The sequence below is a fragment of the Myiozetetes cayanensis genome, unplaced genomic scaffold (genome assembly GCF_022539395.1).
Source record: "Myiozetetes cayanensis isolate MyiCay16 unplaced genomic scaffold, myiCay2020 scf23, whole genome shotgun sequence".
NCBI lineage: Eukaryota > Metazoa > Chordata > Aves > Passeriformes > Tyrannidae > Myiozetetes > Myiozetetes cayanensis.
The window spans coordinates 9898127-10036347 of record NW_026087445.1 but is presented as its reverse complement, the minus strand read 5'-3'; the positions used below and the strand labels follow the sequence as shown (position 1 = coordinate 10036347).

General features: G+C 48.7%; 9 protein-coding genes and 1 pseudogene across 18 annotated transcripts in view; 5 read left to right on the top strand and 5 right to left on the bottom strand.

Moving 5' to 3' along the window:
- MAPKAP1 (MAPK associated protein 1) overlaps positions 1 to 18014 on the top strand; it is an 85001-nt gene extending 66987 nt beyond the window's left edge. For all 3 annotated transcript variants that reach the window (XM_050319877.1, XM_050319876.1, XM_050319878.1), the window contains 4 exons: positions 199 to 339; positions 5218 to 5355; positions 14466 to 14563; positions 16375 to 18014. In XM_050319877.1, the coding sequence (XP_050175834.1) occupies positions 199 to 339; positions 5218 to 5355; positions 14466 to 14563; positions 16375 to 16500 (503 nt within the window). In that variant the 3' untranslated portion in view covers positions 16501 to 18014. The remainder of the gene's footprint in view (positions 1 to 198; positions 340 to 5217; positions 5356 to 14465; positions 14564 to 16374) is intronic.
- Positions 18015 to 32697: 14683 nt separating this feature from the next.
- On the bottom strand, positions 32698 to 61997 carry GAPVD1 (GTPase activating protein and VPS9 domains 1). 4 transcript variants are annotated; one of them, XM_050319933.1, is made up of 27 exons: positions 61833 to 61997; positions 56599 to 56812; positions 55405 to 56248; positions 54146 to 54232; positions 52822 to 52956; positions 52523 to 52712; positions 51510 to 51590; positions 50541 to 50701; positions 49633 to 49759; positions 48772 to 48897; positions 47812 to 47985; positions 47398 to 47538; positions 46670 to 46804; positions 45995 to 46114; positions 45467 to 45544; positions 44964 to 45337; positions 44364 to 44451; positions 43907 to 43987; positions 43124 to 43246; positions 42508 to 42637; positions 42005 to 42114; positions 41239 to 41398; positions 40590 to 40777; positions 39047 to 39260; positions 38409 to 38481; positions 37109 to 37306; positions 32698 to 36407 (listed from the first exon to the last, which is right to left on the bottom strand). In XM_050319933.1, the coding sequence occupies exons 2-27, from the start codon at positions 56781 to 56783 to the stop codon at positions 36267 to 36269; spliced, it is 4464 nt and encodes a 1487-aa protein (XP_050175890.1). In that variant the 5' UTR covers positions 56784 to 56812; positions 61833 to 61997; the 3' UTR covers positions 32698 to 36266. The 4 variants fall into 4 exon arrangements, with proteins under 4 accessions (XP_050175890.1, XP_050175891.1, XP_050175892.1 ...); XM_050319934.1 differs by having other exon boundaries at positions 49696 to 49759; XM_050319935.1 differs by lacking the exon at positions 51510 to 51590.
- A 660-nt stretch (positions 61998 to 62657) lies between these two features.
- Positions 62658 to 66552, top strand: HSPA5 (heat shock protein family A (Hsp70) member 5). The gene is made up of 9 exons (XM_050319938.1): positions 62658 to 62728; positions 62889 to 63026; positions 63179 to 63410; positions 63676 to 63813; positions 64062 to 64174; positions 64251 to 64641; positions 64932 to 65169; positions 65356 to 65523; positions 65680 to 66552. The coding sequence occupies exons 2-9, from the start codon at positions 62911 to 62913 to the stop codon at positions 66237 to 66239; spliced, it is 1956 nt and encodes a 651-aa protein (XP_050175895.1). The 5' UTR covers positions 62658 to 62728; positions 62889 to 62910; the 3' UTR covers positions 66240 to 66552.
- Positions 66553 to 66999: 447 nt separating this feature from the next.
- On the bottom strand, positions 67000 to 69215 carry RABEPK (Rab9 effector protein with kelch motifs). The gene is made up of 7 exons (XM_050319939.1): positions 69145 to 69215; positions 68791 to 68927; positions 68559 to 68711; positions 68329 to 68490; positions 68097 to 68246; positions 67809 to 67958; positions 67000 to 67663 (listed from the first exon to the last, which is right to left on the bottom strand). Exons 1-7 carry the CDS (start codon positions 69201 to 69203, stop codon positions 67386 to 67388), a joined length of 1089 nt encoding a protein of 362 aa, XP_050175896.1. The 5' UTR covers positions 69204 to 69215; the 3' UTR covers positions 67000 to 67385.
- Positions 69216 to 69281: 66 nt separating this feature from the next.
- PPP6C (protein phosphatase 6 catalytic subunit) lies at positions 69282 to 71914 on the top strand. Its single transcript, XM_050319915.1, has 7 exons — positions 69282 to 69395; positions 69494 to 69589; positions 69666 to 69731; positions 69842 to 69983; positions 70266 to 70345; positions 70450 to 70659; positions 71138 to 71914. Exons 1-7 carry the CDS (start codon positions 69321 to 69323, stop codon positions 71384 to 71386), a joined length of 918 nt encoding a protein of 305 aa, XP_050175872.1. The 5' UTR covers positions 69282 to 69320; the 3' UTR covers positions 71387 to 71914.
- A 107-nt stretch (positions 71915 to 72021) lies between these two features.
- On the top strand, positions 72022 to 75065 carry ARPC5L (actin related protein 2/3 complex subunit 5 like). Its single transcript, XM_050319916.1, has 4 exons — positions 72022 to 72265; positions 72388 to 72459; positions 72739 to 72915; positions 74485 to 75065. The coding sequence occupies exons 1-4, from the start codon at positions 72059 to 72061 to the stop codon at positions 74545 to 74547; spliced, it is 519 nt and encodes a 172-aa protein (XP_050175873.1). The 5' UTR covers positions 72022 to 72058; the 3' UTR covers positions 74548 to 75065.
- Positions 75066 to 77315: 2250 nt separating this feature from the next.
- GOLGA1 (golgin A1) lies at positions 77316 to 93743 on the bottom strand. Of its 4 annotated transcripts, XM_050319912.1 has the most exons (23): positions 93647 to 93743; positions 93013 to 93319; positions 91014 to 91104; positions 89616 to 89690; positions 89034 to 89131; positions 88530 to 88562; positions 87663 to 87791; positions 87228 to 87397; positions 86727 to 86838; positions 86509 to 86604; positions 86158 to 86283; positions 84951 to 85046; positions 84435 to 84530; positions 84035 to 84187; positions 83700 to 83795; positions 82887 to 82976; positions 82192 to 82294; positions 81470 to 81627; positions 80850 to 81011; positions 80309 to 80368; positions 79611 to 79781; positions 78641 to 78727; positions 77316 to 78137 (listed from the first exon to the last, which is right to left on the bottom strand). In XM_050319912.1, exons 2-23 carry the CDS (start codon positions 93145 to 93147, stop codon positions 78057 to 78059), a joined length of 2418 nt encoding a protein of 805 aa, XP_050175869.1. In that variant the 5' UTR covers positions 93148 to 93319; positions 93647 to 93743; the 3' UTR covers positions 77316 to 78056. The 4 variants fall into 4 exon arrangements, with proteins under 4 accessions (XP_050175869.1, XP_050175870.1, XP_050175868.1 ...); XM_050319913.1 differs by lacking the exon at positions 93647 to 93743 and having other exon boundaries at positions 81509 to 81627; positions 93013 to 93516; XM_050319911.1 differs by lacking the exon at positions 93647 to 93743 and having other exon boundaries at positions 93013 to 93514.
- A 362-nt stretch (positions 93744 to 94105) lies between these two features.
- SCAI (suppressor of cancer cell invasion) lies at positions 94106 to 124191 on the bottom strand. Of its 2 annotated transcripts, none has more exons than XM_050319857.1 (17): positions 124045 to 124191; positions 122334 to 122465; positions 115437 to 115532; positions 114737 to 114823; positions 114089 to 114187; positions 113322 to 113418; positions 112470 to 112568; positions 111693 to 111845; positions 110784 to 110885; positions 110133 to 110234; positions 109166 to 109244; positions 107056 to 107155; positions 106527 to 106608; positions 101796 to 101868; positions 101082 to 101255; positions 100893 to 100993; positions 94106 to 99800 (listed from the first exon to the last, which is right to left on the bottom strand). In XM_050319857.1, the coding sequence occupies exons 2-17, from the start codon at positions 122438 to 122440 to the stop codon at positions 99651 to 99653; spliced, it is 1701 nt and encodes a 566-aa protein (XP_050175814.1). In that variant the 5' UTR covers positions 122441 to 122465; positions 124045 to 124191; the 3' UTR covers positions 94106 to 99650. The 2 variants fall into 2 exon arrangements, with proteins under 2 accessions (XP_050175814.1, XP_050175815.1); XM_050319858.1 differs by having other exon boundaries at positions 109184 to 109244.
- Positions 123123 to 133264, bottom strand: LOC126642554 (collagen alpha-1(I) chain-like; annotated as a pseudogene).
- RPL35 (ribosomal protein L35) lies at positions 133050 to 134824 on the top strand. Its single transcript, XM_050319859.1, has 4 exons — positions 133050 to 133265; positions 133555 to 133691; positions 133903 to 133984; positions 134642 to 134824. The coding sequence occupies exons 1-4, from the start codon at positions 133263 to 133265 to the stop codon at positions 134789 to 134791; spliced, it is 372 nt and encodes a 123-aa protein (XP_050175816.1). The 5' UTR covers positions 133050 to 133262; the 3' UTR covers positions 134792 to 134824.
- The last annotated feature ends 3397 nt before the right edge of the window (positions 134825 to 138221 follow it).

Here is a 138221-nt window from a genome sequence, read left to right as displayed (position 1 = left end):
CATGTGGCCACAAACGTCTGTCCTCATGTCCTTAGTGCCTTAGTGACTTTGTTCTGGGATGGAGGGTGGAATTTCCTCCTCCCAGAGACACAAACCTGAGCATTTAGCTCTCCCTCCCCCAGCCCTCTGTGCCGCTGTGCCGGCTGAGTGTGAGCCGCGTGCCAGCCTCTCCTCCACCGCTGTTGGCTTGTTTTGCAGGTTCAAGAGGAGAAGAGGTCTCGGAGGAGGACCCCCAGATCGACATTGCCACAGTCCAGGACATGCTCAGCAGCCACCATTACAAGTCCTTCAAAGTCAGCATGATCCACCGGCTGCGGTTCACCACGGATGTGCAGTTAGGTAAAGCAGCAGTGCTGAGGAGAGCGGAGCAGCTCAAACCTCTGGCCATCTCCAACAGCTGCCTGTCCATCGCAGGCTGTTTCAGAGCAGTCACTATCACCATGGTCCATTTTCTCCTGGAGCATTTGAAAGTGTTTCTAGCATTTCAGTGGTTAAAAAAAAAAATTCCTTTCAGTTGAAAATTCTTCAGTATTTTTATTACCCCCAATCAGTTGCACATGTTGCCTCTGAACGAAGGCCATTATTTAATGACCTCATATCTTTTTTTCAATCTAGGCTTCCTAATGGAAAGCTTCTTGCCAACTGTTTTATTATTTTTAAATGAGGCTTTGCAAAATTAAGAATTATTGGGTTTTTTCCTTTTCTGAGACTGAAAGATTTTAACAACCAAGTGGAATCTGAGATGGAACAAAATAAAACAAGCATTCTCTAAGGTTTTATATTGTCCCTATTGGCTTGCTGAATGCTTTTGCAAACATGAAGGCCAAGGGCTGACAGAATCCTGAATTATAAAAGCCCCATTACTGTTTTAAAATGATTGAATGGCTTTTTATCTTTGTGTTTAAATTGTGAAAATTTGATTAATGATGCATTGGTAGGTGACCTGTGACATTCCTGCAAATACCTTCCATAAAGAAATGATTCAGCAGTAAAATATTAAGTGCCATAATGTTTACAAAATACATTTGTTCTGTAGAGTTCAGCAGAATTGTTAAATCTAAACTGTACCAATTCCTGTATTGTTGTCAGTACAGTCTCTTCATTCTTCCATCCTGAAGCACATGGAGGAGTACATGTCTGTAAAATTCTCCCAGAAGAGGCTTTTTTGGTTTATTTTGAGCTGTCTAGTTAAGGCAGGATTTATCTGCTGGTGCTGGAGCAGGGCAGTGCTGGGCATGTTCGCTGCATTTGAGCAAACTCTCGGGGTGTGATAGTTTGCTTGCAGTGAAGTTTGACTCACTGTATCTGGGAAGTGTCAGAAATGAGAGCTTGAAAAGGTCATGACAGATCACTAAAGATAAATGGTTAAGGGAGAAGAGCTGTTAAATGAAACAAATGGCTTAACTCGTGCAGCAGTGGAGGAGCTGACCCTGCCCAGTGCTGTAAGGACCATAAAATTTCCCTTTTATAACAATCTGTGAACTTGTGTGGGTTTGATGGCAGTGCACTGACAATGAGGGTTTTATAATCTAATTATTTTTCAAAAATCAAAGGAAACCCCAGTGGGTGTTCAAAGCTTGGACAAATGTAGAGAATCAAAACCTTTGATAAAGTCAAAGTGAGTGTATGTTGCTGAGGTTTTTCCTGAATTTTTTAAAGGTATTAAAAGAGAAACACTGATAAAAAAAAAAGCACCAAGGGGCTGTTTGGGTTCGAGCTGCTGCTGAGTGTTTCGTGTTACCTGTGAGTGACAGACTGCTCCTTCCACCCTGAATGGAAAAAACGGGGGCTCATTTTTTGGTTTTGTGCAGAGTAACTGTTCTGGGAGCTGTTCTCATGCAGTGTTGCTTCAGGACCCTGAGAATCCCAAGTCATTCCTTTGCTCCTTGTTGGCTGTGCAAGAGCAGATCAGCCAAGGGACCGTGGGTGCACCAGAAACACCCGTGTGGATTTGGGACAAGTGCTCCAAATAACCCCCTGGAAGATTGATTACATGTGACAGAACCCAGAAATGGAGGAGAGCACTCCCAGTGTAGCCCCTCACCCCTCCCTGCAGGTCCCTACAGCGTTGTAGGACACGTGCATGGAGTTGGAACAGGTTCTGCCCTGGCACTTTCTGAAACATTTTAGCTCTTTTGAGGCCTGGTCATTGAATTTGAACAAGGTTTACAGAAAATATGGGAGTAAGTTGGATTTTCTGTACATTATGCATAGCTCTGTAGTAAAAGCAGTGTGTGGATGACCATGGGAGGAATGCCCAGCCCTCCTGAGTGAGAGCTTTATTGCAGTTTGAGGTGGCAGTTTAAGGTCTGGGGTTTGTGTCTCAGCCCATATCAGAGGGCAGTGCACACACAGCAGCACTCTCAGCAGTTTCACAAAGGCTCTATCATGTTATGGAGGAATAAGACACATTTGCTTGTGTATCACATTAGCAGAACTAACAGGAGCATATTGTCTGGGAAAACGACTGCTGGCAAGTATTTCAGAAAAGGAGGGGCTGTTGCAGACCCCAACAAAGGAAGCAAGAACAGAACAGTTACTGGACACATACATCGATGACATTTCTTTTGATAAAATGAATGAATTAAAAAAACAGTAGAAGCAGCATTTTTACTTGGGTTTTGAGTATGACTGATTTGTGCTGTGAGACAGAGGCTGCAGAAGCCTCAGACACAATGCTGTTTTGATTTTAGGTTTCAACACATCCAGATTGTGAGAACAATAACCCAAAAAAGACAACATTCTTTGTCAATGTGCTCCCTGGATGTGGGTGAGCTTGAGCCAGTGATGTCGAGATACAGAAATAATGGATGAAGTATACAGCGACAATTTGCAGATAAAAATAATAGAAGTTAGAGTGTATTTTACATGATAAAAAAAAGATGAAAGAGGAGGAAGTCTGTTCCATCTGAGATGGTTACAAAATGGTGAAGTAGCCTCTGCTGAAAAGATTGATGCAATGGGGAGTGACCTTGGCTTGGAGCAGGAGCTGGTGATGTATGTATGAGCATCTCGCTGCTAAATGGACCCAGATTTGTAGCACTAATATACATGGAAGCCCAGAACCAAACTCAGGATGGCAATAAATCAACAGCCACTTTGGGTGTCATTTCTGGTTTATATTCCACTATTGTTCTATCACTTTAATTCATGTCACTATCATCTGTTCATCTGGAACAGTTTTATATAATTTTCCAGTGGAGTTACCTGACAAATCCTATCAAATTAACAAGGTGCATTAACAGTATTGACTGACTATGAATTCTGAAGTTGCAGGACCAAACTGAAATTTTTTGAGGATATTTTCAGGGGTGATGCTCTCAGAGGAAGGGACGCGAAACAGCCCTCGCACACAAAGAATTTGCACCTTTATTTTTAGAACTTCTCTTGGCTTTTTTTCAGTGAGAAAATAAGATTTTGTACCATCAACTTCCATATTTTCCTTAAACTACAGCTAAATGCCATTTGAAATAATTAACCGTTACAGTAAAATACCAATGCTGATTTTAAATAATCTGTCCAAAATTAAATCACAAACCAAAATGGGCTCCAGATACAGCCTCAGCCTGCTCAAATTAGTGAGTTCCAGCAGTCTGGGTGTTAATTGGGCTCTTGATACAATACTTAATTGAAATGTGAACTCTCTGACGTGAGGTATGTTTAATGACAAAGCGCGTTCCTGGATTAATGGGGTGTTACTGTAACCCACTGCAATCACAGGGTGAGTGAGGATGACCTGGTGTTGCTGCAGGGGCTGCACTGAGACCCCCCACAGGTACCTGGCCCGTGCTGTCTCTGTGCCTTGGCTTTAGAGTTGCACAGAATACAAACCAGACGTGGTTTGTAAATTCAGCCGTGACCAGGCCTTAGGAAATACTGAGTTAATTTTGGAGGGCTTGGGAGCACTGTGTGTGCATTACATCCTACTTTTATTTTGTCACATCTCTCAGAAGTTTCTTCATCAGCTTCTTTAGGTTTCCTGTGCTTCAAACAAGCCAAATGAGATGTCTTTGAAGGTGTCAGAGCCAGAACCCTCAGGAGGGAGAAGGTTCTCTGCTGTTCTTCCAGAGATGCAAGAGTTAAATGATATTTTTTCCTGTATTGCTTCCTCTTGTTGATGTCTCGTGAGCTTCACCCGTAACTCATGACTGAAGACACCTCCTTGTTTTTAATGCTCTGCACACCTTGTAAAGAGCTCCCTGTGAAGTTTGTTCGGGTGTGGCAGCAGCTCCTGAACAGGTTCCAGCGGGACACTCCTTGCCCTCTGCCTGTCCCAACAGTACTGGTGTGGCCCCACCTTGAGTTCTGGGGGGACTTTTGGTCACCACAATATAAAAAAGGCTTTAAGCTATTAGAGAGCATCCAAAGGAGGATCACGAGGACGGTGAAGGGTCTGGAGGGGAAGCCTCGTGAGGGGAAGTTGAGGTCACTTGGTTTGTTCAGCCTGGAGGTCAGACCTCACTGGGACCTTCAGCGTCCTCACGAGGGGCAGCAGAGGGGCAGGTACATCACGATCCCTTCACTTCTGTGACCAGTAACAGGACCTGAGGAAAGGGCTGGACCTGGGTTGGGCAGGTTTAGGTTGGATGTCAGGAAAAGGGTTTGGATGTCAGGAAAAGGTTCACCCATAAAGAGGTGGAGCATTAGAACAAGCTCCCTGGGGCAGTGGTCAGGGCCCCAAGCCTGTCTGAGTTCAAGAGGTGTTTGGATAATGCTTTCATGCACAGGGTGTGATTCTTGGGGTGTCCTGCACAGGGCCAGGAGTTGGACTCGATGATTGTGAGGGGTCCCTTCCAACTCAGCGTATTCTGTGATTCTGTTCTGCGATTCTGGTGTCTGCTGTGCAGCAGATGGAGCGGGGCCCGTGGTGATAGTGTCTATTACACAGAGCAGTGGTGACTGAAAAACCAGCAGTATCTCCTATAAATCTCACAGCTCATGTAGCTGCTGCTTCCAGAAGAGCTCTGTATGCGTTGAGAAGAATTTTTTCTGTGCTACTTCTTTCTTTTGGTATGCTTATGCAGGAGAATAAAATGCAGATTATCAATGCAGTTTGATAACCATTTGTTTCTGGTTTCAAAAGCTCCTGTGCTTTCAGAAAGCCCAGAAGGGCAATATACCTTCAGCCCATTTAAGATTTATAAAGTGTGTCAAACGGCTGATATGAAATCGGTTAAACAGATCACTGTTGTGGCTCTCTATTCTTTCTCATCTCAGGTATTTCTGGAGACAAGGTAGAGATAGACCCTGTTACTAATCAGAAGGCCAGCACTAAGTTTTGGATTAAGCAGAAACCCATTTCAATCGATTCTGAACTCCTCTGTGCCTGTGACCTTGCGGAAGAAAAAAGCCCAAGTGAGTAGTCCTTTTTATTTATGTTCCCTCTCCTCTCCCTCCCTGGATGTGCTCGATGTCCAAAGAATTATTGCTACCATGTCCTTTTCTTTCTATAGGTGTATTTTATTCATTACAGGATGTTTTTAATCCGACTCAGTTCTGTTATAAAGAATACAGCATAAACAGACACACATTTTACAAGTGTCCTGTGATGCTGCTCTCAGCTAATGGCATCATTCAGTGTTTCTTGCCCACTGTCATACCAAGGGAACACTGGCTCTACCCAGCTGTCTCCAGCCCCCCAGTGCATCAGGAAAATCCATGTTTCAATATAATTGCAATTTTTTTGAAATTTTTTTACATCCAGACCAGTGCAGCTGGGGATCTTGGATATACAGTAAGTATCAGCTCAGTCTGAATTTGCCTCAGCCCTGGCTGCAGGGTCACTGGGATTGGAGGGGCTGCTCTGAGCACTCCATTCCATAGTGGTGGCCGTGCTGGGCTCTGAGGACAGGCTGGATGTCTCAGCTCCCAGTCATCACCCAGAGGTCAGAAGTAGCTGTTTAGAGTGTGGCTTCAAAAGCCAAGGGCTTCTGCTCGTTGCATCAGTGGAGTAATGAGAGTCTCTATCTGGAAAATTTGTTTTAAAAAGCAGAAGATGGGCCCTGGGTGAATTGGGTGATGTCTCCCAGTGGGGCCAAAATGGAACTGTCTATGATCAAAAAGCAACTGTAGTTCAAAAGCTCGGATGGATTTTATTGCACTTGTGCCTCTGCAGAGTAGGGATGCTGGTCTTAAGTACTTATCTGCAAGGTGACAGAGAGGGAGAATTATGTGATACATATTTACAGAGGTAATGATCTGTTGAATTCTCTTGGAAGAGTAAATTTATGGCTGCCACAGATTTTATCAGCAATTATTGAACTATATCCTTCTCTCCTTCATTACCCCTTCCTACCTCCATGTTCTTGGTCCAGTCATTGTCTTCCTTTTCTGTCTCTCCATCAAGATTTCTTGGTCCTTGGGGAGGCACAATCCCAAGGAGAAGCCTCCCCAATGACCAGGTGGTCTGAAACACGTGAGGGTTGTGTACAGTGCAAGGGGCAGTTTGCACTGGTAAATACTGTCACACCTCTGGGTTGTAGCCACATTTCATTGTAAATGCAAACACCTGAGGAGGTAAAATTGTGCCCACAAAATGAGACTGCATTTGAAGAGCTGACCTTGAAACCCGAGGTTTCCACTTCTATCCACACGCCAGCCCGAGGCATCCAGGTGTCCCTGGAGACCTCAGACCACGTCCTGCTGGGATGGGGCTCTCCAGCCCCAGGGGCAGCACCTGCAGCTGTGGGAGATTACCTCTGTACCCAGATTGTACCAGCACGGGTATTTCAACCCCCAAATAGAGTCCAGGTGCAGAAGGGCAGTACCTGCACATGGGGACCACTGAGTGAAGAATCACGATTTTGGAGAGGACACACAGGTTGCAGCAGAGGCAACTGTTATGATACTGAGGGGTTTATTTGCATGTTTCATGTGACCATTTTAAACTTCTCCCACTAAATAATTGTTCGACAGAGTTCCAAAAGGAGAAAATACTTCCTTCTGAAACTGCTGACCTTTTCCCAACTCACGAAAGATGTTCCAAAAGTCATTATTTTAGGCCAGCAGAAGAGACTTTTAGTGTGACATCTCAGAATGATGCATTTTGTGGAACTGAGCAGCAGATCAGTATCTCTTGAATTTTAAATGGGAAAAAGTTATTTTAGTAGCATAAAGGAATGAAACTCACTGTATTTCACAAGTTTTGTCTGTGATTTTTATCAGCACGGTGATGTATGTTTGCAGCAGAGTTTACATCAAAAATTATTCCTGGATCTTCCTTGAATGAATTATTGCAAAGAGAGGCTGAGTACAGATAAGGTCTTTGAGTTCTGCAATATATTTTGTTTTCATGTTTTTATCTTTTGTAACACAAACAGGCTCCATCTCCTCTTTCAGAAGTGCTCTGCACACACACTGGTGCTTGTCCTGCTAGGCCAGGTGAAACACGGGCTCTGGGTTTGGAGCTGCCTTCCCTCCCCAGGCATGGCATGGTTAGAACCCAGCTGAGCCCTGCTTTGCTGGGCTGTGTTCTTGTAAACTCTTGAAGAGGTGAAGGGTTTGCAGGAGCCTCCAGGTGTGACTGTACTTTTTAGTAAGGACAAGGGGTGTTGGGAGTGAAGGTTGAATGCTGGGACCAGTGTATGGGTGTGGTGGAGAACCTTGTATGTGTATTCTTCAGTTTTCTCTGAACAGGTTCATGCAGTGAAGTTTTAGTGGCACTTGCATGTGTGTTAAAGGCCTCAACAGCTTCAGAGCTGATGTGGTGTGAATATTTATGGACAACTTGGAGCTGTTCTGGACAGGCTGAGCTTTCCTGTACCATAAGTTTATGGAACTCAGAACTGCCTTCAGTGAGGACAGAGAATGAAAACAGAAAGCTCTGACATCTCACTTGCTGTTAGTGGCAGGATTGTAGGCAGGGATGGCTGATGATTTTTGTTTGCCCTTGTAGTAGCCCTGGGTCAGAATTTGAATTTTTATTTGTAAATTAAATCAGACTCCCTTGATTTAGACAAAGGGAAGAGGTAATGGCCCTGCTGGCGCGCTCCAGTGCCATTAGAACCTGAGAACACTCGGCATGAACGGCTTCTTTAAATCAGGTTCAGCCTGATTATCACGAGAGATTCTGAATGTTTTGAATCTTGAAAGGAAGCATCCTATCATGGAGAAATAAGATTTAAGCCTTAATAAAGTAGTTGTCATTTTTATAGCTGAAAAGAGCTTTGTATCTCAATTAAGTGTACATAATATAAAGTCTTAAGGAAGCAACATAATAAGTTTAATACAATTATATCCCTTTGCAATAGTGTAATTTAAAGGAAATCTGATTCTGGTAATGTCTCTTACATTACTTGGACAAGGAAGAAACTTCAGTGTCACTGCCCGCTGCCTCCCTGCAGTGCTCTGTGTCCAGCGCTGCCGTGGGGAGGCACAGGGACCTCGGGGCAGCCCTGCAGTGCCACTGGGGCTGATCAGTCAGGCAGCTCACCGTGGGCCTCTCCCACTCATCTGTGTTCTACACGAGCTGCAGAAATTGTATTTATTTGATAATTTACTTGAGACACTGAAGCAACATTCTCTGTGACCCTTTATCTGCCTTTTTTTTGTTTTCATAAAGCAGAGACATCTCAGTTACTAGGTCAAAATACCCTCAATATGAAGGTAAGTCTAAACAAAGGTGTTCTGTAGGTCACAGGGTACATGGGTAACTTCGGTTTGTAATTTAATTGCCCGCTTTGCACCCTGCAGCTGAAGATTTCCTTTAAATTCTGATTCCATTGTTGCACTGGGGCTTAACAGAGTGTTAACCTGGTAATAGGCACAGGGCCTCCCCATTATATGTCTCGCTATCGAGCGGTTCTGCATGACTAGTTAAAAAAGATGGCAAGAAGATTAATGAAAGCTGCGAGTACAGAAGGGGGGCAGGTACCTCGGCAAGACTTCCAGCGAGGAGATATTAGAGCTGAACCAGAGCTTGGCTTTTTCTTTATCCCGTGACCTTTGAACCTGCCTTACTGTCGAGAGCTGCCAGCCGAGCCGACGTTTTGATTGATGTTGCTACACGAGTCAGTCTTTCCCATTGAATTCCACATCTGCACGAAAATAGCTTTTCCAGCAGTATTCACCCTGGCTGTAAGTGATAGCCAGAGCCATGCCTGAACCCCCTTTATGTAGTTTTCATTTAAAGCTAAAGGTATTTGATGTTTTAATTCAGTGTCCAGTTCCTCCTGATTATGCATGTTGGGTAATACTGACTTAATGAGTTCGTTCTTGGGTTGTGGAAGGACTGAAAATATACAGAAAGCACTGGGAAGGCATCGGGTTCCTGCTGCTCTGGGAGCTCAAATAGAGACGTTGCAGGTTTGCTCAGAGCCTGCAGTGGGGCCGGAGCAGAGGCAGCGATTACCTGTGTGCTCTGCAAATGGTGCACAAAATGTCCTGTGCTGGTTCCTGGGATCCCTGCTCCCACTGTGGATAATGCAGAGCACCTGTGAAGTAACAGAATACAATTCCTTCTTGATAGGAGACCAATCACAGGTTCTGATCAAAAGGTGAAAAACAGGTTCAGCAGAGAAAATGTTCCCCAACTTCAGGCTCGAAGTGAAAGGACTGTGCAAGCGTGGAACAGAAGGGATGAGCCCACAGGCTCGTGGCCGTGTGTGCAGGCAGGGGATGCCTCGGGGGGAATGGCAGCAGGGCACAGATGGCCGTGGCTGTGCCGCCAGCTCCGTGTGCCGTGGGGGGCTCCGTGTGCCATGGGGGGCTCCGTGTGCCGTGGGGGGCTCCGTGTGCCGTGGGGGGCTCCGTGTGCCATGGGGAGCTCCGTGGTGTTGTGGGGGCTCCGTGTGCCATGGGGGCTCCGTGTGCCGTGGGGGCTCAGTGTGCCGTGGGGGGCTCTGTGTGCCGTGGGGGGCTCCGTGTGCCATGGGGGGCTCCGTGTGCCGTGGGGGGCTCCGTGTGCCGTGGGGGGCTCCGTGTGCCGTGGGGGGCTCCGTGTGCCATGGGGGGCTCCGTGTGCCGTGGGGGGCTCCGTGTGCCGTGGGGGGCTCAGGGCTGAGCCCCAGAGGCCTCGGGAGCCTGCACGGCCCGGGCAGCCCCCGGTGGGATGTGTCCCCCAGAGCAGGGTCTGCAGGGGGGTCCCGGTGTCCCTGTGCAGGGACGGGCAGTGGTTTGGGGACGGCGTCGCTGGAGCGGCTCCTGCCGCAGCCAGGGCTGTGCTGATTAACTGTGTCCCCCTTGAACAGCTTCTCCATAAAAGTTCTCCTGAGCGCAATCAGGAGCGTGCATTGCCTCATCCTTTTAACAAATCTGTTTTGTAGCCCTATTAAAAGGGGTCTTCATCTATCCTGTCAAAGCTATTCTGCTGGGGTTTTTTAGTTTAATTACACTATCCAATTAAAACTCCTCGCTGCATTTTGATTCGCCTCTCCTCGGGCCTGAGTGGATGTGACATTTACAAGGCTCGCCTCTCAGGCAGACAATGTGTGATTGATGAGCTGCAGACGCAGTGGAGGAGCCGATTGCCATGTGGAAACACTGCTTAGTGCATTTTGATTTATTTATCATCTTTTTTCCCAAACAAGGTTGCTGGTGAAGAGGTTTTGGGCAACCCCGAGTTCCACCTCAATTTTCAGCGTTTTTGCAAAAATCTTTATTAGTATTCTACCTTTGGTAATAATTTGACGAAGAAACAAAAGGCTTTGAGGGAAAAAAATCCAGATGTGTGAACAGTTACCACAATTTGACACGAAAGTGGGCGTGTGCAGCACTTCAATTGCAGCTCTGCTTTCAGGACATCTGGACACAAGGCACCCTTCTAATAGCAATGCTGTGTAATGAGCCTGCAGTGGAACATAAAGACCTGAGCTGGAGGAAAAGAGATCATGGAGTGTGCTGCTCCCTGAGAGAATGGGGCAAGCCCGCAGGACTACAGCTGTTATTCTTTTCCCTAACATTATTATCATTTGTTCCTACTAAAGTACTGCCTGGTCTGAGGAGATCCACTCCAGGCTCATGGTGAGCAGCCTGAACCCATCGGTAACTCCACTGCTATCAGCAGGGTCAGGATTTCATCCAGAACTGACTGCCATCACTGCCTCTAAACTGTGTACCTCTGGGATAAATATCACTTGCATAAAATGGGCTTAACCCCACTTGTACACTCAGGCCAACATTCCTGGTCAGTCTGTGTCCCTAACCAAGCTCGGTACACTGTTGGTGTGTATTTTATTTTTCTTATTCCTTCCCTTTTTGCTGATGTGTTTCTAATTTTTTTCCATCCTGTCTGGGCCCGTGAGAAGAGATTTCAGGGTCTGATCCTGTTGTGGTCACCATTTCTGAAGTGGTGAGAATCAGTGATGGCAAATGATGTCCATAAGTGCTTTGTTCTTCAGAGGGGTCCTTCTCCAGCTATTTATTCCGCTAATAACTCTTAATTGTTGACTTCTGCCTTATGGTCCTGTAATGACAAAGCAATCATCAAGGTATATTGAAAAATTAACATAAATTTGCATTTCCCAGTGTTTGTTTTCTGTTTTGTCCAATTCATGAATATTCTTTTCATCTTCCATCTAATTAGTGATTTAATTCTGTGCATACTGATTAAAGAGTGGCTTTGGCAAAGAGAGGGTTTTGGTATGGGCTGAATTGTGGGGTGGGAGGGGAAAAAGAAAAACTCTTTCTAGTCTTGTCAGATTCGGTAAAAAAATTGTCTTTTCTTGTGCAAATTCACATCCTTCCAATGCTTTCCAGGCATTCTGTATTTCCAAGCAAACTGTTTTCCAGTATTTTTAGACTCTGATAAAAAGAGTTTATTGCTTAGATTAAGAAGTGATATTTTTTTCACCTTATCAGGTGCAGTGCGCTGACCCGCCAAGGGTTCGGATGTTTTCCTGAGATTGCAGCAATTAGCACAGGATTTGCTGCTGCCTGTATAGCACACTTTGGGCAGTACTTCTGGAGCTGTAATTGTGCTGTATGTGAACACAGGGGCGTGGAGAGGCCGGGGCTGCAGCGCAGGGCAGAGGCTGCACAAGGGTTTCCCAGCCTTTGGGAGGGTGAGCAGAAGGGTGAGCTCGGCCTTGGCGGCGTGGCTGGCACTGCAGAGCCTCTTCCTTCGCCTTGTTGGCTGTGCAGTGGTGCTAAAAATCAGGAGACAGGGCAAACAGCAGAATGTAAGACGTGGTGCTGAAGGAGTAAATGAGCTGTCCTCGGTGAATTCCCAGTGAATTAGCATCCTGCCCTTCCGCCGGCATCGGCTGTAGGCTCCTCTCCAGGAGTAACCACGCAGGAACCCATTAGTGGTGGGGTTGGAGAAGATTTATCAGCGTTCTGAGCTGAGGCCAAAGGGCACTGTTGGGAAGAGGCTGCTCTCCTGCTGTGGCAGCGGGGTCGGCCCCGGGGGGCTCAGCAGCACTGGGGCTGGTGAGGGGCTCGAGAGCCCTCGGCTGTGCCGAGCTCGCTGTGGGCTGTGCCTACACAAAAGCTGTTGGTAACAGATGAGCTTCTGCCATTCCATTTGCTTTCCATAACTGTTTTATCAGATAAACATAGTTGGGAATAACATGCATTTCCTTTTGCTTTTGCTTAATCCTGATAGCAGGACACTGAAGGTTCCCCCCAAACACCAAACCGGTGTTGGTGTGGAAGTGGTGGTAATGGAGCTACTCTTGCAGTGTCTGCATTTGGTTTAAATCTCCCATCACGTGCAGCAGGAGCCACTTGAGCTGCTGCTGTTTGTTACCAGTTCCTCTTATATGGAAACATCAAACCATGGAAGCTCCTATTGATCTTGGAATGGTCAGGGGTGGTGCTCCTATTGGAAAGAGGTACATCACGTATTTAAGCACTCTTGGAAATGGAAATCAATCTCACAATTCATAAATTCTATCTGGCTAGAAGAGTAGCAGAGCAAAGTGCCAGTTAGGATTTCAGTGCACTCATATTTCACACTGTAAATAGTGTGATGTGGACTCGGAGCCCATAAACATGATGCTGTAATGGGGAAAAGTCTTCTTGGCTCCTTTCCACTGCATCACGAGTCACAGGCACACACCCAGCCATCCTCCAGCATGGCAGCAGTGAACACCTGAGCAGGTTTTGTCTTGATCCACAGCAAGAACCACCCGATGAACTTTCAGGACCCAAAATACAGCAGCTCGTTGGGATCCTCCTGACCCTGTTCTGTGCCACTCTCATTTTCAGTAATCAGTGTCTGTAACTGTGTGGAATGTTCAGTGTCCAAGGAACATGGTGGGAGCTGGTGGGGGCAGTGCTGTCCCTCATCCCCAGGAGTGGTGCAGAGGCACTTTTGGAATCATTAAGATGCTGCATTCCAGGCAGAACTGCATTCATTAACATGCTGATGAGCTCCCAGGTTGGAATTCTGCATTTTTAGTACCACCAGGGTATCATTTGTCAAATGATTTAAAGGGTGGGGTTTTTATTATTATTATTAGCCAATTTTTCAATATAGAATTTATATTCCAGATTAGTGCATCATAATGGTGTTTAATTAACACTCCACAATAAAATACTTGCGTCTCAAATTTCCTGGCCACCGATCTGAGCATATATCAGTCACTTTTTGGAAATCTGGAGAATTAGATAATGTAAATAAGATTTCCAATTAGCTTTCCTGCAGGAAAGACCTGGATTTACAGTAATATGGCTGTTACTTTATGGCTTGCTAACTCTGACTGTTGAACTGAATAAATTAGGAGAAAACTGTTGGAAAAGTATCATGTATAGAATATGCCTAATTTTAATTCTGAAGCCATCATCATTCACACAAGTGAGGGACATTTTGCCTTCCCACGTGTTCCATGTTACACCTTTGTGTTGCAGTTGTCCCTCCCGGCCCTGTCCGTCAGTCCTGGGCCGTTCTCCCAGGGGCAGGAGGGAGTGGCTGGGCTGGTGGCACCACGTGTGCACTCCATCTCGTGGACCCTCTGTTTGGGACCGGCCTGAGCAGCCGTGAAGCTGCCAGCTAATTGCAGTCGGGGTTAATTGGATTGTCCCGCTGCAGGAGGGGCAGTCCCGGCTGCAGCGCTTGGTGCTGTGCAGCGGTGCCAGTCCCCTTCACCAGCAGCAGCCAGCTGGGTTGGGGGGAGGTTTTGGGGGGAGGTTTTTGAGTGATGATTCTGGGATTAATTGCCCTTTCTTTTTCAATGCAACACTTGTCCGTGCGTGGGGGTTTTCCAGCGAGCCCCGGTGCGGTGGCTGAGCCGAGGCGCCGGTGTGGGCCCAGCAGAGCTAACCAGCCATTTGATGGATTTTTGCATTTCCTGCAGTGGGGATGTGATGGGAAAAGGAACTTTATTGACTGGAGTTCAGCTGCTCCTGTAAGCCACCACTTGCCTTAAATTGAAATGACATGAGAAGCCTGTCAGCATTTCATTGCTTCCTTCTGTCGTGCTGATGGTACGCGGAGATCACCATCTGTGGTTTTCTTCTGTCAGGCACACGAGCTCTGCTCAAACTTTACAGGAATATTCTGAACAGTTTTTTTCTTATCTTTGCAGGTCATGCAATATTTAAACTTACATATCTAAGCAATCATGACTACAAACACCTTTACTTTGAATCAGATGCTGCTACTGTCAATGAAATTGTACTGAAGGTGAGTATTAAACTTTAACGTGACCCAAAATCCTGGTGTTTTACCACTTGTTAGACATGAGAAGAGAATTCAGGAGGCTCTGGAATCACGAGGGTGCAGTGCCTGAGGACCACTGAGGTGTGTTTAACCTGCCAGACTGGCTGCTCCCTGCCTGTTGTTTTATTCATCCTTCGAACAGTTGCTGCCTGTCTGTGTGTAGCATTTCCCTTTGTGCTTGTTTCTAGTTAAAAGAAACACTAGTCTTGTGTGGAATTTTATGGGAAACTACCAAATTCTACTGTGTCCAGGTAGTTTCCACCCCTGGACACGAGGTGCTCAGCATCCCCATGCCGTGCAGAGTGCAGGGGCTGTGTGGGACTGGGTGCTCCTGCCCCTCACCCACGTGATCCCACAGAGCACACAGGGGCTCTTCCTCACCTCATCCTCCATCAGGGTTCTTTGCTTCCCCTGGGGCTCTGGACAGGCTCGTACTCCCTTGCTTTGGGAAACAAATTATTGTTACACTCTTGGAAGATTAAACGGAATTTTCCACAAGTTCATCTTTCGTTGCAAGTCAAAATTCAAAAGCAGTAATTCTGGCAAACCATCTGTTATGTTTGCTTTTATGGGCTGTGTGGAGTTTAGAGGATTGTTAAATAACTGACGTGCGATAAAATAACTTTTATTCCTAACACAGAAGGTGAAAGTATTTGAGGGGGTTTCTATTTTGGGAGCGGTTAGGCCAATTCTTTTGTTCCCACTTTGTCTTAAATCAGCTATTGTAATCCAGAACACTTAAGAATCATGGAATCACAAAATTGTTAGGGTTGGAAAAGACCTCCAAGATCATCAAGGCCAACCTCTCACTGATCCCCCCATGCCCACTAAACACATCAGGGAGAGCCACGTCTGCTTGTTTTTTGAACACTTCCAGGGACGGTGACTCCACCTATCTGAGACTCCTCATAAAAGAAGGCTAAAAAAGGTTTACTGTAAATAACATGAATATTCAGGAGAGAAATACCATTGAACAGTACTTTTTTTCTTAAGTTGCCGTTCGTTTACATAGAACATTCTCTGGTTTCATGCACAAGTCACCGGTTTGTTTTCAATTCCATCAGCATTAGAAGATGCAGAAAAATCAGACTTTTCAAATTAGGCTTTTTACATGATCAAGTGAGAAAAATGGAGGCTTTATTGACCATGAAAATTCCCTATATTTTTATGCCTTAAGCTGTAATATGCAATGAAAGTGAAGCACTCTACAGTGCATAAAATTGTGCAAGTTTTAAGCCACAGCATATTAACCAGCTAATGGCAGACCAAAGGGCATTTTTATCTTTTTGATTCTTGCATTAACCTTCCATTAAAATTATCTGTGAGATTATCACAAAGCACTGGAGATAATAAATTTAGGAAGTAGTGGGCTTGTTAAATATCATTTAAAAATGCTTTCATCAAGTAAAATGTGCCAAAACACAGAAAAACTCTGAGATTAGCTGAGTATGCAAACATCATAATGGAAGAATTATTTTTATTGAGGCTGATAAAGTCCTTTATTGAAGCCCATTACTGGATTATCCCCATGCTGGGGCTATGCTGTCTGCCTTCACCAGAGATTTGGGTGACCAGGTGGGAAAAGGGACAAGGGACATGGGTGGATGCACTGGGCTCTTCTGGTGCTCCAGGCTCTCTCTGTCATCATTGTCCTGGTGGCCACTGGGACCAGTTACACCAAAGCCCTGTTCAGTGGGTGGTGTGGGGGTCCCTGCCCGCCCCAGGCCATGCTGCTCAACCGCTGATCAAATGAAACATCACCTCGTGTCTTGCAGGTTAACTATATTCTAGAGTCGCGAGCAAGCACAGCCAGAGCAGATTATTTTGCTCAGAAACAAAGAAAACTGAGCAGGAGAACAAGCTTTAGCTTCCAGAAGGAGAAGAAGTCGGGCCAGCAGTGAGGCCGAGCCTCGAGCAGAGCTGTGTGCCGCGTTGGAGGAGCCGCTCCCCAGCGCCCGGACGGGGGAGCCAGGACTGTGGTGCTCCTGCTGCCGGGGCAGGAGCGGCCGGCAAGGAATCTGAACTATCCCGTCTCTCACGGCTGGAAGATTATCCCTCGTTGGCGATGGGAAGTCTCCCCTGTGACAGAAATAAAGAGCCATATCAGCCGGAAAGAAGACTGTTACGCTTCAGGTTCCTTTGATTAGAAATAAGAGAATGACGTAGACTGGCATCATTTAATTACTGTATTATGTACAATCACAAGAAGAGATGTGATTACATATTATTTCACAGCCTGGTTAAAATAAATTATATACATCTGTAATCCACCCACGTACACGCAGGTATTGCTTGTGACATGATCAAATTTCTAAAAACAAAATGTAGGACAAATGTATCCATTTTTACTATTAATAAACAGATGTAATCTTTTTCAAGGTCCATATGATGCACAGTTCTTTTGGGGGGAGGCTGCAGTCCCAGATGGTTTCACTTCTGTTGCTGAAGTGCAGGAGGCATCCGTGAGCCAGGAACAGCAGCCGTGGCAGGGGAGTGCTTAGCGAGGGATGCTGAGACAGTCGAGTCTATTGTGGTTTGTTTTGTTCAAAAATATTTTTATTTAACTGTGCTTTTCAGCTTTGCATACGCTTTATTGGAAGTTGCTTGCTGCAGTTGGAAATCCACAGCAGCATCTTGGTGGTGGAGAGGAGCATCCTCCTGCCCAGGACCCACAGCTGCTGCTGCCCAAGGTCTAGCCCTGCCTCTGAGGCACCTTGCACCTGGGACTAAAAAATGCCTTCACCTTTTCTTAATATTATTCTTTAAAAATAAAAATTAATACCTACTTTGTACTAGGATTTGTAACTATATTGGCCTTGTCCATCCTTAATACATCAGGGAACATGGGAATGGGATTGCTGAGACCCAGAGCCGCGTTTTTGGTTGAATTCACCCGAGGTGTCTTTCATCCATCTCTCTGGGCCGCTGGAGCTCTGCACACACATCCCTGTGTGTGGAACTGCCCTGGTTCCGCACGGCATTGAACCCCCACGGGGCTGGGGCCAGCTGAGCGCGGCAGCCCCACGGCACAGCCTGACCTCTGCCAGCTCCCACCTTGCTTTTGTACAGAGAAAACGTCCTGAGCCTTAACGCTTCGTGCAGGAGCAACCACTGAGGCAGAGGGAGGGTCTGTGTCTCTCACCTGTTGCGTTTTCGTGGCTCAGCCCTCCCGGTGCCGATGGCACGGGGAGGGAGCCCTGCCCGCACCACTGAGGCCAGGCCTCACTGTACAGTCTTCCATGATATCTGCAAAATGAGGATCGCTATTTTATAGTATGTTATTGATTTTTTAAATATTTTCTATGTGCAAATGCAGCACAGATGCAATGGGGAAAACCCCTCTGATGTAAATGACTCCTTCAACTGACTGTGAACTATTTAACATTAAAGTTGTTCTGTGAATGTTGTTTGGCCACACAGTTTCAATTCTTTTTAAATGAACTGAAAAATTTCCTATTTGGTATCAGGAACAGCAGCAGTCTCCTGTTTCCATGGTCATAGTGCTGCTGTCACCCCCTCACATGTATTTATCAGCAGCAGGGATTCAGCATGTGCAGGTTTGCTCTCAGTAAAGCCTTAAAAATTCAAATAATACAATCTCTGCTGTCTGTGCTGACGTTTGTGGCACAGTCCCTTGCCCAGATCATGTGTGTTCACACCCTCTCATCAGTCACCTGCCACTAGCTGTTCCCAGTGTGGGTGTTCCTGGGAGCCAGGGCAGGGATGGATAGATGGACGGACACAGACAGATGCTGCTGCTGGAGGCTGCTCCAAGAGCTGGGTGAAAAGCAGGAAACATTGGAGCCCAGGATGAGTTTATTTGCTCCAAAAGAGCCATTAAATAGTTAAAAGCAGCTAAAAAACAAATTTGCTTTCCAGTTGAATACATAGCATGCAGGAAACCTTTCCTAAATCCTGGAAAGGTCCAGCATTCCAAGAGCTGAGCAGGCCCTCTGCAGAGCAGACATTTCTGCTCCTCAGCGTTTCTGAAGGAGTTAAATTGGAGCTCATGGCTGCAATCTGTGCACAGCTGAGCACGGACCCATCACGGGCTGGTCTTTCCCCGGTAGTCGTAGATGTAATTGAGTCAGATGGGCATTCAACTGGGTCAGCAAGGCAAGCTGTTCCTCCATCCTGCTCCTGGGCTCTGGCAGAGGAGGGTGGGTGCAGCTCATGCGCTGAGGATGACTCTGGCCTGCCGTGCACTGGGAGCTGGTGGAGGCAGCAGAGGTTTTCTGAATTTGGCTCCACTGTTGGAGGAGTCCTGTCTGCAGGGACAGTCCCACTCTCCTCCTTGGCTTTCCCAGAGCATTGGGGACCACAAGAGTGGCCTTTCAGCAGGAAACACACAGGGCACCCAGGCATGTGCTGGCACCCAAGACCAGAGCAGTGGGTGCTCTCCCTGGCCCTGCAGGGTTTGCCATGAAGTCCCGCAGGAGCAATTCAAGCCAGAGGCTCTGTTGGGTTTGGGGTGGCAGGAGCCTGGTGCATCCCGGGAGTTTTGCAGCTGCCCCTCAGACAAGGCTGGGACCCGACACTGGGACAAGCAGGCAAAACCCATCACACAGCCCTGGGTGCAGCCCTGAGATTAATGGGGGGAGTTATTTATGAAGACATGTTTGTAATGGGCCCATGAATTCATGGAAATGTGCTGCTGTGGCGGCGGGTGCTGCTGGGTGCTGCTGCTGCAGCTGAAATTAATGCCCCTTAAATCACATCCCAGCGCAGTCAGCCTGGTGCTGCTGGCCAAGGACAGTGACGAGGACAGGGATGTGTGGGCACAGCGGGCACGTGGCCAGGTGGGCCAGTGGAGGGTGCCCTGTGCCCTGTGCCCCGTGCCCTGGCCGGGTGCTGCTCCCCGGCACCAGTGCCAGGGCCACCACGGGCAGCTGGGGCATGGGGAGGGCTGGCCCTGGGCACGGCCCTGCTCTGCCACTCTGCTGCATGAAGGGTTAAGCACTGTCATGTTTTATTCTCCCCACACACCTCTGCTTAAATGCAAAAAGAGAAAAAAAATCTCAACAGGGTGTTGTTCACTCTAAAAACCCTAAGCATGATTTGTGAACTCTCACAGCCTGGGTAATCTCATCAGAGTAATGGGATTATATTTCAAATCACCATGGCCTGTTCATTACACATTTAAACTCCTTTGACAGAGGAAAAGTTAAATAAAATGTGTGCGTCAGCCCTGGTTGACTTTCCCAGTTCTCTTTCTTGATTAGACAAACAGATGCTGAGCTCCAAAATGAAAAAATAATGTGCTCATTTATTCATTTTTCTGACAAGTCACAATAGATTTTTAACTACAAATGAGCCCCCTCCCCAAGTGGGAGTGCAGGGGCCGCATGTGCCATAATGGGCTGTGAGCCCACGGCGGGGGCTGGATGGGGCACAAGTGGTCATTTCCGTGCTGTGAGAGTGGGGACGCTGCCACAATTCCCCCAACGCTGCCACTGCCGGAGGAATTCCTCCAAGGAGCTGATGGACGGCACTCGCATTCCTGCCTCGAGCGCAGCCATCGCCTGCAGCACTGCGGCCCTGCCCGAGCCAGCCCCACCAGAGGCATCCACCGAGGTTTCTGGCACCTCCCGCTTGGTTCTGCTCACCCAGGCTGGCATGTACACAAGTGGCAGCACTGGGGCTCCTGGGACTGCCATGGCCTTGGGGGTGGTTGTGGTGTGGCCTTGGGGATGGCTGTGGCATGGCCATGGGGCTGTGGTGTGGCCATGGGGCTGTGGTGTGGCCATGGGGATGGCTGTGGCATGGCCATGGGGCTGTGGCATGGCCATGGGGCTGTAATGTGGCCATGGGGCTGTGATGTGGCCTTGGGGCTGTGGCATGGCCATGAGGCTGTGGTATGGCCATGGTGCTGTGATGTGGCATGGGGCTGTGGCATGGCCATGGGGATGGCTGTGGCGTGGCCTTGGGGGTGGTTGTGGCATGGCTTTGGGGCTGTGGTGTGGCCATGGGGCTGTGATGTGGCCATGGGGCTGTGGTGTGGCCTTGGGGGTGGCTGTGGCATGGCCATGGGGCTGTGGTGTGGCCATGGGGCTGTGGTGTGGCCATGGGGCTGTGGTGTGGCCTTGGGGGTGGTTGTGGCATGGCTTTGGGGCTGTGGTGTGGCCATTGGGCTGTGATGTGGCCATGGGGCTGTGGCATGGCCGTGGGGATGGCTGTGGTGTGACCATGGGGCTGTGATGTGGCCATGGGGCTGTGGCATGGCCATGGGGCTGTGGTGTGGCGTGGCCTTGGGGACGGTTGTGGCATGGCCATGGGGCTGTGATGTGGCCATGGGGCTGTGATGTGGCCATGGGGATGGCTGTGGTGTGGCCATGGGGATGGCTGTGGTGTGGCCTTGGGGCTGTGATGTGGCCTTGGGGCTGTGGTGTGGCCATGGGGCTGTGATGTGGCCATGGGGTTGTGATGTGGCCATGGGGATGGCTGTGGTGTGGCCATGGGGATGGTTGTGGCATGACCATGGGGCTGTGGCATGGCCGTGGGGCTGTGGTGTGGCCATGGGGATGTGGTGTGACCATGGGAATGTGGTGTGGCCTTGGGGCTGTGGTGTGGCCATGGGGCTGTGGTGTGACCTTGGGGCTGTGGTGTGGCCATGGGGCTGTGATGTGGCCATGGTGGCTGTGATGTGTAGGGCTGTGGTGTAGCCATGGGGCTGTGATGTTAGGGCTGTGGTGTAGCCATGGGGCTGTGATGTGCAGGGCTGTGATGGCCATGGGGCTGTGATGTGGCCATGGGGCTGTTATGTGGCCATGGGGATGGCTGTGGTGTGGCCTTGGGGACGGCTGTGGCATGGCCATGGGGCTGTGATGTGGCCATGGGGCTGTGGTGTGGCCTTGGGGTTGTGATGTGGCCATGGGGCTGTGGCATGGCCGTGGGGATGGTTGTGGTGTGGCCATGGGGACGGCTGTGGCATGGCCATGGGGCTGTGGTGTGGCCTTGGGGCTGTGGTGTGGCCATGGGGCTGTGATGTGGCCATGGGGATGGCTGTGATGTGGCCATGGGGATGGTTGTGGCATGACCATGGGGCTGTGGCATGGCCGTGGGGATGGTTGTGGTGTGGCCATGGGGACGGCTGTGGCATGGCCATGGGGCTGTGGCATGGCCGTGGGGCTGTGGTGTGGCCATGGGGCTGTGATGTGGCCATGGGGCTGTGGTGTGGCCGTGGGGCTGTGATGTGGCCATGGGAATGTGGTGTGACCTTGGGGATGTGGTGTGGCCATGGGGCTCTGGCATGGCCATGGGGATGGCTGTGGCATGGCCTTGGGGATGGCTGTGGCATGGCCTTGGGGTTGTGGCATGGCCATGGGGATGGCTGTGGTGTGGCCTTGGGGGTGGTTGTGGCATGGCCTTGGGGCTGTAGTGTGGCCGTGGGGCTGTGGTGTGGCCGTGGGGCCGTGGTGTGGCCATGGGGACGGCTGTGATGTGGCCGTGGGGCTGTGGTGTGGCCATGGGGCTCTGTCATGGCCATGGGGATGGCTGTGGCATGGCCGTGGGGCTGTGGTGTGGCCGTGGGGATGGCCATGGTATGGCCGTGCCAATCACTGCCAGCTGCAGGCACATACCTGCTCAGTGCACCAGAGCTGCCGCTGCCTCACTTGATGTCATTGCTCCCAAACCGACCTGGCCGTGAGCAGCAGGCGTGTGATGGGGACGTGGTGGAGCTTGGCACAACCGTGGCGCATCTCGATGCCCCCAAGTCCCACGAGGGCCTTCACCAGGGCAGTTCAGCCGCTTCCCAGGAGCTGCAAAGGAAGGAGCACGTGGGCTGAGCGGGTTGGGCTGCGCTCCTGCTGGAGAGGAGGGTCTCACTGGGGAGCACCAGGGCTCTGTTAGGGAGCTGGAATGCCAGATAATTAGAAATACATCAGCAAACCCCATTATTGTCAGGAGGCTGCAACTGCGTACAGTAATGAAGCAATTATTAATGAGCAACTGCAAGGCTGTCATTAATTTCAGCTTTTCAGGATCACAGACTGAGGCAAGCTGAATGTTGCAGCAGAGCCGGGCTGGGATGAGCAGGGCTGGCCCCCACCCCAGGTGGGCACAGCAGGATGTCTCTCCACCCCCCACCCCAGCCGGGACACCTCCCGTGCCATTGCCAGCCCCTTGCCCTCCCCACCTCAGGCACAGGGAGTTCCATCAATAGGCTGCCAGCGCCAGCCCCTGCGGGCAGCCCAGGCCGCGGCAGCGATGGGGACAGGCTGGGGACAGTGTGCCCATCGTGCCCAGCACAGGCGCGGTGCCGGTGGCTCCGGGTGCGCTCGGGGCCGGTGCAGGCGGGATCTGCTCCCGCACCAGCGCTCAGCCCCGCGCCGCAATCTGTCACGGCGGCTGGGGCTCGCCGGCTCTGCAATATGTACCTCATGTCTGGGCTGTCATCGGACATAATTCCTCCCTGCTGGCATATTGCTGATTTGTGCATAAGTGATGCGTGCAATCCACCTGAGCCGGGAGTCAGGGGTGCCTCGATCCGGGGCTGTCAGGGCAGAGTGTTTTAGTGCCTCCTGCGATTAGCTGGAATTGACAGGCCCTGAGAGCCGGGAATTGCACAACAGGGGAATTAACAGCCAGGGCTGGAGTGGAGTGTGGCACTCGTTTAATCTGCAATTTATCAGTTTGCGTGGCTCCTTGTCGCAGGAGGAAGATTACGCTCCAAAAAGGACGGCGCCTTTTTTTTTGAAATTCCATCTGACGAGAGGGCAGAGCAGTGCTCAGCTGCTCCCGGGGGGCCCCTGGCCCGCAGGGAGGGCACCCTGGACTGGGACATGGTGGGGACGGTGCCCATGGGCTGGGCCCCTCCAGAGGGGAGCAGAGGTCTTATGGGGCAGGTTCCAACCCCAGTCCCAACAGTGGCTCCATGGGCTACTCGGGGACACCCACGGCCACATCACCCTTCACTAAGACACTGGACTTGTCTCCAGAGGGGTCTGTGGAGCTGCAGCCCCTGTCCCGCTGCTCCCAGGGCTGGAGGGGCACAGGAGGCACCTCTCGGGGCACGGAGAGCCGCAGCGATGCCTCCCCCGGCCCCACCACACCGCGCCTGCTCCAATTTTGATAATATCATTAGAGGCTGATAATGGTTTCCAGGAACTCTGCAGCCTCTCTGCGAGGTGACAGCCTGTAAAGGCGGCGTGACAGATAATGTATTCTGCAAGGGTACAATAATGTGACTCTGAGCACATTAAACTCCTTTAATGTGGGTGACATACACCTTCCTCCTCACATACATTATCATCCTGAGGGCACACGCAGCACGCAGCCACACGGAGCCAGAGCCCACCGACCTCACCCTGCCTCCCACCATGGTGCTCCTGGAGCCAGAGCTGGTGCTGGTGCCAGTGCTCCACAGCCCCCCTGTGCCAGCCTTGCTGCCCCTTTCCCAGTGTGAGGATGTTAAACCACAGGACACAGATGCTCCCACTGTGTGTGGATGATTTCCTTGGCCTTCCTTGGTGTCCTGCTCTGATACTGAAAACCTTTATTCAACCTCACGTTATCAAAGATTATTTATAATGAACTAAATACGTTTTTAGCAGCTTCTTTCCTCACTTACTGCCACACTTTCACTGCCACTTCAACTTAATTAGGGAGGGTTGGCTAAAGAGATGGGAATAATGCATCTATAGAAATATATCTATGTATAAATGAAGAAAGCTGCCACCACAGGTCAGACCAGTCCTTTCAATTTATTGCCCTGGTACATTCATTTGTAAATAGCTTTGCCTTGCTGGTTTCTAAGTGCAAGGCTAATGTTGGAGTGCTTAAATTAATAGTGACGCACACCTTTCATTATTGCTATTAAATTAGGTGCTGGGCTTTGATGGAATCACTTGTTGCTGAACTAAAAGCCTTGTGGATGTGGGGGGGTGTATCCATTTGGTTTTACAGCAAGTTTAGGTCTTAATGTCAAGGCAGGCAGAGCTGAGCTGGTTCCTCCTCAGCACACTCCAATTAGCAGGAGGGCACCTCTTGCAGCCCGGCCCAGCTCCCCCGGGAGCTGGCACAGGCTCACAGCAGGCACGGGGGGCTCATGGCCGAGGGGACTGGGCAGGAGGACGCCCCACACCCAGCAGTGGGTTTGGGCTGCATTTCAGGGACAGGACCCCTCAAGGGAGGGGGAGTGAGGACCCCTGGCATCGTACCTGGCTCAGTGGTACGAGCCCAAAGGGCTCGCCGGGTCGGTGCTGTCACCTCCTGTGGGCACCAACCCCACGTCACACGGCATCCACCTTCCCACACCCAGAGCATCTGGCACACTGAAACGTAAAATATACCCCCAAGTCCCTGCAGACACGGGGTGTTGTGACATGGACCATCAGCCCAGTCACCTCCGAGCTGTGACTGACCCTGTCCGAGTGTCAGTATCCGACTGACGGTGTCCAAGCTGTGACACTGCCCTGTGCCACTCGGCACAGCCCACAGAGCCTCACACTGGGTGTTCATGGGGGTCCCACTGCCCCGTGCTGACCGGGGACTGGGGGTGCCCCGGGGCCCCCAACCCTGCCACCCTCATGACCCCATTTTCATGACCACTGCTGAGATGTTTGGTGGTGGCATCGTGACCCTCTGTTCTGACTGAGGGCTGGGGGCTCTGGGCTGGGCTGGGGGCTCTGGGCTGGGCTGGGGGCTCTGTGCTTGGGACCTGTGTGCAGGATTGGGGGTTCTGTTCTGGGCAGGGGGCTCTGAGCTGTGCAGGGGGCTCTGAGCTGTGCAGGGGGCTCTGTTCTGGGCAGGGGGCTCTGAGCTGGGCAGGGGGCTCTGAGCTGTGCAGGGGGCTCTGAGCTGTGCTGGGGGCTCTGTTCTGGACAGGGGGCTCTGAGCTGTGCAGGGGGCTCTGTTCTGGGCAGGGGGCTCTGAGCATTCCAGGGCGAGAGGACTCAGCTGGGCAGAGCTGTTCACAAGGCAGAGGCCAGGACTATGCAGGGGCTCCCAGGGCTATGCAGGGCTCTGAAAGGAAGGCACTGGGCAGGGAGCTCTGAGCCTGGGCAGGGCTCCACAGGGCAGCCAACCCTTTGATTCAACCACTGCAGTTCCCCATATGTTCTGCGGTGCCACCTTGAGGCCGCTGCTCGCAGCCCTCCAGCTCTGCACGGGCTGCGCGACCACCGCCATGCCCGGGCCCTGTCCTTGTCCCTACCCCTGCTCCTGCCTGCAGGGCCACCTCAGCCCCAGTGCACATCACCCATCCAGGACACGGGGTTGTCTGACATGCGGGGTCTGGTCAAGTTACAGAATTTTATCCCAGAGAAACAGCTCAGGACACTCCTTTGGGGTTAAGTTTCCTATTTCTAGAGAAAGAAGTTCCAAAAGTCCCTGTGCTGGCCCAGGCAGTGGCTGTGGGACCCACTGGTGGAATTTTCTTCCCTGTGCCACACGGCTGGCAAGGACCAGCCACCACAGCCCTGCCCACATCGAGGGGCTGAGACCCCTGGCAGGGCTGCCAGACAGGGATGCACAGCATCATCCATCCATGGGCTCTCCAAGCAGCTGGCATCCACAACCAGGTCACCGTCTAGCCTGAGGGACCAACATCCCTGTGTCCAGAGCTGGGACAGAGACATCTGTTCACTGCAGCTTCCCCACGGACAACAGGGAAGGGGTGGAATGCAGCTGACCCTGTTGGCTGACCCTTCCAGCCACACTGGGGACACAGGTGTGGAGCTGGTGACCGTGACAGGTCACACCGGTGCTCTGTGTCCCTCTGCCATGGGCAATGCTGGACGTACAAACTCCCCTTCTCTTGCTCTTTGGCATTATAGGGATAATAAATTCCTCATCAGTCCCAACCCCTCCTTGGTGTCCTCTGCAGCAACACTCCAATAATTAATTATAAACTACAAATACTGATCAGCATCCATGTCCTCTGCCGGCGCTGACAATCATTAACCAGAATATCAAATTTATAACGTTGGGATGCGGAACCTGGTGAGATGAACTGCTCTGCTTTTTAATCAGCTTTATGGGATGATAGAAAGCATTGATCGACAAAGATAAGACACAGCCCGTGTTCCTGTGTCTGTAGCTGTGCAGCCTTATTAATTTAGATTTACAAAGGGTTGGTTGATCTGGAGGGGACAGAGCCAGGGAAGTCGCCTTGTGCCCGATGGACCCGTGCAGAAGCCCACATGGGCAGCAGCTGGAGGGGGTTTCTGGGCAGGGGGCTTGCCAGCAGCCTGGCTCAGCTGGCTCTGGGCAGGGGTCCCCAAAGCCTGGCCACAGTGGCACAGGGACCCAAACTGTGCCCAAGCCCCATCCAGGGTGACACCAGTGGGACCCCAGGGGTTTGTCCTGGTCGGATGAGCACTTGTGCCAGTCCCAGTGACCTGGCACTGGGCAGCGTGTGCCTGCCTGCACGTACGGGCCCTGCCCCAGCCCTCCCTCCTCCCCCCAAAATGCATCTGCGACTGGGGCATCGCCTGCCCAGCCAGTGGGGCCCAGTGGCGGCCGGACAGCTGGTAACCATATTGGAGTGTCTTGCGCTGTCATCTCGCATTTGCTCGGCTGCTCCCGCTCCGCAGCCGGGGAGGCTGGGCCGGCGTTTTCAGGTCAGAGGCTGCATCCAGCACAGGAGAAAAATTCCCATTTCCCCACCAAGACTTTAACTGTGAAGTGGCCTGGACTCAGATCCTGCAGCCTGGCGGCCCCCACAGCGCTCGGCCATTCCCTGGCACTTCCAGCCCCGTGCCAGCCCTGCCGGCCACGCTCACCCCCCTGGCCACGTCCATCCCCGGGCAGCAGCTGAGGAGCTGGAACGGCTGCCAGTGATAGCAAGTGGGGCTGCAACCAGCGCCAGGAGCATGGCTGGATGGGAATTTGGGCTTGTCAAAAAATTTGGTTTCGTTCCTTTAATTTAAAAGTTTAACTAATAAAAGTAACTGAGAAGCTGTGGTATGCTTCAGCTTCTGTTCAGGATTTGATTTAATAGCACATGACGTTTTGATTAAAAAATTAGCTCTATATAATATCAATAGAGCTCACATTAAAAGGATTAAGAATTGGCTGACTGACAGGTCTCAAAAAGTGGTTGTCAATGGGGAATCATCATCGGATGATGATGTTCAACATGTTCATCTGCAATCTGGAAGTAAATATCAAATCAGTGCTGATAAGATTCGGGATGACAAGGATTAGTGGGAAGGTGGGAATGCTGACAGGGGGGAGCTGTGTGGGGCTGTGTTGATGCCCTGCACAAGCCGCCTCCCCACGCTGCTGCCACCAAGCCCTGTGATCATCGGTGCCTCTGCAAAGGTCATGGGTGAGCTTCGACCCCTCAGGAGGCACAAAGACATCACAGTCAACACCTCCCTAAATAGCTGGAGCCCCCAGCAGCCCCAGCCCCAGCAGCTCTGGCAGTCCCAGCAGCCCCGGCCACCTCCTCAGCTGCAGGTTGGGGTGCTGCATTTCTAGGGGTGATGCAGGTCTGTGTCTGACCTGCGCGGTGCCAGTGCCTGCTCCCAGCACAGACAGGGCACAGCAGCTGTTCCTCCCCTGCTGCCCTCGGCAGCTGTGGAGTTTTGAACAGCAAATCCCTGTTAGTGCAGGGAATGTCCCTAACCCACAGGAATTCCCAGTTGTGAGCGCTTTCAATTAGCGACCGCAGGCACTCAGCCCCTGGATGTGTTCATTAGTGACATGGCCCCACGCTCGGTGACGAGCTGGATGACAAACCTGTCTGAGGGACTCGCAAGGTTTCGACTGTGGCACAGCTCCTGCATTAGCCCTGGAGAGGGACAGGAAGGGGAGGGGTCCTCAGGTGCCTGTATGGGAGCAGGGATGTGCCCCACTGCTGGGCATGTGGACCCCACACGGACCCAGGGGAAAGCAGAGCCCCAGCACCCACATTCCCAGCAAGGGCATTGGGTCCTGTGACGGTGCCCGCTGGTGAAGGAGCCTCCACCGTCCCAGTTCAGCACATCCATCAGAGGGAGAGGCACCCACAGAGCCCATGGGTCCACCACAAGTGCTGAGTCCTGTAAATCCCACTAAGCAGATGTCCCTGAGCCACCTCCAGAGACACCTGGCAGCAGAAGGACACGTCCTGTCCTCCACCATGGGCAGGGGCTTCAGTGCTTCTGCAGGGTGTCAGCTCAGGGGACCCAGCCAGGACACAAGTGCCAGCACAGCACAGTCCGAGCAGAGCCCTGGCACAGGATGGACCCCCGGGCATCGCTGCCCTCCCAGTGCCCGGGTCCATGAGACCCCCACTCCAACGCCCAGTAACAGCATTGTGCTTCCATAGGGCTTCACTGGCCCAATAAAGGATTATCAGCTAAATAAAACAAGAAGTGAGTGATGCCACGATGCCCTGTGGGATTGGAATTGTGTGAGCAAAGTGGTTTTCTCAGGGAGATTTATTTCCTCTGCCGGCAGCCAGCCTGGTGCAGGGAATGAGCCTCTGGCTCCGAGGCCACTGCTCCCTCCTGCGCTCAGCACGCAGCTCTTGTGCCATTTCAGAGGGAATCAGAATAAAGGAGATACAAACAGATATTCCCCCATGGCAAAGGATGGGAGCACATGTGCACACACCTGCTCCCAGCACAGGAGCTGCTCCACTCCTGCTCCCCTGGCCCTGCTCTCCTCCCAGCCAACGCCTCAGCCCCAAAATCCCACCCGCAACCCACAGTCAGTTCCAGAAGGGCAACCCCATGCCAATGGGGACAGCTCCTGTCCTAGGCCTGGACATGGGGTGTGACAGTCCCCAGAGCCTCAGGCACACCCTCGGATGAAGCCATGGTCTATGCCATGGGGGGCAGATCCGTGGGCTCTGCCTGTTGCAGCCTGCAGGGAGCTGCCCCAACACCTGGGCTCACCAAACCCCTGCTGCTCTGCCTGGTCCTCCTGCAGACAGAGCCTGACCCGCTCCCCATCACCACTCCTGCTACAGCTTCATCTTCAGCCACCATCCCCCCTGAGGCTCTGGTACCTGCTCCAGGGAGGCATGGCCATGGGTCCCAGGAATGGGAAATACTACAGAGTGCTGGAGTCAGCACTCTCACTGAATTTGGCTTTCAATATCTGCAGCCCAATAAATCTTTGTCTCCTTCAGGTGAACTGTGCTCCCACTCAGGCTCCAGTTTACATCCCTCGGCACCGTCCCCACACCAGCAGCAGTCCCAGGGGGTCCCACTGCCAACCCAGACCATCACCCTGCAGGGCCCAGGGGAGCACAAGGGACCCCCCAGGCTCCTGGGAGCCGTGGGCAGCCCTGGCCCCACTTACGCCGAGCAGCCGCAGCACCATGGGCCTGGTGGCCACGGCTCACTTTGTGCCAAAACCCTTCCACTCACCAGACCTTCACTGGGTTTTTTTTTTGTTTTAATTGTTTTCAAAACAGATTTCATGTGGTCCCAAAATGAGACCATGATTGTAAATTAAAGTGTAATTAGCCTTTACGCTTTTATATTCATTAACTCTTCTCTGTTAATGATGCAGAGGCTGGAGCACAAACCCAGCATTATGAAACCACATCCAGGAAATAAAATAGTGATTTAGATAATGGCCAGAATGTATTGCTGCTTACACATAATTAAACAAATGCTCAATTTACACTTGGAAACATGAATGAATGTTGATTAACCCCAGCCCGATGACTCTGCTGGTGCCGTGGCTCAGTGGTGGCGCTGCCGGCGGGGCTGGCAGAGGTGGGCAGTGCTGGGCAGGGCACCCGCTCCCCACAGGGCACTCACCACCCACCTTGCACCTGCCTGGCCCAGGTGCTGCCATGCAGTCAAACCACACAGCCCGGAGCCCAGGCGTGGCCATGGCTGCCCCCTGGGCTCTGGCTCTGCAGGCTGGTGTCAAAAGCCACCCCTCCCCACAGCAGTGACATCCCTGCCACCACATGGACAGGGTCTCTGCCATCAGCACGGGGGTCGCTGCCAGGGCTCCATACCTGGCTCCTGCTGGAGCAGCAGGGACAGGGGGGCTGGAGCAGCCTGTGCCCTGGCCAAGCAGCACCACAGGCCCATGGGTACCCTGGGCTGTGGGGTCTGCCCAGGGCTCTCACAGAGGCTTTGTCTCCATCCCCTCTGCCTCCTGCCCTCCAAATGTGCCAGTTACTATGGAGATATCTCCTCCTCGGTGCAGGAGGAGCCTGAGTCCACTTGTGCAGGATAACATTCTGTTCTGCAGCAGATCTGGATGCCAGAAGCCTGGGCAGGGGGCCAGAGGCCGGGGCCCAGCTCCATCTCCCCTCAGGGCATGGAGCCAGAGGCTCCATGGCCAACCCCACTGCTGGGCTGAAAGCAGGGACTCACACAGTCCTTGTCCTGGGGACCCCCTGCCCTGCAAGGCAAGAGGTGCCATCCTCTGTGGGCTCCTTTACCTCGTTAACTGAGCCTGAGGAACAGGTTGTTTGCAGGAATGCTGCCAGTTCCCCCCAGTAAGGAACTAGGGGATCCAGAGCTGGGTGTGGTGCCAAGCAGGGCTCCGTGGTGCTTCCTAATGAGGTTGGCTGAGGGCTGCCCGTCAGGACCAGGCAGGGGCTCTGACCAGCAGTGTGTGACCAATATTGCCCCACTGGCCTGGAGCCAGAGCTCAGGTCGTGCTGCTCACAGGGAATCCCTGCACACACCCCAGGGGAGCGGGGCCCAGGGGATGGGACACATGCAGAACATCCCCTGAGGAGCCCTGGGGCCCAGTGGGGCTGTGCCCCCAGCCCAGCCTGGCTCCAGGCTGCTCCTGGCACAACACTGAGCTGGCAGCTGTTCCCCTCCCCAAATCCATCCCTGCCCCTCACCTTGTGCATCCCTCACCCTGTGGGGACGGGCAGGACGGATGGACGGCGCTGGTGCGGAGTGCTGAGACCTCTGCTCCCGTGAACCCTCCGTTCATGGATCGCTGCCTCAACAGGCCATAATGGCTCCATCTATCGGGGTCAATACGGGCGCCTTTGACACATGATAGACAATAATTGCTCCTGCTTAGAGACTGCTTAGTTCATGGATCATTGACCTGATGGGCTCTAACAGCTCCGGCGGAGGCTGCACCCCCTGCGCTCACCCGCCCTCGGAGCGAGCGGCTCTGAACAACCAGGGCGTGGGCACGGGGCACGTGGAACGGGGTCTCTCCAAATCCATGCTCCCAGGGCAGGCTGCCTAAGAAGCCCTCGTGGTAGCATTGCCACAGAGGGGAGGCTGTGGCAGGAGGCACAGGAGCCCAGGAGAAAAGGTCAGCAGGCCCCACGATCCCCTGAGCACTGTGGGACAGGACCAGGATGCACAGGACCAGGTCACCTCTCCAGCTCTGCAGGCTGGAGCTCTCCTCTCCGACAGCAACTTCCAGGTATATGATTTAATGAAAGGCACAATAAGAAGTGAAACAATTAGAATTTCTGCCTCATTATCATGGTAATCTTATCAGTCGGATAATGAGGTATTAATGGAGATTTAATGTGCCTCTCATAACAGAATCCCTTGGAGAAAACACATAAGGAAATTGCTGTAAATCCACTTAATGATGGAAAGGTCCCCAAACACCATATTCCAGAGGATGAAAAATGCTGGATGCAAATGAGAGAGAATCAAGGTCAATAACACTGCGGGGACCAAACCCATGGCAGTGCCATCGCCGCGCACCCGCCCTGGTCCCAACACTGCGCCCACGCTCCCCCTTCGGCGGCCGGACCGGGGGGATGCACGACAGCTGAAGAAATGCTCCTGTCTCACAGACAAAATGAACATTTCGTGAGAAATAAGATGCCAAACATGATACTTTTGGACTTGAGCACTCCCATCAAGGCATCAAACAGCAGGCAGTGGAGATATGGGCATGGTCCTGCCACAGGCAGAGCCACTCCTTTCCTCTCAAGCTATTAGAACAGCTAAGCTGCAGGATTTAAAATAATATCTGAAGAGCTCTGTGTTAATCAGTCAATGCAGCAATGCTTCCTTTCCCTTTAACTGGATTTTGGTTCTTTTTTGCCACTGTCCCTCCCCTGAGAGGTGTGGGGATGGAGCAGAGCAGCGAGGCCCAACAGGAAACCTCACAGAGTTAGTGGGAAGCTGCTCACACTTGCACTGCCATCCCCAGCAGAACTGGTGATGGCATCGGAACAAGGCAGAAACGTCAAAGCCAGGCGGTTAAACTGCTCTCCTTTTAATCAGTTTTTACAGAATAATACATTAATAATCACGTTAAGAGACAAGATGGGGTTCCTGTATACAAGATTGTGCAAGCTCGTTAATTTAGATTTATAAAGGCTTTACCAAAGAGGAGAGGCAGTACAAAGCTTTTCAATAGAGGTAAAGCACAATTAAAAGGTACAGAACACACACTACTAACTTAGCAGAGGTTAATTCTCAAGTAGTACAGGCTCAACCACATCCCCAGCTGTACCCAGACATGAGCATCCTTCCCCCTCCGTCCCCACTGCCTTCCTGCTGCTCCAGCTCCCCCAGCACATCGTGACCCACTCCTGCCAACACACAACTCTGCCCCCTCTCCCACCCTCTTCACCCTCCCCATTCCCATGGCAGTGAGTTCTCCAATTCTCTGAGAATTTGGCTTAACAGAACAAGAACATTTTCAAGCAATACGAACCAACACTGTGCTCACCAGAGACTCACCCACAGGAAACAGTATCATGTTCGTGGCTTTTTTTCCTGAAATTTATGGCAGTTACATTCAGCATTTGGTAGTAAAAGGTCTTCAAAACAAAAACTTTTAAACTCAAATCCTTGGTAGGCCACAGACATTCTGATTCTCCTTAAAGAGGATTTAAAAAGGCTTTAAAGAGAAATCTCACTTAGGAGCACAAAGGAATCTCCTAGGGATGAAAAACCCAGCCCTCTTTCCCTCCTCTACCCAAAAAGGAAACCAGCACCTCTGTAACATTCCCAGGCACAGACGTGCCCTCGTTTCATGTGGCAGCTCCTCAGGATGTGCCAACAACCGGCACTGACAACAACGACCGAGCCCGAAGTCCCTGGCTGCGACCTGTCCCCAGTGACCTCTCCCCCTCCCCGCCCCCAAAATGTCCCATTCCTCCTCCAGTGGCTGAAGAAGTTTAATTCACAGAAAGCACCGAGATTACAGCAACAGGCCCGTGGCTGGCTGGCACCTTTTGGCAGCAGTTCTGGTACTTTTGGTCCTTTATGCAGTCTTTTCACCTTCACTATTGCACACCAAACCTAACACCACCACTTCCTAGACATGGAATTTAGCATTTTAAAACAAAACGTTACGGGACACCGGGGAAAACAGTGAAAGGACATTACAGGCAGGTTTTTAATTCTTTGGAAAGCCTAATTCTCTAACTACACCTATCAAGATTATATAAAGGACCTTCAGAGTAGGTTGGAAAAAAAGAAGCAAAGGACCATCTTGCTACAAAAACTGTCAGCTCACCTGGGGCTCACTGAAACTTACTGGTTTTCAAATAACTGAATAACAATTAAAAAAAGACACCAGTTCTTTTAAGTATTTTTCTATGCAGAAAAATAAAGTGATAAAAGCTGTGAAGAAAATGGTTCTTGCCCCTTCTATAAGGGAGAGTAAACCTGAAAGACGCAGTGGTGCTGACCCAACCCTGTGTCCAGGTCAGCAAAGAGGCAACATGCAGGGTGATCACCAGCTCCAGTGTCCTTGTGCCTTCTTTAAGGATCCTATAAATACTCTCCTCAACCAACACCCAAACTGCAGGACTAAGAGAACTTTCACACTTCATTCTTAATGTCTTGGATATTCAAGTAATAATTACATATTACAGGACACTTCGATATAAATGGATTTATATTGCTTTTTGATATGATCTGGACATATCTTCAAGGGCATGTTTGTGCTTTGCTGCTGAGTGTTATTGGTCAGGGCTGTGCTTGCAATATTGAGTTACGTGTTCAGCACCAAAAACCCATCGAGGCTAAATAACCAGAATATTGCAGTGCTACACAGACTGAGTCACCACAGTAAGGCAGATCAGAAGAATTCTGTTTTGACTGAGTATTGCTCCTCCACACAATCGAGTCTCTAATAGAGGAGAAAGACTATAAAAAAAAAAAAAGTTACCATCCCAACTTCTCACCTGTGATTAGTTTGGCAAAACTGAGTTATATCTGAGTCCAAGAAAGTAAGTGTCTTTAATTATGCCCTGACAAGTAGCACAGCCAAATCAAGCACTCAGTACTTTGCTCCAGTTCCAATTAACCGCATGATTTTCCCAAGTATCGTTGCTTACAGGTTTTAATCATCGAAATGCACCCACACACAAAATGAAGCAATCGTGTTTTGAAAAGAATGTGAGAAAGATTTTGTTTTCTTTACCACTCACAGACACCAAGTCTTACCACATCCCTCTGTCAGAAGTGCAATGAACACTCTGGAAAGAGCAAGAAATAATACTGACATGAAAAAGTTCAATGCTCGCTGTCCTTTTTCACTGTATTCAAGCTGAAAAAGGACAGCAAGTGCTTATAAACAGCCAACACGCACTGGCCATGCCCCAGACCACTTCAGTCATGAAAAACACACGTGGTGGTGTGCATAAAAACCTCTTTAAATTGGTAACTGTCAGTTTAAGGGAAAGGCGGGGTGAGAAATCTATAAAACACCCTGAACTGATGCCATGATATGTTTCATAAAGAACAGTGTTATATTATTTTAAAATATTTCATATGAACAGTAAAACTTGCACTGCTGCATAGCAGACAACACGAAGAACATTTAGTAAAAACATTCACTGAAACCCCTGGCATATGTATTTAATGTCACTAATCAAAATATATATTACAGCCCAAGGTTCTGTTAAGGATCTCTGTTTGGGGTTTGTACAGTATACACAATAGATCAGAAAAAATATTACAGTAAGGTATTTTATTTTTCCTTTTTTATATTAGACTTCTCTATTGTAACTTACAGTCCCTCTCCTCTATATATCCAAACCTCTGTAACACCCTAATGCCCTAGCCAAGAAGTGTTCAGCTAGCTAATAAGCCCTATTATAAATTCCAGTTTTAGAAATTTCAGTAATCTTAATTACATTTTAATAAATAGTTCAGTTTGCCCTTTTTAAATCTTAGCCTTTCTAGGAAGTCCTTCTGTCACCAAAACACGGTACATCACAACCTGTTAGAGGTCAGAGAGGCTTTTGCTTTTTATTCGAAGGATAATGAGTCCAAAGAAACTTGCAATGCATTAAATATAGTTATATAATATTTACATTGTCCTCTCAGATTTTAAATTTAGGTGAAATATAATCGATAACTGATGTCAGCTACTACAAACTTTCAGTGTGGCTGGTGTTTTCTTAATAAAAGGTGTATTCAACTAGAAAGTTTACTATGTGGCTGCCCTGATTCCTCTTGTTTCAGTTTTCTGTTAGAAATTAAATGAAGTGAACTATTCACATGAGGAAGAAATCAGGAAGAGGGGTGGTGGAGAAAGCACGAAACATTTTCTGCATGTTTTGAGATTCCAAAATACCTGAAAACTGTGGTCCCTTTTGCAGTGCCAGTATCTAGAGGGGAGAAAAACGCAACCCAAAGAGAAGAGGAAACTCTGTTAAATTAATTAGATTAGTAAAGGTGTGTTTTAAAATGCCTCAATTCTGTACAGTATTATACAAGGAAAGTCTTTTCTTCAGCTTTTGCAGCTGTTGTACATTCTCAGACACTCCTCTCCCGCTCACAGTCTGCCCATGCACGTGCTGAGCGAGTTACTTGCGATCATCGATAGTTTTGATGAACTCCACGGCTGCCGTGAACTGCATCCACCAGTACGACTCCTCTCCAGACAAACAGTTGGCATAGAAACTGCTGATGTACTGCACGGTGGACAGCAGGCAAGGGGGGTTTGCCTGGGGTAGGAGAAGAGAGAGATACTCACAGTTTGTTTGCAAAGCTCAACACCAAACACTGCAGGATACAGAAAGAACCACAACTCCCTTTGTGCAGTGATCCTGACAATACAGTGTGTAACTTATCTCCAGGGCAGGCACTGCTCATCCTGACCAGCCCCACCTCACATGCTCAAAGACATCAGGCTTGATGAAAGGAGCCTTTTTCCATCAAGGAAAAGTGACTAGGAGGCCAAGAGAAAGAAGGGGAACACTGGCAGAATCTATGAAGGTCATCAGGACCTCAACACATGCAGAGCCTGTTGAGTCAGTGTCTGACACATGACAGACCATTCTCCACTCATGTCAAAAAGACCAGTAGTACAACACAACATAAGTCAGTCCTAGCATGGATCTTGTTCCTGAGAGGACAGCACGAAGCCGGCACCAATGGCAGATGCTGGTGGACAAATCTCAGAAACAAACTCCACTCCACACACAAAATCTGCACCCCAATTTCCTTGGTTCCAAATGCTAAGTTTGCTTGCATTCAAAAATGGTAACTGTGGTCATGTTTGTGATTCCCATTCCAACCTGCTGAATCAGATGTGGGTTTGAGCCTGGCATGCTCCCCATTACCCACAGGGATTACTTCTCCTCCTAAATGTGCTTGTTAATGACAAGAATTAGCTGGGGTTTGTGACCTCTGCAAAAGAACTCACCTTTATGAGGACAAAAACCAAAACAGGAACAAAATCATCTGCCCCAGGTACTGAGTCCTCGTTGGCCAGGCTGAGCAGGTTCATGATGGTGGAGCACATCCTCAGGATACACTGCACCTTGTCTCGGGGGGTTTTGTAAGCACTTATCGTGCGGATTTCGGACTGTGCCGATGGCCACGGTGCCTCCCGGAGATACACCTGCAGAAAGACCAACATGCTGCCAGTTCTTGTCTGTCCAAGCTACTGCTGTGCACCACAGCACCAGAGACTCACAGGCTCTGGAGAAAAGGGAAGCTTTAAGGCAAAATGAGTTCAAACTGAAAGAGGGCAGATGTAGGTTGGATACATGGAAGAAATTCCTCCCTGTGAGGGGGGGAGGCCCTGGCACAGGTGGCCCAGAGAAGCTGTGGCTGCCCCATCCCTGGAAGTGTCCAAGGCCAGGTTGGACAGAGTTTGGAGCAACCTGGTCTAGTGCAAGGTGTCCCTGCCCATGACAGATGGGCTCTATGGTTGGTCCCTTCCCACCCAACCCATTCTGTGAGTCTGTGACTGAGATGGCTGCACTACGCTCACAGTGGAGGTGGCTTCCTGAGGTGTTTCCAAAACAAAACCAACAGGAGGAGCCAGTATTCCGTGTGCAACTCCCACAATGAGCCTGTACTTCTCCATGACTTGCTCAGGACCCTGTTCCAGATGAAGGCAGAGCTGTAGGGCCTCTCTTCCTTACCAGCAGCTTTGTGAACACGCACTGTTTAGAGTCACACACTTCAAGTGCTGATCTGAGAGCCAGCAGCTGCAGACATCCAGCCCTGACAGACTCCTTGAGCCTACCAACCTGCTTTTAGTTATCTTATTAGGCATGAGAGAAGTGGAAGCGCTGGGTAAATTCACAGAGCTGCAAGGGTTTGTTAATTCTGGCTGGTTCAGAAAGTTGACTTGACAGCCATAAACCACAGCCATGGCAGGGGAATCACATCAGAAGCGTAAAGGATTCAAATCTTCTCTTTTGAAGCAAATTATCAGAAAGTTACTGCATCTTAGTGCAGTATAGCATTGGTTCTTAAATCTTGGTATCAGGACAGAAGTGGCAAAATGAGAAAAAAAGTAATTTAGAAGGATCAGTCAAAGGAAGACACTAAGGCATGGGTACAGCATGTTTTTCCTGCAGGATATTTCAGCTGTCATGGACAGAAAAGCAACACTTCTAAGTGAAAAACAGAACAATCCTCTCCCCATCCCAAACATAATCAAAACCAAGCACCCTGACACACAGACAGAAGTGAAGAAAAGGAGTTGTTACCTCGGGTATCTGAAGGGCCTTGTGGTTTGCAGTCACTACTTTGGATAACCTCTGTATGTGCTCGTGAAGGACCCTGAAAACACAAAAAACATGAGTGAAAAGCAAGCAGCAGCCAGCCTGCAGTCCCTGGGGCTTCCCACTCGTTTTAAAATTTGATACTACAAGGGATATCTTCAGGAATGTACACAGTCATGGTGGCCCTACAGCTGATGGATACCAGGTCAGTGAGGGTGCAGAGGATTGTGCTGTACAACCAAGTAGCTCTTAGAGCATTCCAACAGTATCTGTTCTAGAACACAGAAACAAAAACCCCAAATGCATGGAAAATACTGCACTAAACCAGGAAATGGATGGAGTCCTGAGGCAGATTTTGATCATTCTCTCAGCACACACACTTGCAGACCCGACTGTATCCCAAGTTATTATATTTACGACTTCATTCTGTTCTAGCAGTTTGTTGCAAACACGTTTGCACATGGTGCTAAAGCACTTCCTTGGTCTTCTACAAAATGTTCTGAACAAAAATATGAGTTTGTGTGGCCTGGCTGACAAAGACAAGTCTGTCACAGGAAGGGCACGCAGCTTCCATCTGCAGCAACTGCGAAAGAAACCAAGTCCTCGGAACTGCATTAACTTACTGGTCACGCAGAATATCTCCATCCTGATTAGGGTAGAAGGCAAGTTTGAAAATGCGATTCATCACACTGCGCTCGATGGCTAATTGTGCATCCTGAAGCTGTTCCTCACTGGCATTCTGCCATATGGCATCCTGAGCCATAGCTCCATACAGGAACTGAAGGAAATCCTCAACTTGGGCTGTTTTATCATCTGCTGCTGTGAGCTTCTGGAAATCTGACACAAGGTAAGAAGAACATTCACTTAAGTAAAAAGTATTAATTCTGATAGAGTTTTCTGGCAAGAAGAACCCAGAATCTCTTTCAGACTTCCTGCCAGCCAGCAGTGAGGCTGTTTTGCCCACATCCCAGTAAGGGAAATGCAAGCAGAAACACTTGAAATAAATGGAGGCATTAGAGGAAAAGCATATAGAACATATTTAGTAAAGTTTATGGTCAAAATACTCGATACTGTGTTAATCACTCCCTCTGCAGCACCAGTTCTTAAGCCTCTTCCCAGCCACCCACAGCAATCCCCGGGACAGGCACTGGCAGGAACCCAGCACACACAAAGCTGTCAGATGCTGAAGGGGGAGCTGGGGCAGATATGGAAACCCATGTGCCCCATTTCCCACTACCTTTATTAAGTACATATAGATGTAACATTCATGTTTATGTACAAAACACAGACTGAGTGATCAGCCCAGAGAATGCAGCATGACCAAATCACTGCCCATTCATCAGCTTCATATTTACAGCACCCTGCCCCAGAGACAGCTGCCACTCACATCTGCCAGCAGCCTCAATGCCACGGCTGCCAGTGGCTCTTTTAGATCATCCAGAAATAGCTGTCTCCTTTCTGTCCAGTGAAAGGGCTTTAACTCCTTCCTGGGTTGCTGAATCTTACTATAAATACTTTCATCCCAGCAAATGCAAGATCTCATATTAATTCCAGCCTATTCAGGCACATTTAATATGCAGTACCCAAATGCTCCAGGAGCAAGAACTGACTCCAAATTCCTTATGTGCTCCATTAAGTCACATATGTGCCTAGAGAGCACAGAACTGGTTTGGTGTAAGTGGTTCTGTTTAGAGTTGTCTTTTTGGTGGTGCTGTCCCTTATGCCATGGTATTTTTAATTCTTTGATTCATTTGGTTCACGCTACTACTATCCCCCATACCTTCTAAGATGCACCCATAGGTTCTAGACTAAGAACTGAATGCTGCAACTTCATTTACCATTTATCAGTAGATCTAAAATAATTAATAGTATTCATGCTTCTTCCATGGGACTAGATAATATGATTTAGCATAACTTCCTAGGCCAAAGCAAGGTCAAATCACCTTCATTCTCTCAGTCCATGAAAAATGCAGACAGTTACCATGGTTTAGCTGGTATAAGTATAGTAAAGTCACAGTAATCTATTTGAGCCATTAATTCACCAGTTGAAATTAAAATAATTTTAAGAATCTTCTCCTCAGACCAAAAGTTGTATTTTAAAACATTAACCCAAGCCAGCATCTAAATAAGAAGGAATATAAACACTCCAGTCTGCATTAATCTTACCTTGAATAAATTCCCTTATTTTCTTTTCTTTGCTCTCCAGCAGTAACCTCACACATACTGTAGTGAAGTATCTGTTGGCCACTTCTTTATCTCGTAGAACTCTCTGCAAGAGCCTTTCCAGGTGTGCTTGTGTCGTCTGCAGGCCTTGGCGACAGCGAGTTAAATAAGCGATATATGGAGCTCTTTTCCTAAAATAAAGAGGGCTCTGCATCAGATAACAGAGACAGAGGCTAACAGCTTTACAAACTGCTAAGCTTTAGTGCAGGAGGAGTCTTCAACCTATTGTTTATAATACAAAACAAAGTGTGACTTTGGAAGTTCACCTCATACAGATTTCTGTGAGTTCACTGCCCTGGCAGCACTCAAGAATGCCAGACTAAAGCAAGTTTCAAACTGCATTTTGTGTGTGTTATAGCTGAATACTACCCACAAATTGATTTAACCTGAGTTTATTACTACCTGGAACAACTTAAGGCCCAAGCTTTTTTAAGCCATTCACAGATAGGTGAGACAATTTCATTGTTTTGGGGGGAAGCAGAGGTGTAATAACCTGGTTTGGTGAAGTACAATTTAAAACAAAAGGGATGTTCCCAATCTGCTAGTGAACAAATATATGAATTTGGGATGCTGTTATTAAAGATCAAGCTACCTATAGTCCTCTGCAATGGAGGCCAGCAGCTTCCGACAGGTCCTGTTATCGAAGCGGCTCACGCAGCGCATCGTCTCCTGCAGCTGCGCCATCAGGTTCTTGTCCTGCAGGTTGATGGCTTCGGCCAGCTGAACTTTCAAGAAGCACACAATTTCATTATCTAATAAAGAACAAAGAAAAATCGTTAAGGAAAAGAAACGGGCATGATGAAAATTAATGTTTCCCATATTCAAAACCAGTTTATGATTTAAAACAAACTTTCTGTACATTAGGCAATAAATGTTATTTTAGAACAGTTTAATAAGCTTTCTTGAATTTTCCAGATATCAGGGGATAAGTTTTCATATCACAATCTTATCTAGTATTTAGAACCATTCTGAAACACGAATTGGACCAGATAAGGTAATAAATTCAAATTCATCTGTCTGCAAATAACATAGAATGAATGGAGGGACACAACACAACACATATATAGTAAATCAACCTAAAGACTAGTTAAGTTATTTGTGTAGCACAATTCCCAACAGCACATGTATTTTGGGAGTCTATTCTACAGCTTCAGGCTCCACCTGCACTACATCTGTGGTACTTCATAAAAAAAAAAATTAGACCAGATTTAGATGGCAGGTTTGTGAAGTAAGAACGAAAACATTGTGGGGACAAGAGGCAGCCTGTGCCTTCTAAGTCTATAGCAAAGAGAAGAGACCACAAATGGTGCAGCACAAGTGCCATTAGATGGGGCACACATAGTACAAAGAACCTTTACCTTCGGGGTCTGTGTGGTCGGGGAGACCATTCCGTGTTGAGTGGGTCAACATCGGGAAGGCAACAGAATCTGCTGAACAAAGAGCCAATCTCAGTTTCTTCTTTGCATCCCTTAAAGAGGAAAAATATTTTCTTAACACAGTTGCTGTGAGGCCTGCTTCTTCAACAAGAAGTTCTTACTTTCTTTTTTATTTAATACTGCCTAGAAGTTATTTAACATCATTTTAACATACCAAAATTGCCAAGACTTTAGAATATCAGTTCTTTTGATATAGCACCCAGACTATTTTCAAGGGAATTTTCCTAAACACTGAACTGCTCCGTCCTCTCAGGTTACAACATCCCTCCTTCACCAGTGGAAACACAACAGTTTTAGATGCTTAGAACTAAAAGTGCATCAAACTTTACAACTGATCCATACTAAGATTCTTGTGGGAACCAAACTCACAGGTTCAGCTTTTAATTCTACTTTGTGGGTAAGACGAAACCTGCAAATGTATTTACCTATAGGAGAAAGCAGAACTCTGTGGTTGTGCTACTTGACTGGCAGAGTCTGGGAGATCGTCTGCAGACATGTTCTGCAACGCCTCGTCCCGCGGGGAGTCGTGCATGCTCTCACCATCCCCAAGAGCCTCTGTGGAAAAACAGAAACAATACACTTGAAGAGCCAGAAGAAGAAACCAGACTAATTTTCCGCTTGTTATTCTAAGGTCAGGTGGAAAATGAAGACAGCAAATAAACCAGCTTATTTTGGATAAGTGAAAAAAGCATATCAAAATATACAATCTACAAGTTGCTAAGAAAAAACGGCATCAGTTTCATAAGGCAATATACTTCTTCAGTACCCACTAAAACAAAAGAAAATTAAAAACTGGTAGGAGATGTGCTATCAATAACCAGCCAACATGGCAATGGCAATATGGAAGAAGGGTCCTTGGGAATACTGATTTAATTCCCAGCCTCTGTGGGATTGTCCCACAGATTATTTGACAAAACATTCCCGGTTTAGAGCTCACATTGTTCAGCTGGTAATGCTAACGTTGGTCTAAAATACTGAAGTGGTTTTATCTTTAAGGAGGAGAAACTATGTTGTTGATGATTCCAAAAGCCAGGCTCTCACCTGCACTGTCATAGTTCACTATGGCTCCTTCACTGGGACTGGTTCTCTTGATTGCATTCCTGTATTTGTCCAGGATGTCCTCAGCAGCTTGTGCCTGTGCACTGAGCCTTGGGCTGGGATCATCTGAAAGGACCACAAAAAACAACAGGAGTCACCCTGGTGTTGTGCCAACTGAAAGCAAATACAAAAACTCAGACCTACACACTTGGACTCTGTTTTTAGCCACATCAAACAAAGAGCTGCTTGTATTCCATGAAGTCTCAATTCAAATATATTTATAAAGTCTGAAGCAAACCAGAAAAAAACAGTACAATGAAAGGGAACATGAAAAGCCAGATCCTGAGCAGATCCTCAGCACATTTATACTGAATACACAAATGGTTCTGGGATATTTGAAGACTTCTAGAAATGATTAGGCAAAAGGAAAATGAAACACCCAGGTTGAAATCATGTTTAATTTAGCACTTAAGTAACTATTACAGGATTGTGTGTGCAGCCATCCTTACAGCTCAGCTGTGACAAGGATGTGAGCTCTGTAATGGTAGGGGGGTAAAAAGTGAGGACTTGAGTTGAGATTCCACTATCTGCACTGACAGACACCTGACAACTTAAAAACAGCCTTCAAGTCAAGAAGCCTTTATCCATTTTCTTATTCAAAATGCCAGTTGTGAACATTAACTACAGCAGCACATACTTGTCTGTCAGCAGCTACCTGGTGGGCACTCTGGAACTCCAGAAGGCATGTTCTGAGAGAAAATTACTATGATGATATTATTCACATACCTTGAAGTGTTGCGTATCTGTCAGGCACCATGTCATCTTTGTCTTTTTCTTGTTTTTCCTTCTTCCTAAACGGAATAGGAGCTGAAAATGCAAGGTACCTCATCAAAGACTATTCTGAGATAATGGCCAAATTGGAGAAACTTTAAGCAAGTGGCTAATGCAGAAGATTTTCATCAAATAAACTTCAATGAAAGCATAAGCTTATCCACGGGGTGGAGTAGAACTGCACTGCCATCATCTGCAGTAAGCTCCACCTCTACCAGACACCCAGGCAGAACAGTTTTGCCTTCCAGGTACAATACACTCCAGAGAACTATTATCCAAGGGGTCAGGTAGCTTCCTATTTTTATTTACATATTTATTTATACTTTAGTGTAGCCATTAAAGTGACTAAAGACATAACAAAGGCAGCGTGCACTCTGACTGAAGGACCAAAACCCGACAGATGTGGCCCCACCTTTGGGCATGGCAGACACAAAACGTTTCCTCCACCAGGGCTTGTTCCTGTCAGACTTCTCATCATCGCTGTCTTTTCGTTCCTCAACCTGCAGAGGGGCAGAGTCTACATTTGAGCATTTACCAAATCAAGTGTAAAGAGAGAATTTCTCCACATCAGGCTCTGCTACACTGACTGTAAAAACAGAACTACAGCAGAGCACAGGGAGCAGATTAAGTCAGAAATATCCCTCCTGAAGAGGACAGCCTGCAAATGCAAACCCAAAGTCATGAAGAACCTTACATTTCACTTATTTCTTTTTTTAAAGAAAATTACTTCTCAGGCTGCTGCAGCAATTTAACATTACAATGAATTTATTTCTGAAGTGCCACCAAATCCAATAAAGCTCATCCAGTAAATTTAAGAGAAGCCAGCTCCATTTAAGCCACTCTGGACATCTGCAGCTTTAGCTTATAAAACACGACTGGGCAGTGTTTAAAGGGTAACAACGGTGTGTTGTAATTCCTTGGCTAAACACATTTAATACCAACTCTCTGGCATGGACGCTTAGTTAAAGTTGGGCACCACAGATAAAAATGAAGTGATAAACAGAAGCCTCACCTCTCCCCTGGAGGAGTCCTTGCTGGGAGATGAAGAGGACGACTGAGACGTGGCTGCCAGCACAGCTGCTCCAGCACTGCCGGTGGCCACGGGCAGCTCCCGCTCCTCGTTTCCAGGGCGTCTGTTCCAGCCGGGATCACTCATGGGCCTCCGCACCGATGACACGATGTCTGAACTCCTGCTGCGGACCAGCCTCTCCGGGTAGGAATGCCTCTGCTTGAAGGCTTCCAGGTCAGTTGGAATTAGAGCGTGAGACCCAAAGTTTGGCAGTCGGGCCTCGTTACCTCCCACGGCTCCTTCCAAAATGGGCGGATCTGGAGGTGGATGAGAGGGTCTTGCATAGTGCACTTTAGGCCTTACTACAGCTGACACACCTGTGGTCATAAACATAAAAGAAGCCACACACATTTCTTTAAAGATTCTTCCAAGTTACATGGTATTTACACAGAAGCATTGAAAATGCCTCTTTTTAAAAATAAAAAAGCTTACTCTTTACAACTCACCCTCATTTGAGGACAGAGGGTCAAACAGTGCAAGCAAAGAATCTGTCTGAGAAGGAGGAGATGTCAAATGACTGGCTCCTGAAATACAGAGAAAACAAAGTTAGTGCTGTACCAAAACTGCCTCCAATGTCAGGGGCACTGGAGAAACAGTGCTCAGCCACAGCAGGTTACAAAACTTAGACTGCAAAATATTTGTAAAGATATTCTTGTATGGAAAGATCTCTGTAGTTCATGGAAATGATCAAAGAATCACATCACAAATAGTGGGGAAATCTTCAGGAGTGGTCCAATTCCAAAATGCAAGAGGACAGGCAATTTAATCAACCCAAATTAGAGAAAGGTGATCTTAGATCCAGTACTCAAGCTCTAGTACTGAAAACGACCAGAGTTGTCAAACAAATACACTGCTGGCAAATATAGAAAATGTTGAGCTTAGTCACCAGCACTTTGAAATTGGAAAAACTGTAACATTTAAGGACTCTATAAGTGTCATTTGTGCTTATCAGAGATTCCAGGTGAGTAACTTACCATGGGCTGTTTCATCCATATCGGGACTTGTCACAGAATCTTTTCCCCCAAAGTCAGAGCTACATTCAGATCTGAGATCCTCAATCTTGTTAGGAATATCTTCAGATGTTGCACTAATACCTTACAAAAGAAGCATCCATAATAGTCTTTCAGAGAGTGAGGAAGCAAAATCCTGAGGCTGTACAGATGTTTGGTGAACACTGCAGTAATCAAGTGCTAACTCATGGTAGCACCTACAGACACTAGGAGTTTCTGCACTCCCAAAATAACAATTTCTGGTCTACATTTTGAAAAGCTTTAACACTGCCATGAATACACTCTGGCAAGGGGCATTAGAAAGATACTTTACTCTGCTACATACTTATCAGAAAACGAAGAACTAGAGATATGCTGATTTACTTAAATAAAAAAAGGTGTGATAATAAAGCTAAACACAAGAAAGTTTGGAGTTTCTTCCAAATCGACAGTGCTCTGCCAACCACTGCTATTGCAGCATAGAGTATTCACCACTCTGCTGCCTTCTTCATTTCTTCCCTAAGATGAGCAGAGAATCGCTGCTTTGAAAATTCCCAAATGAGTGCAGGAAGTTACTTTATGAGTGATGTATAACTAAACATGTGCAGCAGGGTGAGTGCTCTGATAGAACAGTGTGTTTTCAGGGACAGCTGAACACACCTGACACAACGCTGAGTCCTGGAGTGCTGGGTCGAGAGCTGACCTCCCTCACATCTGTGTCATCAGACGTGCTGCCCAGCCCAGAACAGCTCTCCAGTTCTTGGAGTCTTTCCTCCTGTTTTAAGTCTGGAGCCTCTACAAAAAGGAGACAATGGAGAGCAGAAAGTATCATTCCTCAATGCCAGGCTCCCTTAAGGTTCACATGCAGAAGGAATGCGTGGGTGTTGATTTAGTGTATCCAGTTCTAAGGTAACTCAACCACTTCAGCAAGAGTTTTCTTATATTCTTTGATACAGAAGGCAGAACTCTGCACAGACAGCAATGCTCTGTCTGCACAGGAATGCTAAGGAGTGTTTACTGTTTAAAGTGTTGTATTTCTTAGACATAACAGGATACAGTCACATCTTCACTAACTGCAGTGAACTGTACAGCCCCTACTCAATATCACAGGGGAGGAAAGCAAGTGCAAGTTTGCTTTGCAAACCCTTCTCTTCCCCTTCAGCCCTTAAGAATTTCTTAAGTAACAGTAAGTCTCTCCCAATGCTTTCCTTCTTCTCTCCGCCTAGGAACAATTTGTCCTTTTAATCCTGGAAGTATTCATAAACACCAACTTAATCCTAGGACAATAATTTCTTGAAGAAAGAAGAGGCTGCTGTTTTGCATTATATGCCTCTGGAAGAGTCTTAGAATCATGCTAAAGAAAAAAGCAAAAACTGCCCAATTCTGACCTGAATCACTTGGTAATACTTCCACACTCCACGCCTCACTTGTGGTTTCTGATATGGTTGAACCTGTGCAGGGATCAAGCAACACGGATCCTGAACCTGGCAAACACAGCAAGCTGCCTAGCATGTTCTCTGCAGCTGCACCTGCAAAAGTAAAGCCGAAGTGTATGGCTAGAGCTGGGCTCTGGAGACAGCTCTAGAGAGAAAAGTGTCCTCAGTAAAGCCACCAGGAAACACAACGTTGAAAAGAAATGAGCAACTGAATACAATCCAGGTCATGCACACAAAATCCTCCTCCGGGACAGCTGCAGTTTCATCCATGGGCACAGCCTGTGGAGGGAGGAGGAGGAGGCTCCGTGGCCTCGCGGTCCCGGAGTGAGTGAAGCACGGAATGTTCCAGGTGCAGCACCCAGTTACCTGCGATCTCCTGCAGCCGGTCCTCGTCCATGTTGGGGTCGAAGTCACTTCCCAAGACATCTGTGCTCCAGGTTTCGCTCACAGTTTCTGATATGTCTCTGTCATCAGTCAAACCCATCATATCACGGATTTCAAACTTGCGGAGCTTGTCATCCAGATTATCCTGAGTTGTGGCTGTGGGAAAATAAACAGTTCTCAGCTTTCTGAAAGGCTTCTCCAACTACTTCAGACTGCAAACCTGACAAGTGCATTGTAGGAAAAGACCCCCAAACAACTAACCCTGTAATTCTGTCAGGTAAGACAGTGGTTTAAAGCAAGAACTGTAAAGCACTGCGATACTATCCAAAAGATGCTGTCTGAAAACACATTTGAGATGTAAGAAAAAAATCTGGAAGTAAACATGGTGACCTATTGACTAAATCAACAGACAAAATAAATGAAACCTATAGGATTCCTGTAGAAGAACTAACCACAGAAAAGCTGAGGCCTCCAGAGACCAATCCAGCCCAAACCCCCTGCCCTGATCAGTGACAGCAGGTTGCTCATGGCCACATCCAGTCATATCTCTGGGCTGGAGACACCACAATCTCTCTAAGAAACCTGTTCAGTGTTTGACAAATGTATATTAAACAAGGAAACTATCCAGATGCTTTTAACCTACTCCAATCCAGATCTCCCTACTCCTGAAGGGAAAAGCTTGATATCAAGCAGAACTTTACAAGCAGTTTCCTATGAAGGAGTTCAGCCTCAAAGTTCCAGGTGATTTCCTTTTCCTAACAATAGACTACAAGAAATATTTCTTGGGAAGAACCAAACCAAAGCATAAATAAATGCAGGAGTGACCACGAAAGGAAAACATCTGCTTTTTTCTTCCTGAACTAGTGCATTTTGAACCTCTTTGCACAGGACCCTGGCTTTGCCATGCCCAGCTCCTCGGGCTGTATGAGGAGTGGCACCTGCCTTGCTCGTGCTCCAGCAGCTGCAGAGCCTCCACGCCGTTGCTGCCGGAGGGGCCCGCGCCGAGCTCCGACACCGACTCCCCTTCCAGATCCAGCGAGGACACCGAGTTGGAGCGATTTGAAGGACCTGTGAAAACAGATTTGACTCTAAATCTAATTTGAGTAACAGTGCCTAAATATACAGCATTAACAATCCAGGGCGCAATTCACTAGAAAAATTAGAAGAAATTATATAAAATACTGAACGTCCCCACTACTGTACTTTGCTGTAACTAAACAGTCAATATAAAGTCTTTGCCATTAATTTGCCTGTGAATTTGTTTTCTTTATTTTGAGGAGATAGAGAGCAAAAACTACGTTATGGAAGTTATACAAAATAATGCAGGACTGATCTGTCCAAACCTCTCCCATCCCACAGACACCTGTGCTTTGTTGTGTCTGAGGTTCATAAAAAGGAGTTGTCCAGAGTCCAGAAATTATTCTAAGATATGTAACAGTTCACCAAAAGATGACGAAAAATAAGTCTGAGAAGCCCAAGTTAAGAATTAAATTAAATTAGATTATCTTAATAACTAGTACTACATTTAAGTTTCAAAAAAATATCCCTTTGTTTTGTCCTTCTAAACATACTTAGCTTTTCTCTTCCCAATTCTCAGACTTGGTTATGCCTTTGTAGGTCAAAATTTAGCTGCAGGCTTTTTTCTCTGAACAACTAAGAGAAAAGACAGGCTCTCACATCACATGGCCTTCAAAACAGCAAAGATGAGATGCTGCATCTAACACACCTTCTTTTAGAGTTAAGGGGAAAAAAAAAACAAAAACAGAGCAACAAAACTTCTTCAAGACTTAAGCAGCCCTTCACCTTCAGATATTCCTTCCAGATTATCACTGCAGAGGGAAAAGCGCAAGGTTTTATCAGGTTTACCATGGAGTTTGTTTTCGTCAATGGGGACATCTTGCCCGCCATCTGCAAGCTGCATATTTAAGACCTGGAGAGTGGGGAAAGAAACAAGACTTCCTTAAAATCACCTATTTCTCAGGTAACTAAATAGTAAATAAAATACTGGAGGCACGTTTTTGTATTGTCAGTGCCACAATCAAGTTTCTAACATTCCATCTGAAGAAGGGCAGCGATCTCCCAAGTCAGGGCCTGGGGACAATGCAAGATGCCACGCTGTGAACATCAGGCATGTCCTGATAATGGAGCCAGGCTCCAACAGCACCCCACAGACCAGTGTCACATGGAAACTGATCTCCACGAGGCTGCCAAAGGAGATAACCCCAACCTCCAGGCAAGGCAGCAAATCTGGAAGCAGCAGCTGTGCTGCAGCTGGAGAAAGAAAAGGCAGGAACTCCAGCCCTGCCCTAAGAACACTCTGCAGGCACTGATGGCACTGATAGCACAGCTCTGCCTGCACAACAAGCTGGGCCTCTCCTCTGCCTTTCAAGTCTGAGCTGCCAAAAACATTGGGACTGGTGCTCCAGTTCTGTCATTCAGCCATGTCCCTTGATCCAGAGGACAGGGCACTTGCATCAGTTTCTTCAGCCTCAGAAATAGCTCAGGTTTGCTCTTAAGCATCTTAAGTGAGGGAAGAAAAACACCTAACAGAGAGAAATTCAAAAGCTACAAGCCCCAAGTTCAGTAACATAAAGCAAGGATTTTAATTCCAATTATTACCAAAACTGAAGTGTTACAACCTCATTGTTCTGCTATTGAGAGACAGAGGCTGCACTGTTCAAAATATCTGAGATGTCACCGTGTCTGGATACCTCATTTTCTGACATCATTCCTGGAGTAATCTGTGGACCTGTCCCCAGAGAAATCACCAGCACTTCTTCTGGCTGAACTTCTGGGATAGTCTCCTGGGAGGATCCTTCATGATCTGCGTGCTGATCCATTAGAATATTTGATCTACTTCTGCTTCGAGTTGCTACAAAAATATTTTGAAATATCAACATTAGAAAGTTTTTCCTTGTTTAAAGAGGAAAAAGGACAAGACAATGGAAATACAGAACTATAGTGTTTCAATTAGTAATACATACGAAATAAATTTAAGAAATCAAAGTCTTATTAAACTTTGAGATATAGAACTGGTGTTTGAGTATTGATGAAGGAAACTTTCAACAAAAACGAAGTAGAGAAACATGGTACACTATGTGCTGTTTGTCTACACAAATTCAGTGTATTCCAATCACAGAAAGACCTTTAATATGTTAAATGAGAAAATTAAGTTTGTTACCAACAAAAAAAGGTCTAGGTTTCTGTGGCTTAAAACTCTGATTAATTTGTTTAGAAGGTTTTCTTCACCTAAAAAGCCGGAAATCTAAAAGGTGTCTCAAACACAGACATACAACACAACATCGGGTGGTTTACTCTGATTATTTTGTGACTCCATTAATCTTTTCAACTGGCCTCAGATTCCCATGTTTGGCTCCGTGGAAGCAAAAACGCCCACATGGGATTAAGATTTCTGAGTATGGCAGCGTGACACCAATTACTTCTTTATTTGATCTGGGGAAAACAAGGCAAGTGTGCAGAAGTCACAGCCAAATTCTGATTATGGCCCAAAGGCACAGGAAGGGTTCTAAAAAACCACATGAACACAAAGCAAGTTTCACATAGAAATCAGTGAAGAAATGTGAAAAGGGAACTGATTGCCAGAGTAACCCAAAGACATGCTTGAGTCGTGACACAGGTCAGAGTTTCAGACAGGAGGAAGGAAAGAGGGCATTACCCACCAAAAGGGGTTACAAGAGTTATGTGAGCTGACAGATTGGTGGCAGAGGTATCCCAGGCAGTAATGGCTGCCAATTGCTGTCCTGGATTTCGAAAGCATTAAAGTGAAACAAAAGAAATAAAAACTTTGAGCAAAAGCTATTTTATACCATAAAATAAATGCTGCTGTGCCACTACTTTATAGGCTTAAGACCAGTGCCATTCAGAAGCAGAGTTAAAACAACATGGGACAGGTTTGTCTTGGGAGTGGTTTTGTGGGTTTTTTGCCACTTATCAGGCTCTGCATATTTTCATCCTTTTACACACCAACACCAAATCTCTCAAACAAAACTATCCCATGTGGTCATAATCTCATAAATGATCATTGACTGGTTATTCATCACATAAATAGTTACTGACTATTTCCTATTTTAAAATAAAGTATTATTGCAAAGGAAAAGTTTAAGACCCAGAAATCCTTTTCGAAAAACAAAAGCCAACCAACATAAAATTGCATTCCAGAATACTGACATTTGGAATTAGAGCAGACAAAGAACGGAGAGAGGAGAAAGCTTCTCTTTTCAGCACATACTCTGAAAGTCCTGCTCCTGCTTGTTCATCTCCTCCCCATTTGCTCTCTTCTGAGACAGAAAAATATTAAACTTACTCTATCCCACTAATTAAACAACTCTGTTTTCCATCTTAATGCTTCCTTAAGCCATCTTCCCTTCCAGATCTGCTTCCCCTCTTTAAACTTTCCCATTATTATCACTGTCAACCCCTCCCATTATGACTGCCAGCCACTCCACTGCTTCTCTCAAGTTCAGTCTGGAGGATGCAGCTCACCCACCCTACTGGCATCACGAGGTAAGGAAGTTACCTGGCTTTCTATGCTAAAGACAACTCTTCACTGCATACACAGAAAAAGGAAGAACTGAAGGTGTAGGCAAAGAGTAGCCCCAAGAGATGCCTGAGACAGTGGCCCAGAAACGTCCCAAGGTACAGAAACCACGCAGACTCCGCTCGCTCCCCTTACCTATCGGCAACCGGTTTTTTTTGTTAGCTGGAGTGGTCGCAGGAGAAAGCTGGGGGGTGTTATATGGAGTCATTTCAAGGCTGCTGCTCTTCCCTGGCTTGTTCTGGGGTAAGTTTGCCAGCAAGTTTTCCAAAGCCATCCGATCTTCCTTGAGCTGGTCGCTGGACATGACGTTGCGCATAAAGCCAACCTAAACATTTACAATCAGCGTTGGTAAGAACTGTAAAAGGCCAGCCTGGCTCGCGTGGGCATAGGGGCACAAGTTTACAGCACTTCCTTTCAAGGACACGAGGCATTACCAGAGTGGTCAGCTGGCTGTATGTCATGTACACCACAGTCCTGCTCAGCCCCTCCAGCAGGTTGACAGCGGACATGGGAGGCGTCTCCACCGCGCGCCCGTCGATGACCACGTCCAGGAAAGCAGCCACACAGCTCTGCAGGGACAGGGCAGAGACTGCAATGAGAGACCACTTCTGGGGTTTGCAGAGAAATTTATGACAGGAGTTACAGAATGATGTTAAGTTTTGCTTCCTACTTTTGAAATCTTATGTCAGAGTAGCAGATATCATTAAAAGCCCTGAAGAACAGGCAAGGAAAGCATGCAGTCACTTTTAGCATTTCCTGCTTTTCTTTCCTGCATTCAAAAGTGCTACTTAAGTGTCCTCTTAAAATTTTTTTAAAAAATTAAACTGTTTTATGGCAATTAAACTGCCCCTTCCTGAAGAATCTGCTGAGCACAGAACAAAAATGAAACAAGGAAGCAACACACAATATCATTTTCTAATCTGACGGAATGTTAGTTTTATAATAAATGTGTAGCTTTGTGGTATGACTGTGTAACAATTAGAATTAGCAAAAACCTGGAAGGTACACAAGGATATCAGTAGGTTTTTAACCATCTGACAGTACAATAAAGATCATTAGTTTCACTGTTGTTCTGATGAAGGTGACTGCTATGTGGCTATGAATTACAGACCCACAGAATATGCTGAGTTGGAAGGGACCCACAAGAGTCCAACTCTCAGAACATCCACACCAAAATGGAAAAGCTGAACAAAAAAGCAAAACTATGCAAAAAAAAAAGGAACAGAAGTTACTTGCACTAACAAATTCTTTGGTGTTAAACCAGACTTCATACTAAAGCTGTCTTCAGATCAAAGTGTTTTGTTTAGGTTCAGTTGAAAAGCCACAGACAGTAATTTAGCGTTTCATGGAATCATAAAATCACAGAACAGTTTGGTCTGGGAGGACCTTAAAGACCATTCAGTCACACCCCCTGCCATGGCCAGGGACACCTTCCACTAGACCAGGTCGCTCCAAGCCCCGTCCAACCTGGCCTTGAACACTTCCTGTGCAGTCTAAAATGTAATTTGCTTTAATTTCTTGGTTTGTATTTTCTTTTAAGAAGTGTTAGGTCAGAGCAGAGGCAAGAATCCCAGACGCTTAATTCCAGCACTCGGGATTTTTTTGCCCAGCTTTGTGCAGGATTCAATCTGCTTTTCAGTACATGTAACTCGGAAGTTAAACTCTTAGTAAATCCTTTGCAATGTCTGAAAAAGCAGACTGCAGAAGGATGATGACGTATCCACCGAGTCTCAGGGTTTTTTCAGTCTGGATTCTTACTTTGTCAAATTTAGCAAGGTTGCTCTTGGTACGTGGATCTCCCTCCTCAGAGCCCGTCATTGCCAGCTGCTGCAGAAGCCTCCCAACCTGAAATGAAAGAGAAATACGAAGAATAAACCTTTGAAAACAACATGATGGACACAATTATAAAAATTACTCAAAAAAACCTCCTCCATTCTAAATCCTTTTTCAATTAATATTCCAAGAAATACTTCTAATTGAGTGAACAGAGTCTTGTGCTTGCTTTCAGGGCAGAAGAAAAGCAAGAAGCTTTAGAAAAAAAGCAGTCATTGCATTTAACCGAAAATGTGCTGTGAGCATCCATACTTCCCCCTCCCAGGAACAAAGCATGTTTTGTTTTTGCAACACGTCACAATTGAGAGTTGAATCTAGGTCATCTTAAACCTAGAGGTTTTCAAAGGCTGCATATAGTTTACTGAGGAAAAAATAGCATGAGGGCTAACCCTGATTTCAGAGCACATATCCCTTATTAATCTCCAACTGCAAAACAGCCCTCAATTTAAAGAGCTGTCAGCTGTGAGCTCTGCTACAGCATCTGAGCAGTGGCAGAGGAGAGGATTGCTAATGGATTTTAGAACAGCACTGTGTAAAACACACCAGAACGATTATGCTGTGAGAATCACTCCCTGCCCAGTTTACAGACAGTGTTAAAAAGCAGGTTTTGTTCCTCGTGTGGGGAACATCCTCAGTCAGAGGAGTGTTGCTCAACACCTTCAGACAACACCTTCAGGTACCATCATTAAACTGGCCAAGTATTTGCACAGAGACAAAACCCGGCCATGAGGGCTGGGCAGTGCTCTGAGGGCTGATGACACAGCAGAGCTGCCCACCACAAACACTGGGCGTTACTGCCAGACAACAAGGGGGTTTCAGCAAAATATTCCACTGTCCTTTGCAATACCCAGCACAATATTTAACATTAGCAGGAACAGCACAACACATTTACACACATTCCAGAATTCATCTTTTAGTCAGTTTTACGCTTTAGTTTCCATCCCTTGCAACTCTTCCAAGGGATACAGGAATATGTGCTGTCAATTGCTTCAAGCCAGTATTTTAAGCAAACAGACAAAGCCTGGCTTCTCAGCAACAATTAACACAAATATTTTGTTGGCATTCCTCTTATAAGTAGGAGAGACAATACCTTTACTGTAGTAGCACCAGTTCTGGTGGGAAAAAAAAGGCCAATAACATTTCTCATATGCATAATTTTAAGACTGCTTTAACATGAATCATACCTGCATCAGATTAAATCTTGCCACCTCATTTATAGGAGCATCAGAAATGATCCCATATTGCTCTGGGTTAACGATTGCAGGGCAGATGAAACAGGCCAGAAGAAGATCTGTGCACATTGCTCTGACCTCCCCAACCTCCAGCCTGTCCACACACGACAGCGTTTTGTACATCTGCGACACAATCCACCTCAAGCTGTGAGGAAAACAGTAAGTGTTTTGTTTGAGATAGCCAATGAATTTGTTGACCAAGGTCACCAGCTTGGCCTCATTGGAGTCAACCATCTCTTGGACTCTTTGCTTGAACTTTTCTGTGCCTTTCTCTCCAAACAACTTTTCCTGCTGTACTGGGGAGAATCTCTCAATTAACTTGTTTGCATCGGTTTCCAGGTGGTCTTCATCTTCAACCAAAAGCTGCATGATTGGCTCATGTAAGGTTGCAGTAAGAAAAAGTTTTGCAGAGAAGAGTCCTTCAGAGAAAAGTTTGAACAAGATGCTGAAGGCACAGGTGCCTCGTCTGAGCAGCCGCCGGGGGTTGTCGCTCTCCTTGAGTTCAAACTCAATCAGGTAACGGAGGACCTGCAGGAGGTAACTCTCATCCTCCTGCATGATGCAGTTGCCATAAATGGAGGTAAAGACTGTGTGAATGACGCTCTGAGTGTTGTCCTGGTTGAGCTTCTCTCCAGCAACCAGGCAGGACGCAATAAGCCTTGGGTTCTCTCTCAGTCTGTTCAGGAATTCTCCGTAAGCAGTCTCCTGAAATCCCAGCTGTTTATATCCATCCACAAACTGCGTGTCCTCCAAGACTTTTGCATGCTGGCAACATTCAGCAGGAGAAGCTTCAGCACTTTAAAGAAAAACATTGAAACAGTTTAAGTAACTCTTAAGTAAACAGGATCTTCCTAAGAGATGCCACGTGGTCAATCTATTAACCAGACAGCCACCAAGGAGAAAAGACTTTGCAGGTAGTTACTACAAATGATTTGCAAATTCAGGAGAGTTTGTTCCCCTGAACAAAAGCAAAACAAACACAGGTATTAAGAAAAAGTTGTCTAAATGGCCAACCAGTAACTTTCATGCATGTTAAGATTCCCTTGCTGAGGTTTGATTTAAAACCTCACTGTTTCTGTAGTGAGCAAAGGACTCCAGATTCTGAGTGTGACAAACGTGCTGGCTTATCTGGCAGGCGGCAGTCACCTGGTGATGATGAGCCTGTCCAGGTTGATGCGCTGCTGTTTGGAGATCCAGGCGGTGCGGTACAGCTTCTCCGCCGTCTTCAGCACGTCCGCGTTGAGCCGCTGGATCAGCTGCTTCTCGGCGGTCACGTAGAGCCGCTCCTGCTTCAGGTGGTGGGCCAGGGTGTGGATGTCCAGCTTCACCATGGTGGGCAGCCAGGGGGACACAGCACCCACTGAGCGACAGAGAACGGCACTGCTGAGTGCCACGGTGAGGGAACGAGCCCTGCCAGCCCCCGCACCAGGCAGTGAACCCTGCTCTGGGCCCCTCCCTCCAGCCCCCAGCCCAGCACCCAGTGAGAGTCACTCTTTCTTGAGGCAAGGTTTCCCAACTGCCATTAACCCTTGTTGTGTCAGCACACCAGGGACACCTGCAGAGAAGCAAAGGGTGTTTTCAGCTGGCACTGGTGAACTGGGACAGGAGCACAGCACTGCCCAACCCTGCCCACACCTCCGGTACACGAGGTGGGAATCTGGCCATCACCTGCACAGCCCTTCCTTCAGCTCAGGTGACACAGGCTCAGTCCCATTCCCACTCACTGTCTGGGGAACAGGCATAAAGATTTCTGCCTTTACTCCTTCATCCTAAAGCCCATCCATGTAACACAAGGACTGGGATGTGTAATCTCTGGGCTTCTACCTCTCTCACCTGTTGGTGCGTCAGAAGCACCAACCTCCCAGCACTGCTCTTTTCTGCTAAAAAAAAAATTACTAATTTAAAAAATAAAATGACAAAAAAACCAAGCCCCAAGGAGTATCAATACCCAGGTAAGGCAGAAGCTGGAAATAAGTCTGGAGACTTTGCTCAACAGTAGAATTCATTCAAAAAAAATTCCTCAAATATTTCAATTCAGAAGAATATTTCTCTGGGCCATGATCCAAAACTGCTGTTTTAGAGAGAGAAAAAATGAAACAGCCGTGGTCTTTCATAGCACATTAGGGGCTAAAATCTGCACAAACTACTGTTGTGTCTGAATGTAACATCAGCTCCAACTTCACAATTAGAGAATATCTCAGTTAGCAGAGTACCACACCAGTCAAGACACGTTCCAGGAGCAAATCCATCTAAAAATTAACTCTATGGGAGAAAAAAAAAAATCAACTACATTAATGCTGATGAGGGAAGGGAAATCATGCAGGTCATGGAATTGATGATTAACTGCTGTATGTCTTCCCCACCAGAATCAACAGCCACACCAGATAATTTAGGAAGGAAAAGTCTATGATCTGCAACAGCTACCTGTAGGATATATCAGTAATGGATATATGCCAGAGGGCTCTGCTGAGGAACCCTTCAAAGCCATACTACAGTTAAAATAAAAACTTACTTCCCACAACCTGCAGTGACTCTGGACAGGCCTTGCTTCACAAACCCATTTAGCCCATGCTTGAGAAACTACAAATAATGTACCATGTGCTGGCTCAGTGCTCTCCCCTTTTAGTGTTTTGAAGATCTGTGGTTCACTGTTCAGCATAGCAGGAGGTGATCCTTGCTGAACAGCAGGAATACAGATTAGCTCCCTAATTAGGCACAGGTTTCCCATTTGTTGAGTTTTTTTCAGCCTGATAACCAAGTGCACTGACAACCATCACTGCTCCTTGTGTAATTAAGTTCTTTCATCTGTAGTTCTGACCTCACAACCAGAACCCAGGCAGAGACGAACAGAGAAGCTGTCACAAGTCTTTATGTATAAAAATTTGCAGTCTTATTACACCTGATGGTGTCAGGTGTGAAGACCATTCCTAGCAAATACACACAACTGGGTATATAAAGCTCTCAAAAAAATAACCCCAAACTCAAAAGCCCTTCAAAAACCCAGCAACCCTAACCAGAGGTTACAGCTGATGCACCCAAAGATGAGAGCACAACAGGAACTTGAAGGATGAGCTAATTCAGATGTTTTTAACTAGGACAGTCTCAGAGAAATGATTAGAAAAAGAAACATTTCTGTTACTGCCAAAGTTCTTTGAGAAACAAATAACTTCTTGCAACAAATTTATTTTTTGTCTCAGAATTTAAGGGCTCACAAAAAAAAAAAAACAAAACAGCAATAAACTTGTTACTGCTTGCAAACACAGTAGTAATCATTTGTGATGCCACTCGAAAAAACCTGACAGAATGGCCTCTCAGCCACTTGGAAAGTGAAGTGAGCACCCAGCACAGGACCTGGGCACCTCCTCACTACAGAGCACCTCAGCCCTTACCCACACACTGGGTCCTGAGTGGCTGTGGGACATTGCCCACTGCTGTATGCTCTGATTTTTAATTTCAAAGTGTCACTATGAACTTCAGGCCCAAATTAGGGCTCCAAAGAGCTGCAACTGCACTTCTAAATATACTGGTCTCGTGACTACCTGATAACCTCCCATCAGTTGGCACTGCCCATGTGTCTGTGTTATCTGCCTTTGGCACTGCCCCTGTGTCTGTGTTATCTGCCTCTGCTGCACAACAGCAGAAATAACGAAAGCAAGAGAAGTGATTCAGAACTGAGCCACAGCAGGTTACTGTGTACCACTGCTTTGTCAGGAACTGTGAAAATCCACAGGATTTTCCTGTCAATCCACAGGAAGACAACTGCACGACAGCAGCTTCCACCCTGCATACAAGCAAACAGGATCAGCAGCTTCCTCGGCTTTGTAACCTCCATAAAAATCCAAGTGACTCGACTCCAGGGGTTGCTGCTGAGATCCACCTCCATGGAGAGGAACATCTTGCCACTGCCTTTCACTAGTTTTTAAATGAATCATTCTGAAGCCACACAAGCACAGGAGGAACTTTGTCTTCTCCTGAGGTCTCTCAGACACCTGAGAACAGCAGAGATGTGAAGTTCAACACACACAGCACTTCAGGAGAGCTCAGGAAAGAAAACGCAAAAAACCCAGTCGGGCAAGATACGTGTGCTTCTCCTCTCCTCAGATCCTGCTGTTACTGACACAGCCTGTCCTGAAAGGAGAAACTGCTGTACCACTAACACACCCACCTGACACACACTGCTCCTCCCCCAAAACCTCTTCCCTTTAAACAGCACCCTCTGACAGGCTCCAAACGTTCACTCCAGGCCAGCACTGAGGACGAGGTGCCCGTAAGTATCCAGCAGCCTGGTTTGTGAGTGTCACACCACACCTGGAACAGCAGGTATCTGTATGCAGCTGCATGAAGGAGACTGTTTAGGATATTTAGACATCCAACAGCCTGCTGTGGCTGAAGAAACAATGGATATTAAATAACTCCTGCTACGTGCAGGTTATTTTTAAATCCTGAAATTTCATGTTGATACGAAAACATTTCCATTTTCTGTCAGTTATTTCAAGACTTCTCAGGAACCTACCAGTAACTGTGACACAGTAAGAGCAGCTTAGCACAACAACTCAAACAATTTCTCTTCATGATGCTCCACATATCAACAACAAAGACTTTGTGACCTGACAGTATCCGAGATGCCTTGCCCTGCTGGCAGCACAAATCTGTTCAGAACTTGAGGCAGTCTATCCTTTGATGAACACAGGACATGGATTCCTTCCTACTCTTAAAAGCCCTGGAAAACATGATCTTTAGAACTTTTTGGTCCTGAACTCCACCTTAAAAACTCTGTAGGTCTGTCCTGTGACATGCAGGAATGAGCCACATCCCTACTGAGTATGTCTGTGATTCACTTGACAGAAAAGAGATTAAGTAAAGTGGTAAATACTGCTGGTACACCAGATTCTTCTTCCTACTACAGCATTTCCTGCTCAGGGTTAGTGGTTCCTCCTGAGTCTCGCTGCACAAGACAACTTCCAAAGCAAGTTTGGGCAGATCTAACGTAGGCAGGGCAGGGCAAGGCACAACTGAAATCACTCCTTCTTACTGAAAAATAACTCCTAAGCAAGCCTTGAATAGCTTCCAAGCTAATTCAGCCCTGATGAAATACCTCTTTTCTCATTAGTATTTATAGTAGCAACTAACAAGCCTCATTTCTTTATACAAGCTAACAGCCTGTCTGCCACAGCTAAAAGAGCCTTTTTCTGGGTAAGATGGTTCACCGTGACCTAGGGCTCATCTGCTGAACTCTCAGGTTACAACACCCACCATCTCAAATGCATGTGTTACACGCAAAATGCAGTTCCACTGTCTAATTGACATCAATAAGAAACTCATCCTTCAAGTTTGCTCCTGCCCAGAGGCTGCTCTCAGCCAGCACTGGACATGCTGTCCATCCGTGGGCAAGGAGCACCTTGTCTCCCTTGCCCCAAACCAGAACTTGATCAGTAATGCACGGGATCAGTTGGCTACTAAATTATCTATTGTGGTATTACTGCACTGCATAAAATCGATAAAAAGCACATAACCAGACTAAAATCCCCTCCAGTTGCTTGTGATGCTGTAAAGGGGAACTCCCTTCAGGTAAGGGCCATACTGAAAAGCTTCCAGTCGGAACAAGTGCAGAACTCGAAGTAGCTCAAAGTGACAAAACCAACCTGTTCCCAGGCTGTTCTCCTGAGAGCAGCTCCCTTCCCCACGGTGAAACAAAACACCCCATCCAGGGGCCACCAGGGAGGACAGCTGCTACCGAGGAGAGTGTATTCTCCAGGACCTGACAAGCCTCACACCAAAACCTCTGTGTGGAGTATCTTGAATATTTTGGAACCCTCCACGGCAGCAGCGATGTGAAAGTCTGTTTCCTGAAGCCACCACCCTGCCACTTTCACAGAATGTTTCAGACTTCACGTACCGCCCGTGCCATTCCCCCTCCATCCTCTCCAAACTGCAGCTTCTACTCGTGAGTCAACTGCATCGTCCACCAAAATAGCCTTTTACCTATCAGTAAGTGTGGTGTCACATGCCCGCTCCGAGAGCTCCATCCCGACAGCTCTCGGAGCGCGGGATCATGACTTTGCAAGAAAAAAGCCCGATACCGCCTGGACGGAGCTCCCTGGCGCTGGGGGTCTGCGAGCACCCAAAAAGGGAAGTCAGGGCACTCGCCAAGTTTCAGTGCCGGACGTGCCCAGCACAAAAGCGGCGGAGGCGCCGGGAGGCACCGGCGAGGCCGCGCTGCCCGCGGTCCCGACACCCCCGAGCCGCGACCCCCGGGCCCCGGCGGGGGCTGCAGGGCACAGACACCCCCGAGCGAACCCCACCGGCAGCGCCTCCCGCCGCCCCCGCGCCGCTCCCCGCGCCTCCCGGGCGCCCTATCGCGATACCCCCACCCGACATACCCCGCTCGGCTCCGTCCCTGCTCGGCCGCCCGCCTTCCCTCTCGCTGCCCTGGAAGAGCGGAGGGTTTGTCAGGCCCCGGGCCTTCCTCCCGCCGCCGCCGCCGCCGCTCCTCCTCCCGCGGCCCCGCGCCCCGGGGCGGTCTCTCGTTGGCCCGAGCGCTGCCGGCCCCGCTGCGGCCCGGCCGGGCGCGGCTCTGCGCACGCGGCCCCGGCGCTGCTGGGACTTGTAGTGCCGGGCCTGGCGGGGCGGGGACAGCCCCGGCCCGGCCTGTGCGTGCGAGGCGCTGTGTCGCGACACGGCGGGCGTTCGCGACCTGCCGGCACCCGCGGGACCGGCCCGGCGTCGCCGGGGGGCTCTGGGCACACACGTGTCACCTCGTCCCCGGGGGGCCCGGCCGTGACACCGGCCCGGCCTCGACCTCACCGCACGTTCTCCGGGCGGGGCCCCGGTAACCCCCGATACCCCGGGGTCCCCCCATAACCCCCGTGCCCCCGGTAACCCCCGGGGTCCCCGGGAGGAGGGGGCGCCCCCCCCCGGTAACCATGGAAACTTCCAGAAGTGCTCCCCCTTCCCCCGGGCCGTGGTCCCGCCCAGCCAATGGGACGGCTCCGCTTGGCTCGCGCTTCCCCGTGGCGGGGCCGCCGGGGGGAACCAATGGGGAGGCGCGAGGGGGGCGCGCCTGGCACGGCGGAGCGGCCGCGCGGCGCTCGCCAATCGCGAGAGGCCAGCTTGGTCGCAGCCGGCCAATGGGGGGGCTCCAGCGAGGGCGCGGCGGCCAATGGGGAGGCTCCACGAAGGGGTAACGGAGGGTATAAAAGGGCGGGCGGCGGGGCCTGGCGGCGCAGCGGCGATCGGGGCGCGGCGGGGCCGGAGCGTTCTGTGAGGGCCGGGCACGGTAAGGGCGGCGCGGGCCGGGCCGGGCCGAGGGGGTCGGGGCGGCGGTTCTGAGCACGGAAAGGGCGGGGGGCGGCGGTTCTGCACGGGGAGGGCGGGCGGTTGCGGCGCGGGGAGGGCCGCACGTGGCGCTCCGTTGTGTAACCGCTGTGACCCCGCAGGTGGGCGCACGGAGCGGTCGCGATGAGGCTTCTGCTGCTGGCGCTGGTAGCGCTTGGTGCCGCCAGGGCGGACGAGGAGGAGAAGAAGGAGGACGTGGGCACGGTGGTGGGCATCGACCTGGGCACCACCTACTCCTGGTGCGTGGGGACTGGGGCAGTGCCGGGGCGGGGGATCAGGGCCTGGGGGCCCCGGGGTATGCGGGGAAGAGGCTGCGGGAGGAGGGGAGGGGCGGCGGGGGAGATGTGCAGGCCCCGGCGCCGCCTGACGGTCCCCTCTCCCCCACCCCCAGCGTGGGCGTCTTCAAGAACGGGCGCGTGGAAATCATCGCCAATGACCAGGGGAACCGCATCACTCCGTCCTACGTGGCGTTCACCCCCGAGGGAGAGCGTCTGATCGGCGATGCCGCCAAGAACCAGCTCACGTCTAACCCCGAGAACACTGTGTTTGATGCCAAGCGGCTCATCGGCCGCACCTGGAACGACCCCTCTGTGCAGCAGGACATCAAGTACCTGCCCTTCAAGGTGGGCCCTGAGTGCGAGGGTGGGGGAGGGCCCGGGAGGGACCTACAGCCCCAGTCAGAAGAGGCATCTGACTCACAGTGCCCTTCCTAGCGGCCTTGGGGTTCCCCAGCCCTCCTGGGAGGAACAAGAGTTTCTAGTGATAACCACACTTAAGTTACATCTGTCACAGAGACTCTGTGTGGTCTTCAGAGAGAGCAAACCACTGGGACAAGTCCTAACAACTGTATGAAGGATTGAATGAGACAGTATCTATTGTTCTCCTCAGGTGGTTGAGAAGAAAGCCAAACCCCACATTCAGGTCGATGTTGGAGGGGGACAGACAAAAACATTTGCTCCTGAAGAAATTTCTGCGATGGTCCTGACAAAGATGAAGGAAACTGCAGAGGCTTACCTGGGGAAGAAAGTGAGTGCGTGGGAGCTCCTAATACCCACTTAGAGTAGCAGCTTTAGGAAAGGGGAGATGGGTGGGGTGAGTCAGGGCTACCCATGCCATCCTGAGCCCCACTCAGTGCTGCAGGCCCCACAGGCCCTCTGTTGAACGGGTCTTCACCTCTGTGTAAAGAAAGGGGAGCCAGCACTGCTCTGGGCAGCTGGTGCTCTGTGCAGACTGTCCTGTGTCTAACAGAGCTGTGTCTGCCCCTCCCTGCCCAGGTGACCCATGCAGTGGTGACAGTGCCAGCCTACTTCAACGATGCCCAGCGCCAGGCGACCAAGGACGCCGGGACCATCGCGGGGCTCAACGTGATGCGCATCATCAACGAGCCGTGAGTACACCCCTGTGCTGCCCCTGGGGAGGGCTGGGCGGCCACCCCCAGCTCTGACAGGCTGTTCCCTCTACAGAACAGCTGCTGCCATTGCCTATGGGCTGGACAAGAGGGAGGGAGAGAAGAACATCCTCGTGTTTGACCTGGGCGGTGGCACTTTCGATGTCTCCCTCCTCACAATCGACAATGGAGTCTTTGAAGTTGTGGCTACCAACGGTGACACTCACCTGGGTGGAGAAGACTTTGACCAGCGTGTTATGGAGCATTTCATCAAACTCTACAAGAAGAAAACTGGCAAAGATGTGAGGAAGGACAACAGAGCTGTGCAGAAGCTGAGGAGGGAGGTGGAGAAGGCCAAGCGAGCCCTGTCATCTCAGCACCAGGCCAGGATTGAAATAGAGTCCTTCTTTGAGGGAGAGGATTTCTCGGAGACGCTCACCCGAGCCAAGTTTGAGGAGCTGAACATGGTAAGTTTGGAAAGGTAAAGTTACATGGCCTCTGCTCTGGGCTGGGGACTTGGGAATGTGCAGAGTCTCATGCTGTGACATTGCACTTTGGGGTATAAATAACTCCTGCTTGCACAGAACAGCAAGCAGCTGCTCCTTGCCAGGGAACTGGGGCCTCACCAAGGCTGCTCGTGAGCCAGTTGGTGTCCCTCCTCTGCAGTGCTTGTTCTTTGTACCCCAGAGTGGCACAAAGAGGAGACTGGACATGTTGGCAGTACAGTCTCACAGTTGTGCGGGTTTTGTCGCCACAGGATCTGTTCCGTTCCACCATGAAGCCTGTTCAGAAAGTTCTGGAAGATTCTGACCTGAAGAAGTCTGACATTGATGAGATTGTCCTTGTTGGTGGATCAACTCGCATCCCCAAAATCCAGCAGCTCGTTAAAGAGTTCTTCAATGGGAAGGAACCTTCTCGTGGCATTAACCCAGACGAGGCTGTAGCCTATGGAGCGGCTGTCCAGGCTGGAGTGCTCTCTGGAGACCAGGACACAGGTAATGACACCGCCACTGTCACCTCAGTGTTGACTGAAGAGTGGATGTCGGGCACTGACAAGCAAATGCAGTAGAATTTGGGTCTCTTCCAGTCCCTGGAGTTCTGTGCCCCTTAGGCTGCAGGATCCCCTCTGGAGTGTTGGGATGTTGAAGTGGTGTCACAGTCCTGCCCTTGCTCTGTTCCAGGTGACTTGGTGCTGCTCGATGTCTGTCCCCTGACACTTGGCATTGAGACTGTCGGAGGCGTCATGACCAAGCTGATCCCAAGAAACACTGTTGTTCCCACAAAGAAGTCCCAGATCTTCTCCACAGCTTCTGACAACCAGCCAACTGTGACCATCAAGGTCTACGAAGGTGGGTGTCACTTGTGGCCCAGGGAGTGGTGGAGTCTGCAGGGTTTTATTCTTGCTGCTGTCTTGTCACAAAGGCTGTAGATACTTTGTAGATAGAAGTTGGCTCCTGGGTTCACAAACTACAGCTGGACGGTAACCCTCTCCTTGTGTCTTCCAGGTGAGCGTCCCCTCACCAAGGACAACCATCTCCTGGGAACGTTCGACCTCACGGGGATCCCTCCTGCCCCCCGCGGCGTCCCCCAGATCGAGGTCACCTTTGAAATAGACGTGAACGGGATCCTGCGGGTCACGGCCGAGGACAAGGGCACCGGGAACAAGAACAAGATCACCATCACCAACGACCAGAACCGGCTGACGCCCGAGGAGATCGAGAGGATGGTGAACGATGCTGAGAAGTTTGCTGAGGAGGACAAGAAGCTCAAGGAACGCATCGATGCCCGGAACGAGCTGGAAAGCTATGCCTATTCCCTAAAGAACCAGATCGGGGACAAGGAGAAGCTGGGTGGGAAGCTGTCCTCTGAGGACAAGGAAACTATAGAGAAGGCAGTGGAGGAAAAGATCGAGTGGCTGGAGAGCCATCAGGATGGAGACATCGAAGACTTCAAGGCCCAGAAGAAGGAGCTGGAGGAGGTGGTGCAGCCCATCGTCAGCAAGCTGTACGGCAGCGCGGGGCCGCCCCCGGGCGAGGAGGAGGCGGCGGAGAAGGACGAGTTGTAGATACGGCGTCCCCGAATGTGGTGTGTGTATATATTGGACTCAGGAACATTGTTTAAAATATTGAACTCTTTAATTTGGAATGTAACTCTGAATCTTCACTCGAGAGTGGAGCTGGAACCGCTAGCCCGACGTGGCTGTATCCTGCTTTTCGTTAGCAGTCGCTCGATGTCCGGGGAGGGAGCAGGGGGGGAGTGTACATGGGGGTTTAGAAGTATTGGCAGTGGAACGTTCTATTTAACAACTTGGTCATGTGAACTTGGTGTAGAGCTTTTCTACCTGGAGTGACCACAATAAATTTGTTATTTACACTGGACTCTGCTCTAGTTCTGTGATTTCCATTGCCCAGTCCCAGGAGCTGCATTAATCCTGAGGGGTGGATGCAGCTCACCCTCCGAGGTACCACTCGTGGGATTATGAAAAGGGAGCAGCTGTACCTGGGGGCAAGTCTCCCTGCACAGCCCTGAGTTTACAGTGGATAAAGCTGGAAAGGAAAAGAGCTGGGAGGTTTTAAAGCAGGAGTTGGGCATCTGGTGAGCTGGACTGAGCTGGGACTCGGTTTCTGAAGGGAGCTGGTGGACTTTGCCCTCGCTGCAGTTGTATGATGTAACATCCCAGTAAGAAAGGGGGGATGGAGCCTGAGTAACTGCCACAGGGGCAGCTTTCCTTGAGGTGGGAGAGGGAGTTATCCAGAGGTTCACCTGCAGCAGTGAGGGTGCGCAGCAGGGAGGGAGGAGGTTGGCTTAACTACGAGCACACTTCCTTGCAGTATTAAAACTTCTCAAGAGCTTTATTAAAGTCTCACATGAAACAGGCCAGTTTTCTGAAGACTGAAAAGCAGCCTACAACTTATAAAAAAAAAAAATCTAATTGGAATTTGGTCTCTTTATTTTAACTGTGATCCTTATCCCATCCATGGGATTAGATAAGACATTGAACTGAGTCCAGAGGGAGCTTTTGTGGTGCCAGCTCCAGGAGTGCCTCAAAGCCCCTGGACCTTAGCAAGTTCCCTGGCCTGGGGCTGCAAGGCCTCAGCCAGCAGGACCCTGTGCAGGCAGAGCCCTGTCCCTCAGGGGGGGCCAAGGGCAAAATCAGCCCCAGGGGCCTCTCCAGCTGTAGGGAATGCTGGTGCTGTGGGGGCACAGCCCCCTACTCCAGGAGGGTGACCAGGCAGTCCCCGTGCAGCTGCCCCTGCGTGTCCATCCCCCCAAACACCAACAGCAGATGCACAACCGTGTCTTCAGTGCTGCCCTGGCCCTGCTGGAGGGGCCCAGTGCTGTCCCCCTGCACAGGTGGCTCTGTCCCAGCTGGGGGGGCTCCCACGTCCCCCTGTGTCCCAGCCTGCCAGGGAATGACACACATGGCGTGGTCCAGCCTCCCAGCAGGCAGGGGGGACTCAAACTGCAGGAGCGTCCACTGCTGCCTCCCTGCAGTGCAAAGACACAGTCACAGCTTCAGCTGTCACACCCAGGGACAGCGACCCCGTTCCCTGCCCCAGCCTCGAGCACTGAGTCCTGCAGGGTGAGCCCAGGGCAGGTCCCGTGCTCCCTGGCTGGGGAGAGCAGCCCCTACCTGTGTGATACTTGTATGTGCTATCCAGGGTCCCCTCCGGGCCTATTCCCCCAAAAATGTACAGGTGCTCCCTGAACACAGCCGAGGAATGGGATGCTCGTCCCCCGGGGACGTCACCGGTGGCCGGGACCTTCACCCACCTCATGTCACCTGGGGCAGGAGCAGAGCAGGCCAGGGGCTGTGGGTCACACCAGCCCCAGCTCTGCTGCTTTACACAAACACAGGGCTATCTTTCCAAAGAGCCAGGTCCCCCAGGGCCCAGGCACAGCCCACATCACCCACGCTCACCCGTGTCGATGCAGAACAGGTCGTTGTAGAACACATCTCCAGCCAAGCCCCCGTGGATGAAGAGCTTGGTCCCCACTGCCACGACGGCGTGGCCGTGGCGAGGGGAGGGGGGGTCCCCACGAGTGTCCGGCTGGGACCAGGTCAGGGTGGCTAAAACAGAGCACCGATGCATCAGGAAGGGAACTCTGGAAGCCCCACAGACCAGACCCCACAGCCCCACCGAGCACGGTACCTGTGTCAAACACGTGCAGCCGCTGGTCCCGCACCGGCTCCGCGCCCCGGTGCCCGCCCCCGAACACGAACAGCCGGGCCCCGACGGCGGCCGAGGACGTGTGGAACGTGCGGGGCTGCGGCGGCGACCCCTTCACGGCGGGGCTCTCCCAGGTGCCCGTTCCTGCTCGAGATCGGGTTAGCGGCACAGGGGAGGGAACGCCCGCCCCGCCCGCCCGCCCCGCCACTCACCGGGGTCCAGCGCCTGGACACAGCCGCGGTTCCCGGCGGGGTGGGCGCCGCCGAACACCCATGGGCGCGGGGGGCCGGGCCCGGGCAGGAACGTGGCGTGCTCGTAGCGCGGCCGCAGCCCCCGCCAGCCGGCGGGGACCCAGCGGAGCGGGGCTGCGGGCGGGGACAGCGCTCGGAGCGGGCCCGGCACCCCGGGGCGCCCCGCCCGGCCCTGCCCGGCCCCGGCCCTCACCCAGCTCCACGAAATGCGCGTCCGCGAAGGCGCCGGCGGGGTCGGCGCCGCCCAGCAGGAGGACGCGGCCGGGCAGGGCGAGGCAGCCGAGTCCCACCCGGGCGCGGGGCCGCTCCCCGCGCGGGCTCAGCCGGTACCTGCGGGGCGACCGAGGGCTCACACAGGGCCGGGCCGGGCCGGGCCGCGGGGCCCCGCGCTGTCCCCGCCATTGTGCCCGTCCCCCTGTCCCGCTGTCCCCTTGTCCCCTCACCACCGCCCTGTCCCGTCCCCTTGTCCCCCTGTCCCGCTGTCCCCTCACCACCGCCCTGCCCGGGTTCCTGTCCCCCTGTCCCCCCTGTCCCGCTGTCCCCTCACCACCGCCCGGCCCGGGGCCGCTCCCCCTCCCGCAGCTCCGGCAGCGCCCGCAGCGCCATCGCCGCGCCCGGACCGGAAGTGCCGCCGGAAGTGTCCCCGTGCTTCCGCCTGCGCCGCAGGCGCGCGCCGCTGGCCGGAAGTGGCGGCCCCGCTTCCGGCCCGAGCCCCGAGCCAAGATGGCGCCGCTGGACCTGGACAAGTACGTGGAGATCGCGCGGCTGTGCAAGTACCTGCCCGAGAACGACCTCAAGGTGCGCGCACGGGGCCGCCGGGACGGGCCGCCCGCGCGAGGGGGCGGGCGGACCGCGGTACCGGCGCTGACCCCGGCCCTGCCCGCTCGCCCCCGCAGCGCCTGTGTGACTATGTGTGTGACCTGCTGCTCGAAGAGTCCAACGTCCAGCCCGTCTCCACGCCCGTCACCGTCTGCGGGGACATCCACGGGCAGGTAACGCCGGGCCGGGCTGCCCCCGCCGCAGCGCCGGGCCGGTGCGGGGCCCCCTCACGCGTGTCTCCTCCCGCAGTTCTATGACCTGTGCGAGCTGTTCCGGACCGGCGGGCAGGTCCCCGACACCAACTACATCTTCATGGTACGTGCGGGGCCCGGCTCCCAGCGGCGCTCCCGGGCTCCCCGCAGGCTCGGGGGGTGTCCCGTGTGCTCTGCTGGGGGGCTGTGCACGAACGGTGTCTCTGCCTCCAGGGGGACTTCGTAGACCGGGGCTATTACAGCCTGGAGACCTTCACGTACCTGCTGGCCCTCAAGGCCAAGTGGCCCGACCGCATCACGCTGCTGAGGGGCAACCACGAGAGCAGGCAGATCACCCAGGTGTACGGGTTCTACGGTGAGTGCCTGCCTGCCTGACAGTGCCCAGGGCTCTCTGGGGGCTGGCTCAGTGCACCGGGGTGTTCCCATCCATTCCATTGCTGGGGCTGTGTCTGGAAGGTGTTTGAGGCACATCCTGCTCTGCCCTTTGGCGTGGGCTTCTGTTGGGTCTCTGGGGCCACCTTCAGTTTTAGAGACAGGCACAGCTCAGCCCCTTGTGGGGCTCCTGTGGCACAGAGTTCACAGGAGCTGCTCTCAGCGTTTGCCCCTCTGATCCACGCCATCCCACCCTGTCCCACAGACGAGTGCCAAACCAAGTACGGGAACGCCAACGCCTGGAGGTACTGCACCAAGGTGTTCGACATGCTCACCATCGCCGCTGTAAGTGCAGCCCCCGGGACGGGCAGCGCAGCCTGGGGGGCTGTGGGGCTGGGCCCGTCGGGGCTGGGGGAGTGCTGAGCGCTGCACACGGGCTGTCCCTGCAGCTCATAGACGAGCAGATCCTGTGCGTGCACGGGGGCCTCTCCCCGGACATCAAGACCCTGGACCAGATCCGGACCATCGAGCGGAACCAGGAGATCCCCCACAAAGGCGCCTTCTGCGACCTGGTGTGGTCGGACCCCGAGGACGTGGACACGTGGGCCATCAGCCCCCGCGGCGCGGGCTGGCTCTTCGGGGCCAAGGTCACCAACGAGGTAACTGCAGGGCTGGGGGGGACTGGACCAGGGCCCTGCCAGCCCAGGAGTCCCCATCACACCCTGACAGCAGCTCCTGCTGCTGGGGGAGCTTTGCCTGAGCCATTTGAACCTAAAAGCACAAACACAACTGCCAGGTGTGCTAACACTGACCTTGCTTCTGAAAAGTGTGACGTGGTGATGCTCACTGGTGTGCCCTGGGCTTTGTGTGGAACGCTTTCCGAAGGGTTTAACAGAAAACTGCCATTCCTCCTAACGATTCCTGAGTTGGTTTTGTTTCTCTGGAGAGCAGTGAGCAGCTCCTCAGGGCTCTGTCACCCTGGCCTTGCAGGGCTCTGCTCTGGCACAGCACGCAGGGAGGGCGGTGTGGCTGCTGCCTGGCTGTTCCCAGCCGAGCTGCTCAGGTTCCTCGCTGCTCAGCTCTCCAGGGCTGTGCCAGGAGCACTGGGGGCACTCTGACCTCCCCCTTCCCTTGCAGTTCGTCCACATCAACAACCTGAAGCTGATCTGCAGAGCACACCAGCTCGTCCACGAGGGCTACAAGTTCATGTTTGATGAGAAGCTGGTCACGGTATGGTCAGCACCCAACTACTGCTACCGCTGCGGGAACATCGCCTCCATCATGGTCTTCAAAGATGTAAATACAAGAGAACCAAAGTTATTCCGTGCAGTTCCAGACTCAGAGCGTGTCATTCCTCCCCGGACAACCACGCCCTACTTCCTCTGAGCCCTCATCCGCCTGCTCTCTCCTCTCCTTGTCCTGCCCCTTTACAATATACTTTTTATTGAGCACTTTGCTGCTGAAATGCTGCCTCTTGCCTTTTTTATTTTTAAATTATCTAAATTTATTGTGTATTATGGTGTCTGTAGCAAGTTTTTTTTTTCCCCCTCCCCTAGATTAATTTCAGAGTATTTGTAATATGTCCTTGAAATTTGTACTACTGCATGTAGTCCTGGGTTAGATGAACTGATTCCTTTAACCCCGCACTCTGGGAGCTGCTCGGGCCCGTCTTTTGTTCAGCTTTTTGTTTTGGTAAGTTTTAAGAAATTTCAGCAGCAAAGTCCGTGCCCGGCGTGCGGCGGGGCCGGGGCCGCCCGTGCCGGGGCCTTGTCCGAGTGTTCGTGGATCCCAGTGAAGCGGTCGAAGGGTTGTTCCCCGTTCCCGGTTTGTTCCGTTTTCCTCGGGATTCCGGTTAAACCCGCGAGCCTGCTGCAGCGACGGGATTTGTACATTAAAGTCGTCGTTCGGATTTTTTTCAGGCTCTCTTGTGTCGTTAATAAAGCCGCGCGTGGGTGCCGCCCCCGGCCCCGCCCCGCTCCCCGCCCCGCTGCTCCCCGCTGCCCCCTCCCGGGCGGGGCGCGGCGGCCGCGCTGGTTCCGGTTCCGCCGGGCTGCGCTGATGCTGTTCCTGTTCCTGTTCCCGTTCCCCGCTCCCGGTCCCGGTCCCGATCCCGCCCGGGCGGGGATGGCGCGGAGCACCCTCTCCTCGCGCTTCCGCCGCCTCGACATCGACCAGTACGACGAGAACCGCTTCGTGGAGGAGCCCGAGGAGGCGGCGGCGGCCGAGCCCGATGCGAGCCCCGAGGTGGAGGCGCTGCTCAGGCAATATCCTTTGGGACGGGGGACGGGGGTCCCGGGGGGCGGAGGCGGGACCAGACCGGCCCCCCCCGCGGCCGTGGCGCGGCTTTGCCCCGGTACCGAGGGTTTGAGTCCTTGACCCCCCGCACAGGGGAGGCGCTCCGAGCCTTCCACACCGCCATCCGCAGCTCCCCCGGCAACACCAGGAACCAGGCGATGAAGGTAGCGGGGCCGGGGGTCGGGAGCTGGGAGGTGACGGTGTCTCCCGGAGCTGATCAGCTCCCGGGGGGTTCCTGCGCTGCCGCGGTCACGGGCCGTGTCCTCACACGGGTGATGCCCGGGCGTTCTCCCCTCCTCCTCCTTTAACCCCGGGGCTGCTCAGCTGCTCACCCTGCAGAAATAGCCCAGCCTGGAACGTGGCCACCTTTTCTCAAACGTGAGTCCTGGAATCGTTCCCAGCTGTGGGGTTCTCACATTCCTCTCCTTTCCTTGTCTTCTCAGGAGCAGGCCCAGGGAACGATGCTTAAAGTCCTCACATCTTTTAAAAGCAGTGAAATAGAACAAGCGGTGAATTCCTTAGACAGAAACGGTGTTGACTTGTTAATGAAGTACATTTATAAAGGATTTGAAAAGCCAACAGAAAACAGCAGTGCAATATTACTTCAGTGGCATGAAAAGGTACGTGTTCAGGGCACTCAGAGGGTCCCAGTCAGTGGTTTTGGGAGGGCCCCTGCAAGAGAATCGGGTGCAGGCAGGGCCTCATCCCTGAGAAGCACAGTGTTTGCTTCTATCTGTGGTCTCTGAGCCTGGACTCACAAAGCCTTTGCCTGTATTCCAAACCCTGCCACGGGCACAGGGCAGTGTGTGCTGGAGGAGGAGTCGGTGCCCAACGCCTGCAGCGGCTCCAGAGGAGAAGGGAGGCAGTGGGGATGTGTCTGGATGGAGGGAGCAGCTGCAGCAGCTGCCTCTGCAGTGAATGTTCAGCCCAGGGGGGTCCAGCCTGGCTCAGATCTGATAGTTTTTATTGTTTGAGTCACAGGATTTAGCAAAACTGCTTGGTTTGCCCAGGAGACGCTTTTGAGGTCTCCAAAAAGATTCCATTGGGGTCCAGAGTGGGCCTCTTGTGTTTCTTTAGAATGCAATCCCCACATGGGGAAGGTGGGATGTGTTCAGCAGCTGACCGTGGGACCTTCTTCCCTCTCTGTGGGGGGATGAGGCACATCCCTGGAGCAGCTGCCACTGCCCCTGGGCAGGAATCCAAGTGACCTCTTCCCCGCTGCAGGGGTTTTAGCTGCAGCCCAGGCTGTCAGTGCTCATCTGAGGAAAACTGATCCCTGGGAATGCCCTCCCTGTGCAGGGCAGCTGCTGCAAACACGGTGTCATTTCACAGGGTGCAGGGCTTTTCCCCGTGATGGTAAAGGCAGAGCTGGTGTAGTGTGACTCCAGCTATTGGCAGCTGCCACCAGCTTTGCACAGCCCTGGCAAGGGAGGAGGGGATTTCTCAGGACAGCAAAGAACATGTCTCTGCTTGCTTTTTTGTTTTTTTCTTTTTTCCCTGTTGTTTCCTCCGGGGTGTTTCCAGGTGACTGTGGTGGGTGCTCCCGGCGTGGGAGGTGACACAGCACGCCCTGACGGGAGCGGTGCCGGCGCTCAGAGCGTGTGGGCACACGCAAGGCAGCTCATCCTCAGTTGTGAAAGGAGCTGGGCAGGGCTGAGTAGGCTGGGCAGGGTTTAAAGCCTTGTGTTCTCTTGTGTGGTGCTACCGGTAGGATGTGTGGCTTGCTCAGAGAGGAGTCAGCTCAGTGGTAGTACCAGTCTGTCCTCTGCAAAAGGGCTGTGGCAGGTCTGGCAGCACCTGCAGGTTCTGCTCTGAGGGGGTGCTTTGCATTCATCCAGTCACCTGCTCATCCTGCTCTGTTGGAATTGTAGCTGCAGAGTAAACGCCCCATTTTCAGCAGTCAGCTTTAATATTTACTTTTTCATAATCACCTCCATCTTCTGGACTTCAGAAGGAAATGTCATTGACACTGAGGGACACAAATGAAACTGAAAGGAGCCCTTCCTCCTCCTCTCCCACTCAGGGACACAGGGGTGAGACATTCTGCTTCATCAGTGGTGTGCAGCACTGGTGTCCTCAAGATCCAGAAGATGGTTAGATTTTGGACAAGGACATTTTCTCGGCTAAACACTCAGCTGTTTGTTCTGTGTGCGACGCAGTGGCTCTGTAACCTCTCTCCTTTCCCACAGGCACTGGCAGTAGGAGGACTGGGCTCCATAGTAAGAGTTCTTACAGCAAGAAAGACTGTTTAAAGACTGTTAACTTGGACAGAGACAACGGTCAGGTTTGGACTCAGAAGGAATGAGCTGAAACAACACTGGTCCATCTATAGAGATTACAATCTACTGAAATCCTACAGTAACCTCCTCTTGGAATGCTTTTAACCTTAAAGGTGGGGGAAGAGAAAAGGTATTCCTGCATATTCCGACTATCACATCCAGGAGCCATGACATTCTCCTGCTCCCTTCTTTAACAGGCAGAGAGAAGGCACAGTCCTGCCTCCTATTACTGTAAGTGAACAGGTATTTCAGATGCTGCTGTACCCAGGTGTGGTGATACACGATCCCCTCTCCTGCTTAGTTCTGAGGTAGCTGTGGCCAGGCCAGCGAGATCCTGCAGCTGGTGGTGGGAGAAGGGGGTGTTGGAATGGTGGCTTTGTACGTGGGAGAGAAGGACTTGGTTGGACTCTGGGTTGGTTTAATGTAAAGTGAAGTGCCTGCTGCATCAATAAAGTCCTTGGATCACATGAGTTAATTTATTTTTAGCTAAACCATCTGTCTGACACTTATTCCAAAGCAGGCCAGCAATAACCAAGTCCAAGCTAAGAGTCCACCTTTGCATGACTGCTCCTAACTCCACCTCCTTACAGGATTTGTTCTCAAATACAGCTCTAACCTGGGTGTAGGAGTGAGACCAAGCATAGCTGTTCCAATCTAGACTTTCAAGATGCAGTGAAGAGAACACATCATCACCCTGGGTTCGGCTTTTACATTCTTGTCCGTGCTAGACAGTCAGGTGTAATGGATGTGTCAGTGTGTCCTTTGCCCCAGAGGTCTGACCTGAGCTTTGCCCAGGCAGGACACGACTCCTCCAGCCCTGGCAGGAGCCACATCTCCCTGGGCAGGACTCCTGCCCTTTGGCACCAGGGAGCAGGGAGGCCCTGCCCCACCCAGTCCTGTTTCCATCAGCTGCTCAAAGTGCAGCAGCAGCTGTTCTGGTGAGAGGGGGTTTGGGAGGCAGCAGCTCCACCTCCCTGCTGGCACAGCTCCCTGGGAGACAGGCCCTGGTGGCACTGCTGGGACACCCACCCTTACCCTGGAAAAAAGGGGGGGTTTGGGTCATGCTTTAAAATTCTATTTTAAATAGCTATAGAATCCCAGGGGAGATAACCAGAACTATAAGGAGAAAGAAATCAAGACTAGGGGTTTGATCCAAAATGTATTGCACCACAAATTTCATAGTGTCTCATCATACAATCCATATTTACAGCATAGAAGGAAAGAAATCCAATGGCTATAGAAAGGATTATGTATAACCACTGTTCTGAGACAAGGGAAAGTGCATTAGCTTTTTAATACAGGTATACACACCAGTCTTGCTCTGATATCTAATGAAAATCCAACATTTAAGAACTAATTTATGGTAAGTTGATCCTGTATGAGCTTTGGGATCTGAAATTGAAGTTGTTAGTGAATGTATAACCTAGGATTTTGTCACTATTCCAGGCTGCCTGTCCTGCATTCCTTATTGTTCAGTAACCTTTCAAGCCAGGATCAGTGTAAACCCATTAGTCATTCAGCAGGCATCAACCTGAGCCAGGGAATCCTGACCCCTGGTCCCACAGAAACAGGGAGGGCAAAGGGACATTTGAAAGAAAAAGACCTCCGAAAATAAAAGCTCTTCAGAACAAACAGGGTTTTTCCACCCTGCTGTGTCTCAGTAGGAAAACTTGAGATAAATCTACTTTTTGATTGTCTATTTTCACCGTAGAGCAGAGCTGGAACATTACAGGAACTGTTCTGTCCCCTCTGGAAGTGCCATGGGTCCAGTTACTAAAGACTGTTTGGACAAGCTTTAGTGTACAAAAAAATCCCGTTGGTTTTCTTAACTTCAGATAAATCTAAGCTGAGGAGTGTCACCTGTGCCCAGGCAACAGCTCCTGGGAGTACCTGGAAACAGCTCCAGGGATGTGGCTGCCTGGGAGGCCAGCTGGGCTCTGGATCCTCTCTGCTGACTGACCTCACCTGAAGGAGTTCCCCTCGGGCACAGCACAGGTGTGCATGGAGGCAGGCAGGATCAGCTCACCTGCTGCACCTCCAACTGCATCTCCACAGCCACTCCACGGCCAGTCAGAGCCCTGTCAGCAAAGTTAAACACCTCAACAGTGACTGGATCTCCACTGGAGAACAGGCTGAAGTATCCTGAATATATTTTATAGAAGTATTGTTAGTAACACGAACCTCCTTCTAAGAGAATTCCCAGAACTGCAGCCTGCTCACTGAATTCTGTGTGTAGTTTTTTGGAAACAGGTCTCATTTATAAGAAGTCAAACTTATTGCTGCTTCCCAATTGGATCCAGATTTTGCAATAGTGTTTATGGGCAAAATGTTGCTTCCATTGTGAGGCATGTGCCACCTTGGTCCCCTTTCCCTATGGTTTTACTAAGAAAACAAGCTGCTGGAACCAAGATTTGTTCATTAGGATTTGAATATTGCCCTCAAAACCCTCATGAGCAGCATTTCTTTTACGATGTAGTCAGGACACAGTTAACATGTTGATAACCATTTCTAAGCATCAGTATTTGAAGTACAGAAAACCACAACCAAAGAGGCAGATCCTGGTTATGAAGATTTGTTGCTAGCAGACTTGGAAGAAAAAAAAATAACGTGTTTAGTACCAATATTCTTCACCCTTTGTCACTAGATTTTTATTTATTTTTTTTTAAATAAAAGCTATTTTTCAATGTGGATTTACAATACCTAGACTTTAGCTTTAAAAATTTAAAATAGTTTCCTACCCCTTCTTCCCACTGCTAACAACCCATGGAACAGGCTAATGGATTAGTTTCAAAGGCGACTGAGGATTAGGTACTAGAATTAAGACCATTTTAAATATTATTTTTCTTTAAGAAAAGTAAAATCAGACAACTCTAAAGTTGTGCTCTCAAATTAAATAATCATCATCAACATGCAGCCTTGAGGGCTGCAGGCCAGGATATGTGCACCTTAAATTACACAGTGATATGAAAAAATGCCAACCATTAGTTATGTCAGTATAAGAAGGCAAGGCAGAGTTCTTTTTTTGGTTAAAGCTCCTGCTCCTGTCCCGTGAAAGGCTTTGCAAACCATCACACACTCAGCACAGTTCTGCCAACACGTTTTTCCTTGCTGGTTTCCCACAGCCACACAAGCAGTGCCTGGAGTGCCTCAACTCCAGCACTCTGGAACAGCAGCTGGAATCACATCCCACCAGCACTGCTGTCAGTGAGGCTGTCATCACCCTTTGGCGCCAAGAACACAGGACTGGGGAGCACAAGGAGCTGCTCCCGTCACAGACACCGGGACGGTCCCCGGTCCAGCCCAGAGGAGTGGCCATCTGTAGGGAAAACTTCTCCTTGCACAGTATTAGTTTTGTAAACAGAGCCAGAAGTTCTTGTACAAAATACTGCAATGACAGTGATTAAGACACACCTGGAGCAGTGTGTTCAGCGTTCTTTTCACAGAAAGAAGTGCCTGGGTGCTGACTCCACCTTCAGGTTCCCTTAAGGCCACAGAGTCCTCGGGCTCGAGATGGACGGCCGGATGCTGCCTTTGGGAGACGGCTTCGACCCAAACCAGGACATCTAGGGCACAAAGCACAACACACCTCACACCAGGCTCACACTGCACACACCTGAAACAATGTGATGTGGGACATGGAGGGAGCTGAGGCAGCTCTCACTACTGAACATTCCCTGCACACAGGGACAATGCAGATCTCATCTCATGCCACGGAAAGGAGACACAGGTCTTGGGGTCAAAAGGACAAACCCAGAATTCAGCTCCCTGATGCTGAAACACTGACTGTGCTCCTGCAAGGAGCTTCCACCTTCCCTCCACAGACCAAGTCCACTGGGCAAATTCTGCTGGAACTCCTTTGAGCACCAGGAAGCTGCTATTTCCCTTGCTGAAAGGGACAATTTCTGACACATAGGCATGTGATCAGCTAACATTTTAATAATAAATTACATTTATTATTGTAGCTAACATTTGGAAAAGACACTTTTCCTGATCTCCCAGCATCTAGGAATTTTCATTCCCTCTGCTGGGAGTCCATTAGAGACTACACATGGCACAGAACTCTTACCTTGTACTCCAAAGTTTCTTTGAGCATGTTTTCTTCCTCTTGTGAAAAATTCAGTAACACAGACACAGCTTTAATGAGATGGAATGCCTGAAAGAAACCACAGGGGTGTGCTGCTTATGATGCTCTCGGGCTCTGCACGCTGGACTGTGGTGCAGCCCTGATTTCTGCAGCTCTGTCATAGACTTGAGCAGACCAGCAGCCTCCCCTTATCCCATTCCATGGGCTGGGATGGCCTGTATCTTACTTTGTCTGTCTCTCTTTCCTGGCTTTCTGTTCTTTAACAATTGTTTGCATGTTTTGGAGAAAGAAGACAAATGGGGAGCCTAGTTAGTTAGAACAGAGAAGCAGCCTGGCTCCTGTGGCTCCTACTTTTTTAAGCTTTAAAAAGTTGATCAAACCAGAATGGAGGCAGGAGAGAATCCTATAATTTCCATTAGCTCCATACTGGTAACACTCTGAGGAGCAGTCAAGCACTCGGGATACCATGAAGCTGTAGGATTACTTTCTGACCTCACCCACTGACTTGAATTACCTGTTGTTGGCTCTTTTGACACAATGTGGAAAACGGGAGGGAGCTCCAAATGCACAAGGAATTACCTCTTACAGACCAACAGCAAGTGGTATATGTCTTTTTCTCTTGGTTTTTTTTTCCTTCTTCAATGTACAGTCATTTTAATTAGTTACATAATCCATATGCTTTCCAGAGCGACGCAGAAGGGATCTCTTGTAGATGCAGATTTTAACATCCAGATGTAACTACCTCTTAAAAATTCACATTTCCCTTTCAGGTAGTTCATAATAATCTGTACTTCCAAACACACTGCTGTTAGCCATTTCGTTTCATTGTCCCCCACTGTACACTTTTTAAGTATAAAATGATGGAATTGGCATAAAGTGTCCTTATCAGGTGACAGGTAGCAATTTCTAGAGAAAGACAGGCACAGAAAGAGAAGGTAAGTGACACCTTTACCTCAGATTCCCGGCAGGACATGAATTTTAGTACGACATGTTTAAGGTATTCAAAGTTTATCTCCCTCGAGTCGTTCAGATCCGAGTTGTTGGTGACAGTCACAGCAGCATTAGGCACTTCAGAACTGGCTTTCTCACGGAGCTCAGGGACCTCACTGTCAGGCCTGATTTTCTACAAACAAGAAGAGAAAACCAGAACAAGAGAAATATATTGTAGACTATCTGCTTGGTACTGAGAGGGGATCTGGGTTCAGGATATCTAACAGAGGGTTGTATCCACAGCTGGGTACAACCTGGGCATCAACAGCTTCTCATCCTTCATGGGGTCACAGCAGAGAAGTGTCTCCAGCTCCCCCTGGACTCCAGGGCAGGATTTGTTTGCTGTCAGTGTTATGTGTACATTACCCAAAGCACCATGGAACTGGCTCCCTGCTAGAAACTCTGCCCTGGTAATTTTCTCCTGTCACTGATATGCTCTAAGCCTTTCAAACCTGGGCTTTCTTCAAGACAATTTTCAAGCGCAGAACAAAAATTACAATTTTAAAACCTCTGGTTTTTCCAAATAGATTTTTTTTTCTTGGAGAGGAAAACTATTGCATGAGGAATTAAAGGGGAGTTAGCAGTCAAGCTTTTGCAATGACAGTACAAGGGCCTGTCAGCAAGTGCCAGCTGATGAGACTGAAAAAACACAATCCTTACCAGCTCTTTCTGAAGGGTTTTCTTGAGTTCTGTCATTCTTTGCTGCAGCTGCTTTATCATCTGTAAGCACAGCAAGGGACAGTTTAACCACAGTACTCATTGTCAGGACCCCCAGATATCTGGAAAACCCCATAACAAATGAGTAATGAATGAAACCATCATTAGCCAATGCTGGCAGCTCTGAAGAAGCAACCTGAGAGCCTCGCCAGCAGCAGGCACCTGACACGACACTGGGGCTTTCATGGGGCAGCACCGTGGAACTGAACTGAATTCACACTAAAGGGCTCTGCAGGAAAGCTGTAGATAGTATCCTTTGCTGCATCTTTCCTTCAAGATAAGGATTCATACAGCTCTCACCACAGTTTTTATCCATGGCTGGTAGATCCTTGTACAAATCAGAGGAAAAACATTTACTCACAGCATACTGGATTCAAATTGGACATGCCTGTCTTTTTAAGGCTGCAGCATGGGCAGCACCAATTACTGGGCTTCCTAATTAAAAGGGGAAAGACTACCACCTATTTCTGCTGTTTCAGTTCACCTTGTTTTTCTCAGCAACTTGCTGTTCCAGCTCTCTGTTATCCTTCTGAAGTTGAATGACATCTGCAGCGGCCACCTCTCCATTCTGTTCCACCACACAATTTTCTGGAGAAGGGAAATGCTCATTGTTCAAGGTCCTTGTTGACTCCTCCAGTTCTAAAACCTGTAAAAATAAACAGTGAATTGGAGAGATATCATGATGTTCACCCCATGAACACTGCCTAGGGAGAAAGCCAGACTTCTTTTTGGTTGTTGTTTTTGGGGTGGTGGTGGATGCTTTTTTAAACCAGAAAGCATTAGTGGCAATCTAGTTGGCTACACTTGTCACTGGCCTGCTTACTACTTCTGTCTCATTGGTCTCACAATGGTTTTCTCAAGACGTTTTAAGAGTCAAATAAAGTAAGGAGTTGTCTTTCATAAGTCAGCCACAGATCTGACAGGAAACAGCCTTCTTTAGGAAGACAGGGAACAACAAACAACAATGTTCTCAGGACCTGGTGTTGCAGGACCTGAGCAAACAGCTCCCAGAATGTGTCACCAGGCAGGACAGAGCTGGGGGGTTCTTGCACAGCTGCCTATTTTCCTGGAAGTCTGAGAGAACGGATTTGCAACTGCACTCACATCTTTCTCATGTTCTCTGGCCAACAGGCACTCCTGTACCTGCAACTTCAGCTCCTCAATTTCCTTTCTTGCCATTTCCTCTTTCTCCACTGCTTGGTTCTGACTTGTTTCTATGTCAGACTGCAACTGGTTCACCTGCAGCAAGGCAGCTTCGTGATCTGAGAACAGAGAGACCTGCTTAGTGTCAGTGTTCCACATCCAATGGGAGTCTCTAATCCATTTTCTAAAACAAAGCAAATTACAGAGAGAATAAACCCTGACCTTCTTCCTTGCTCTGTCATGAAGACAGAAAAACGGGGGAATTTAAATCACACGTTTTTGCAAAGGAGCAGCCAAACTTTATGCATACACATTTGTACATATACACATAACAACATAATTATCAATTAGAAGACCCCCATCAACAGTCTGTGTGACTTGTGCTGAGACTGCCCAGGATCACTTGGGGCTGAGCTGTGGGGACCCATGGCCACAGACACACAGCTCACCAAGGGAACAGGGCAACACGAGGCCACAGTTTTATCCCCTTTCCAAATATCAGCAACGCACAAAACCGGTGGGGTTAGGAACTTCCTTTTTAGTATGACTGTGGAGTACCAGTTTGCAGCTGCTCTTTATCAAGCAAGCAGAGTTTTTAAACTGGTGCAAAGAAGCAAGGCCAGCTCTAGAGACTGTCCTTAGACAGAGGTGTCTGGGATACAGGAGAACTTGTTTGGTCTAACCTTGACTGAGTTGGTTCAGTTCTTCCTTCTGTTTTAGCAGCAGATCACATTTTTCATCTATCAGCTGGTCCTTCTCCTTTATCAGAGCATTCAGATGTGAAACCTTCAAAGTGGACAAACAAACAGAAGTCATTAAAGACCTAAAACAGGAGGAGGGCATTGAAAGATTTCAACACAGCTCAGAGGCTCAGCAGGCATCACCTCCACAACGCTGACCTCAGTAAAAGGCATTGAAGTTCATGCTGGAAGAGCTAAACCACACTTGGCTTCTGATGAACCCTGTGCCACCATCACAGACTGTCACAGGCAGCAGGTGGCAGCTGCAGAAGTCACCGAGCAAAACTGGAGATGGCCTTAAACCCCCTCTACCCCTGCAAGCCCACATCTGTACCAGAAGAATAAAGAAACCAAAAGATGGCACTAACTTCAGTCAAACTCGCTCAGCTGGCAGTTCCTGCCTGAAGCAAACACAAGCTCACGTTATCCAGCGTTTTTTATGCAGGAAGAGCAAAACAAGACTACTTAGAATTGACAGCTGGTTACTGGATACAAGCTCCTCCCTAAGAGGAAGTGTACAATTTTACAACTGCTGTGCTCCAGAGGGACCCAGATGTGATACAGGCACTGAAGGGAACAAACCAGAATGAACAGGTTTCTTTCTGTGAAAGGTGGGGAGACCATCAGTATTAACCAACCTGCTGCTGTAATTCCTCTCTCTGTTTCCGTGTTTCTTCCAGTGCTTTGGCAATTTCCACACTGACAGTCTCTCTACTGCTCAACTCATTCTGCAAATCAGAAGTAATCGAGAGGTTATGTGAGACAACTAAAATCAAGTCAGTCTTTCATCTTTAAACCCCAAATAATTAGGACTAGATTTATGAGATTTATGAGGGTTCTGGAACACCATGATTTCCAAATGAGAGTTAGTTTTGTGTTACTGACTGCTGCAATCTGCACGTGCAAGAGCAATACAGAACTGATGTAAGAGCCAAACAAACCCCATGTTTAAAAGGTCTTCCAGCTTGAAGTCTCTTACAAAGAAGCAGCTCCTTGCTACAACTGATCTTTATTCCAACTGAGCATCCAAGAGTAGCTACAGAAAACTTTCAACAGTATAAAATTACAGTCAAAATTGGGTAAGATGTAAATACCAGACCAATTTAAGTTTTTAACTTTTTGCTTTGAACACTGTGAGTGGAATCTGATGTTGAACCATTCTGTATCCATCCCTGCTAACAGGATTTCCAAGCTCTTCATGCTTGACAATATGATATTGTATTACTTCTGCCTGATTTAGGCAGACCCAAGCATTCCGTTTCAGAAAAGGATCAACCCTTTGTAATGCTTCTCAAACACATTTCTATGAGTACCAAAGATGATTTGCAGCCCCAAGTACCTGCAACCTGAATGTAATGGGCCTCCAAGAGCTGAATGGAACGCTGTGCTGTTCCCTGTTCCCCAACCTCAGCTCTGTACGAGCCAAAGTCACCGCCCAGCTCAGCCCTCACCTTTAGCCTGTCCAGTTCAGCCTCTTGCTGTTTTAAAGAACCCTCACACTCTTCTCTGCTTCTGGTAAGATTTCCGTTTTCTTTTTCCAACTGGCTCTGTAAAAGAAAGATTGCTTAAATACTCAGTACAATTGTATAATTGCTCTAATGCTTTGTTTAAACAATTAAACACGTCACATGCTTTGTTCCTGTTTGGTTCCCCAAAGCATGAAATCTTCTATTATAATGCCAGGAGTACTGGATAAGAACACCCAGATGACAAGAAAGTTCTACAAGCTGTGTTGAAATCATTTTGTGAAGACTCCCATGGCCCTCCAGACGGTTTCTGCACTTACAATCCTGTGCTGAGACGCTGTTTTATCCAATTCCCGAGCTTTTTCAAGAGCAGCAATCTGAGACTCCAGCCCAGCAACCTTCTGATCATGCTGATGTTTCTCACTTGAAATCTTTTGTTGCAGTTGACTTCTTTCGTGCTTTAGATCAGTTTGCTTATGAGAAATAAAGAACACTGCATTAATAAAATGGTATTTTGACACTGACAAGATCAGACACCATTCCATGAGACTCAAACTGAGGAATATTATTCCTTTGGCAGCAGTGTCATGTACTCACTGACAGCAGTTCAGGAGACAAACAGCAAGAAAACACTGGAGTAACAAAACAAACAGAAGTGGGAGTCTCTGGGGATGCTGAAGATTATCTGCTACTTGTCAGTGAAACATGCAGGATACTCACCAGCTTCTGGATCTTCAGATCCTGCTCAGCAGCTGCTTCTTTGCTCTTTTTCAATGCTTCTGTTGCAATCTGTAGTTTTTGTTCCAGTTCTTTATTCTAAAAGAACACAGTACATTAAATTCCTTATCCATTGGCATCTGTGTTATTATAAAAAAATGTGCATAATATAGGATGACCCAGGAGGGGAAGGTAAGCACTGAACCCATGAAACCACAGAGATCAGAGAGGCTGCCTAGTTGACACATGCTGGTTTTAAAAGCTACATCAGCACTACCCCCAGCACTTGAGCTATTTGTTTCTTAGGACAAAACCTCTACTCCTACCACCTCTAGGCCCCTCTCCACCACTGAAGGTGGGGAGGTGACCAGAGACACTGAGCAATTCTTTCCTTTCAAGACCAGATGTGACATGCAGGCTCACATTGGCTGAGAGCACCAGTATAGCGAGGGGAGGAGGGAGAGGGCACAAAGAGGATGAAAACAGTCAGAATTTGTAGTGAAATTAAAAACTACTCACCTGTGTTTCCAACCGGTTCAGAGTCTCGGTGTTATGTGTTCTGTCTGTCAGTACCTGCTGCCTGGTCTCATCCAGTCTCTGCTCAAGAGCAGCTTTCTGAAGATTACGTTGAGGTGAAGAACGGGAGGAAGAATGGACAAAGAGATTAGGTTTGAGGATTTTTTAAAATTAAAATTTTTCTTTTTGTTTCATTAGTAAGGTCAAACTAGAATGGAGCAGGAATTTTGATGTGCAATACAGCTTTGCTCTTGGGAACCAGTAAGTTTGTTTGATACTAGGGTATAGGGCCTCCACAGATCCTGTTGCCCTGCAGATGATACCGTTTCTATTAAGAATGAGAAATTCCCTGGCATCCTGCCACAATCCAGATGTAAGCCTTAACCAGCAGCTAGGTCATCATTTTGTAACCCAGGCCAAGATTAAGGGATTAAAAAAAATCTTTCATGAAGCTTAACTTTTCCTGCATCACAGCAAATACGCAAACAAAAACACACAGAACATTTCCTCGTTCTGGTAGTTACTTTCAAAAATGTTTTAGTACCTCTACATGGACTTTAAACTGGCCCTAGTTTACTAAGACAAGTTCTTTTATCACAGCAACACCAAGGTGATGTGACTGTAGGCCTGATCCAGGAAGAGCAAACATTCCCTTGCCTCCCCAGGACCCAGCTGGGGAAACACTGCTCCAGCTGATTGTGAGGAGGAGCATCGCTGCCTGAGAAAGACACGGAGAAGCAGTGAGAGAAAGGGCACTAACCACAGCCAAGTGTCTGGTTTCCGAGGCTCAGGTTCTATTTGCACACCTACATGCAAACAGTTCCCCTCCCTGTCCCACTGCCTCGCCAAAGAACAAGGAAAAACGTTCACTGTTTTTGCCAGGATTAACCAAAACAACTCCCAAATTGTCCCATCTCCTGTGGGGATGTTAAAAAGCTGCTCCTTTCCTTCTAAGCAGCCAGATGCACTGCCCAAACGGACAATGCAGAAAGGCCAGCACAGACATCTGCGCAGGATCTACACAACCAGGCTCAGTGCAGCCTCCCACACGTTCTGCCCAGCACTGACAGAGTGCCAAAACACACTGAAGGGACAAATGTGCCTGCATGACATCATCAGCTATTCTTTCCATGGGTGAGAAGTAATGTATGTCCTAAAAAAAAATCTCACTAAGATTGCACTTCTAAGCAGTCTATAACTATATAATTACCTCTTTGAGCAGCTCCTGCACGTGTTCATCTCCTGAGAGATTCCTTTCTAGCTTTTTTTCCAGGGAAGACACTTTTTCCTGCAGCTGTTCAATAAATTTATTTCTCTCAGCAAATTCAAAAGTCATCTGTGAGAATGAGAAGACACAGAACCTTTTTTGTAATGAAGCTTTCAGCTAATCCATTGTGCTTTGACTTTCAGAAGTGCCGTTAGAAAGGAAAGTCCATTTTGAGAAGACCATACAATCCCAAACCACCTTCTAGACACCAAATTTCCAACTACACCAAGGGGTACATTACCCAAGTGTGCACCTCTACACCAGCAACAGCAGATGCATCTGAAAGCACTTCACCTTTTGCTTGTGTTGCTCATATTCCACCTTCAGGGATTCATGCTCTGCCTGTAACACTTCCAGTCTCTTCTCACAACCAGAACCAGCAACTCGAGCCTAAAAATTGTGAGAAATTACTTGCTTTGAAACTTAAATTTCCAACACCACACAACTGATATCTAATCTAACTTCTGCAGAATGGAACTCATTGAATCAAATCTCACTTAGCTCAAACTTACATTTTGCAAGTCTACAGAAAGCTGCTGAATGACAGTTTGTAGCTCCTGTTCTCTTAACTCCAGAGCAGTGATCTTATTTTCTGCATTTGTCTCCGCTGTCATTAGTTCATCTCTTCACAGAAAAAGAATAAAAAAAAGTGACATACTGTTCCAGAAAAAATAATCTTTAGCAGATAATTCTGCTGCTTATGAAAATGGACTAAGCAACAATAAAATTTTCTTGTCCTAAAACCAGCCACCATCAACCACTGCTTAATTATGTATTATCCAAAAAAGTGGCAATTAAGCATTCAATCTATACGAAATTGTAACAAATTTACAAAACCCCACACAAGTACTGCTATCATTGGCTTGGCATTTACATCCCCATGGGCACAGCAGAGGCAATGATTCAGTCAACTCACCACATACAGGAACTCTTCCCAGAAGACCGAACGGGGCAAGAAGTAAAAATACAGGGGAAAGGCACCCCCTGCTCCTCTGACAGAGCAGCTCCCCTACCTCTGTGCCTGCAGCTCCAAGAACTGCTGCTGCAGCTCCTGCAGATCCTTCCCCAGGCCTGAGGCCTCGCTCCTGGCCTCCTGCAGCTCCGCCTTAGCGCGGGTCAGCTCTCGAGCGCTCGCCTCCAGCTCCTGCTCTGCTCTGCCCAGACACTCTTCCTTCTTCAAAAGCTGAATATGACAGGGTTATCTTCGGCAGTACAGGTGACCAGTAAAACTGACAAACCTTTTCACTGAAACTCGCCTTTCTTACTAAGTTATGAGCTGAATTAAATAATAAACTATGCAATATCATATTCAGTACTACTGTCAGAATTCTGACACTGGCCAAGGCTGTGTACAAGCACAAAGGCTAAAATATGCATGCAGAACTACCACTAATTTGGTATCCTAGTAAAAATTTCAGGAAAGAAAACAAAGTTTGAAATATTCTTACCATGTGTTTAACTTTGGCAATTTCCTGCTGCTGAAAGCCCTCCAGTTCATCGATTTCATCTCGCTTTTGGAAAAGGTTCAAACTCTGCTCCCTCACTTCTTGTAACTGTATTTGGAGCATTTTTTTTTCCTGATAAATGAACAAAAACAAAAGGAATCCAAGAATATCTGTGTTTTCATGTCAAGTCAAGAGGAGTTTAGTTAAACTCTCTGGGAAAGGAATCTTGTCTTGAAGCCATAAAGCTCTGAAAGTGCTACACGTTGAACTGGAGTCCCTCCACATTCATGTCACAGTGCAAATTACCAAACTTCAAGAACACACAAAAAGAAGTCTGAACTCATTACAATGGCAGCAATGATTACCTACACCAAACTCTTAAAAATGGACAAAAATAGTAGCACGTTTAACATCTTCATAATCAGACATCCTTTAAAACAGACTAAGCTAAACACTTGGAACAACTACAAGACTGAAATCTTGTATTAAAAAATCCCTACCAAACAATTTCAGTTATTTTATGAAACAGATGACCCACTGCAAGACCTCAGACAAAGTCTCTACCTCCTTCTGCATCCCAGCTGCGTCCTGTGTAACAAAGGGAACTACCGCTCCACCTTACAGAAGGACAACTTTCCCATCACAGCCCATCATTCTTTACTTCCCCACTGAAAAGTAATTCCAGAAATACCTCCTGAAGCACTGGGGCTTGTAACAAAAGCAAATGATTGGCTTCTCCCACTGAACAAAGATCAAATAATAAAAAGGGCTGAACAGAGTTGAGTTCCAATAGAGATGGAAGTGTGCAGGCTGGTGTTTACAAATACACAGACACACTAAAGCCCCCCAAAAAACTCAGAGGTTAATTACCTTTTCAACTTGACCCAGTTTTTCCATCCACTCCTGAACAAGATAGAAAGAAGAAGGAAAAATCAAATTCAATTTGTAGACTTTCAAGGACATTTAATTATGGTTAAAAAAATTGTATTGTTTGCAGATACTAAGCTGTGGTAACGATTAAACAAAAAAATCAGCAAAACAACAGTAAGAGCCAGTGCTTTATAGATAAAGGCTGAGGAATCATTTTTGCTACCTGAATAGGTAAGCTTTATGCAAGTAAAATAAAAGTGACAACAGGTCTATCACAGTTAATCTTAACAAAGCACAAGCTTAACCTTTCATCAGGAATTTTGGAGGGCTCTTGCTAAAACCAGTCAGAACAGTCAGAGCAGCTCTGGCATGGAACTCAGAGCTCCCTCCTTCCCTCAGTGCTGGCACACTCACACACAATGCTGAACAATTATTTTAATTAATGGCAACACCTGCTTAAAACATCAGGGTCATGAGAGCCAAAAGTCGTGCTCAGGCTGTTACCTTGTCCTTCTGTTCCAAGGCCAAAGCCATTCCTTCAGCCATCTTGGCTCGACTGGCCTGGTGAGCTTCATTCTGCTCCTGAAACTTCCTCATGGAGGCTATCAACAGAGAGCCACCAGCTACATTAAAAACTCAGCTTTTAAAATTGCTTCTCAGTTTTCTGTAAGTTATAAATAACTCTAAAGAGCTTGTTCTGCAAGTAATTAGCCCCATCTTGACTCCAGCACTAACACTGTGCCACTCATTACTTCACGCTGCTTGCACACTGGCCAGAAGCCAAAGCTAACAGGAGACAGGAATACTGCTCCTTGCTGGATTAGAACAAAGCTGTGGCCTTCTAAAAGGTCTCTCCTGAATGTTAGCCACAAATTTGGCAAAAGAAGTATAATAACAACTTGTTCAAGATATTACTGCTGCTTTTTGCACTGTAAATAAGGCAAAAACTCATGTTCCAGTTCTACAGAGTACAGAGGTGCACAGTCTGAAAGGAAATAAATAACACACCTGTACACCAAACCCCTTTCCTTCCAACCACAGCAATTTTCAACCTAAAAAGAACAAAAAGGAAAAAAAAGTACGTACAATCCTGATGCTTCTCTAATGCATTTTCAAGCTTCTCTTTTATCTTCTGCAAGTTTCGGATCTGATCAGCATAATCTCGTGTGAGGAAGGAGAAGCACAGACCAGGAATGGACAGACATTGGGAAAGGACATTTGGTGGGGAAGGGGGGGGAAGAAAGAAAAAAAGGATGAGTGACAAAATGACAATGATTTTCTCAATCAGAAAATCATTCCTGCTGAGGAAAACTTGGGTGACCACAACAACGAACACAAGCAAACAGTTCTGTACCGTCCACAGGGTTGGCACAAACAGGAGGGCCTGTCCCGGGGTGTCAGTCACACAGACAAGGGCAGAACCAGAGAATGAACAGCTGTGCCCACATTTTACTTCGTTCCAGAACAGTGGTCTATTGAACGCTGCTCAGGAAAGGTCTCTGGCACTGGAGGGTGCAAGGAAGGGGCAATTCATGGACACTGCATCCCTGTGCTCGTTGTTCCAGTCCCACAGCACCCCGAGGCCGAGCCCTGACTGCGCTGCCCTCACACTCACCCAGCACAACCGACGTGGGAGGCAGGGAATAAGCACCTAAATGAAGTACACACACACCCTGCAGAAGCTTCTGTGCAGTGGAAGGGAGGATTCACTCACTGGTTGGGCTGCTTGCACAAAACTCTGGACATCAGAGCCCTCCTCTCTCTTGCTGAGCCTCAACCACTTTTAAGTTTACCTTGTGCAAGCAGGTGAGCACTTTGGCCTTTCAAATTCAGTAGGAAATGATTTTTGAATCGTATATTTTCTTGAACTGGAGCCTGGTAAGTCTCCAGAATAAACTAAAATAATCCTGAGCTGATTGTAATCTTTCCTTATTTTCCAAGGCCTTCCATGAGCTTTGGGAAGCAGCAGTGTAACACAGTTCACCACGGTCTCTGGTTCCCTCCCTACAACAGGGATGCAGTGTCAGTGCAGAGCCCTCACTACAGCTGTACACAACAAGCAGTTAGAAAAAAAACTCAAGACTGTTTTAAGTTGAATTCTTTGCTCTTTCTTCATTTTCAAGCACAATTCTTTAAGGATGGCACTGTGTTACTGTCAGCATCAAAAAGCTCACTCTGAGAAACAAACCATTGACACACATGAAAAATAAAAGTGGGGACAGACACTATTTGAAATATGGGGCAGAAAGCTATGCTAGCTGTTCCAAGGAATCACATAAATGTGGTGTGAAATCAGCAAAGAGCCAGTCATCCTCGTAAAAAATCAGTAATACTGGATGCTCCCCAGATGTCAATCAAAAGGGTTGCCACAAATCAATTTTCAAAGAACCCTAAACCCATGTATTTTTAATATATTAAACCACTTAAACTCAAAGGAAAATATTTCCTAAAATAACAAGGTTTTGTACGTGTCAGGACACATACCAGACAGCTTCACCTCCAGTTTTCTTATTTGTTCATTTCTTCTGAACAACTGGGATGAAAGATCCTCTCTGGAGCTGCTTCCATCAGAAGCCTTGGGAGAAAAGCAAGTCATGTAACTTATTCTGAAAAAGCAATCCTGCTGTACATTAACTCTGGGATAATAACCACTCTCCCACCTAGGAATAACACTTGCTTTTCACACCAAGGGGAAAGTTGTACTAGCACAGCAGAATGTGTAAAAAATGCTGAAGGAGAAAAACAGCGAGGGCTTAAACAGCGGGCTGTGCCCTGCTGGCTGCTCCCAGAGCACAGCGCCGGGCAAGGGAGCCGGGCTGAGAACTGGGGTTCAGACTGGCACTGAGGACATGGTGCAGTGGAAACCAGGTCCTACAGCTGAGAACTGGGGTTCAAACTGGCACTGAGGACATGGTGCAGTGGAAACCAGGCCCTACAGCTGAGAACTGGGGTTCAAACTGGCACTGAGGACATGGTGCAGTGGAAACCAGGCCCTACAGCTGAGAACTGGGGTTCAGACTGGCACTGAGGACATGGTGCAGTGGAAACCAGGCCCTACAGCTGAGAACTGGGGTTCAGACTGGCACTGAGGACATGGTGCAGTGGAAACCAGGCCCTACAGCACAGGCTCCACAGCACAGGCTCCAGGAAGGGTGAAGCGAGACTCCTGAAAATCAACGTAATGAGGAAAGAAGCAGCGATGCTTTTCAGGTGGGATGAGCTCCCTGCAGCCCTGATGCAGCAGTCTGTCCACACAGAACCCGCTGCATAACTGACTGGTGATTCCTGGGGCGTTCTCTGCTCCATAAAAATCCATATTAAGAGTAGTTAAATGAATATTGATAAAACAACTAATTCTTGGAGGTTTTCTGAAAACCACTCAAGACTTCAGCCACCACCATTACTTGTTTTCTGTTCTTTGAAGTCACAGGGTGGCGAAGGGAATTTTTACATGAGAATGTGTTAAGCGCTAAAAAAACACTCAGCAAAACAGAAGACTAATATATTTCCATTATAGAATGTGTTTAAACATTAGAAGCTCACACTTTCTGCTTAACAGAACTGGAATTTCAGCTGAGCTTCAGAAAAAAATGAGTTGGAGCTCAACTGTGTAAATAACTTCTTGACTTTGCAGAGAGCAAACAGAGTCCTGCTGCTGGCTCTGCAGTGGGCCCTGCTGGCTCCAGCACTGGGGTGACACTGCCTTAATCCAGGCTTTCAAAAGTGTGACAGCCAGCCATCCAGGGCAGAGGTGCCAGAGCATTCCAGGGTTTCATTTAACCCATACACTCCTGGAACTTTACCTCTTGTTTAAACAATGTTTTATAACAAAAGAGAGGAACTACAATAGTTTTAAGTGCAACAAAACTGCACACAAGGTTTTTGGCAGAGACATACACAGTGTCTCAGACAGGAACAGTCCCAGAAAGCCCAGAGGTAAAGCCAAATCCATGGCAAGATGAAAGCTGGCCAGATCCAGCTTGTTTTCCTACTGAAAGAGAAGCTGTGGCTGCCTCATTCCTGGAAGTGTCCAAGGTCAGGTTGGACAGGGCTTGGAGCAACCTGCGATAGTGGAAGGAGGCTCTGCCCATGGTAGAGGGTGGAACTGGATGGACTTTAAGGTCCCTTCTAATCCAAACCCTTCTGGGATTCTGTGCTTCAGTAATTAATTTTACAAATAGGTATCTTACACATAACTACAGCTTCATTCAATATTTTATGTCTGCTTATCAATGTTCTGTATTGAAACAGTTTTATAACTCACATTTACACAGGAATAGAAGCCTCATGGCAACTACTACGGTTCACATACAAACACTCTCTTCAATGTTTAAGTTTGTTCAAGCTAATGATACATTTATGCTTTAAGAGGTGCACTTACAGCACGTACTCAACTCACACGCTACAGCTAACACGGTTGTCTGCAGAGCCCAATTAAAAACGCTGCCAGAGAAATCCGGTTTCAAAGCAAGATGTAACTCACAAAGTCGTCTCCGGAGTCTGCTCCCACCGACGTGATGGACTCCTTGCTGACAGACCTGGGGATCCGGGCAGTCCCTCCCGGCCTGGGGGCAACCGCTGCCTCCTCCGCGATCTTCTTCTTCAGTTTGGCAAACATTTTACTGCTTACAGCGCTGAAATATCCAGCTTCCTTGGAAACCCACGACCTCCACCCTTTAATACACTGGCACTCTGTTTAAAGCTTGCAGATGCTGAGATTTAATTCTGTGCCTCACCCACTGCTTTACTGCATTTCTAGTTCCACTAAAGCCCTCACGGCCTGACAGTACCTGCAAATAAAGCAGAAATGGGTTCCACACTAAAAATCCCACCCGCACTAGTCATCAAAAGAAAACTGAACGTCCTTTAACATCGCATCTGTTACAATACGTTAAAAAATCGTGTCACGCGGCGCAGAACCCGTTAAAGCCCCAAACCGACGGCCCCAAACGGTGACAGCGCCGGGAGAGCGGGCGGGTCCCTCAGCCCGGCCCCCGCCACCCGCCGGGCAGGCCCGGCCCGGCCGCTCCGCTCTGGGCACCGAGGGCTCGGCCCCAGCCCGTGCCCCCACCCTCACGGCCCCTCACGGCCCCTCACGGCCCCTCACGGCCCCTCACCGCCCATGGCCGGCCCGGCCCCGCCGCTCCCCGGACACCGCCGACCCGGAAGCGCCGCGCGGGGCGGAAGCGGCGCCGGCCCCGCTCCTCCCTCAGCCCCGCTCCTCCCTCAGCCCCGGCCCGCTCCTCCCTCAGCCCCGGCCCCGCTCCTCCCTCAGCCCCGGCCCGCTCCTCCCTCAGCCCCGGCCCGCTCCTCCCTCAGCCCCGCTCCTCCCTCAGCCCCGGCCCGCTCCTCCCGCAGCCCCGCTCCTCCCTCAGCTCCGGCCCCGCTCCTCCCTCAGCCCCGGCCCCGCTCCTCCCTCAGCCCCGGCCCGCTCCTCCCGCGGCCCCGCTCCTCCCCTGGCCCCGGCCCCGCTCCCGCTCCCAGTCTTCCCTCGGCCCCGGCCCCGCTCATCCCTCAGCCCCGCTCCTCCCTCCTGCCCTCCCGCAGTCCCGCGGCAGAGCGGACGAGGCGGTGGGTACGAGCGTTTTCCACAGTTTATTGACAGCACAGTCCTTCGGCGGGGCCGGGACAGGGGCGGCCGAGCCCCGGCACGGGGACAGCGAGCGGCTCGGACACGGCACGACCGCGAGCGCCGGCGGAGCGGCCCCGGCGCGGCGGGGACAAAAGCGAACGGGAATCTGCTCCAGAGTCTCTGGAAAGCCCGGAGAGGCGGCGACGAGGACGGGGGGCGGCGCTCGGTGTGTGACCCGGCCGGGCCGGGGGTGTCGGCTCGGACAGGGAGAAGCGGCAGGTCCAGCGGCTCTTCCTCCTCCCGGCAGGGTCCAGCGGTAACACAAACACGCTGCTTCCCTCCACAGACACCCAGAACAACGGCACGGTCGCTTCTGGCATCACGCTGCTTTGGCGATTACACATCCCTTGCAAAAAAAGTCCATTTGCTCCAAAAAAAGTTTATTTATATATCTCTATATATTTCAAGGAAAATATCTGTTTTTACCAAAATACGATATACAGGCACACAGCTGTAAAATAACTTTAAACCAATTCACTATAAAATTACTTTTGGTAATAAATAATCTGATTCTCAAGAGAGGCAAAACACTCTGTACCTCTACATTCCCAGAACGCTCCCAAACACTCCCACCTGTGCTCCCCTCGTCCTTCTCACCGGGTCTTGCCCAGGGCAGAAGCAACTTGTGCTTTTCAGCCTGCATGAGGCAGAATCCTGCTCCCAACAAACCACTTAAAGGGAGAAATTATGATAAACATGCTGAGAGCGACCTGCAAAGTCAATGGGGCAGATCCTCCCAGCAGGAGGAGCTGCTGCTGGTACAGGGCTGGTGAGGTCTGCTCTGCTCTGGGGCTCCTGCAGGCCAGGGAGCTACACTGAGGTCTGTTCCCAATGAATAAAACAGCTATGACTGCATCTGGGCAGAATTCAGACAGTCCTTAATCCCCCCAAAAGGTCAGTCAGATTCAGAGACCTCGAACGAGATCTCCTGTCTTGGCAGAGTAATGGTTTAGAGGGGAAAACAATAAGTGGCTGAGTGGCACTCCTAAATCTAAAGCAGTTGCATGTCTGATGTGTTCCTCCCTGCTCCACTACTGGGCACCCAGATCCTCAAAGCACTTGCAGTACATGTGGTCACAGAACAGTATTGCTCTAAAAGTCAGATATTACCAATGTAAGAGAGCCCCCTCGGGAGTGTATGATCTGCTCTGGAGAGCCTGACCTTACTGAGGTGCACAGAGCAGCTTTCAGCTCTCCAGACCAGATTTTTCCCTTGTTCATACAGCTGTTCCTGCCTGCAGAGCTCCCTCAGCCCCAGGAGCAGCCCCGGCACCACCAGGCCTGAGCGAGGCTCAGCCGCTGCTGCACCACTGAGCTGCACTCGGACACCGACTGAGGAACTGAACACAGATAAAGCTTTTACAAAAGAAGCCTCAAGACAAAACAATTGTTCAGACAGATGCCAAGATTTTTAGCTTTCTGGAAGGAGCAGACTTGCAGCACAGCATGGTTACAGTACACGGGAGGTGGCGGGGCAGGGGAGATGCTTCCCAACTCATGCCAGGGATGGATCTGGGAGCAGCACTTCCACCCCATCCTTAGGGGAGAAGCCTGACCAGAGCTACTCAAGTTGTAGCTTTTGAAGATGATTATTTGGAACCTAATTTCCTGTTGCCCCCATCTATTTCCTGTGATCCTTAAAAGACATCTCTGCACATCTCCCTGGGGAGCAGTCTTGAGAGTTTAGTCAGTCATGACTTGACAGACATTATTTTGACAAACTACTCAAAGAAATGTCCTGGAACTTCTCAAGAAAGCACTCCAGGGAGCAAGTCCCGTTTGCACAGCTCATGGAAGTTAGTGCTCCATTTAGCTTGTGCACGAAGCAAAATGACACATCACATCCCAACAGCAAATAAAAACCAGAGCATTAAAGACTCATAACCCTGCATCCCCCTGTCATTGTTGTTTTGAGAAGGGGGAAAAAAGGCAACAGTAGTAACTTTGGCAGGATGTTCCAAAGCCAATTTGAGCAGGAGCACAAACAATTTGAGCAGGTGCCTACTGTGGGAGCAGGATTCATCTGAGCACACCACATGCAGGAGTAGGGAGCCAGGCAGGAGCAGTCCCATGAGGACACAGTTGGTCCAGTTCACCTTGTCCTCTCAACGTATTACATGCAGAATTTACCCCTTTAATTTGGCATTGCCTGGTGCTGGCAAGTCTTCTCCGTTAATCTAAGCAATAAAGATACATGGAGAAAGGGAGAGCGAGACAAGAGGGAAGGCAGCAGGCCTGAGAAGAAAAGGATTTGTTCTCTTCTCACTTAAAAATGGTTCAGTCTTTGCTTCGCTTCCACACTGAGGACTGTGAGATACAGAAACCAGATTTTCTTCAGTACACACAAGCATACACCGAGGTACCTACGACCATAGCACAGAGCACACAGTAGCACGAGTTTAGAATGACTTAGTTCAAACAAGACAAGCTTTTACTTGGAGGGGAAAATATCAACATTTTCATCTTGGATGCAGTTGCTTTGGGCAGGAAGGGAGGGGGCTGGCTCAAAATCCAAGACCAGACACTTATCCTAGCTACAGCTAGAGCAGACAGAGGGTAAGAGCCCTTTGCTTACACAGTACAATTCCATACTCCTCCCAACAAAACAATCTTTATCTTTGAATGTCCCTGCCAGCACTGGACCTTCTAACAAAGATCAGTAGGTAAGAGGAGAATGAGTAGCCCCAAGAATGAATTTTTGACTTGGACACTCTTTGCTGATAAGTACAACTTCTGAACTAATTTTCAAGTACTACATTCTCCTCCTACATTCCAGCTTCTTCAGGGCTTTTTGTTCAGTTTTTTAAAGAGTGCATTTTCCTCTGATGAGATCTACCTTGGCAACAAGCAAACAACCTCCTTGAAGGGCTGCAAAGTGGAGTAGAAGCCTCTCAGGTCACAAGCAAGGACTCCCCGCTTCAGCCTGGCTAAAATGAAGGTGGGATCACCAGGGCTTTCCCAGTCAGTTCACAAGCAACGGCCCAGAGGTTCACCAGCCCACATGAGTGGAATCATCATCATCATCATCATCATTCCTATGCTTGGAAACAGCATACTGTTTTCCACACAGATGGAACCAAAATGAGAACAGCTTCATAAAAGCAAAAGCTAAAGCAAAGCAAAAGCGTTCGGTTGGAAGGCAGCGAGCTGGGGAAAACTCAATTCCCTTTTTCCATGCAAGCTGAACACTGCTGGGGGAGGAGCAGCAGGCAGGGCAACAGATAACCCGCCTCTCACTCACTGCTGCATTAAAGGCCTCCTGTATCTTCAGCTTCCACACACAATCCCATGTTTTAGTAACTCCTACCAGGCAGGAAGGCAGAGATCAGCTTCACAGTTAATACATGGATCTTACCACTAATACATACAGGAGTACCCATTCCCCTGGCTCACTAAGGGCTCCTGTACCTCAAATCAGTTATGAATTACTTCAAGGTCCAAGGGTAAGTCCCTGGAAACAGTAAATTACAATGGCAGAAGAGCCATAACCTTTACTACAACCAAAAATGATCTGCAGCACCTTGTGGAATCCACCCGAAATGGCGTATGTGTGTATATATAAATTTTGTATATAGACATTGTAGTGGTTCATTCTTTTTAATATATATTCAAGTACCTATACATATATACATATTTACAATTTACACCAGCCAGTAGATGTATGTGTACTGTACATACACACACAAACGCCGAGAACACACATGCACACACACAAACACACCTGTTAAAACAAACTCCACAGCCTGGGAAATGAAGTCCTGCCAGAGTCCAAAGGGCAGCACCAAGTTGGGGGGGCTCAAGGTACCAGCTTCAAGACTGCTTAGGACAAACACGAGCATTCACAGGATTTTGTACACTTGGGAAATAAAGAATGGATGGTGCGAGCTTCAGCCCAGCTACAGAGAACCTTCATGCAAACTCCCCAGCTACACTCCAGCCATTCCTGCTGTTCCATACTGTGCCCTCAACTGAATGGATCCACCAGTGCTGTTGTGGCTGACTAGATCACACCTTGGGTGATGGCACCGCACACAGGCCTGCCACAATTCTGTGGCAGTCACCAAGTTCTGATTGTTTTTACCTAAACACAGAGGCATGGCTGGGGTTCAGCAAAAAGCACTGATCAGACTTGTCCTTCCACTTCTTTTCTAGCAGCCCACGGAGCAGTGACAATAGCCTTTTTTATTTAATAGCTTAAAGTATCTCCACTTCCTCCTTGCTCACACCTGCCCTGCCAGGAGCTGCCAGAGCTCCTCTGTCTCTGCAGGGCAGCAGTGCAGTCCCAGAGGAGCCAGCCAGCACTTTGGCCAGCAGGCAGAACAGCCTTCCCCAGCCAGCCCCTCCCCAGGGGCCACTGTCCTCCTGCACACCCCACACTGAGGGTATGGGAGCCAACGGTGCTGCCACAGCTACAGCCCCTCGGTTCTCCTGCTTCCAGGGCACGACTGAGCTGCAGGGGGGGACATGCAAAACATCCACAGGGTTATGGCAGCTCCCACTTGGTTCAACCTGCCAGGGGAACATCAGCACCTCTCCTGGGGCACAGGGATCCAGCACAGGGGGGTTGGACACGCAAGTGATGGGAAGGGCTCGTACTCAGCACTGTACAGGACGTCCTTTCGGCTCCTTTCAGGGAGTGGTCACACTGTGGAGCCACACATTCCAGCCACACAGGGAAAGGAGGGATAACACCTCCTGGAAATGTCAGGATTTCTACATAGTATCTCAAAATGAAGAATGCCCCCTCCTCCTGTGGCAGCAATACAAATGGCAAGATGCCCCACAGGACACTGAGAGGTGGGGGCCAGCCTTGGGCGTTTGTAACTTGACCACCTGCCCAACCAGGTCCTTGGCCAGCAGGACACAGTTCCTACAGAAAACTGCTGTGTCCGATTTACAGGGAGCATTAAGTATCTTTACAACTTCACTTGAAAGCCACCGCTCCAAATGCAACTTAATTGTCCACAATTTTATCTCCTCACTTGCCTAAGACTGAAAAAATATATTTGTTATGAAGGACTCTGTTATTGCTATTGTTGGTTTGCACTGTGTGGTTCCATCTTTACCATTTCAAATCCAAACTCTTTGGGGATAAAATATTGGGTTTTCTGTTGATTTTTTTTTCTTTCCAATTTCTTAAAATTGTATAAAAATAAAGGATTTCCACAAATGTGGGCTAAAGGTAACCAATAATACTTCTATGCTTAGGATCAGCTGTTGGAAATGTGGTTGACAGCCACAAGACCAGAAATAAACCTCTAGTGATTCTTTAGTTTAACATTTAAAAGACATGAAAACTTCTGCTTATAAAATTGACCCCATACAGAATGGAACAGCTCAACTAATAGCTGTTTATTATTACTTTTTAAAATAATGGTCCTAAATTTAAAAATAAAATCAAGTACTTCCTTTTATGATTTTCACATTATAAAACTGCACCATTCAAAATCTGTGGCCAGGGAAACCCCTTTGCAATAAGACAGTTTCTTTTAATAGTCATCGAGGGTGTTTTCCAGGAAAACATTCCTAACATCCAGTATGGAAGCCAGCTCCAAAATGTGCTTTTGGAGGTGAGGGTTCTCCACCGTTTCATCTCTTGGCAGCTGAGGGTAAGATTCAGGATAATTTCGAGTCTCCTGCTAGATAACAGTGAAAACAGAGAGAATCAGACACTCGTTTCTTTCACAGCCTTTACAAACAAGATTGCAAAAGGCCAATTTCACAGTATCTGTTCAGTATGGCAGAGACAGAAAAAGTTCTAGAATTTTCAGTTTTCTGTTTCCATTCATCAGAGATGGTTACAGTGGCAATACAAATGCCTGTTCATCTGAGATGGTTACTGGTATGTTCACAGAAGCCTTGCAAAAACAAAAAAAAAAAAGAAAGAAAAGACTAAAAAGAAGACAAAGAGACTTCATAGGTACTTACCTACCAGGCTGGAGTTCATTTCTTGAAATTACAGACATGTAAGCATCTCCAGTGGGAGATTTATCTCATCCTAAAATAAGTATCTAAGACACTGGGGGCGAATCTCTCTACCCTAACACAGACACATTTCTTTTCCCTGACATCTGAGTGGCCCAGGCAGCTGACTTGGGCTGGGAGAGCTGCTGGATGTCTGCAGTTCCACAAGTGAATACTGCCCCTTTCTGTGCTCAACTGCCATTCCTTCCTGCAGTGTTTAAAATGGAGCAGGCAGTTTATCTGCCAGCACTCACATACATAAAATGGTGCAGATCCAGAAGCAGACTTCATTGTTGGCACAACAGGGAGGAAAAATACATCTTCCTGTTTAGCTTATTCATTTACACTTCAAACACCTTTCAAAACCCATTCACATCAGAACACATTCAGCAATAACGTCCCACTCCTCCCCTCTTAGTCTCATATTCTTGTTCTACACCGTTTTAGTTGTGTAGAAATAATAATCTTGACTTATTAAGATGTATTTTTGTAGCAGACACAGCTGTTCAGAGTGACATAAATGAACTGGAGCGTGTCTGCTGCAACTTGTGTGCAGGACTAAGGCTCCAGCAAGTCAAAGGCTTTGTGCCTTTGCAGAGACACAAAGGCACAGCCTCAGTGCAAGCTGTAGGAATTAGCATGTGAGCATCAGTCATCTTTCTGAAGTCACAGGGATGTGTTCAGACCTCAGACCCCTCCACCCTGAGCCAGCAGTTCTACATGCACAGGACTGTCCTTCCCACAAAGGCACAGATATCCCTCCATACCCGGAAGATTTTGTGCATCCTCATTGTAGCTGAACAGAAGATAAATCTTGTGAGAAGCAAGCGAAGAAATTCATCCCCAAAAAACTGAAGAAAGGACTGATCTGTAGAGAAGGCAAGGAAAGCTCAGTTTAGAAAGGCTTATAAAACCAACCCTTAGAGAAGGTTCAGCTGTGCATGCCGAGGTCATACCTATGGAGCGGGAGTGGGTCAGGAGCTGGGCAATATCCCGGTTGATTTTCCGAAGGTAATCCTGACACTTCTCCCACAATCCTCTGCGCATGCTTGATAATCCAGAGACAAACAGGAATGCCATTAAAGGATTGTTCAGAAAGAGTGTGAAGAGGCTACCCCGCTGAGACTGATCTAAAAGGAAAAATAAATCAATAGACAAAGAGATACATTTGGCACGTGAAACAGAAACGCTGTCCCTGCCACAGAATGAAGTCACTCACCCGCTAAATTCCATAGCAGAGGAGCTACCCCTCTGTCTTAGTTACACCTTCTCTCATGGAGATCTGACCAGTGACGGGCAATAAAGCCTTGCTGGGGACGTGCATTAACACCAAGACACCTTAACTGTCTCTGCTCCCTTTCTGGGACTAACAAAGCTGCCCAAAGTGCTAAAACCATCATCCTGCGCTGGGATGGCAGTTTCCTCAGTCTCTGTGTAGGAGAGGTTTTGCTCCTACCACTTGTTGGAGCTTACCGTAGAAATATCATCAGTATTAGAATAAATTATTTACCATAAACAGTAAATAAACTTTATCATATTACTTCAGCCACTGATTTAGGGGTTACATAGTAGTGAAAAGGTGTCTTTTCCTGAGGAATCCAAGTTCTATTTGTTTGGGATAGATATGGGATGCAACTGCAACTTCTTGGGAAATGCAATACTGCACATACCTTGCAATGCTTTTGGATATGCTGTTGGAGAAAGCAAGCACACCAATGGCTGTCCAAATAAGTTTGTGAAATTCTGTAACAGATAAGAGTTTTGAAGTATTGATGGTCACTTTGCTTGCCTTGAATATTTAGCAGGTCAAGGGTACAAATCCTATTAATGACAGAGACACTAATGCCCCTTGCACAGCTCAGCATTGGCCATGAGCCTGACAAGTTCACTTATCAGATCACACACAGAAGGAATATAACCCACTACATTCTAAAGGAATTACAATTCTCTCATTTCACTGGTACTGATGGCAGTTGACAAAAATATTCTGCAGTAAAAGCCATTGGCTTTCAGGTCAAAACAGCTCTTGCATCTTCCCTCAATACCAACTGAACTGTCCAGTCAAAGTAATTTTTTCCCCCTTTCTTTCTAGGAAGAACTATATCTAATGAAACAGGAAAGCCCAGAGGAGAAGAGTTTTAAAATAAGCTTCCTTTAAAACAACTATCCGCTGCACTGCACCTCATTTTACAATATTCATTTCACGCCCCCTGCACCTGCACCTTAAATATTGCCTAAGTGTCCCATTGCACAAGGATTTCTCCAGAACCTCAAGCACCACCATTGTCCGGTTTCAGCAACGTTTACCTGATAACAGTCCTACTGTGTATCTGTCTGGTGGTAAATAATTACCACAGAGGGGAAAAACGCCAACAATCATTTACATAACCTCATTAGCTGTCACCAGAACAGCTTTCTTAACCATGCAGGCTTGCAAATCCATAAAAGATGTGATTGTGTCTGCACCCCCTCAGAGCACAGACTCAAACCACTGCATCCAGAGCACGAGTGCCACACACACAACTGCAGATTACAGTCTGAAAACTGTCAGGTTATGACTGTAAGACACACAACACCAGAAGTATTTGCTTGTGTAGAATCCTCAAAAAGCTAATTTTTTAATTCCTTCTGGCCTCTGTGTAATTCAAACGGAACTTTCCCTTCTGGGCAGTATATTTCAGTTAAATTAGTTTTACAGAATTAATTTAATCTAAATCTGCTAAATAGTAAAGACAGTAATCTAGTCTAATCAAAATAAAACATTTCCCATCTTTGACAGAATGCTGACTAGTCCTAAAAATCCTTTGAGTTCATTAGGAGCCCAAGGAAGATTGATAATGCTGGATACCAAGTTTGGTCTCTAATGAAGAAACAAAGACTCTTCTCCTGCAGACAGTAACTCCAGGCCAGCCCAGGAATTGATGAAACTGAACTAAAAAGAAACATTTCAGACCCCAGGAGTCACTGCAGACATGCTGGTTTGTACTGGACACACACTGGCAGGTTTCACCTTCTCCAGTAACTTGTATGCTCAGTTTTCCTGAGCAGATTGACTTTAACTCCATCTTGTATCACTCAGTTACAGACCAAAGCAGACCTGCCACCAGCAGCAGCAACACTGTTCAACAGTGCCAAGAGCAACCCCGGGTCACTTGGGTATCCCAGGCAAGGGATCACTCCCTGCAGTACCTGGGAGCACTCTGGACTCTGTCCCAGCCGGTGAAGCCAACACAGCCACTGAGTCCTGCCCAGGGGAGAAACTCCACGGCTCAACCCAGACCGTGCCCTTTGGAAGGCAGGTGCTCCTGCCACCTGCTGCCCCTGCACCACGGATCCAGGACACACCGACTGCCAGGCTCAGCTCCTGCCCACACAGGTGAGCACCAGGGTTCACTCACCATCACCACCCCCCAGCTCCCGATTTCCCCAGGAAAGAGCTGTGGGATACATGGAACGAAGGAAGCGGAGCATTTACAGCCATGGCTGGGAGCAGAGGGCCAATGGTGCACCAGGAAAACCCGCCCTGCAGTCCAGGTGTTGACAGCAGCTCTGGATAAGGAATGCCCTACCTTTCAGTGCATGGACAACTCCAATAAGGATAATCCATATTTTGTTTCGATACTGCCTCTGTTTTTTGACTTCAGCCAAGTTTCCCACAGAAGCACTGCTGCTTTTTACAATGCATGTACATCTCTTTTGAAAAAAGAACTATGTGTCATCCCCAAAAGAAGTCACTTCACATGTAGGCTTTGCTAAGCTGAGTGCTTGTACCACAAAGGCCTTGCATTCTCACTGGCTGTAGGTTTGGGTTTGGTTTGATTTTAAGACTTTGCATCTGAAGATGATCTGTGATCCTAGACAACCACAGCTACAGGATGATATTGATCTAAAAATATTATTTCATCCACATATGCAGTGGTAACCTTCGAGAACACACAGCCATCTATATTTAAATGGAAGTGTTATAAAAAATTCACGGCTTTCAGTAGGCATGCTCGATTTGCAGTCATCTTCCACTTTCAGCTAAATATACAGGGAGGAAGCTGTTCGAGTGCCGCTGATTTGACAAACTGGCAAGTCACTTCCTGGCAGGACTGACTTTCAGTCATCACCACTTCAGCCCTGCAGAGAGGGGGAGAGGACAGGGATGCGTGCAGGAGAGCAGGAACGGGCTGCAGAAAAAGATGTGTGAGCAGTTGCTGTTGCTGCCGGTACTGCCGGCAGTGACATTTAAATGTCAGGATAGCTCCTGTCCTATCGGGAAAGATCAGGGCAGCCATGTGGAAAAAAGGCAGTACTGATTTCAACTTCTCACACAGTTGCACAGAACCTCTTTGTTCGTGCCAGCGCTCGAGCCTACAAAGCCCCTCCCAGCCCACCCAGGGACAGTCACACGACAGCCCTGTCAGGGCACTGTGGGGACAAGGACCCCAGCACGCACAGCACGGGGACAGGCACGAGTGTACCAGGGCTAGGAAACACTGACTGAGAGCTCTGCCAGGTACCTTCAGTGGAAAACACAACAAGACACCTAAACCTGTCCCCACACACCTGCCTGCCTACGTTCAGGTGCAAGAGATGAGGAAGGTGAATGTCACTTCTGAAATGCTGAACATATTTCTTCTTAGATTCCTCACAGTTGTGCCCACACAGTTCTGATCTGGGTCAGAGCTCCTAGCAGCCACTTCTGCAATCCTGTCCTGAAGTACTTCCAAAACTCCCATTTCTGTGCTCCTTCCACACAGGCAGAGCTGGACTGCTCTCCCCCAGCTGCTCTGTGTGCTGAACAGACAGAGCACTGGTGAGTTTTGCACTACTGTTGGTCAGTTCACTGCAGGACAAGGAAAAGAAACTCAGTGGAGGTTACAGTTTTGCTTACTGTGTGCCCACAAAATCTAAAAAAAATGATCAAATTTAAATGTAATACAAAGAGAAAATTCTACTGTAAATACTTGACAGTTATTCTCACAAGAGCTGCAAATCTACATGTGGAAATCCATCACCCCAAACAGACCCTGTGCTATAAGCTGTCCACAGAGCTCCAGTCTGTCCAGAGCTGCATATGAATTAAGGATGACCAGGAATCCCTTACTCTCTAACAGAGCTGATCCACTTGACATCTTTCAGCAATTCTATTAGAGAGGAAGGGGGTAAAAAACTCAAAACCAAACCAAAAAACCAAACCTGAGCCACACTTCTTCCCTGAAACAAAACCAACCCTCCTGATGTTATACTGGAATGAATGTCAGGAAAGAGCAGAGGAAAATAAATCCCTACCAAACACTCATTTTCTCAGAAAGACAAGTAAATCATCCCAATTGTGTTTCCCTCCCTTTAAATGGGGAAGGGCATTTAATAAAAAGCAGATTTGCTCTGAATCCTAGTGTGGTGAACTTAAATGCAGTGGTGTTTAAAAAGCCCTCTGAGATGCATTAGAGTCCAACAAAGACCCAATGGAGAGGCCAGATTTGAGTGTCAGGCAGGAGCTCCCTGGCTCAGTACAGAACTATCCCAAATCACACTGACCACTTATGTAGTACCTCTCCTTGGCCAACAAATGCCTTTAAAACAAACGGCCCAGGCTCTGGACTCTGAACAAGGCACTAGTTCCTCTGACCACTAGACGTCCCTGTTCCTCCTCCGAAACACAGCTGTGGATGTTCCCTTTCCTCACTGCACACAATGGAGCTATAAAAGGAAGACAGAAGAAGTGGCACTTTCCCCAGATATAGCACATTCTTATAACCCCATTCATGAATGAAATAAATGTGTAATGCTCTGCAGATTCAACTGGCCACTGTGAGTGCAATGCCTGCTTCTGCATTACCCGAATTGCGGATTCCCAGAGGTGATTTGTCATGGAGCAATTCTACTGTAAGTCCACAGCACCCTAGGAAGGAGGCTCAGTGTCCAAGCAAATACCACTCTACAGTAACACTGGATGCTAATTTGAGTCTTGTTACTTCCTTGGTTCAGACACAGACACCCCTTGTTTTATAAGAGCAGGTTCAATGCTTTCACTCCTTTCTGTTGCTTAAAAGCAACTGAGTGTTGGATGACTGGAAAAAAGAAAAGCACATTAGTTAACTCCCTCCCCCATGCACACACACCGAGATTTGTCTTTGGTATAAAACAAAAATAAACCTCCCACCAGAGACCTTGGAAATCTTGAACCTTTTTTCCCTCCAGGAGGATTTATTACTTTCCAATGAGCGGCTGTTCATGTGCTTCTCCTTCTTGTTCCTATTCATAGGGTCAGATCCTGACTAGCATGCACAACCTCAAAAGAAAAGAAAGACTGAATACAAACTGTTTAAAAAAAATAGCCTGTTAAAAGTGTAAGCTAACTAGGGGTTGGCACTGTATCCTACCACACGAGGAGCTGCCTTCAAGGGTCTTACCTTATAGGCGACGCTGTTGGAAGAGTCCACGATGATGAACAGAGGCTTTCTGGTGAAAGGGTAGAGATCTCCAGGGTGGAGGCTGGAAAGAGAAAGGGACACCTCACAGAGCACTAGAACTGCTCAGCCACACAGCTGCCCACATCCAGACAAAAAACAAGCAGATTCCCCATGCCCCAGGCCTCAGATTCGTCCTCAGAGAATAACTGCACAACTCACTTGGTATTCTCTATAATATGGCCTATGGGACTTGTTATTAGTTCAAGAGATGTTTATCTTCTTGAGAAATCATCCATCGTTAATTTGAAGTTTGTCAGTAATTAAGAACTTACATTAAGTCACAGCAATACTTCTGAAGTGCTTAAATCACCATTTAAAGCTGCACATTCATTTCTAAGTGTTCAACTCCAAGCCAGTCTCCTCTGTGATGTCCTGCACTGAGGAGTTTGAATTGCAGGGGCTTTGATGCCTTTTTCTCTACCGAAGACAAACTCTTCTGAAGGCCCAGGTGTCCCCCTGTGACACTCACCAGTGCATCTCCTTGTATGACTGGTTTCGCTTGTGGATCGCGTCCCCGTTGATGATGTCCCGGTTGCTGTTTGTCAGAACACCCCCAAAGTCATAGGGACCTACACGGGGGAAAAGGAAGCTCCCATCAGCAGGGGCAACTCACCCCTGAGACATGCAACGATTATATGGAAGGGAGGAAGCAACAACAAATCTCAGAAAACTGAAGGAACCTGAACTACTGCAGTTGTAAGGAGGGGAGGGGGAATGTGGAGCCTTCACTAACTACATACAGCATCTATCAAATAGAAGCAAACTTCATAACTTCTAATTTAATTATTCACTATTTATCCACAAACATAATACCAAAGATCCAGATATTGGTTCTTGTTAAACTACAGAGAAAAATATTAAAACCCATTACACACCTGAAACAGGAAAATCAAAACCTCTGTAAAATTACTGTATGGGTTTGCATATTCCAGATTCAGAATTTGATTAAAAAGTAAGGATAAATTAATAAAAAATAATGGCTATATTATTATCATCTGCAGTTCTAACACTGCAAAGGGGAGAAGAGAGAGCTCAGAGAATGACAAAAGAACAAAACAGATTTAACCAGATTTCAAATCTGCAGCAAAGGTTTATATTTTATATTTCAAAGTCAGAATTGACAATTTTCACATGCACACACCCCGGACATGTGTTCCCATGGTAAGCTAATGAAGTATTCTGCTAAGTGTGCACAACTGAGCTACCCCCTGACTGTCTGATGGAGAACTGAGATGAAAGCAATGGCTATAAAAAATATCCCATCCTACAAGATATCAAGATATATTTCTGCCATTGGTACGGATATGAAATGTCACTAACATTAGCAAACTAAAGTGTTAGGGTTTCCTCATTCTGTGATACATTTGCAGAGTTGGTTGACCCCTATTTGGCCACCAAATGCAATTTTTTCAGGTTTGGATACAAGGCACCTTTCCATTTAGAGGGAAGCTTTGGGGATACAAAATCAGGAACAGAACAGACATTAATTCAGCACAGTTACAAACACCTCACGTGGTCTGGCAAACACAAGCTGCTTGCAGGCGATGGACAGTGCAACTTGCAGCTGCTCTCCCTTTTAATAAGGCAGAACTCTGTGCAGACCACACCACCTTATTAAAAGATTGCAGTTGTGATGGGATTCACTGACTGAAAGCTGCACTCTGACTGTGCAGCTCTTCAGGTGACTGAGCCTGGATGCCTCTACCACAAGGTCTCAAGCTGAAACAACACATGCAGCGAGGTGGACACACCACAGGCCTTGGAGAACACGCTTCGTTAGACCCTACCACCAAGGTGCAGCAAGAAGTAAAATGTTAAAAGCGCTTAAAAAAATCACTGCCCCAATCCAAAGCTGACAGGGATTTTTTTATTTTTAACATTTTGAGAGCTCTATAAATCATGCACCGGGGAGGACAAGGCATGCATCTTATAAAGGAATGCAAGTCTCAAACAGATGAGGTTCGTACAATATTTAGGATGTTAAAAAGGTATTTGGATTTTTTCTTGAATTATATAAACAGATCTTTGCACTGTGTTTACTTTAGCGAACCAGTTTTCAGCTTTTACATTGCAGCTGCATCCAAATATTCTGCTAGATTGCAAAGAACAGGAGGATGAGGTGAGGGGAATTGTCAAAAATCATGAGAAGGGCTTGAATTGTCAGGTTAACGAGCGTGCAAATAGACCAGTCCCTGCAGCCGCTTCAGCCCTTTCACCACCCATCTCCTGGTGCTGGGGATTGGAAAGAAGCACAAAGTGCCACTGAGCCATTTGATGAACTTTGCACTGATGCATCAACTGAGCCATGTGGTCTTCAAAACTGGAGAAGCTTTTAATACTTCAGATGCATCAAAAACCGGATGTGTCCTTTGAAAAGTTCTCAGGTTAATGCACATTAATTAAAATACAAAGAATTAATTACTGTTTGTGGAAAGAAAAGGCTATCTTACTAAGTAGGCAGGAGAATCAAATTGACTTGTCTTTGAAAGGAGCTTTGTGACAGCTTTCTTGGTCACTTGTCCTGGAACATAAAGAGAATTCAAGCCCTGTTCATGACAGGGAGCATTCCTTTATTGTACCTTCACTATCCGAACGACCTGATGGAAACACGCCCGTGGCAGACAGGTAAATCAGCAGCACGCTGTTTGCAGGCAGCTCCTGGAATCCACACAAGGAGAGTAGCAAGGGAAGAAAGGGACAAGTTTATTTTAATATTCAACCGTCACCTTCATAAATACATTGCCATTATCATTGTGCTAGTCCTGCTTCTGGCTTCCCTTACTCCACCAAGATCCATGCAGACCCCAGCTCCCCAACAATCCACAAAGGAGCCTTTGTTTCCAAATACCCCAGAGTCTGCAACATCTGCCTCTTCCCCTTGGCCCTTCTCAGCTGGCCAGCAAGCACAACACATCCAGATTTCTGTACAGACCTGCAAAAGAAATCTATTTTCCACCTTTCTAATGGGCTGTTTCCATGAGGGAACAGATATTTCTAATTTCTGCCAAAGGCTGAGCATGCAGGCACACAAAATTCTAAGAAGTAAGGATGCACTTCCTGCACCTCACGAGCTGTTCCTCGAGACAAACTGAAACTTGTTTCTTTAAAGGATTCATATTTTGGTTTTACTACTGAATCCTAAGTCACTGACTTGTACATTCAGAATTCAGCATAATGAGCCCAGCAACTTTGATAAATTAAAATAAGTGCAGTAACTGTATTAGAAAAATCTACTAATGTATAGATGACTGGCTTGGAGGAGAGCAGGGGGTAAGGAAATAAGACAAGCAGCTAAAAATACAGCTTGTGCAGGATACAATTTGAATAGGATACAGGACTGGAGATTTAGCAGCTATACAGTGCTGAAGAGCAACCATTTCCTGAGGTACTTCCCTGATTTTGGATTATGTTTGGCATGACATGAAGTAAAAGAACACAATTTTAAGATTTTTCAGTTCTCCAGATCAGTGGAGATCCACTTTTTATCCAGTGTCACAAACCACCCTGGATAATTTTCTGACAAATAAATTCAGTAATTTCACAAACCTTAAATGATGCTGCTAAAAATGTATATAGCTGGCTAAAAGTTGGTTTATAAAGTAGATATTTATGGGGGTTTTCCCGCCTTGCTGGTTTCTCTGTCGATTCCTGTTAAAACAAACAAACAAAAACACTACTCAAAGAAAACCCAAACCCAGATATCATCAAAGCAGTTTCAAAACCCTCTAAATTTCTACTTTTTAGAATCTCCAACACACCTCCTACACAAACAGTCTGCCCATGGTGCATTTCCTGTTACACAGTCAATCAAGATGCACAGTATTTGAACAACTTTGTAATATCCCCCATTTAAACTTCTTACCTAAATCTTTCTTACTCTCTAAAGCATTGCCCAAGAAAAGAGTGACAAAATTCACTCTTCATCTCAAAAGAGTAAATTAAATTCTTCATTATTTCCTTATGCCCCCAGCTAAAATATTTTTATGCTTTCTTGGCAGGGGATATTAATTTTCAGATGACTTGGCAACCTGAGGAGTCCAGGTTTGAGCTACTCTTCACTAACTTCCAGTAGGTTACACACCTTTACTAACCCGCTCTGCACAGCGACTGCACTGAGGGAGTACACTGTTTAAAATCAAACAACCAAGAGACCCAGTTAAGATCTGCTGCCAGGTTTGTCACTGAGGTGGAACTGACCTGCATTCCAGGCTTGTTCATTTGTGATGCCAAGTTCATCGGTTCCCTCTCCAGCGCTTGCAGCATTCGGAACATGTCCACTGTTAATTCACTGAACTTGACCTGCAGCAGAGACAAACAGTTTATTCTGACAGACACACTTTAAACAGCATTTCTCTAGAATTACCAAGGTAAGAGACTCCACTGCATACCAGACAGACCATTCTCTCAGGAATCTGTCAGTGCCCTCTTCAAATCTCTAAAGAGCTGTGAAGGACTTCTGGAAAAGCTCACTGAGGACAAAGTCTCCTTGTAACTGCTCTACCCAGACAGGTCACTGCAGTGCAGACCCCTGCTTCCACATTACAGACTATTCCAGGCTGTTTACAAATCAAGTGCTGAGATGGCTATGGACTATAAATTCAAACAAAATCTGATACAGACACACTAAGTGCTGTTTACCTCCCCTCCTTACCTGAAAAAAGAGCTCAGAGAGAAGTCATGATGTTTGTATAACCTCACCATCATCATGTATAAAAAAAAAGACTTTGAATGTCTTTTAAAAACCTCTTCCTGTTGCCACTGAAGTTGCAACAAACTGGAGTGTGTCCTGCAAGCTTAAGTCAAGCTTTTTCAAGATACATCTCAGAGGCCTCTCATGTATGAATGTTAAGAACAATCCAATATAAGAAAATCAATTGTATCAATTTAACTGACATGATGAATACAAGTAGTAAGAGGTCAGTACCACAGGTCTAATATCTAACATTTCATTTTTCGTTCCTATTTCTGAGAACCTCTTCTTCTTGATGCCATTGCAAGCACCACAATAAAAATATTTTTTAAGTTCTCCTCTATTGGATTTACTGTTGTATGATCAAAAAGGTTGCCAAGGGGGATGTAAACCCAGGTTTCCAGAATTTCTTTTACCTGGTTGTTGCAGTTCCCAATAATCAGTGCATCTGCAAGAGCAAGCTGTCCCACTATCATCCCCTGCTCCAGCAACGGAGCTCCCGTCTCAGAAAGCCTGTTAGAGGTGATTACAATGGTGTTGTCATCATTTAAAACCATGACAGGGTCTGCCTAAAAAAAGCAACCAGAATAAATCAGGAATTCAGAAAACATACAGATCTGCAGTCAGAGAAAAGTCCAAAGGTCTCACCACTTACAGAACATTTCATAACTGAGGCAGATTTTTTAAATTACTTTTCTGTATACATATTTATATATTTGCATGCAAGCTACAGGGTAATGCCTTCCCCCATGGAAAGGCAAAGTTCTTAGGGATTGCAAGAAATACATGGTACAAGTGCATGGAAGTACAGCAAACAGATAAGCACACTGCCTCCAGTGACATGCACTCTGCTTCAGCTTCTCTGTACCTGAGGAGCCAGACAGCATCAACAACCCTACAAATTCACACAGCATAAACTAAATATTCCTTCATTCAGAATAACTCCACCCTATTTTAGTTTGCCATCCTAGCAGTGAACAGCCAAGGAGGTGAATGCTGATGCTGCCACCCTTCTGGCAATATTTCAATAGTCGTGTTGAGGGCTGTCACATGAACACATCAGTGAGTAAATGGGACAGGCACGCTGTCCCTGCCCCTGCTTACCTCACAGGTGGTGATACAGCACCACTGCGGTGCACAAGACACAAAATCTTACTTTTGAATAAACAACTACAAGGAAATGGTATTCTCACCTCAATAAATGCTGCCACTTCCTGAAGAACCAGGTTCCACTCCACCTGGTCTTCAGTATTAAAACGATGAGTGTAGTCTTCAATTTCATCTGACAGCTCCTGATGTAGACAGTTGAAAGACAGACACAGTCACTTCTTAAACCAAGAGTCTAACAGGCAGGCAGTAACTTTACATTTGGTTAGCTGTGCTGGCCTTTAGGAATAACAAATAAATTCCTTGGGAACATATGCAGCACACTTCTGACTAACATGCCAGCCAAAACGCGCTCTTTCAGCAGACAGAATGCCAACGCTGCACTCAGTTTTGGCAGTGCAAACCGTCTTTTAAGTAGGTCCAAATGCAAAGAATATCTGGAGTTAACTATCCCACTCACAAGCAGCTCTGTCACCGGTTATTACCATAAGCTACGGATGCCAAGGACTCAAATTTCAGCTTACAAGTGACTTTAAATACATTGAGAAAGGGAATGGTGTGGCTGTTTCAGCTGCTGCTGAGCTAAGCTAGCAGTTCAAGGGAGCTCAGACACAGAGACAGCAATGCAACCTACACAAACCGTCAAGACCGGGAGCTGCTTGCAGCGAGGCTGTCGGAGGGGCTGGGAAGCATATGCTGTGGGAGCAGCTTGGTGTTCCTTTGCTGCAGTTACAGGGCACCTCCCTGACGAGGCTGCAGCTATTGGAATATTTTTACTTTGTGTTCAAACAACACTGTCAAATCATTTGAGCTTAAAGTGTCATTACTAAATGTCTGAATCACAGATAATGTTCACTATGTAGGATGTCAGATAGACTAGAAAAGAGAGGATCAGCAACCTCCCACCCCTCAGCACCTTTAACCTTATTTTAACATACCTTTACAAGGTCCTTTACAACATCCATTTTGTTGAGCAAGAGACAGACCACGATAAACCTTGCATAGTAACGCAGCTTCTTAACCACCAATTCAGGCCTAAACACAACAACAAAATACAACAGCCAAATTTGAGAATAAAATGGAACAGAGTGAGGTATCAGGGGTAAAGGAGAGGAGGAGTTTGAGACCAGAGTAAGGCTGAACACTTGCAGATTAAGAGTTCTGACTGAGGTCATATCATGATCAATAGCTGCCTGGTTGCTTAGAGGTTTATTTAAAATTGGGTACAGGGACATAAAAAATATCTAAGAAAGCCACAGCCTCCCCCTTCTCCACAGTCTCCTTATGTGAGAAAGGCATGGGGGTCAGATATCATGGGTGGCTCTTCAAACCTCGTTGTACTGCAGCACTAACTGATGTTCCCCTGAAAAGCCTAATCAAACAGATTCCACTGTTCAGCCCAGCTGACTCATCTTCCAGCCACAGCATTCTGGGTCCCAGCACTGATACTGCTCAGGACTAAACACTACAGAACTTTGGGGCTAATGGCTTTCTATCCAGGACCAGGTAATAGAATATTCCTCCAGTCATACAGCAAAGCTCTCATTTATCTTTATCAGGTTTTTAATCACGGCAGGAGGATTAAAAGAAACCTCCTTCAACAACATAGATTTTATCCCAGTTATGCTTCTACAGTTTATAGCTCTTTGCTGCTTCCATGCACTAGTCTAGTCTTGAACAAACAAGGGCATCCATTCAGACGTACCTGTCCTCTTTGTTGACCTGGGAGTAGTACGACCTCTGCCTGATTGCTGAGTAGAAGGAGAAAGCCTCGTTGAGATAGCTGGTTTCTGAGGTGCGCAGGCTGCACAGGAAGAATCAGATTAGTTCACTGCCCCAGATGGAAATCCCAGCCAAGCCCTCCCTTCCTGCCCCCTCAACCCACTTGTGCATCCACAGCAAAACTCCCTCCTCAAGTAACATCACATGAAAGCCAGACTCTCGTTCTGGGAAGTCAGATTTCAGAGCTTGGATCCCATTTCAGGTAACAATCAAAGCTGCCCATCTTGCACCCATATGTACAGGTGATGGGTTCATTGAGAAGTTTAAAGGAACACTAAGCTTCCAAATTTGTAAATCACACTTTTGCAGGACAGTCCAATGCAGCACGCTTGGAAAACACTTTGGTGGCAGGAGATAAGTCCTCAGACAGTATCAGTGTGACCAGCAACGTGGTACCAGGCTCACAGGTGCCTTTCCCTGCAGCCCCATGCAGTCCCCAGGGCCCTCATTCAGAAACAGGCATCGTGACTCAGCCCAATCTCTGATTCCTCCCGACTGAGCATCCAGTCATTCGGCAGGGAACTGCACTAACCCTGCATTCCCCACTGAATCCTCTTCTCTGCTTACTTACTAATAATGGTAATAGAGCTGCCCAATCTTGGAAGCAATTTCCCCAATTTGCCACCTCTTCAACCCATACCGATTGTCCAGTACTTGTCTATTTTGCAAGAGAGAAAAGAAAGATTAAAAGGCATTCCCGAATTTCCTAGAACATCCCACCAGACAAGACAAAGAGCCATCGCAGGGCCAAATTCAGCTTTCATTCCTGGTGCAGCATTCCCAGTAGCAGCCCCTACAGAGGCAACAGCACAGCACACCCCCCAGAACAAAGACCATTTATCTTGCATTAACTTGCAAGAACCAGACAAAAGTGTGATGCACAAAATGCAACCAATAAAAGGTCACAACTTCCCAGGAGAACACTCAGACCACGCAGCCAGCGGAAGGTGTGAAGGATCAGAGCCCACGCTGCAGCAAGAGGCTTCACACCATTCCAGATGGGTTCTGCTCTGCAGAATCATCATCTCCTCAGTAAGACATTAAAGCACCACACATTCAGGTAGAGCAAAAGGGTTTGTTAAAAAAGTCACACTGAAAACTCTGCAACATTTTAATTCATTGGACTGTGAGCGCTGCAGGAAGCGGCTGTTCCCTCCCTTCATGCTTGAACAACACAGTGAAATCTCAATCTTAGCTGGGGCCCTGGGCATACCAGAGATTAAAGCTGTGCTGAAACCCACACAGCTCATCTGCCTACAACATCCCCTTACCGATGCTGCTGTTGGAACTTCCAGAGTTTGGTGTAAACATCAAACGTTCGCCCAAAATAGGACTGCCACTGCTTCTGCCCATACTGAGGTAAATCCCTGCAAGAGACAGTGGCAAAGGCAGAGTGAGGGAGCACATTCCAGTCAGCCCAGTGTGACAGCCTGTTTTTGTCCAAGTCAGAGCAGCTTTGTTCAGGATTGACTTGCAGTACTTTAGAATTCTGCCTGCACCCAAAACTACAAGAACCATGACTCCTGGAGTTTCTCAGAACCTGTTGTTACTGGATCACTCCAAATAGGAAACAACCATGTTCCTACATGCCACAGATGATTTAAAACATCTTATAGTCTTGCTAAAATAGAAGTAATTTTATGGTTATATGTACATAAAGCTAAATTGGACTCCTAAAACACCATAATAAAAAAAAACCCTCACCCAAGAGCAAGCAGAATAATCTAATGGAAATTAGTTAATTTAGACTCATGCATCATCATCATATTTCTTGCTACTCATTAAGGAAATAGTCTTTTTTTAAATGGATGAGGCTGTTTGCTGTGTTCCAGAAACAGAGCCTATAACATCACCAACAAATCCACTGTCCAAATGTCACCAGGTCAGGCCAGCACATGGATGTTCACAGTGAACACTCACCAGGTCACATTACATCACCACCACAATATTTGTCACCTTCTAACTCATAGTTAGTGACCTGTCACAACATGAGACCTGCTGGTGTTTTCATACCAGTCTCCAGTGCTGTGAATCAGCCAACCCAGTTCAGTTCTGCTTTCATATCTCCACTGGATTTCCATGCTGTGGTGGGTTTCCACTCCACAACTGTGATTTATTCCTAAGGATTTTGGCTTTAAAGGTTTGTGCTCTCAATCCTCACAGACGGTTGTCACCTGGGAGTGACTTGAATCTTGGAACAAATGCAACAGGGGACACCAAACCCCTCAGTCTCACTGAGCACATCTTGCCTACAAATATACGCTGAACCTGAATCAAAAAAGGTGCACAACTCTACAAGTGGAAGTGGAACAGCTCTTCCAAGACAGCATAATCTTTCATTTGATTCAAGACTGATTTCTCCAGGGAATGCTCTCTCCAGTCACTGTGCTGGTTAATGTACCACCTTCAGCACACGGGCACAGAAAAGCAGCACACTCCACTTCCAATCCTGGAGAGTGGAGACCGAGGGAACCACCACCTTTAGGACACCTTGCCATGTCCTCTGAAGGAGTCAGAGAAGCAGAGCAGTACACACGATTTCAGAGCATTCTGGCAAGTTTCTGCTCATTGTAATTGCTTTCACAGCACCCGAGGTAAGAAAGGAAATTAATATTCCTTTGCTCGTCAGCCAACTGTACCTCCCACACAGCTTGAAGGGACCTAGTGTAGGAACTACATGTAAAATTAATCTGTTACCAGCCTGGAAAAACAGCTAACGGGACTTGGTGCTGATATTGCAGGAAGATGCCAAGGAAGTTGTGCAGGATTTTACCAAACTATAAAAAAAAAAGTCCCCTCAAACTTGCAATTGGCTGCTCAACACCTTGGAACTTAGGCTGGCGTAGCGAAGGGTGAACAGGAATATAAACACCTGCTTCAGGGCACCAGCATCATCCAGATACAGCTTGATACAATCACATGCCCGCAAGGAACGGTGCACCACTTTCTCTTGTAATAGATGTAAACATTTTAGCTAAACAAAAGAAGTTAAGGCACTGTCCAACAAATGCCCAAGATACACCTGGAGGTTCTGACATAGCAAGAGGTACCTTTAATCTAATTAGCACATCCACAAGATTCAATGTTAAAAAGTAAAAATAAAAAGTGAATACAAATACAAAACAACACTAAAATGGATCATTTTAAAAAAATTATACAAATGTTCCCCAGCACTAACTTACAGAATGACTGAATTAGGAAGCTGACTCAAAAAACCCTACCAGGAGTAAACTGAGCTTTCCAGGCCAAGTTGCTCAGGACATCTGAGCAAAAGTCCAACATATGGGAACACGAAAACGCCCTTCCCTCGGACACTGAGAAGAAGGTATGTGCAGCCATTAAGAAATAAGCAGGTAGCTATGTTCTGATCATGCTCATGCATCTACCCCCATCAGTCAGATAATTAATACACTCTCTGTACCTCACCTGTCACCCCAGTTCCATACCTTCCTCCTAGCCTAAACATTCTTGTAAAGCCCAGCCCAACTCACTGTGCTGTGTTAGATCTGAGTATCTGAAAATCAGTGTTATTTTAAGAAGCCTCTGTTAGCACAGCATCCATGTGTTTGGCCACTGCTGTCCACAGCCACTGCTGGCTGTCCACATGGATATTCCTCAAGCAGCGTGCTCTCTAATTGCAGCTGGCATAGCTGCACAATACTATGGATTCCTCGGCTCCCCAGGGAACAGGAAAGATCTCCATGGAAACAGACAGTAGCACTTGTTCTTTTGATAGTATTCTGACATGGCTGTAATAAAACTTCATTTATGACAATACATTACCGTGGTTTCACCACAGCTTCTCGCAGACAAGAGCTGCCCTTCCTGCCATCCATTTACTGCTCTCTGTGCTCAACATCACATGCTGCTCACATGTACCAAGAAATCTGGTTGTGAGAAAACAGTTGCATAGGCAAAAGAGGACACATAATGCAGATTTTTTAATAGCACCAGAGGAGAAATACCTCAAAAGAATCCTAAAGCCTAGGTTGACTGCAGAGTGGGTTATTAACACAGATCCTCCCACCAATGGAGACAGGGAATACATGACCCAGAAGCAATTACACACCCAACTTCAGAACGAAAGACCTATTATTATAGGTCCTTATTTCACTGCTTCCAGATCTACAGCAGGACACCAGAACAGGATGGAGAGACAAAGACAGCAGGCTCAGGTTCCTGCAGGGCGTGCCCAGCCCAGGCTGCTGGCTCAGAACAGGCAGTGCTGGGGCACATGCTCAGGCTGGACACCACTGCAGGAGGGACGAAGGGACAGCCAAAGGAATCCAGATGCAGAGGAGGGAGTGGAGATGTCTTGATTTAGGACAGTACAACAGCCTCCAACAATTGGAAACCGTTTCCAGTTTCTTGGCTTTTAAAACATTCCAAACAGGACATGAAGACACAAACTCAGATGTTCTAAAAGGGTGGGTTTCCCACAGTGGGCACAGAAAACTGGTTCCCTTGCTGCACTAGAGTGGCTGGTGAATAAATTCCACAGGCAGTCCAGAATTCTATCGAATTCTTGCTGTACTCCTTGTCTCAGCAAAGACCAGCACTACTTATGTGCTCATAATTAATTCTCTGTCAGTAGTTCATTTCAGCCATGCTGCTGGCAGAAGCCAGGTAATACTGGCTGAAACCCAATGAAAGGTGCTGAGGTGTGCTTGGACAGCACCACATGGAAGTTGTCACACAGGGACAACTTCCAGAGATGTAAAGAAGTTGAGAAAGTCCTGGGGACTCAGCAGTATGCTTCAAAGAGGGAGGTTACAATAACTGCAAGTTTAATATTCAAAGCTTTAAATACATTCACAGTTTTGACAGGTGATAAAAAGACAATTTCCTTTTATGTTCATGGGCTTGTAGTAATTACAGGCTCCTGTTCCCAGAACTGAGCAGCAGCAGGATAACAGTGCTGAAGCTTCCCCACAGACTCTAACAACCCACAAAGGCACAATCACACCAGGGTACTCCCCACAACCCACCCCAGTGCGGTCGGTGGGAGAAGCCACTCCCTTCCCAGGACCACAGCAGGTACACCTGCAGCACTGCCTGAAGCTAAACAGGGTCCTGTTGTTTCCAAAGCAGCAGCAGTGTGGAACAAAACTAAGAGGTTCCACACTTGCATCTTACTAGAAATCTACAAAACACATGCTGCCACAAAATACACACTGTCACTCACCCTGAATCCCAGAGTCATTAAGGTTGGAAAAGAGCTCTGAGATCATCGAGTCCAACCTGTGCCCGATCCCCGCCTTGTCACCCAGCCCAGAGCACCGAGTGCCACATCCAGTCCTTCCTTGGACACCTGCAGGGGTAGGGACTGCACCTCCTCCAATGCCTGACCACCCTTTCCATGGAGAAATTCTTCCTGACGTCCCACCTGACCCTCCCCTGGCACAGCCTGAGGCCATTCCCTCTCCTCCTGTCCCTTGTTCCCTGGGAGCAGAGCCCGACCCCCCCCTGCTCCCCCCTCCTGTCAGGGACTTCCAGAGAGTGAAAAGGTCCCCCCCGAGCCTCCTTTTTTCCAGGCTGAGCCCCCCCAAGCTCCCTCAGCTGCTCCTCTCTAAACCCTTCCCCAGCTCCATTCCCTTCTCTGGACACGCTCCAGCACCTAAATGTCCTTCTTGCAGTGCAGTGAGGGGCCAGAACTGGACAAAGAACTCGAGGTGCCTCAGCAGTGCCCAGTACAGGGGACAATCCCTTCCCTAAAATGTGGTTGTGAAAAGTCATTTCATTTCTTAAAATTTCAAGCTCCTCTGTGATACTGAACACATTTAAGCATTTTTAACCTTAAAAAGAAAATAATACCAGTGACAGGACACGGTGAAAAACTGCTTCCTAACACCCTCCCTCTTTCCAGCCTTTTTCCAAGAAGGAAGCAAGTGGGAGTGGGGAAAGCAGAGAAGAGAGCCATTGGAACACACTTCACCAGCAGTTTTTTCTAACTTACAGCCCAGGGTACAGACACTAGAAAGACAATCTCCCCTCTGCACTATCCTAGCAGGCATGGCCACCCGAGATGGTATCACCAGGAGCACGAGCACAAAGTACACTTTCGAGCAGCAACCTTGGCAGCCCATCATATGTTTTCCTCAAATGCTGTATTTGGCATCTGTATTGGGAAGAGAGGAAGGAAATGCTACTGAAACAAAGACGTGGCAGGCTGAGCCCTTGCAATTTTTGGCAGCAGCAACAGCTAAGCAGCTGCCAACACAGCCATAGGCTCAGCTCCCTGTAGCTGAAGTGCCCAGAGGAGGTTTTGGGAAGGAAATCATTGCTCTCCTCTCCCTCCCCCGTCACTTCTCTTCCACAAAATGTGGTAGGGACAAGAGTATGGCATAAAACACAGCAGCAAAGGCCATCATCATCTTCAAAACAGAAGGTGGCAGAAACGTATCAGATGCATTTATTATGCTGGAGGGAAAAGCAAGCAACCGGACTAAGAATTGGGATGCTTGCCAAGTTATTTTCAGGTGAACTCCCCAGAGAACAAGCTCTAACAGATGAGATGCCTGAGAATTATAATGTTGCTTTATCCAGTCATTATGCCCTTGGCAATCACAGGTCTTAGAGGTGAACTGGTGATCAAGTTCAGCACAAGAAGATCATTAACTGTGCCAGGTTACAGTAAGGACAGAGGCAGGCTCCCATTCCAGAATGTTCTTATTTTCACACAGCAGAACTGGCTGCTGAAGCCCATCTCTCTATTTTTATTGGCCACATTTCATTCAAAGGTATTTTCCATTTTCTTTTCATCTAGCTGGACGAGAAGCTTTCTTTTTGGCAAAGTACCATGGACGTACACAGAAACTACAACTCTCATCTGGAAATCTGATACGAGTGCTAACTCCTTCCATGCCCAGAGGAGAGACAGACAGGCTGGAGCTACCCTGCCACCTCTCTGATCTGAACTGAGCAGCACACAGCCGCACATGAACTGGATTCATCTGCACTCTTCAGGGACTCAGGCCAAAATTTCGAGCAACCTCTATCACTGAGATAGACAAGAGTCTCGATGATTCTTGTGGGTCCATTCCAAGTCAGAATATTCTGTGATTCGGTGATGGAACTTGCTTGAAATTTTGGCCCGAGTCACTGAAGAGTACAAATGAGTATCAGAAAGCCTGTGTAATGTCATATATGGTCCTGCGAATCCTGGCCTCGAGATCTCAGTCCTTTTGCTTTAGACTCTCTTTCACAGGGTGTCAAATGCAATCACCAAGAACTCCTTGTCTCTACTGCCCATTCACCATTCAGATTTTGGAGCACAAACTGTTTGTTTTGGATTTGGTAATCAACTCCTAAAGCACATGAAAGGATTATCAATAGCGGGGGGCGGAGGAATTAAAAACATCTTTGCTAACCATCTGTGTTTGACTAACAGCAAGCTATATGGGCCCAAACATACAGGATTACTCAGAGACCAGGAAGAGGCTGAACTGCCAACCAGATATGAGCTCAAGCCCGTATTGCTTAAGAGACTCCACAGCAAAGCTTAGAAATAAACCAGCTCCTGAATACAGAATGTTTAACTCAGCATATATTGACAAAACAGGATGTCTACATCACTGTCCAAACCTGAACTACTTTCCTTGAACTCCTCTTACTCTATTTCGCCTGCAGACAAACCACCCAGACTTTCTAGTTGTTATGAGAAATCCTTTGTAGATAAATGTAGCTTTTACCTTTCTCCACAGTTCAGTTTAAGCATTTCTTTCACCAGACACGTACAGGGTATGGTTTGAATGTTTCTGTTTATCATATCCTAGATTTCTTCCCAAAAAATATTCCCTCTTCTCCTTTCCTCCCACCTAGGCCAATCCTCCTCATCCCTTTTTTTTTGGCACAGACTGAGGTGGTTTGAACTTGCATGCTGTTGATTGTACACAGCCACACCTAGTACTTAACTGTGCACTTCATACATAGCATTTCAGTACAAATTCTATCCATTTCAGGGAATTTCCAACCTCTGGTTTACTATTAACTGGAACCTCTACTCCTACAGACATTCTTACACGTGGTCCCAAACTACCCATACATAGGTGCATTGTTATCTCCTAAAAAAACTTACTGGGTTTGAGTTCCAAATGGTCACTGTACAGCTGACTTCAGCATCACATACTGAAGTGTGTGTTCCAAGGCTCTGTCAAAGATGCACTAACCTTAAGCCATTGAAGAGCTGTTTAGACTTATCCAATAAGTAGCAAAAGTCTGTCACTGTTTTCCTCTCTGCTTGAGGAATATCATCTTCAGCTCCTCCTGATGACATGATTTCTTTTAGAGCAAACTCAATCCTATGAAGAAGAAAATATCCATATTATTCAGAAATCGAGGGCTGCTGTGAACTCATCCAGATGAGATGCACGTTCAGTTCCATGGGGATGTAACACAGAGCATGCAGTTCTCCCACAGGTTACTCTTCTCAAGACTCATTAAAAATAATGGCTGAGAATCAAAGCAGGGGAGTAATTATTGCACAATGCACTAGTTAACAGAGCAAAATTAAAAATAACAGTCGTACAAGAGTCATAAAATAAAATAACTCCAAAGACCTTTTTCACAAACACAAAACTGCCAACGAAAGGACTGCAGCACAAACAGCACTTGGGTTCCACACTTGGACAAAGAAATCCTCTCCAAATTTGCCTTCTGCAGAGGTGTTTATCCTGCATTTAGAGAGACCAGCCTCAGTTCTCTTATTGTTTCATTTTCTTCTGTAACTGCTGAACACTGTAGCTCACTAGTTCCTATTGCTAAAACATAGCAAATATTTAAACAGAATGCTAAAAAATGCCCTCTCCTTCCTCTCTGCCTCCTCAAGACTATTTAATTCCATGGCTTGCACTGCTCACAATTGTACCTGCAGATATACTGATACTGTTCATATGAGCAAAATGTCATATTGTACAATAATCATCTGAACAAAAAACTAAGACACAATGTAGATAATCCTAGTACTGACTAAGTAAGGCAATAGGAAAACCTGTAAGAGGTAGAGTGGTGTTTAAAATCTTACTCCAAACATACAAGATACCCAAAGATGAGCTACAGATTTCACAGCAGCAGCAACAACAAAACATCTCCCCTGGAAATGGCTGCCAGGTCTTCAGCTCTTTTGTGCTCAGGATTTTAGTGCAAGATAAACACACCTCTAACTGGGCAAATGCAGAGCTTTTACTTTCAGCAGCTTCTCTAGTGGTTCTAGTGAGTGCTTTTTTAAGCAACAAGTTTCCATTTGTGCAGCAACTCAGTTTGGATGCTATTTGCACAAATAATTACTACACGTCCCAACTGAAGCCAGGAAATGGCAAAGCTAACTCCTTCCAGCCATTGGGAAGAACCCAGAAGCATCTTTCAAGCAATTGTCACAAAAAACCTTCACAATAACCAAAGAGGCTCCAGAAATACTTGTCTGAACAAACACTTCATGGCTACCAAAGGCAGGAGAAATTGGCAGTTTCCCCCCAGCTTTTGGGACAAGTTAGGGAGCCATCCTGCCAACCAAGCAGTCTCCTGATTGCCCAGTTTGGACAAGATGCAGCACCCATCCACTTGTTTTTACACACCCACGTAACAGCCAGAGCACCAGTGCAAGGCAAGGGGGCACTGCACAAACCACTCGTCAAGGAGCTCCAGAAAAAGGCAGGAAGTATCTTTGTGTTGTCAGGTAACTGCCATATGGGTGCCAGAGTCCAAAACATACCACCCAGATGTCACAAGCTTTGGCATGAGCCAGGCAAGCAGGACATGGACACTGCAAACCACCAGCCTGTGTCCCACACCCGCCAACATTCACATTCACATTCCCACAGCACGGAACAAACACTGAGTACTTAAAGCACCAACAAACGAGATCAAAGTGAACAGCCAGACCTAAAAACCAGATGTCAGAAGTAGCCAGGAGGTGATTCAGGAATTCCAGGAAGAGGACAATACCCCGGTCCTGTGTGCTCTGCAGCAAGGGTGACCTAAATCCTGCAGCGAGGCCGAGGGTTCTGCGCACTCCGTGTGGTAATCCAGGCACTCCAGAGCAGCTTCAGACACATTTGCAAAAATTCAGGAGCTTGCTTAAACGGCAAAGTATATTTCACACAGTCTGTGTATGTGTCCTTTAATCTCATGGCTAAGTGAGTTTTATTTTATGTTACCCTTAAGTTATACTCCCCAACGTCCCCAACCACTGCCAACAGAACCAGTGTCAGCCCTAACACAGGCAAGTAAAACCAACTTGGTTTTTGTTTGTTTTTTCTAAACCAAGCAGTTCTCACGTGGAGGAGGTCCACCAGACCCACTGTGAAGAGGCCATTTATGCAATCAATAGAAGACGCACTAGAAAATCCATAGCCTGCAAATCTGAAAGGTATTAGAAGGCAGGAAAAGTAGGCAAAACTGGCTTTTCCAGCTGACAGAGAAGGAAAATAAAGTTAGGTATCTCATGCACTGGTTTTGGCTTCTCATGCTGCGGAGGGGGTGGTATTTGGTGGGGTACAAAGGAAGAGCCACTATCAGGAGCAGCTCGGGAGAGGAGGAGGTGCTCCCTGCACTGAGGACTGTGTTGTAATGCAGCAGCAGTACAGACAGGAGGGAGAATTATTATTAGAACAGCAAGTGGGCACAGCAAAGGGAGGAATATAGCTCCTGACATCGCCCTTTCCTCAGGGACTGCACAGCTCCAAATGAACAATACAAATAAAATGCAGCCAGGAGTACATCCACAGGGACCTCTCCTTCCCTTTCATACTTGAAGTCACCCCCATGGATCCGTGCTCCCCGTCTGCAAAACAGACAGTTCTCCCAGTTCTGACAGCCCAGCTATACCAGGAATATCACCTACTTTATTTTTTGTTCTGTGTTAGAAGTTTCATTGCTTTTTTCATGCAAAAGAAACTCTTGGGCTGTTTTGCACGACAATTTTTCTTAAGTAGCACATGTTAAAAAAAATTATCTCCAGAGTCTGCAAAACAAGACACTGAAACATTGGTTTAAAAGACTGTTAAAGTAAGTCAGAAACTGGTGACTTCCAGCAGAACTTATTATTCTCTCAAAGATTTTGCCAACTCCTCAGGCCATACAAGGCAGAAAAATGGTGCTAGCCAAGCCCCGTACTTGGCGTGCCAGGTTCTTCCAACACACTCTCAGAACACAAGATTCCAGGTTTGCTAAGTTTACGTTAATTAAGTTTGCTGCGTTACATTCACAGATTTTACGAATTCACCCCGTTGCAGCACCCCGGGTGGCAGAGCTTTAGAGCCATCCCAGAGGATGGCACGACTGTCCACGGCAGCCGGAGCCGAAGGGCAGCGGGAGGAGGGTGCGGGACAGGACGGAGGTTTGGTGGTGCTGGCCAGTGTTTTTAAAGTCAGATGTCACTTACATCACACACGTCTCCACTTCCCTGTGGTTTGCCGTCTTTTGGCTAAGGTTTTCCAGGCTTAGCTGGAAGGGAAAAAGTGCTGAAGTCAATGGTATGCGCTCCCCACTGGCCCTACCCCAGGACTCAGGCCTGCAAAGCAAGGCAGGCTTCGAGAGCGGTGAAGGAACACTCTGGTTCAGGGAAATCGAGCTGACAGTGCAAGTGCAGCATGGATAGTTAAATAAGTGTATTACAGGCACATCCTCTTAGGTTTATTACAGAGCCAGGATCACTGTAACCCACCACCGAGCTGCCTGGCACAAGAGGGGGGTTATAACTTCACACCTGACACGTACAAACAAATAAAACCTTGGGGCACTGAAGATTCAGTGTGACTGCAGGTCATAGTGCTTGGCAGATGTCCACAGGGTACAACCTCTGTATAGAAGTGAAGACAGGCAGAACCAGGAGCAGTTTCCCAGAGCTGCACAGCAGAGTTGGCTGGACATGGCACCTTGACCTCCTGACAGAGCACTCGTTCAATCCACTTGCCTCTTTCTAAGCCATTACTTCTGCTCAGCTGTGGGACCTTGACCGGTTTTCAAATGCTTCCCACTCCTCACTTAGAGATGCAAGTGGTACTAAAAACCAAAACCAAACACTCTTTGTACATCTTGTTGATCCAGGATTCTCCCCAAACTAAGAACTGCTCTCCACAGAAACCAATGGTGGAAAACACATTCCAGTCTATCAGGATTTTAAAGCTGTCAAACCTTGAGTTAGAGACCAGCTCTCTTTCCACTTTTCATCCTGACACATCTCCCACAGCATCACTGCCAAAAGGGGACGTGATACAAAGCCAGACACCCAGCTGGTATCTATTTCTTATCCACAAAGTAACAACACAGATAAAATGAAGCTCCTGATCACTGATCCCCAACGCCTGGAACCATCACTTCTCAAATCTCCTCCAAAAACCAGCTGATCTTACCGGCATCAAGCAGGATATATACCTTGGCTCTCTATTTGCCTCTCCTTTTCTTCTACAGGTTGGCACACTTGTCTCCTGTTTTCTTTCAAAGCTACACTGCACGTTTTGGGAAAACCATCTGTGTGTTTCCATGTGATCTGCTCAGAGTGCTAGTCCTGACAGAGCCTCAGACAACACAAAATTCATTAGAACCCAAATTCACTCCTCTCGTCAGAATACCTAATTCTCCACTGAGAGCCACTGTCCTGAAGTTCCTGAGATATCACTCAGTTCTACCCAAGAAACACTGAGATAAATAAATAGTAATTCCCCCAGATGCACCAACAGCCTCAAAGCCTGCTGGAGTCAGGATTTCAGAGGGAATGGCAATGAGCAGTTATACATCAAACCATTTCTTCATAAAATACATGGCAGGGGAAAAGAATTTCTTTATTATTTTAAGGTTTTTAGTAAAATTTGGAACCGAACATAGACATTCCTCATCCCAAACACTGCTCACCTCGGGGCACGTCTGCACTGCAGTGGCTGCAGCTATCCCAGATGCACCCAGCTCCTTTTCCAGCAGCTCACTGGATGCTGCAGGAGGCATCTGGGAGCAGGCTGAGCCCACACCTGGGCTCTGGCAGGGCTCAGTCCCAGGGGCCAGCGATGCCCAGGGCGAGCTCGGAGCACAGGCGGTGTGTTTGTGTCCCAGCTCTGCTCACTGCTCCAGGGACGCAGACAGAATGCACCAGGAAAAGGGCTTATACAAGTTACACACATTTTATTACTGCAAACTGAAAGTTTATCACTTTCACATGTGCATTTCCTTCCTCAGCATATTGAAGATGAGAAGATCTGCAACACTGTCTCACATTAGGACCTCGGAGTTAAGGTGAGTTGCCACCTCTGCATTACCTGTGAACAGTCAGCAGCAACAGTCTCACTACTCCCTGTAGGGAAACAGCCAACAAATTCAACCCCCTTCCGAGTCAAATGAGTTGGAATGTCCAACGTGCAGTGGCAATCCCGTTATTTTAGCCTCAAATAAGTGCTTTGTCTACAGAATCAGGCTTTTCATTTGTTTCACATGCCTTCAAAAGTCCCTTTATTGCTTCAAGCACACCTGTCTGTAACCAGAACTGCAGCTTTGGCATCTTTTCTCCCAGAGAAAGGCGGAGGTGCTCATTAACATCACACCATGGAAACCATGTAGTCCCTTCCTGCCTCCTACACTGAGATCATGGAAGCCACACCTCACCAGCAGACTCTGAATTCACTCTGGGCAGACTCACTTTGAATACAAGAGACATGATCTCACCATGGGATGCACGTGGCCCTCTTCAATTGCCTTCAGAACACAAAACTTTCGCTTCTCTTCTTTATGTTTCTGCCACTGGTAATTTGTTCCACTTTTGTCCATTCTGTGCCCTCTGTGATCCCTTTTTCACTGCAGTTCACGACCTTTTGTGTATAGGATGAACAAAGGGCACAGGCTAAAAATGTCATCACAGTTGGGCCTCTGCTCTTCTACTGACTTCACTAGACTCGCTACTAAAAACGGGCTCGAGCTCAAAGTCGGACCGAGGCCGAATTTCTGGGTCATCGGAGCCCAGGAATCTCCAAAAGATGGTGCAGAAGCAATGTGGAAGAGGATGCAAGTATTTCCTTCTACCCAAATTGAAATCATGAATCTGTCGTGGTGCCTGCATACCACCTACATGGTACTTAGCAGTCATTTGAATTGTATGAAAGAGCAAGAGAAAAAAGAACATCAGGCTGGCCCACTCTTGGCAGGGTGGGAGGGTAGAAGGGAGACAGAAAAACACCATCAGCTGTGGCAGTGAGCTGTGTGTATTTACATTTCACAGGCCGAACCATTTAGTGGTTTATTTACACACAGTGTTTTTGGAGCAGCTAAAATGCCAGTTGTGTTTTATCTTGATTTTGTGGTAATGCACATAAGCCACAGAACCATAGGAAGAGTCTGCAAATGAGAGATGAACCCCGTACAGCTGGAAAAGCACGTAAGGCACTGTGAGAAGGGAGAGAGATTTTGGGAGCAGAGGCACAAGCAGGTCTGAAATGCATTAGCTATGACAAGAGACCAAAATACAACCCAGGGACTCAAAAGCAAGGATCCAGTCACAGTGCAACAGCTTGTGCTGCAGGGATCACGCACCTCAGGGTAACCCAAGCCAACCTACGGCACGGCATCGCGGGCCTCGGGTCTCTCCGGCTGCCCCTCCATGTTGGAGTGAGGAGGGAATTGCAGTCAGCTCCATTTTATGCACATTTGATGGCAAGACGCCAACACAACTGTTGACTGAGCCAAATCTGGGCCCCCTTGAACTAAGCCATCACCTAGAGCAGGGCGGAAAAGCACATGGCTCTCGCCTCCCGAGCAGCCAAGTTCCTGAAAAGCATCCCAGTTGCGAGAAAGATTTTTTTTTCTTTCCTCCAACGACTGTTGTTTTAACTCTTTCATTCATTTTTAAAGAGTTTAATTCACCAATTCAAAATGGAACAGCAAACATCAAGCTGCATTGTACAGCAATGTGACAGAGAGGCTCCTTTCCAGCGAGCCAATGATTTACTGGCCGGCCCGGATGGCAGCTGAGGCCAGTGCCCAATCTGGAGGGCAGCTCTCGCCACACTCTGCAGCCTGTTCCCATCCCTGGCCAAGGTGCCAATGGCTGCCTTCCAACTGGAATCATACTCCGACAAAGGAAAATGCAGGACAAGCTTGGGAAAGCCTTCTGATCCCTTCAGTTCACTTCTTCCCTCCCAGCCAGTGCTTGGCGGGAGCTGCCAGCAAGGTTGGGAATTGCACGGGGAATATCATCACTCCGGGAATTCACCCTCCTGAGCAGACTGCTGCTGGACCATGCCTCTGCTTCACAGCAGAGAAATCCCTCTGCTGACTTCTGCTTTAATTATATTTTAAAAATTCAGCCTCCACTCTGTGTTCCATTATATTAATAGCAATAATTAAAAATACTTCAACCAACAAGTCGTCTAAACCTGCAGTTCCATCCAGGCTTTCTGCCATCACACACTTCCTTTCCTGACTGACATCCTCAGGGATCCAGATTGATGGTTACTCTGTTCCATCCCTGCTGCAGGGCTGTGCTGCGTTCTCTCAGCACATGTAAACTGCAAGGTAATATTTGTGTTGGCAACCTCCTTACATACTTTACAGAACCAGACCTCCATTTGACCCTCTGTGCAGCTCCCACACACAATTTGGTCCACTCCTTTGAACTGTTTCCTCCTGCTGCAATACATACCCCATTCCATACCTCTGTTTCCAGCCTGTTTAAAACCTACATATCCAGAACAGAGTTTTTGTGCTAAAGGAGAGCAGGTCAGCTACAAAAGCCAAGCCTGCAGAATGTTCTTACGCAAGAACACCAAGCAAAATTATTAGAAAACCTGCATGTACAGGTCTTGATTTTCCTTCTACAAAGATCGCTCCAACAGAACACTTCTATGAAAAAATCAGAACTGCAAAAAGTTCTGTGAAAAAAGCCATCAACACCCAAGTTGAGACTCCAAGAGCTGCAGTCTGCTTTGAGGGCTGGCAGGGGGGCACTGGAGGTTTTTTGTTTAAAATCAGTTCCGTTTCAGCCCTTTGGGCAGTAAGACCACCTCAGAACAGACCTTCACACCAGAGCTCTTCCTTGCCCAAAGCACACTGTGCAGAATAAGAGATAAGCCAACAAAGTAACGTGTCCAGATGATCCAATGAATTCCCATTCTCCATCTGTGCCGCAGCACATCATCAACTCCATTTAAAGCCAACAGAGCTAAACCAGAATACAAGTGATGCAAGGAGAGGGGAGATGTGAGTGGCACACGGCAGCGAGGCAGCTGCAGTGCGAGCAGGGGACTGTGCAACTGCAGCATGTGACAGGAACAGCACTGGCAGCAGCAAGGGAGAGCTGCAGCCCCAGCTCCCCCCTCCCCAAATCTGTGCCCCCAGTGCAACACTATGGACACCACCAGCTGATTTCAATGCAGAACTGCCTTGGATTAGAAGCTTCTCGATGTTCTGAATCGGTACGCTCCGTTTTTATTACTTGCCTCCGTGAAACAAAACAGGGACACAGAAATTAATAACAATACAGGCAAGCTACGTGTTCCTCCCACTGGAAAGCACTTCCAGCATCTTTATCACTTGTAGATCAAGTTTCTCAATAGAGCATGATGAGCACAGAACACAGTATCATTCTTACACACAGAGCTAAGTCCAACTAGACATCTTTGTGTTAAAATCCCCCGTGTTTTAAGGAGCCTGGATTGCCAAAGGAATTTTGATGCCGTATTGTACTTATATTTTGAAATAAAACAATGATCACAATCTCCTTTGCAGCACAATAAAATATTTCTTCTCTCCATACAGTTTCTATGAATGGTTCTTCTATTTCCTGCAGTAAATAACCTGGCCATCACATTTGTGTGCACTGCCTGTAGTGCTTTGGCAGCCCAGAATTACACTCTTTGCTCCTGGTGAAGTGACTGTTTCTTTCAATCAACATAAACTATGGTCCAGTTTATCCCAACATCTTAAAAGAGACTGACTTAATCTGATTCGAAAACGAAGGATCTTTTTTCTACACGCACGACTGACAGTCGGGCTCCTGAACTGCTCCCTTGACAGCCTGGGCCAGGGACGGCACAGCCGCCACGCCACGGGTTCAGGTGAGGTGAGAGACACCAGGCAGGGACTGCACCTGAAAAATTCCCACAGCAGCATCCACACCGGGATGATCCTCCCCGACTTCCAAAGGCTGCCACCCGCCCGGCAGCCCTGCAGCTCACAGGAGCAGTGGGAAGCACACACATGCTGGGAGACACACTCACATTTTAGTCATCATATGGTCCCACAGCGCTGCTTTGCATTAGCTTGGACGAGATGCCATGAATTACAGGTTGTGTTTGCACAGCTTGTGCAAAACCTACAGATTTTTTACATTAAGGGATCCATTTTGCAGGTTGGAGGACTAGAATTTCTTAGCCCAGACACAGCTTAGGCATGGAAGCTTGGAGCCTGGTTATTAAATGAAAGGAGCAATTCAGACTTCAACAATAACAGCTCCTATTCTGTGGTGGGAGATCAGACCTAGAGCTGAAAACCTGCAGTCTTGATCCTGAACGTTTTACCTGCAACAGCCTTTGGTTATGGACATTTTAATAGGGCAAGAAATTTGGGGATATGACACAACATAATAACCATCCAGCTTGTGTCCCCAAGGGCATCTCACGTCACCTATTGTCCACAGAATTTCTCCGTACAAAAAAAGAATTTGGTGGAGAGGGACCTGCCGCAATAAAAGTTTAAAATCAGAACAAACCCCCAATGATTCCATCAAACCTGCAATTTGGGTATCCAGCACTGCACGGACTGCCCCTGTAAAATCCCGCACCGTTCCGTCCCACCGGATTCGTTTGCAGACGCTGGATGCAGGTACCTGCCACGGGCAGGCTCAACACCTTCAGCCTCGCCCGGAGCGAGCGGGAGGGGAGCGCGGAGAGTGGAGAAGTTAATAAAGAGGGGGTCGTTCAGGCAATTATTTCAGCTACGTCGCCAATCCAGGCCTAAGCATTAGACGTGTCACATCGCGTTCCCGCTCCCCGACAGCGGCAGAGGCAGCGGGCGCACGGCCCCCCGCACCCCGGCCCCGCAGCCCCCGCACCGCGGACCCCGCACCGCGGACCCCGCACCGCGGACCCCGCACCGCGGACCCACCGCGGACGCTCCGCGCGGCCCCGCCCGCACCTGCCGCCTTACCTGTGCTCCCGCTCGCGGCGGGGCTGATCCGCCGGGCCCGGGGCTCTGCGGGGGCGACACCGCGCTGAGGGGGCGCCGCCGCCGGGCCTGCCCCGAGGCGCCCGCAGCCGCCGCCGCTCCCGCCCGCCCCCGCCGCCGCCCCGCCCGCGCCCCGCTCCCGCCTGCGCCGCCGCTCCGCCCCCCGCACCTGGAGGCCGTGCCGGAGCGGGGCAGGCGCTGCCGGGCAGCCCCGCTCACCGTCCGCCCCCGCGGCTGCCGCTGCCGCTGCCGGTGCCGGTGCGGGCGCGGCCGCAGCGCCGCCGCCGCCGCCGAGGCTCGGGGAGCGCGGCTGCCGTATCACGCCGGTCCGCGCCAGCCGGCCCCGCCCCCGCGCGCGCCGATTGGCCGAGCGCCCGGGCTGGCGGCGAGCCAGCCCTCTGATTGGCCGCGCCCGCCGTCAATCGCGAGGCCCCGCCCTCCCGCGCGCGGCCGGTGAGGCGCGGCGGCTGCCTGGAAACGGCGGCGGCACCGCGGGCACCGGCACCGGCTGCCCGGCCGCCTGTCAGCCCGTGCGTGTGTGTCATGTGTGCTGCACGGCCGCCTGCGCGCACGGCCTTGCCCCTGATCCTGATCCTGTCCCGCTCCGTCGCGGCGCCCGCTCCCGCCCCGCCCGCCGTCACGTCCCCACCGCTGCCGGTGTGAGAGTGCCGCACCTCGGCCAGCGCAGGAACACCGGCTGCGCTCCGCCAGGGCTCCGGCGGCCGGGAGAGGGCGGCGGCGGCGCCTGCAGCTCGGGCCGGCCCGGCACCGCTCCCGCGGGGCCGCAGCCCCCGCGCCCGGGGCCGCTGTCAGCGCCCCGGCCCGCTCCACTGCGCGGCCCGCGGGGGGAGCGCGGCGCGGGCTGCTCCCCCCGCCCGGGCCTCGTTGGTACGGCCCGGCCGCGGCACCGCCCCTGTCCCTCCGCGACTTCCGTCCTTCCGGCCCGCGCCGCCGCCATGGTGAGAGAGCTGGGAGCGCACCCGCCGGGAATCCACCGGGAATCCGCCGGCATCCGCCGGGAACGGGGACGGGGGCGAGCATCTGCCGGGAATCCATCGGCATCCGCCGGGAACGGGGACGGGGAGCGGGCATCTGCCGGGAATCCACTGGGAGCGGGGCCGGGAACGGGAATCCACCGGCATCCGCCGGGAACGGGGCCGGGGATGGGGGTTCACCGGGAGCCGGCACCTGGATCTGCCCGCATCCCAGCGGGAGCGGGGCCGGGGGCACTGAGGGCTCTTCCCGCAGGCCAAGATCAAGGCCCGGGACCTGCGCGGGAAGAAGAAGGAGGAGCTGCTGAAGCAGTTGGACGATCTGAAGGTGGAGCTGTCGCAGCTGCGCGTGGCCAAAGTGACCGGCGGGGCCGCGTCCAAGCTGTCCAAGATGTGAGTGTGCCGGGGGGATAAACGGCGGGGAAGGGGAGCAGCTCTGCAGGCCCGGGACCCATCCGTCTCTGCTCGGAGGGCAGGTGGTGCAGCGGGGAGGAGCCGGGAGGGGCTGGTATCGCTGTACCTGGTGCAGGACTGGCTGGTGGAGCACACGGCTCTGTGCACTGTCGGGATCCGTGTCCTCACACGGGTCTCTGTCTCTCTGCAGCCGCGTGGTGCGTAAATCCATCGCCAGAGTGCTGACTGTCATCAACCAGACACAGAAGGAGAACTTGAGGAAGTTCTACAAGGTGAGGACAGACACCTTCCACACTGACCTGTTATCTCTTGCTGTTCTCAATTGCAGTTTGTGGGAAGGAACTGGTTTTGTAGGTTGCTGTTTTAAAGATTAAAACTCAGTAAGAAACGCTCATTTGTGTTCAGTTTTAAAGTTCTCTCGTCACGATTCCTTTTTACGTCTTACTGCCAGAATTCTGCAAGCTGGATGTGAGTCTGGTTTTGCCAGGAGTCTCCTGGCAGCATGCCTTTGGGGTGTGATGAGCTTCCTGAGAGGTGCAGTTTGCAGAAATGCAGATGCTCTTTTAATCTAAATTTAAATTCATGTTTCAGGTGGCCAAGGAGCTTCTTCCCTCAAGAAGTTCTTGCAATACTATTTTCTGGGCTTTAAATGACACCAGATAGGGCAGGGGAAAAAAAAGAATTTTACAAGAAGTGTTGGGTAACTGGGACTTAAGATGAAGCACTGCTTAAACTTGAGTCAAAGCAGGTACAACTGCTGCAAAAGTTACAATCAGCTCTTGTTCCTGGCAGAGAGAAGGTCTCTCAGCCCTCCAGACTGGGATGATGGTCCCAAGGGAGAGAGGTTTAAACAGGGTGCTGATGCCCTGGCAGGTGCTGGGCGCTGAGAGCAGGGTCTGAACTCTTCTGTTTTGTGTCTTTGCAAACAGGGCAAGAAGTACAAACCCCTGGACCTGCGGCCCAAGAAGACCCGGGCCATGCGGCGCCGGCTCAACAAGCACGAGGAGAACCTCAAGACCAAGAAGCAGCAGCGGAAGGAGCGGCTGTACCCGGCCCGGAAATTCGCCATCAAGGCGTAGCCCGGGGCTCATTAAATGCAGTTTGCTTTGCAAGTGTCACTGGTGGTTTTTTGCACTGGTGGGTAAAGGAGTCCTCAGCTTTGTGGAGGGACATGGGAGGATTCGCAGAAAGTGTGTTTGCTGCTGAAAATACAGAGCTAGCAGTTTATTTTCCTCTTTGTGGAGCAGGCAGTGGGGTCCAGATCTGTGAGGTTTGTTCAGCTTGGCATCTGAAAATAATTTAACCTGAGATTGATTTAGAATGGAAGTTTTTCACAGATGTTTGCAGTCAGTCAATATCTGTCACTTCAGTACCTTAAGAGTAAATATTTAAAGTTCTGTCCTGTGCCAGTGTTTAAGTGTTAACAGAAATAAACAAATTTGCTGAGAGGCTTTAGGGATCTTCAGGGAACCTGAAGGATTCTGTCAGCACTTGGTTTGGATCTCTGGCCAACTCACTGTAGGCCCCAAGAACCCCCTTGGGGGCCGTAGTTTCAGCCCAGGTGCTCTCCCTGGGTGTGGGCACTGATGAGGGCAGGTGAGCTCAGGACACCAAGCTCCAGGGGTGGCATCTCTGAATCCCCAGGGCATCCCTGGCCTCACAGTTCCACACTTCCACCTGCAAAGCTCAGCAAGGGTTAAATGCCTTCACTTTGTCCCTCAAGGAGTTCTTTGGGACTCAGGATGGAGTTGCAGTCCCAAAGACCTTTTTTGGTTCTGCTGTGAGGGAGTTGTGCAGTGCTGCTGGAGCGTGAGGGCTCAGCACTCCTGGTTTGTGTTAGTGCAGCCAACGCATTCGAACGTGAAAAATTCCCTACCCATTAGGGAGTTCCTAGATGGGATCCAGATTCTGTTCAGGGAAAAGATCTTAATTCTGCTCACTTAATGAAGGGTTTTTAAGTTTCAAGCAAGTTTTGTGAAGAGAGGCCTAATTGCCTGCGGTTCAGGGAATTTCCCCTACATGGCGGCATTGTGAGGAGTGGCAGCTCCGTGATGTCACCAGGGCTGTGCCAGGGCTTTGTTGGGAGCTCGGGGTGAGCTGGGACGTGTCTGGCAGTGAAGGGGACCTGGGCTGGCACAGCGCTGTGCCCAGGCTGCCAGAGCGTGCCGTAGGACAGCGTGCTGCGTGTGGGAACTGGCTCCTTGGCTCGCGCCGTATTCCCAGGAAGGCAGGCAGGGTTACAAATGGCTTTGTGTTGCAGCTCTGCATATCCTGCTGTGGCCAGCCCTGAGCTGCTCCACGACGAGCACAAGCTGCCTGCCCAGCTCATGTGGCCCCCAAGAATCAGGAGCACAGCCCTGTGAGGATCCCCGAAATCACATTCCTGCCCCAGGAGCCTGATGCCCAAAGGAGACAGGAGAGGGGCTGGTCCCCTGTGCTGGGAATGGGGCAGGCTGGGGCAGGTGGCTTCTGCCAGATCATGCCCGGCTGCATTTGGGCTTCTCTTTAGAGAGGTGTGCCCTGTGCTGCTCTGGCAGCCTGATGGCTCTGCCACCATTCCCAACATGGCAAAGCAAACATGGCACGAGTTGTGCGCTGCAGAGTCCGGTGACAGTGTCAGGGTGTGCTCCAGGTGTCACCTTCCACCCCAGCCACAGGAGCAGCCGAGAGAGGATCTGCTGTCTCCAGGATTCAGTCACAGTACAGATCACTGAGTGCCAACCAGTAACAAGGGGGAAAAAAATGGGGAAGAACCTCCAGCTAATTAGCAGGCACTGAAAATCCAGGAGCCATCCTGTGCTGAAGCAGGAGCAGTATGGGAGAACAGCTCAGGCTTTGTGCACAGCCCACAGCAGCCATTTGAGGAGATGAACAGGTTCTGGCACTAAATCCTGGGGCTGAATTACTCCATCCACCCGTAGCCAGATGGCAAAACCGACCAGTCCGGCCCTTCCATCAGAACAGCCCTGTGCTGTTACGGGACACATCCCCCAGACAAGAGCCCTTTAAGTGACCAGGAACAACACACGGATTGAGTGGACACACAGGTGAAATGATGAGCTCCCTCCAGGGCACGGGTGAAGATGCTTGTTCTTGTTGGCCTGTTCTGGCCGTGTCTCCAGTGATCTGTGCTGGTTCCCACTTTACCAGCTGGCCCCAGAGGATGGCTGTGCTGCCCCAGCTCCCTGGCACAAGCTGCTGCTATTGGGGCTGAGCATAGGCTCTCCAGCCTTGCTGATTCCCAAAGGGAGGGGTGCCCAGTGGCAGAACCCCCAGCAAAGGGCCACACACTCCCCAGAACACTCCAGTGCTGTGCTGGCTTTGAGGGGACCACACAGCATCACCCCAGTGTCACTGCAGGCGGTGTGGCCCCTGTCCCCTTCTGGCACAGTGCTGGGGGTGTGGGGTGGGTTTCCTGAAGCCTGTCCTGGGGGACACCCCGCTCCCCGGCGCTGACCCCGCGCAGCTGCCGGTGCCGGCCCTGGGTTTAGCACTGGTGTTTGCAGAGCGTGGGGGCCTCGGAGGCTCACACTGTTTATTTGTTCCTCGTAACTGAAGATGTCCCTCGGCACTGGAGCAGCTTCCTGGGAAAAGCCATTCCTCAGCAAATAAATAATTTCCCGGGCAGGGAGGAGGACGGAGGCGCAGCTGCCGGCTGGCTGCGGGGCACAGCCCGGGGCTGGTGGCGCTGCGGGGGGAGCCCTGGCCCTGTGCCCTGGAACATGTTCAGCAGCACCAGATGTTTCTGCCCAGCACAGCGGGCACGGCCCAGAGCGGATGGTGTCCGTGGGAGCTGGCAGCTCCTGCTCCTGGACCCCATCCTGCAGCTGGGGCAGGGGCTGAGGGCATGGGGGACCTGCAGAGGGGGCAGAGGGAGATACAAGTCATGGAATCAGAGTCATTTAAGTTGGAAAAGACCCTAAAGACTGTTCAGCCATAAACTTAGCATTGCTGATGAAAGCTCAGGTCCCACCTCCTTTGGCTGGTGTTGCTGCAATGGACACAAACCCCAGCTCTTCTAATGCTCCCGGCATTGCTCCTGTCACCTCCCTCTAATGGGGTGGCCCTGACTGCTCTCCTGAGCTCTACCTTGGGGGCTGACCCCATTTCTGCATGCAGCAGGATGTGTGGAGATGGGATATGGACACACAAGGTGCTGTTCAGGGCAGGGAACTTGGGAGCGACCACCCTGGGCAAGTCCTGGTGCCCTTGGCCATGCCCTGCTGCACTGCCCGCTGCCCTCCACGTGCTGGGAAGAGCTGGGCCTGCACGGCTGCGTGTGAGCAGCGCCTGGCACACCTGGTGTGACCACAAGCCCCACGCTGTGGGCACCCAGCCTGGCAGGGACATGCCGTGTCCCGCCGGCGGCGCAGATGGCCCAGATCTGCCCGGGGCAGCCGCCTGCGCCCGGCCCTGAATGCCCGTTTTGTAGGCCAGGCTGGGGCAGGACTGGCCCCCACACTGCCCTGGCCCTGCTGCTCCATGAATGCAGGCAGTGTCTGGACATAA

What these genes read in the sequence shown, in the direction of transcription:
- GAPVD1 (XM_050319933.1), bottom strand. Translation starts at nt 56,783, where the DNA reads ATGGTGAAGCTGGACATCCACACCCTGGCCCACCACCTGAAGCAGGAG. An exon ending in TCTGGAAGGAATATCTGAAG is followed by an intron (nt 48,898 to 49,632) that starts GTGAAGGGCTGC and finishes CTGTTTTCACAG; the next exon opens with GTCCTTCAAATCGCTCCAAC. An exon ending in AGGACTCCTCCAGGGGAGAG is followed by an intron (nt 44,452 to 44,963) that starts GTGAGGCTTCTG and finishes GCCCCTCTGCAG; the next exon opens with GTTGAGGAACGAAAAGACAG.
- HSPA5 (XM_050319938.1), top strand. Translation starts at nt 62,911, where the DNA reads ATGAGGCTTCTGCTGCTGGCGCTGGTAGCGCTTGGTGCCGCCAGGGCG. An exon ending in AGTTTGAGGAGCTGAACATG is followed by an intron (nt 64,642 to 64,931) that starts GTAAGTTTGGAA and finishes TTGTCGCCACAG; the next exon opens with GATCTGTTCCGTTCCACCAT. An exon ending in GACCATCAAGGTCTACGAAG is followed by an intron (nt 65,524 to 65,679) that starts GTGGGTGTCACT and finishes TGTGTCTTCCAG; the next exon opens with GTGAGCGTCCCCTCACCAAG.
- RABEPK (XM_050319939.1), bottom strand. Translation starts at nt 69,203, where the DNA reads ATGGCGCTGCGGGCGCTGCCGGAGCTGCGGGAGGGGGAGCGGCCCCGG. An exon ending in CGGCCCCGGGCCGGGCGGTG is followed by an intron (nt 68,928 to 69,144) that starts GTGAGGGGACAG and finishes GTCGCCCCGCAG; the next exon opens with GTACCGGCTGAGCCCGCGCG. An exon ending in CCTGTTCTGCATCGACACGG is followed by an intron (nt 67,959 to 68,096) that starts GTGAGCGTGGGT and finishes CTCCTGCCCCAG; the next exon opens with GTGACATGAGGTGGGTGAAG.
- PPP6C (XM_050319915.1), top strand. Translation starts at nt 69,321, where the DNA reads ATGGCGCCGCTGGACCTGGACAAGTACGTGGAGATCGCGCGGCTGTGC. An exon ending in GCGGGGACATCCACGGGCAG is followed by an intron (nt 69,590 to 69,665) that starts GTAACGCCGGGC and finishes CTCCTCCCGCAG; the next exon opens with TTCTATGACCTGTGCGAGCT. An exon ending in CCAGGTGTACGGGTTCTACG is followed by an intron (nt 69,984 to 70,265) that starts GTGAGTGCCTGC and finishes CCTGTCCCACAG; the next exon opens with ACGAGTGCCAAACCAAGTAC.
- ARPC5L (XM_050319916.1), top strand. Translation starts at nt 72,059, where the DNA reads ATGCTGTTCCTGTTCCTGTTCCCGTTCCCCGCTCCCGGTCCCGGTCCC. An exon ending in CCAGGAACCAGGCGATGAAG is followed by an intron (nt 72,460 to 72,738) that starts GTAGCGGGGCCG and finishes TTGTCTTCTCAG; the next exon opens with GAGCAGGCCCAGGGAACGAT. An exon ending in TACTTCAGTGGCATGAAAAG is followed by an intron (nt 72,916 to 74,484) that starts GTACGTGTTCAG and finishes CCTTTCCCACAG; the next exon opens with GCACTGGCAGTAGGAGGACT.
- GOLGA1 (XM_050319912.1), bottom strand. Translation starts at nt 93,147, where the DNA reads ATGTTTGCCAAACTGAAGAAGAAGATCGCGGAGGAGGCAGCGGTTGCC. An exon ending in AACTGGGTCAAGTTGAAAAG is followed by an intron (nt 87,792 to 88,529) that starts GTAATTAACCTC and finishes TTCATTTATCAG; the next exon opens with GAAAAAAAAATGCTCCAAAT. An exon ending in GAGAGGAATTACAGCAGCAG is followed by an intron (nt 82,295 to 82,886) that starts GTTGGTTAATAC and finishes TCCACTTTGAAG; the next exon opens with GTTTCACATCTGAATGCTCT.
- SCAI (XM_050319857.1), bottom strand. Translation starts at nt 122,440, where the DNA reads ATGTCATCAGGAGGAGCTGAAGATGATATTCCTCAAGCAGAGAGGAAA. An exon ending in AAGTGGCAGCATTTATTGAG is followed by an intron (nt 111,846 to 112,469) that starts GTGAGAATACCA and finishes TGCTTTTTTTAG; the next exon opens with GCAGACCCTGTCATGGTTTT. An exon ending in TTGGGAACTGCAACAACCAG is followed by an intron (nt 110,886 to 111,692) that starts GTAAAAGAAATT and finishes TCTCTGCTGCAG; the next exon opens with GTCAAGTTCAGTGAATTAAC.
- RPL35 (XM_050319859.1), top strand. An exon ending in GCGTCCAAGCTGTCCAAGAT is followed by an intron (nt 133,692 to 133,902) that starts GTGAGTGTGCCG and finishes GTCTCTCTGCAG; the next exon opens with CCGCGTGGTGCGTAAATCCA. An exon ending in ACTTGAGGAAGTTCTACAAG is followed by an intron (nt 133,985 to 134,641) that starts GTGAGGACAGAC and finishes CTTTGCAAACAG; the next exon opens with GGCAAGAAGTACAAACCCCT.